At 39.1% G+C, this 144,179-nt stretch overlaps 4 protein-coding genes across 11 annotated transcripts in view; 3 read left to right on the top strand and 1 right to left on the bottom strand.

Annotated features, from left to right (window-relative positions):
• Positions 1 to 8,357: 8,357 nt before the first annotated feature.
• LOC108713541 (torsin-1A-interacting protein 1) lies at positions 8,358 to 19,296 on the bottom strand. Its single transcript, XM_041591054.1, has 6 exons — positions 19,251 to 19,296; positions 17,042 to 17,659; positions 15,827 to 15,934; positions 14,841 to 14,959; positions 10,000 to 10,175; positions 8,358 to 9,111 (listed from the first exon to the last, which is right to left on the bottom strand). Exons 1-6 carry the CDS (start codon positions 19,294 to 19,296, stop codon positions 8,358 to 8,360), a joined length of 1,821 nt encoding a protein of 606 aa, XP_041446988.1.
• Positions 19,297 to 26,725: 7,429 nt separating this feature from the next.
• Positions 26,726 to 61,427, top strand: LOC108714363 (torsin-1A-interacting protein 1). 6 transcript variants are annotated; one of them, XM_018258521.2, is made up of 12 exons: positions 26,730 to 26,960; positions 30,812 to 30,850; positions 32,475 to 32,513; positions 35,724 to 35,780; positions 37,011 to 37,073; positions 42,031 to 42,096; positions 44,672 to 44,749; positions 50,208 to 50,300; positions 51,673 to 51,720; positions 54,137 to 54,178; positions 55,269 to 55,325; positions 58,965 to 61,427. In XM_018258521.2, exons 1-12 carry the CDS (start codon positions 26,927 to 26,929, stop codon positions 59,765 to 59,767), a joined length of 1,419 nt encoding a protein of 472 aa, XP_018114010.1. In that variant the 5' UTR covers positions 26,730 to 26,926; the 3' UTR covers positions 59,768 to 61,427. The 6 variants fall into 6 exon arrangements, with proteins under 6 accessions (XP_041446455.1, XP_041446456.1, XP_018114010.1 ...); XM_018258520.2 differs by having other exon boundaries at positions 44,669 to 44,749; XM_018258519.2 differs by having other exon boundaries at positions 44,666 to 44,749.
• Positions 61,428 to 67,677: 6,250 nt separating this feature from the next.
• Positions 67,678 to 122,266, top strand: cep350.L (centrosomal protein 350kDa L homeolog). Of its 3 annotated transcripts, none has more exons than XM_041590520.1 (38): positions 67,678 to 67,816; positions 74,748 to 74,832; positions 75,849 to 75,963; positions 78,577 to 78,736; positions 78,917 to 79,395; positions 79,880 to 79,981; positions 80,916 to 81,026; positions 81,138 to 81,455; positions 82,097 to 82,734; positions 85,916 to 86,037; positions 86,605 to 87,563; positions 87,659 to 87,803; positions 91,362 to 91,495; positions 98,133 to 98,313; positions 98,531 to 98,670; positions 99,741 to 99,904; positions 101,338 to 101,448; positions 102,646 to 102,723; positions 102,837 to 102,928; positions 104,065 to 104,142; positions 104,294 to 104,439; positions 105,438 to 105,586; positions 106,059 to 106,243; positions 107,512 to 107,599; positions 107,684 to 107,824; positions 108,790 to 108,947; positions 110,947 to 111,069; positions 111,292 to 111,482; positions 111,628 to 111,818; positions 112,906 to 113,047; positions 113,431 to 113,591; positions 113,781 to 113,905; positions 114,014 to 114,081; positions 114,188 to 115,455; positions 116,255 to 116,632; positions 116,989 to 117,135; positions 117,209 to 117,331; positions 120,408 to 122,266. In XM_041590520.1, exons 3-38 carry the CDS (start codon positions 75,912 to 75,914, stop codon positions 120,570 to 120,572), a joined length of 8,013 nt encoding a protein of 2,670 aa, XP_041446454.1. In that variant the 5' UTR covers positions 67,678 to 67,816; positions 74,748 to 74,832; positions 75,849 to 75,911; the 3' UTR covers positions 120,573 to 122,266. The 3 variants fall into 3 exon arrangements, with proteins under 3 accessions (XP_041446454.1, XP_041446453.1, XP_018114006.1); XM_041590519.1 differs by having other exon boundaries at positions 104,291 to 104,439; XM_018258517.2 differs by lacking the exon at positions 110,947 to 111,069 and having other exon boundaries at positions 104,291 to 104,439.
• Positions 122,267 to 132,806: 10,540 nt separating this feature from the next.
• The window catches only part of qsox1.L (quiescin sulfhydryl oxidase 1 L homeolog), a 33,562-nt gene continuing 22,189 nt past the window's right edge, over positions 132,807 to 144,179 (top strand). The window contains 1 exon segment of the mRNA NM_001097087.1: positions 132,807 to 133,136. Within this exon segment, the coding sequence (NP_001090556.1) occupies positions 132,887 to 133,136 (250 nt within the window). The 5' untranslated portion in view covers positions 132,807 to 132,886.

Here is a 144,179-nt window from a genome sequence, read left to right as displayed (position 1 = left end):
GGTCTCATAGTACTGTCAGAATATGAGAAACATCGTTAGAAAGTCCTTGGGAATTGCAAGCATTCCACCATAAACTTGGTCTACCTTCCAGAAGCAACAGCACCAGAGGACCAAGACAGCGTGTGGCTAGAGGATCATTGAGGGATTAAACCGAGCCCCGTCACCTCTGCCTTAAATAGTCTTGATGTTCATGCCCCTATCCGGAGCCAATCACAGACGCTTGTTTCCGTGCTATGCCTCACTCCTGGGGAGAACTAGCACGTCAGCACGGAATTGAACTCAATTCTATCCATGTTACGGCCAAAACGCCGTCACAGGCAAAATGGGGCTAACCTGCCGGAAGTGGAAGCACTGTCGGGCTCTCCCCCGGAAACAAACGATCTCCCAACCATTCCGCTAATTAGCTTCTGCCATCCCCAACTGCTCCCAAAATCATGTCAGGTGAAGGAAACCCGAGCCACCGCACACTCGCCTTTGCCAGTTTAGCCTGGAGAGCAGGGAGACCACAGCCTAGACGACCCCCGCCTGCTGCCTGCAGACCAAGGATTGCTGTAGGAGAAAAAGGCTAATAAGATCTGCCAAAAAAAAAAAACTCCATCTCTGGGATGCTGTCAGCAGCCCCTTCTACACCCTGGTAAAAGAAACAACATGCTCCTCCGAGGAGCTGAAGAACCCAAAAAAAGATGCCGGAAGAACCATAGGTGTCTAGAATTTATTGAATTGGTGGGTGGGTTCTATATTAGGAGAGAAAGGGACCATCCCGTAAAGTATTGACATGGAGAGGACTAGGGAAAATCCCAAGTTCAGCTACAGTGTATTAAGCATGCATACTAGGGCTGATAATCACTATAGAGCACAAGTAAAAACCCCATGCATGCATACATGCTTACTAAAGAGGCATTGTTTGGCTGCAGCTTTATTACCTGCATGCAGAATTTCTGCAGAATCTAGTGTTACACTCAGTTTGGCTAAAGCTTAATAAAACATGCCTACTACCCCCACATTACCAGAAAGCACTGTGATGCATATTCAGTTTTGCTGTATGTTATAATGCAAGCATCACCAGGTCCCTTTGTTTGTTTGCAGCTTTAAGAAAACATATTGAAGGGCTCCTGTGTGGGGCCCATAATCACTGCAGGGTGTAGCACACAGTGAAAAACACACAATTTAATTATTGCAGTGAAATCATTCAGATTTCAGAAATATAATCAAAATGATAACTTTAGCAAAGTTTTGAAGTTTAGTAGTTTGAAGTAACAAGACATATTTAAGCATTGTGAATTTGTCAAAATGTGCAGTGTACTTTTTAAAAAAAGATGAGATGAAAAATCTGGCGTACACTAAGGACTACCCTGTCAGGAGGCTTCACTTAGACTTATAAATTTTGAATATAACTGTATTTTATATTTTTATTATAGTATTAACCGGGTTGTTCTGTTAATGTGTTTTTCTAATGTACAGCGCTATATGTACACTATGTAAATAAAATTGTATATATATGCACCAGGTTGCTGTTAAGAAGTGTTAATGAAGTGAACATAATACTCATGGGCAAAGAATAAAAACAGTTTAAGGAAGTTTAGCCACCCTGAAAGGAGATCAACTGCCATTTATCTCCCATGTTAAACCATCAAATGGTAGCTTCCCCAAACCAAAATGTCACCCTCTACCCCTGTAACCAGTGTCTTAGTAACAGTGTCAGTACACCCTTACAGCCAGACATTTAGGGGGTTATTTATCAAGGTCCGAATTTATCTCAATATCGGCTGCTACAAACTTGTATCCAACGGATTTAACGCTTATTTATTATTACATTTTCCTGAAAATTTGCTATGCGGGAAAAGCTCAGATTTTCACGATTTTTTCGTTAATTTTCCTCTCAATCTTCAGATTTTTCGTAGTTTTCATCAGAAAGCTCTGAAAACATCGTGAAATTGCCCGAAACCCCTGACACAACCAAAAATCAATGGGACTGTTCCCAATGACTTTTATGCAACCTTGACAGGTTTGAGATGCCGTGTTTTTATATTCGGGCTTTTTAGCCCTCGGGTTTAATAAATTCCGAAAAATTTGTGATTTTTTTTTCAGATTTTATAAAAAAAAAAAAAATCACAAATTTTTCGGATTTCAGGGAATTTTGATTATTCGGAGCTTAGTAAATTACCCCGTAAGTGAAATTATCCCACTCACCCATTTTTTTTTTTTTTTTTTTTTTTAGCATATATAGAGAGAGAGAGAGAGAGAGAGAGAGAGAGAGAGAGAGAGAGAGAGAGAGAAGACAAGTTGTAACAATCATGTTATAGTATCATAACTATATAACAAGGAGTGTAACTCAACCGGGTAGAAGGGTTGAATGAAGGAAGAAATACAGTGAAGAATTAAAGAAACACCAAAAAATTAAAGTGCTTTAGAGGAATGACAATATAATATACTGTTGCCCTGCACTGGTAAAACTGCTGTATTTGCTTCAGAAAGACTATTATAGTTGATATAAACAAGCTGCTGTGTAGCCATGGGGGCAGCCATTCAAAGCTGAAAAAGGAGAAAAGGTACAGAATACACAGCAGATAACAGATAAGCTCTATAGTATACCATGGAATTCTTCAGAACGTATCCGTTATCTACTGTGTATCCTGTGCTTGAATGGCTGCCCCATGGCTACACAGCAACTTGGTTACATAAACTATAGAAGTGTTTCTGAAGCAACCACATCTGTTTTACCAGTGCAGGGCAACAGTGCATTATACTCTCATTCCTTTAAAACACTTCCCTTTTTTGGTGTTACTGTTCCTTTAAGATAAACATTTTTCACTGCTTCTTAGATGTCCAACAAATGAGACTAAGCAGTAATTAACCACTCACCCATTTCCCTCCACCTATTACCTGAAAACTTGAAACTATTTTCCCCACAGCGATGCAAGATTTGGGATGGGTTACTGTGGAAGACTTGGATACAGTACGTTTTGTGGTTTTCAGGACCTTGCTATATCAGTTAGCCTACTGTCTATGAGGGACCTGGCAACTGTGTAAAATCATGTCTTCCCAGTGTGAAAGCAGGAGGACAGGTCAGAATGCATTACGGTTATGCTAAATATGACACTTGACTTGATCATAAAAGGGGCAAAGTTTGCCCGATTCTAGTAACCCATAGCATCCAAGCACGCTTGTTTCACAACAGTTGGAATGCTCCTGTTTATTGGTTGATATGGGTTACTAGACCAGTAGCTGACTTTAATTACATTTCCTTTTTACTGTCACAGTTGGTCTGTACATTACTTGTTGTTTTATAACCTTATGTACAGTTTTGTGTATTTTTATTTACAGTAACAATAATTTATTGAACACCAGTTCTGTGAGTGTGATGCTTCTTTTTAATTTAACTCTTAATGAAATGAAAACTTACACGTCAGGTATTATACCAGTATCTTACATATTCACACCAGTCACAACAAAGAAATGGTATATTTCATAAAGTGCCAAAGTGTACATGCAGATAGGGTAGATGAGACAAAGCAAAGAGCTATTACAATGTTTCCCCCTGAGAAGGTAAAAATATTTGAGGATAAGGCTACCAAAAAGTCCAAATAAAGTAAGAATTATTTTGTACATATGTATCAGGGGGACAACGTAAAGGCTAAATTGCATCAGTGGGGGACCCATAACTGCTTACCAGATATTTGCTAATAAAACTTGGGAGTGAAATGTATTAAAAACATTAAACCTTCAAGGTACCAATGAGAAGTAGTCTTATTTTTATAACTAGAATCAGCCCATTTTGCAGCTTATTGATGGGATGCTTGTAACAGTATAGAGTGACACCTTGTGGTGAATTTGGAAATGCCTGCTGTATTTAAATCTCAAAACAGTTCCTGCATTTTGTAACTTTAGCATAATTTGCCTCCAGACAAAATGTACATGCAATGTTATCCTCTATTAAAGGACAAGGAAAGTGTAATTATCTGGTTGGGGAGGGTGACAATTTGCTAGGCATCCCCAGTGAATACAACTGTTTACTTTTACCCATACTATTTCATCTTGACTACTTCCTAGGGATACCTTGTGGCTTTCCAGAAGCATTGCATGACCAGCATAGTAATATTTACACAACAGGAGAGCTGGCAAAAAAAAGTGTTTGCATTTACAGAGCATGTCACCAACACTATCATTTAATGTTGTAGGATATTTATAAAATCTAAACTTTATATTAGGGTTAGAGAGGGTAGCCAAGTGTCCTCACCTTTCCCTGGGTGAAAAATTTTGATTGCACATCATCATCAGTTACGTTTGCATGCAACCAATTACATGTGTTTCACGTCTTGCCTTCTCTCTCTTCTTTTCTAGATTTCATCTTCTAATATTCCTACACTTATCTCTCCCCTTGTCATCCCCCTTTTTCTATCCCCAAATTCTTCTTTCCCTCTTCCTTTCACCTATTTCAGTCTCTTGTTGCCTCATTCCTTGTCTATATAGTACTTTACTAAGTACACATTACGATTAGAAGAAAAGAGGTTCCGCCTAAATATTCGGAAGGGGTTTTTTACAGGGAGAGCTGTGAAGATGTAGAATTCTCTCCCTGAATCAGTGGTACAGGCATTAGATAGCTTTAAGAAGGAGTTGTATGGCTTTTTAGCAAGTAAAGGAATACAGGATTATGGAAGATAGCTCATAGTACAAGTTGATCCAGAGACTAGTCCGATTGCAGTTTTGGAGTCAGGAAGGATTTTTTCCCCCTCTGAGGCAAATTGGAGAGGCTTCATATGGAGTTTTTTTGCCTTCCTCTGAATCAACTAGTAGTTAGGCAGGTTAAAAAAGTTAAAAGGTTGAACTTGATGGACATGTGTCTTTTACTATGTTATGTTACATAAAGCACCAACATAATCTGCATAGATGAATTCGGGAATCTGAATTATGAATCTGAATTATGAATTATTTAAAGTGTGAGATATTGCATATACTTATATATATATATTCTTATAGGAGAAGGAAAGTTATGGAGGCATTTAATTGCCAATAGATTAGCTGCAATAGTGCAAGCTGGAATGCTATATTTATTCTGTAGAATGTATTACCATACCTGAGTAAAAAGCTCTAGAAGCTCTCTGTTTGTTTAGGATAGCAGCTGCAGTATTAGCTTGGTGTGACATCACTTCCTGCCTGAGTCTTTCCCTGCTCACTTATAGCTCTGGGCTCAGATTACAGCAGAGAACGGAGGGGGGGGGGAAGAGGAGCAATCTGAGCATGCTCATGCCCGGGGCAAGGAGGTTTAAGATGAAGGCAGGAAGTCTGATACAGAAGCCTATGTGTACAGAAGCCCTAAAACACATATGGTGTAACATGTTCAGATTCTTTTTTTAACTTTAGTTTATCTACTAATTGACATATATTACTATATGAATGGACTGGTTCCTCCTAATCAAGTATGAAAGGGAGAAGCTATAAATACCTATTTTTATGGATCTTGTGTTGAAGAACAACTCTGTCTAAAGTAACAAGTTTTTTTCTATGTAGAAAGAAAACATTTAGTTTTACCTAAAATAGATTAATGCTCTATTTTGTATACTAAATATAAACATGAACTTACTGCACCACAAGCCTAATTAAACAAATGATTTATGCTTTCAAAGTTGGCTACAGGGGGTCACCATCTTGTTACTTTGTTAAACATCTTTGCAAGACCAAGACTGTGCACATGCTCAGTGTGGTCCCGGCTGCTTAGGGATTGTCAAAAATGATCAAAAAAACCCCCAAAAAACAGTCAAGTCATATCTGCCAGAAGCCGATACAGCATGACTGATTAATAATCAGAATAAGCAGACTGTATGGGTCCTGTGTTGTCATTTAATGTGAATTTTATAGTTTGTATTAATACAAACTTTCTCAATATCTGCAGAACCAGTGGCTGCAGCAAATTAACATTTTATCTGTTTAAATCTAGCTCCATCATCTTTGTCTCTGCCACTGGAGTTAGAAACATTAAAGGGGATGTAAAGGCAAAAATAAAATCCAATACAAATCTCTACACAGTCTCCGACTGCTATACAGGGAAACAAACAAAGCTGCTTGAGTTCTGCACAGCTGGGAAGGTGGGAGGGGTTCCCCTTGCTGTTTGTAAGTATAATCATTTCCCTGCAGAGCAGTTAGGGACCGTCTGACATTTCCTATTCACAGCAGTCAGAGCAAGTAAATGAAGGGAGAATTTCACTGCATACAGTCAGGTTTCTTATAAAAACAGTAGACATTTTTTAATTGAAGCATATTGGAGATAGGTTTCTTTTTCATTAAAGAAAGTAAAAAATAGATTTTATTTTTTTGCCTTTACATCCCCTTTAAGTGGTGTCAGTACAACTGATCAGATCAAACAAAAGGGTTTGAATGCTTTAAAAGGAATCAGTCTTTTTGAAGTACAGGTATTTTTATAATAATTATTTAAAAAGAGATTTCAAATATGTGTACTAAGATTTCAGTTCTTACACAATTTCTTATATTTTCTGACTGCTCAAGAATAAATATAATGCTTTAATCTTGAAATGCAGAAAATGATTACAACTTAAAACCACTACATTTTGAAGATTTACATTTTTTAAGCACGCCAAATGTCCATGTAGTAAATAACTGTTCTTTGATAAAACCTAATTTAATCAGTTTGATGGCAGGCATGATTTCAGGCTTCAGCTGAAGTATGTGCAAATGCACAGCTTTTTTTCCACAAGCTTCAAAATGTGAAAATAATTTGCGCAATAAATTGTGAATCAACTTCACACTTCCCATAATTTCTTCTTCATGCCTGTATGAGTCAAAAAAGGAATAATGAAAGGCACTAGCATAAACAGTTTTTTTTTTTTTTTTTGAAAAGCTTTATTAGAAACTTCCATCAATACAAGGTCAAAATGAAAGTACAATAGTGACATACACAAATTATTCACTCAAGTGTTTTCGTCTGCATGTACTTTTCCATCAGTATTACATATCTATCAAGGAGATATTAAAGTACCGTGAACATATCCTACAGCATACCCTAAGGTGGTTGATACTCTCATCAAGAGAAGATTGTGTATTGTGGAGAGATTGAGAGAAGGATAAGTAAAGAGGGGGTAACAAGCGAAAGAGGGGGAAGTGGGTGCAGCAGGGAGTTACATGACTCGTACCTCTCATAGATAGGCTTTGTACACGTCTGTGTCTTTAAACAGAAGCCATCTCGTCCAAACCGAAGAGAACTTAGCAAACTGATCCGCGGTATAAGACGACATTTCTTCAAATTTATAAATTTCAGAGATTTTATTGAACCAATCTTTTACTGTAGGAATATATGTAGTTTTCCAATGCAGCGGTATTAGAAGTTTGGCAGCATTCAGCAATTGCGGTTCAAGGCCAGAATTGAACGAAGCTGCTGGTTGCGTGTTATGGAATAGCAAAACGCGTGAGGGATCTGCCGGTATGTCCATACCAAGGATCTGGCTGGACAGTGAGCAAATCTCTACCCAGAATGGTCTCAAAAGGTCGCAGGACCAGAAGATATGAAGCATGGTACCTTTTTCTCTAGAGCAGCGCCAACAGGTGCCGCTTGAGTTTTTATACATATATTGCAATTTGGATGGCGTGTAATACCATCTAGTTACTATTTTGTAGTTTAATTCTTGTATCCGGCTGCATTTGGAGCATTTTAATAATCTGGATAACATATTTTCTATCTGTGTCTCTTCCAATTGGATATCTAGGTCTCTGGACCATCTATTTATGTAGGAGACTGATTCCCACTTGGTGGCCGGCTGCAGCAGTTTGTATAAAAGAGAAATGGTATGTCTCGGTGGGTCCTGTAGGGAGCAGGCTGTTTCAAATTTTGTAAGGTCTCTTCCTAAGGTTTGAAGCCCTCCTAAGCTATGGAAGTAGTGGGAAATTTGCGCGTATTTAAGGTGATCCATTCTCTTAAATTGTGTCGAGTTTTGCAACTTGTCCTTAGGGATAAATGTTTTATTCTCCATGAAATGGACCAATTGAAGGTTCCCCTCTATTAACCAGTCTTGGAAGTAATTAAGTTGTAATCCTGGGGGGAAGGCTGGATTGTTTATCAGCGGCAGCAAAGGTGATGGGTAGCTAGTGAGGGAATATTTTGTACGGCATTTGTCCCAAATCATCATTGTATTAGATAGGAGAGGATGGTCCGTATGTTTCAACCGCCTATAAGATCGATCTATCCATGGAAGATGCAATAAATATGTGTAAACAGATTGTTGCTCTATTTCTACCCATAATTTTGTGTTAGCGTAATGGGAAGCATAAACAGTTTTGTATAAAAATAGATCCACAGTATGTAGTTTGCCTATTAGCAAGCAAAGAAGGACCCTGTAAAAAGCAGTCTGTCAAGTCTGTGTCTTCTTCAACTCGCTCCAAGGGCAATTGCCTGACTCTAAAGATTGTACAGGATAAACTGGGAGCACCAGATGGGAAATACGACTCCACACACCACTAATTTTATCTACATTCATTTCATTATAAGAATTGCCACTGCCTTGGCTGGTACATTTCTCCCACAGGAAATCTTTGACTTGTTCTTCCACTTCTGTAAGAGTCTGGTCTGACTTTAATGTTGATTGTTTTAGAAGAACCGTGAGCACCAGGGGCACATTCTTAAACGCAGCATTCTCATGGTCACAGTATTTGTAGAGGATAAGCAGAGATCCAGGAGCCAGTTCTTCTATGCGATGCAATACAGCTGCTCTGCACTTTGACTCAAAACCTGAGCTTAGAGTCGCATCGACTTGCCGTTTGGTGGTGGTGCTGTCATATGCTGCTTGGCTAGGTCCATCAATCACATTCCAGCTGGAGTTTAAAGAGGTTGCATATGCACCTGCTAAACCGATACTTAAACAACGTAGTGTATGTTCACCATCTTGGGCTGCTGTAAGGATCAGCGTGGCAGGTTCAAGTGGCTGAGACTTGTTTAAGTGCTTCTGCAGCATTTTGCCGCTTCTCAGCCACAGGGCTTCATTTTGCCCAGGAAATTCTGCTTTGAGTTTTTTAAACTCCTTTAAAAATGTCATCACAGATGTACTGTCAGATGATGGAGTGGATCCAAAACAGTATAAAACCAGGACTAAGACAAATAACGAAACCCTGCAATATAAAAGAGACAAAGAACAGTATATCAGAAAATAATAATCAGTTACATGTTAAATTACATTAGAGGACATTTACAGCAACAGCAGAGCCAGTGCAGGAACCTATTGCAATCAGCTATGTGTTTTTATTCTACCTGCAGTTTGCAGATAAAAGGCGGATGCTGATTGGTTACTGTTGTCATTTACTAATGCAGTTTTGTTCAGTGCTGGAAAATGAACAATTGTAACTCATTTATAAGAGTCTGCAGTATTGTTTTGGTCAATTAATCATTGTGATTTTATTTCAGTGTTCAGATAATGAAGTGTTAATTATACAGGGGATTCAATTGTAAAGATATCATGATGGACTAGTTGAGTGTAGATAAGCTAGAAGGCAATACAAGTAAATGGAGCCCTGCGGGTACTGCTTGAAAGATCAAGAATAACCATTCATGGTTGGAAATGTGGCTAGCACAAGCAAGGCAGACAACAGGCAAGACAAAGTCCACATAACCGGCAAGGATCAAACCAGGTCATCAGAATCACGGCAGGAACTGGGCTCAAAGTTGTATCTAAATCCAGCTACTATGGTCTAATATGTACATATAACCTGTCCCAATAACTACGATGCAAGATGAGCTCAATAGCTGCAGGCGCTCAGCCGGAGGAATTAAGGCACGTATTATCTTGATCAAATGTGGCTTTTATTCACGCAAACAATGTGACAAACAGTGGCAATCATAGTGCAATAAAGCCTACGCGTTTCGTGCCCAAAACAAAGAGCTCTGAAGAAGTGCCGTTTGTTTTGGGCACGAAACGCGCAGGCTTTATTGCACTATGATTGCCACTGTTTGTCACATTGTTTGCGTGAATAAAAGCCACATTTGATCAAGATAATACGTGCCTTAATTCCTCCGGCTGAGCGCCTGCAGCTATTGAGCTCATCTTGCATCGCAGTAGTTGGAATTGGTTGCGCCTGTGGAGCTCTCGCGGGATGCCGCTGGAGGGGGAGACGTGATTCTTGGACGCCGAGTTGGTGAGCTCCGCTAATTTTTTCCCTATAAACTTACTTCGTTTAACCTGTCCCAATACACAGCAAAAAAAAGATGTCATCCTACTAGTAAACTTTAAAAAAGCTACAACCAACTGATAATGTAAACTTGTTCAAAATGTTATATTTACCAAATGTTTTGTACCCTCTGGCAAATTCACCAGTGTATACAATATCTGCAAACTTTTTACAGGTTTAACAGTGAACTCATCTCAGCTGTCTGGACTAACAAATCCTGAGATTTTTAGGGGCATATTTATTATGCGGTGTAAAAAACAGCGAGATAATACGCCAGGCTTCACATTTTTATGCATTTTTTTTACCGAGACTTCCATCAGAAGCAATGTAAAATAACGGAGGCAAATCTTGATAAATTTGCCATTTATTTTAAACAGATTTTTGACGAATTTTGTTTTAAACAACATTACAAATATGTCCCTTACAGTTATCCCCACAACCCCATTTGACAAAGTGTGGCATAAAACTCCACTTTATTGCTCTGCCAGCCAGTTGCCACACATACACAACTGGATCAAGCCAGACATGGGAAACCCCCTGAATGTCCTACATGTAACAATCATAGGTCCCTTGAATCTATCTGCCACATACAGAATTAGTGGCCTCTCTGTCCCACCCTTTTTGCAGAAAGCAATGTAAAAAAAAAAATGGAGGCAAATCTGGCATTCACATGGAGTAAAATTACATACCTTGATAAAATCGCCATTTATCTTACACAACTTTCTACGCAGTTGTTTTGGCTAGTTTAGTTTTACACAGCATAATAAATATGCCCCTTACAGTTATCCTCACAGTCCCATTTGACAAAGAGCGGCACAAACCTCCATTTTATTACTCTGCCAGCCAGTTGCCACACATACACAACTGGATCAAGCCAGACATTGATCCCAATTCCATTAAAGTAATTTAATTTTTTTATGGCAAAACCCAGAACAAACAGTCTGGCCCATTCATGAAGTAAAAAAGAAATGGTTGGTACTTGGTTGACTTAATTAGCAAAAAATGCATTATGCCTAACATAATAGCTAGAACACAATTTCCACATTTAAATCTCTGAGCCAGAAACTTGAAGGGGGGCCATATGGGACAAAACTGTTACAAAACTGGTACTAAAGTACACATGCTGGATTTAAAGGAACAGTAACAAAAAAAATTAAAGTGTTTTAAAGCAATGAAAATATCATGTACTGTTGGTCTGCACTGGTAAAACTGATGTGTGTACTTCAACACTACTATAGTTCATATAAACAAGATGATGTGGAGCAATGGTCGAAATTGAAAAAAAGGCTATATGGCACAGGTTAACTAATGGATAACAGATAACACCATTATGTTCTATATATCTTATCTGCCATCTCCTTAGAATGGCTGTCCCTATAGATACACAGAAGCTTATTTATATAAACAATAGTAGTGTTTCTGAAGCAAATACTGCATTACATTTTCATTACTTTAAGACATTTTCATTTTTTGATTGTACTTTTCCTTTAAATGTGAATTAACTGAACAGTTACAGTATGTCCCACATGTAACCCTCCCCCATTTGGTTTTTGAGTGAACAGGTTATAGAGCTGCAAAGGAGGAAGTTGGGTTCTGCCTATTATGTATAAATCTTTTATTTTCCACAGCCTGTCTATTTACCCAGTTTTTATTTTTACACTAAACAGTTCCTTCAACATCTACTGTAACTGACTTTAAAGATGCAGTATACCCTGAATAGGGCTTGATCCAAACATACTGTTTGCCTATTGTTTTAATCATAAAAACGTTATGGTTTCGGATATTTCTTGAGCTAAACAGAGCACAGGGAAAGCTACTCTATGTTTGGTGCAAGGTAGATAATTTGATTTCCAGCTCCCAAATGAAAATAATGCACTACTGCTAACAAAACTGTCAACATAGGGGAAACAGATTTGTTTGCTTGAAGGAACTTCAGTTTTCCTGGTGCCCTGTTTAGTTCAAGGAATAAAAAAAAACATGTTTTGCCTGTTCTCATCACAAAAAAAAATATATTCAGCACAAGCTCTATTCAATGAATCAGATACCCTTCCAGAAATCCCTGGAGCCCTGTCTTCTGGCTTAGTGGGTGACCTTGTGTCACTATAGAAAACCAGATTATTAATGAGATTCACAATTTATTTTGCACAAAGTGGCAAGGTTACAGGAGGAAGAAGACCTGAAGGATATTCCATAATTATTACCTAGAGTGACATGTGCAACACGTGCAAGGCTAGGAAACTGTAAAACCAGTACTTGTTTCTAAAACAAACTTTTATTAATTACACACACTGTGGGGCAGATTCACTAAGGGTCGAATTTCTAAGTTAAAAATACTTCGAAATTCGACCCTCGATTTGAAATCCTTCGACTTCGAATATCGAAGTCGAAGGATTTAGCGCTAAACGTTCGTTCGATCGATCGAAGGATTTTTCGTTCGATCGAACGATTAAATCCTTCGAATCGAACGATTCGAAGGATTTTAATCCAACGATCAAAGGAAAATCCTTCGATCAAAAAAAGTTTAGCAAGCCTATGGGGACCTTCCCCATAGGCTAACATTGACTTCGTAAATGTGAAAGGGTTTGGTGCGCTGTTCTTTTCCCAATATCTAGATAAGAAAGAAGGTATATAGTGCAATACAGCTAATGTACCCTTGTTGAAAGCGCTAATTGGAGCTACTCACAATTTACAATCGGTTAATGGGCTTCGAATTGGCTCGTTCAGGCTGGGATCGGTCCTGGGCGTACACCTGCGATATACAGCTATGATAGTGTAATATTGTCAGAATTTTGCGAAAGTATTTGGAAGTTGATTGTACTCACCGAGTGTCAGAAGGGTATGAGCGTTTCAAAAGTGTATGCTTGCAGCGCAGGAGGCCGTCTTACAATGGATGTCTGGCGTGCGGTGAGTTAATCTCCAATTTCCGCGATGTTCCTTAGCGTTGCAAAGTTCTGTATGTTGTTAGCCGCAGCTCTTTGGAATAGTCGATGAGTCCAGACCGATAGCTCCAACTTGAAGCTTAGCGCAGTAGCTGTCGGCACAGGTGATTGTGCGTTCCTGGGTGCCGTTCACATGCACCTTTGTAACAGAGATTCCTCCAGCGTGTTGGTATGGGTTTACACGCGGTGTATTGCAGCGATTCTAAATAGATATTCAAAGATTTCTAAGCACTCCAGGGGAATAGAAATCGACTTGGCTGGCAAATATATTAAAATTATTTATTTATTTCAACAATAAAAGCCCAACGCGTTTCGTATATCATATACTTCATCAGGGGTAGACGCCATGTTTTTTCTTGGTGTATAAATAGCTTCCTTGTTCGCTCATTTGCCTAATTGCATGATTATTTCAATACAGCTGTAATGGTATTAATAAATTACATATCAAATTAGATTGGATTTATACAATATAAAAATAGTAAAAATGTAAAAAGTTATGAATATCAGATAATAGATCAATCATTTAAAAAACATTTCAGATCGATGTCTATATTTAGACCTTGTGGTGCCAGTGTTTTTAATCTGTGTATCCACTGTGTTTCTTCTCTTGAAATTGCATTAACAATATCGCCCCCACGCCAATGTGTTTTTTTTAAAGTGATTCCAATGAATTTTAATAGCGAGGGATCAGAGTTATGATGAACTTTAAAATGTGCGGATACACTATGTGTCATTAGTCCTTTTTTGATATTGTTCATATGTTCCCCAATTCGTATTTTTAAAAATCTGTTTGTTCTCCCTATATACTGCAAATTACAAGGACACTGTAGTAAATATATAACATTGTTGCTATTACATTGTTGCTGTATTTACTACAGTGTCCTTGTAATTTGCAGTATATAGGGAGAACAAACAGATTTTTAAAAATACAAATTGGGGAACATATGAACAATATCAAAAAAGGACTAATGACACATAGTGTATCCGCACATTTTAAAGTTCATCATAATTCTGATCCCTCGCTATTAAAATTCATTGGAATCACTTTAAAAAAAACACATTGGCGTGGGGGCGATATTGTTAATGCAATTTCAAGAGAAGAAACACAGTGGATACACAGATTAAAAACACTGGCACCACAAGGTCTAAATATAGACATCGATCTGAAATGTTTTTTAAATGATTGATCTATTATCTGATATTCATAACTTTTTACATTTTTACTATTTTTATATTGTATAAATCCAATCTAATTTGATATGTAATTTATTAATACCATTACAGCTGTATTGAAATAATCATGCAATTAGGCAAATGAGCGAACAAGGAAGCTATTTATACACCAAGAAAAAACATGGCGTCTACCCCTGATGAAGTATATGATATACGAAACGCGTTGGGCTTTTATTGTTGAAATAAATAAATAATTTTAATATATTTGCCAGCCAAGTCGATTTCTATTCCCCTGGAGTGCTTAGAAATCTTTGAATATCTATTTAGAATCGCTGCAATACACCGCGTGTAAACCCATACCAACACGCTGGAGGAATCTCTGTTACAAAGGTGCATGTGAACGGCACCCAGGAACGCACAATCACCTGTGCCGACAGCTACTGCGCTAAGCTTCAAGTTGGAGCTATCGGTCTGGACTCATCGACTATTCCAAAGAGCTGCGGCTAACAACATACAGAACTTTGCAACGCTAAGGAACATCGCGGAAATTGGAGATTAACTCACCGCACGCCAGACATCCATTGTAAGACGGCCTCCTGCGCTGCAAGCATACACTTTTGAAACGCTCATACCCTTCTGACACTCGGTGAGTACAATCAACTTCCAAATACTTTCGCAAAATTCTGACAATATTACACTATCATAGCTGTATATCGCAGGTGTACGCCCAGGACCGATCCCAGCCTGAACGAGCCAATTCGAAGCCCATTAACCGATTGTAAATTGTGAGTAGCTCCAATTAGCGCTTTCAACAAGGGTACATTAGCTGTATTGCACTATATACCTTCTTTCTTATCTAGATATTGGGAAAAGAACATCGACTTAGCGCACCAAACCCTTTCACATTTATTCAGCATAAATTTGCGGACCAGGTGGACCCGCATAAACCTTTTGGTGCAGAAAGCAAGAATCTATTGAAAACTTGGACTGAGCGCAGTACTTATAATCATTAGATAGACTAACATTGACTTCGGTAGGTTTTATCTGCCGAAGTAGGGGGTCGAAGTTTTTTTTAAAGGGAAAGTACTTCGACTATCGAATGGTCGAATAGTCGAACGATTTTTCGTTCGATTCGTTCGATTTCGTTCGTATTCGAACGAATTTAACCAATTCGATGGTCGAAGTACCCAAAAAATACTTCGAAATTCGAATTTTTTTCATTCGAATCCTTCACTCGAGCTTAGTGAATCGGCCCCTGTGTGTGGGATCAGGTGATTTCAGGTGTTTTTTCACCAAAGTTTTATAGTTAGAGGAAGTGTAATAGGCTTGAGGAAAAATAGAACATCTGTATATGTAGTGCCGGACATTTCACTACTATATGGGGCACAACTCAGCACTCTCAGCAACTGAATTCTTTTTTGTGTCATTGCCCAAAGAAAGCAAAACTGACTTATAATTTAATATATACGATTTATAGGTAGGCAGAATAAAGAGACATTCTTCTAAAGTACCAAAACAGGTAGTGTTTTTGGTTTATTCTTCCTTGTTACCTGAAACAAATAAGGCTAGTTTACTTATGGTGTGCTGTTTTTCTACACACGTTGCTCTTAGTTCCTCAATGGGTTCATCTTTCTGAGGAGCTGTCTGTTTGTTGTTATCTGTTGAGATAAATGATACCAAGACAATCAGATAAAATGCCAGTAATGTAAAAACATCACTTATACTGGATGAATCCCTAAATGTAATGTACTGTTCCACTACTTCCTTTCTAAAATGTTACGAAGCAAAATGATGAAATCAAGTTCTAGGCAGACCATTGGGCGGTACCAAGCTAAAGAGCACTTGATGGACATTTTTGGACTTTGCATCCCAACTATAGACCATTTATTATGCATTGTACTATAAGCCTTTGGCAAGGCTCTAAAATATTCAGAATCCATCACTTCATAATAGAACAAGGTGAGGGAGGGGTCACGTTACATTGTGAGCATAAGGGGGTTGGGGAATAGTTCTTGAAAGCATAGAACTATCACGGTTTCCTTTAAAAATGCTTGAACATGTTTTATGTGCCATTGTGGAAATGCAAAAATGTTCTAAGAATTTAATATATTTTTTATAAAACCCAATAAACAGGCACTGTAAAATAAACCTGTTATGCAAAAATCTCCCACAGAGTGCATTTTATGCAAATAACTCTGTTTTTTAAAAATGGTTTCCCTTTTCTCTTAAATAATAAAACACTACAGGTATGGGAGATGTTATCTGGAAAATGGTTATCCAGAAAGCTCCAAATTACAGGAAGGCTATCTCCTATAGACTTCAATTTAATATTTAATTCAAGCATTTCAAAATAATTTCCCTTTTCTCTGTAATAATAAAACAGTACTTTGTACTTGATCATAACAGAGATATAATGAATCCTTATTTGAGGCACAACAATCCAATTGAGCTTAATTAATGTTTTAATAAATATTAGAATTAAGGTATGGAGATCCAAAAAAGATCCCTTATTCAAAAACCCCAGGTCCCAAGTATTCTGGATAACAGGTCTCATACCTGTACCTTCAACTTGACTGTAAATAAGCTGCTTAAATCCATATTAATGTCAAAACAATCTTGCTGGGTTTTATTTAAAAAGTGTTTTTTTTTTTAATAGATTTAAGGTATGATAATCCAATGTATGGCAAAGCCTATTATCTGGAACCCCCAGGTTCAAATATTCTAGAAATGCATATTATACTTGATTTTTGTTTTTTTTCGGTTACCTAAATCCAACTTGACTACTTGATGCCTTTTTCTTAGCCCATCTCCACTGTGCTGTATATTATCTTGTTCAGTTACAGTGTCTTTGTTACTTTCTGAACGTACAGCTGATTGAGTAAAATTTGGATTTAAAGCAGGTTCAGTTTTAGCTTGCATATTCTCTTCTCTGAAATCAGAACCATCTTTTGATTCAGTGGTTGTAGCAGGTGTGTCCTTGTTGCTTTCTCTCTGGTATTTATTTTGTGGTGCTACAGAATCTTCTATAGTTTGTCTGTTTTCAGCTGTCTGTTCCATATCATCAGGCTTTTCATTGTTACTAGGTGGCATGTTTTGCTGATCGATATCTTTTATGGAATCTGTTATACATCCACTGTTCTGAAAGCCAGTTTCTGTAGGATATATATCACCTGCTTTATGTTTAGATCCAGTTACATCATTCTCCTTTTGACCTTCATTATAATCAGTGTCTTCGAAAACTGTTCCAGTATGGCCTATATCTTTTGTGTCCTGTTCAGCACTAGGTAATCTTTGCTCCAAAGATTCTGTTTTAGTCTGTAGGTCTTCTGATGAGCGACTACCACTATCTTCTTCCGTTATATATGTTCCACTGACTGATGAATCTGGAGGATTACTACAATTTGTGGTGTCCAGTGCGGAAAACCTATTTTAACAGCATTCCCCTTGTATTTTACACTTAATCCTCCACTGTCCATTGCTGGGGCTGTGGTCTTAAGGCAGTCCTTAGATAAAGGATTATTTACTGTACATCAATACTTCAGACTGAAATATAACAGAGATTCCTGCCTTCCTTGGTGTTTAAAAAGGAAATTTAAAAGGAATTTAAAAAATGCAGTATCTGCAGATGTTGCAACAGAGTAATGAGTTTAATTAATTTATTAGTTGCTAGTACATATAAAAATATGTATAGAAGATTTAAATGCAAATAAGATATATAAGACATCATGAAAATTCAGTTTGCTACCACTATTATACAGCTATGGGATACAGCAAGGTGCAGGCTCCTCTCCGCCTCTCATCAGTGTTATTCACTGAATGTTCACTTGTCTTAAAAATTCCCAAGACAGTTGAAAAAGAGGGTCTGGGGAGTCCAATGTGGCTTTTTTGTTGCACCATTGGTAAATTATATGTATTTGTACCATTCGGGCCACATTAGTGACTGATTTTCAGCATTTTAGAAGCATCCTTGCAAAAAAATGTATGACAAAACCTTTAGCAGTAAACAGTTATTATCAAACAACAGCCTGCCAACAAAAGCTGGTTCTTGCTGTAATCAGGCTGTCACCTCCCCAATGTTGCTATTTAAAGTACATGTAAAGCCTACATTTTCCTACCAAGTACATAAGTTGGGAACATCTCCCTCACCCAAATGACATTATCTGTACTGCATATTTCATTTCCATTTGCCAGCAGCATTACATTTCCTTAAAACAAATAGCAGCTTTCACCCGGGGGCCAATTTCCCGCTGACACATCATCAGTGCAATTATATCTGCAAACAGCACATATGTGATGTAAAGTTCATGCAATTGAAGAATGCAGGTTTACACAGGCAGACTTTACTATGATGACAAGTCCTGCTTGGATTAAGCACTCTAATGGTTACGCTGAGCTCAGGAGAGGAGGTTAGGAGTTAAAAATAGGAGCAAACAGCTAGAGCAGAATTTCTATGGGAACCAGCAATGTGTTCCCATAGAATTACTGTGTTTAGTAAACTGAGAACAACTGAGCATGCTCAGTAGCCAACAGTCAAAGGAAATCCCTGCAGGAGGGGGCTGAGTAGGTTAGAGGAGCAGAAGAAATTATAAGTGATTATGGGGATGCTGCAGCCTTACTATTAATCTTTGAACAACCAGAAGCTCTTTGGTGATTACATTTTTGTGTGGGGGGTTTACATGTCCTTTAAAGCACACAAAATGTATTAGCATAAGGTTGGCCATAGACACAAAGATACTATTGAATGAAACAAAGATTTGTACGATTTTCAGACCATGTGTGCAGTGTCCCAACATTTTTCGTGCTATGGCAATCGGTCATTCAGTCAATAGGACAGGTTAAAAGATTTATATTGGCTACTGATAATATCTCTGTATGTATCTGATGATTTCAATGGGAGACATTGTGTGATTTGTTCTCTTTACTACTTTATTTTAACCTGCATGGTTAGTTGCAGGTCGGAAGATTGGAACTGACTTTTGTTTGTCTGATAGAGCCTAATAATCTGCATGTCTATGGCCATCTTTACACTGCCAATAAAAAAATGTTCATTGGCAAAGCTTTAGATTGCAAATTGGTGGGCCACGTGTTATAATCTACTTCAGCCTGCAGTTTTGTTGCCAGCATAAGAAGATGCTCTGGTTGTGGTAGAATGTACTGATAAGAGTAATAAAGTTAAACATGAATCTCAAATTGGAGAAAAAAACATTTAAAGCAGTCTAGATAGTAGTTATACTGTAGATGCTGTGTGAGGAGTTTGCATAACAAATATCACCAATGTACTAAGTCCATAAACCTTCATTGAGGCATTAATTATGTCCCTGCTACCTGTGCCTAGCAGGTAGGAAGGTCCTGTATCTTATTTCTAGCTGTAAATTCTGCACAGTGTAGTAGCTATTTTGCTTTCCTTTTCAGCTCTGCATGCATTAAACACCACCATGTATCAGTGGGAAGAGAAACGTTTTCTGTTGTATAAATGAAAGCGTAAGTAAAACAAAGAATAAAAAAAAGTTGGTTAATATTAGGCCAAAAGATTGTGGTGTATTTCTAAAGAATCTCCACAGAACTCCTATATGTCAGAGGCTGCAGATGATCACCATACAATGTACATCTGCACATTCAACACATTATCAGGATTATGAAATAAATGACACTAAATTAGCCCAGGTGCGGTAATCAATAGCAGCCAATCAGCAGGTAGCATTTTACTGGTCCCCTGTACCATCTTGTTGGTTTCTAGGAGTTACTGCTCCTGGGCAAATATAAAGCCTGTCATTACATATGGGGGTATGACTTTAGTTAACGTGCCACTCTCAGCTATAATGAAACATACTAACAAGTTAGTGACAAGTAAATTCTCAATATCACATGGCTTTAAAGGGGTGGTTCAGCTTCAAGTCAACTTTTAGTATGTCATAGAATGGCTAATTCTAAGCAACTTTTAAGTTGGTCTACATTATTTATTTTTTTATTAATTATTTACCTTTTTTCTGACTCTTTACAGCTTTCAAAAAGGGGTCACTGACTGCATCTAAAAACAAATACTCTGTGAGGCTACAAATGTATTGTTATTGCTATTTATTATTACTCATCTTTCCATGCAACCCTCTCCTATTCATATTTCAGTCTCTTATTCAAATCAGTGCATGGTTGCTACGGTAATTTGGACCCTAGCAACCAGGTGGCTGAAATTACAAACTGGAGAGCTGCTGAATAAAAAGCTATATAACTCAAAAACCACAAATAATAAAAAGTGAACACTAAGTGCAAATTGCCTCAGAATATCACAGAAAAAAGTTTCACCCTATGGCTACTGGAATTTTAACGTGGCTGTGAATGCAGGACAGCATCTACTTGACTTAAAGGGATTGTTTACCTTTAAATGAACTTTTGCTATGATGTGATGTAATCGAGTGATATTCTGAGACAATTTGCAATTGGTTTTCATTTTCGAGTTATTTCGTTTTCTGCAGCTCTCCAGTTTAGAACTTCAGCAGTGATCTGGTCACTAGGGTCCAAATTACCCTAGCAACAATGCATGGATTTGAATGAGAGACTGGAATATGAATAGAAGAGGGCCTGAATAGAAAGATGAATAACAAAAAGAAGCAATAACTATGAAACCGTAGCCTTGCAGAACATTGTTTTATTTAGATTTTGGGGTCACTGGCCCTCATTTGAAAGCTGGAAAGAGTCAGAGGTAGAAGGCAAATAATTCAAAAACTAAGCAAAATAAAAGACCAATTGAAAAGTTGCTTAGAATTTGCCATGCTATAACATACTAAAAGTTATCTTGAAGGTGAACCACCCCTTCAACTATGTAATTAGATAAGTAAAAAGTGAATTTTGCTTACAATTTCCACTATAATGGTTAAGAAAGCTAATGATAGCCAATAACGAACAGTAAGAGTGACAAGTGGTCGTAGCCCACACACTATTCTGCACAAAATATATTCGGATGGGTTACAGGGACGTGACACAAAAAGGAGTGGAGCTGAGGAGGGGCGCCTCAAAAGGGGCGGAGCCACGGGGGACAGTGTCACAAAAGGGGCGGGGCCACCGCCCGAAACCGGCAAAAATAGAAACTAAAAGTCAACAGGGCGTTGCCAGAGCTATAGGAGCGTGGGAATTGGGGGAAAGGGAGGAGAAACAGGCGCAAAAAACAACATAGGATATGCAGTTCTTCTTATGTAGTCCGACAACTGGACAAGTACAATGCGCAGAGAGCAGGGAAAATGCTTGTTCATTACGCTATATTGCATGAGACCGTGAACTTATAACGTTCTAGTACCAAAGTTATTTAAAAAGCACGTGGTGAAGCTCTGGGTATTCGCTGCTGTATTTCTAATGTAACCCGATAATAACGTATTTTATTTTACAGATTTATGAGCACATGCTTCCTGTACACGGAGGGGTCCGAAACGTTGCCCCTTTGTGATGTATACTTTGGGCTTCAAATAAATCACTGTTTGGACACAATTACAATTTACAGGTGTGCATCCTAATTTCTTTTGCATTTACCCACTGACCCTTATGCGAGGGAAGGGTCTTCCGGATTAGCACCCTACACTGACAACAAGTGTTTTGGCATCAGGTCGAGCTCTCCATGTTCGTGCATCATTTTGCAAATGTAACAGCCTCTAAACGCCTCCTTTAGCCTTTGATGAGTGTCTGAATTCTGGATGGTGGTATTTTTGACCATTCGTCCATATAAAATTTCTCCAGTTCAGCTAAATTTTATGGCTGCCGATCACAGACAGCCTGCTCAGCAACATAACTAGAGGGGGACGGGCCCTGGCACAGGACGCGCAGCTGGGCCCTCCCGCCCCCCTCCCGCCCCCCTCCGTACGCCCGGAACCTGGCGGAATTCGTGTCGCGCAAGCTGCTGTAGGGCCCTGAGTGGTGCGGGCCCTGGCCCAATCACACCCCCTGCTCCCCCGGTAGTTACGCCACTGAGCCTGCTTCAAATCAGCCCATAGATTTTTGATGATATTTAAGTCAGGGGACTGTGACGGCCATTCCAGAATATTGTACTTCTGCCTCTGCATAAATGCCTTTGTAGATTTCGAAGTGTGTTTAGGGTCATAGTCTTGTTGGAATATCCAACCCCTGCGTAACTTCAACTTTGTGACTGATGCTTGAACATTATCTGGCATAATTTGCTGATATTGGGCTGAATTCATCTGACCTTCAACTTTAATAAGGACCCCAGTCCCTGAACTAGCCACATAGCCCCACACCATGATGGAACCTCCACCAAATTTGACAGTAGGTAGCAGGTGTTTTTCTTGGAATGCAGTGTTCTTCTTCCGCCATGCAAAGCACTTTTTGTTATGACCAAATAACTCCATTTTTGTCTCATCAGTCCAAAGCACTGTGTTCCAAAATGACTGTGGCTTGTCTCAGAGGCGGGCCATGCCGGCCGGGCGCCCTAGGCAACCCAGCCGGCCAGCTCGCCCCCTTCTTCTGCTCTGGATCGGTGGCGCGGCGACACTCGCCGACTCCTTCTCCTGTGGCGCGTATGGGCTGTAACATTTTATGCGCATGCGCAGTGACGTCACACTCGTGTGTGCGCATTGACGTTGTGGCGTGATGGAAAGGGGAGCGGCCAAGCTGGCTATAAGGTGCGTCCAGTCTAGGGGTAGGCAGAAGAGGCAGCTGCTCAGCGCCCCTCAATCGTTGCTCCCTAGGCAGCTGCCTCTTCTGCCTACCCCTAGTTCCGGCCCTGGCTTGTCTAAATGAGCTTTTGCAAACAACAATCGACTCTTGTTTGAGGCGTGAGTGCAGAAAAGGCTTCTTTCTCATCACCCTGCCATACAGATGTTCTTTGTGCAAATTGTGCTGAATTGTAGAACGATGTATAGATACACCATTTGCAGCAAGATGTTCTTGCAGGTCTTTGGAGGTGATCTTTGGGTTGTCTGTAACCATTCTCACAATCCTCCCCATTTGCAGCTACTGTATTTTTCTTGGCCTACCAGACCTGCCAACAGCAACTGTGCCTGCACCCTTCCATTTCCTGATTACATTCCTTACAGTTGAAACTGACAGTTTAAACCTCTGAGATGGCTTTTTGTAGCCTTCCCCTAAACCATGATACTGAACAATCTTTGTTTTCAGATCTTTTGAAAGATAAGCTTTGAGGATCCCATGTTGTCACTCTTCAGAGGAGAGTCAAACAGAAGCACAACTTGCAATTGGCCACCATAAATACCTTATTTTTTTGATTGGACCCACCTGCCTATGAAGTTCAAGACTAAACAAGCTAATCCAACCAATTTGGTGTTGCCAGTAATCAGCAGTATTGAGCAGTAACATGCATTCAAATGAGCAAAATTACCCAAATCCCAAATCCCAAATCTTTGCACAGTCAGTTTTTCACATTTGATTTAATTTCATATAACTGAATACTGTTTCACTGGGGGGGGGGAACTTGTGGTCTTATTGAAACAATATGTTTTTCATTTTTTTATTTGAAAATGTAGTTGCAGTGGGAAGTAGCATCGTTCTGTTTTCTGGGCTTGAGTTTTAAAACAATGTATCAGGAGTGAGGCCTCTTCCAGTTCTTTTAATCTGCTTTTATCTGCTGGCCTGCAACATTGTTTCAATGTCACAGCCAGGAGAGCAAATTTCAATGGCAATTATTTTAACAAATATCTTTTAAACCATTGAAAAAGAAAAAAAACATTTTATGGGTGGAGAACATATTTTGGGGGTCACTGTAGTGGTAAATGTGCCAGCAATTAACCCATTATGCTTGGTGAACTGGGGTTACAATCCAACAGTTAACATGAACACTAAAAAGGGTTTTCTATGCATTTAAATATGATATACGGATATGGATGTTCTACAATGGTAAAAAAGTGTTTTTGCATAAAATATACTTTCTATGAATCGGTTGCTTTGTAGCCTTAGGCAGGCAAATTTGTCAAATAAGGCAGTAGGGCACACATTTACAAAGGAGACAATAAATAAGATGTGCGGAATACAGTGGTTTTAGTATACCCCATTGTTCAACTTGAGTTCAGTGAATGGTGCCTGTCCTGAACATGCCCTTTGCCTATTATTTTAATCAGGAAATATTTTGGTTATTTCTTAGGGCAAACAGTGATTGAATCACTACCATATCTAGTCTTGCAAGGTAAATAATACACTAGGTTGGCAGAAACCAGAATGGTAGTGAGACTCCTATAAATTGCAGGTCTAAGACTGTAGTAGTCATTTGGGCAGGATTCTGACCCTTGATGGAACATTTCAAAAAAGGAAAGTGTGAGTATCCCCAAAAATAATGAATCAATCAATTAAGAACTTGAAAAATGTATTAGGACATCAGAGCAAGACCTAACGCGTTTTCATGCCTGCTGGGGCACATAGTCATAGTGATGGAACATGCCAGTATTTCTTTACTTGAAGAGCAAAACTCTTAACGCTGAGATAAAAAGTGACAGTATCATTTGAAGCACAAGTTCAGGGCTGCCTGTTAGGGAGTTCAAATTGACTTACTTCAATGGAATCTGCCTGACACAACTTGTTAGGGTTGCCACCTTTTTTTTTAAAAAAAAATATATACTGGCCTCCTTATAGTTTTATCTTTCTTCCCTATTTATAACATTGGCATCAAGTATAATTTTTGCCGGCAGCCACCCTATGTAGTAAATTACATTCAAGTAAATGACAAAAGTGCCATTTTCAGTGGGATAATATCTGTGCCATGGCCCTTACATTAAAGTTCACCATATTATCAAAGTGAAATCCAATCAAGTGAAATGCTATAAAAAATAACACCCATAAAAAATTGTATTCAGGCCTTAAGGTGGCCATAGACACACTGATAATATCATACAAAACAAATTTTTATACAATATTCGGTGCGTGTATGGTGGACCGTGGGAGACATGCCGACCGATATCAGCAGAACAGACTTGGATATCTGTCGGCTCGTCGATCAGGCTGGCCAGAAAATTTTGATCTGGCACCTTTATGGCACCTGAACATCCGCCATTGTTAGTGCTGAATTGTCAGATATAGGTAGAAATCTATTGTATTAAACCTGTATATCTGATGATTCAGTTCTACATGTGTGTATTGACATGTTTGATCTTTCCTGGAAAGCAGGGCCGGAACTAGGGGTAGGCAGAATAGGCCTTGCGTCTTTTTATTTCCGTATGAGCACACGTTTTTTCTTTGCTTGCACGCCTTTTCGGTGCTCCGATCGGCCATGTTGCCTAGGGAGCATGGCCGGCCTGGTCCGGCGCGGCTGGAAAGATATTTTCCAGGAAAGATCATAACTATAACGTCTATGGCCACCTTTACTTTTTGATCCCAACCCCGCCTTGGCCACAACCACACAAGGTCATGGCCACCAAGTTCCATTGAGTAAAAAAGAGAAAATACATATATGTTATGTAAATTATAATCTGTGGCAGCTGTCACATTTCTGCTGTTGTCAATGTAACTCACCTACAGCACAATAATAGGGTGGGTGAGCCAAACAAGACACATTCTTAAAGGAAAATTATAACCCCCAAACAATGTAGGTCTCTATTAAAAGATACTGAGTAAAACAGCTCATGTGTAAAACCCTGCTTCATGTAAATGAACCATTATCATAATAATATACTTTTCTAGTAGTATGTGCCATTGGGTAATCATAAATAGAAAATTGCCATTTTAAAAAATAAGGGCCGCCCCCTGAGATCGTAAGATTCACTGTACTCACAAATAAACCACAAGTAAGGTCACATGAGCCAATTAACAGAGTTCTGCCTTTTGCTTCCTCACTTCTTCCAGTTACAGTTAATGTTGTAGTATTTCTGGTCAGGTGATCTCTGAGGCAGCACAGATAGAGTCACAAAATGGTGGCTCAAGGCAAGAGATGTAAAAGGGCAATATTTATGTAAATATATATTCCAGTTTGGTAAGATTCTTTAATATGTCATTCGATTTGATATAAACTATCTGTTGCTTAAGTATTCATTTTGGGCGTATAGTTTTCCTTTAAAACATATTTCACAGCTGTATGAAGACATTTTTCACTAAGGTTCAAGGTTCTGAAACGGGTACTCTCCCTATGAAAATGGGATTTACTGGAATACAGTTTTACATATATTTTCTAAATACAGTGAAACCTCAATTTTACATCCCCTGATTTTAAGTTTCCCCTCATTTTACATTGTTCTTTTATGGTCTCACCTATATATTATGCATAATACATTTCCCTGATTTTACAAATTCCTGGATTTTATACCATTTTTTCCCCTGGTCCCCTGGAAAACGTAAAATGGAGGTTCTACTGTGTACACGTATAAAAAATGTCATTCAAATATATATTAGTATTTTAGTATGTATAGTAAGATTTATCGGCCCGGTAACACTGTTACCAGCCCGCGCACAGGAAAGCCCTTTATTATTTCAGACGGCTCCTTGTGGTGGAGCTCTAGCTCAAAGCAAGCTGCCTGCAACTAACTGGCCTGATATGCACGTATTGTTGGAGCGCGCACGCACTACATTGAGTCAATTGAAGCAATATGTCAGTTACTTCCGCGCTGGTGCGCCGCTGATAGTTTGCCGTCTGAAACGTGGGTTAAGTGGTAGCGGTTCCTTATCTAGGAAGGGATTTTATCGTGGTTCGCTGCTAAGGACAGGCGGTAACAATGAGCTCTCGCAGAGGTAAAACGGCTAACACAGGTAAGTAAACCAGGCCCCGCGATATAAGAAGAAAAGCTTCTAATATTCATATATGTTATTTATTACTTGCGTCATGGCAGAGGCCCAGAAAGACTTATCGTTTGGGAAATGAAAGTGAAAGAAGTTACCAGCCCGCTCTTTTATGTTATATCAAAACTCTTTGAATGAAGCGATTGTGCATTGGTTAAAACTGTTTTATACGTTCTGATCTTATGAATATGACAGTGTATATGATCATTTGTATTTATGAACCGATTTGTAATGTCTGTCATTACACTATTTGTAATGTCTGTCATTCATGGTCAAATTCAGCTGTAGACGTCCCATTCTTTGCTGGGGGCCTATAAAATCTTTATTTATTCATCTCTGTTACTATTTCTTTATCTTGTGGTTCTGTATGTCCTCGAGTTACACCTGTACTGGGCCCCAAAGGCAAAGGTGGGATTCTGATGACCGCACTTTATAAAGGATTCCTATAGCTCAAAGACATGGTGCAGCAAAATATAATTGGTGTTCAAAAACTGTTACTATATTTCTAAATAAATCTCTTAAATGATATGACTCCCACTAATTTACCAATGTTTCTAAAAGAGTTCAAATACTAGTTTAGAAACATAGGTATGTGTTGATCAGGTAGATATTCTCACCATGTTTATGTATTTTCTTTAGATATTTCTCTCTCTCCATTAAAAAAAAACAAACCAAGAAAATATATATTCTCTAGATCAGGGGTCCTCAACCACTGGGCCACGGGCCAGAACCGGGCCACAGGCTTGTCTCAACAGGGCCGCCAAAACGAGTCGGCGCGGGCGTCACGTTTGATCTGGTGTGTGCTTTGATGCAGCACGCATTTGACGGGCACAGTGTGCTTATGGGTTGGCGTGTCACCATGGCAACCTATGCGTGACACTTTCTACAGATCCCCAGATGACCAAAATACTTTTACAGGGTGTGTTGCAAGCTCACAAGTACAGCAAAATGAGCAAACAACAATCATTGCTGAAGTGCTTCTTTGAAAAGGGGGAAAGACCCAGTGATGACACAGCAGGAGACTCCCAAGACACCACAAATAGAGCTGTGTTTAAAAGAAAGTATCAAGAGGCTTACTTACAATATGGGTTCAGTGCAACAGGTGATTCACATTCTCCATACCCGCTCTGTATAATATGTGGTGAGCGGATATCTAATGAAGCGATGAAACCTTCAAAACTGCTTCGCCACGTGGAGACCAAGCACCCTGCATTTAAAGATAAGCCTTTGGATTTTTCAAAAGTGAACACAAAGGACAGAAGCAATTATTGAAGGCCACTACTTCAGCAAATGTGTCTGCCCTAAGTGCATCATTTTTAGTCGCTAACCGCATTGCTAAAGCTAAGAAGCCCTTTACTATTGCTGAAGAGTTGATCCTGCCTGCTGCTAAGGACATTTGCCGTGAAGTTTTAGGAGAAGCTGCAGTTCAAAAGGTGGAGCGTGTTCCTCTTTCTGCTAGCACTGTAACTAGACGAATTGATGACACAGCAGAGGACATTGAGGTACTGTTGGTAGAGAGGATTAATGAGTCACCATGGTACGCAATCCAGGTTGATGAGTCTACCGATGTTGAGAACAAGGCATTAATGCTTGTTTTTGTGCGATAGGATATGCATGAGGATATGTTATGTGCATTGCTGTTGCCTATCCACACCACAGCTGCAGAATTATTCATGTCTCTGAATGATTACATATCAGGAAAACTGAATTGGTCATTTTGTGTAGGTTTATGCATGGACAGGAAGGAAGGCTTTCAGTTTCACTCCTCGGGTCAAGGAAGTTGCTTCTGAATGTGAGTCTACGCATTGTGTCATCCATAGAGAAATGCTGTCTAGCCGAAAAATGTCACCTGAACTTAACAATGTTTTGCATGATGTGATTAAAATGATCAACCACATCAAAGTACATGCTTTTACATCGTGTCTCTTCGAGCAGCTCTGTAAGGATATGGATGCAGATCATAAACATCTTCTCTTATACACAGAAGTAAGATGGCTTTCTAAGGGTTGATCACTGGCCAGAGTCTTTGAGTTACGAGAGCCGCTCCAGAGATTTCTGTTAGAAAAACCGTCACCACTGGCAGCACATTTCAGTACCACAGATTGGGTCACAAAACTTGCTTACTTGTGTGACATATTCAACCTGCTCACTTCAGGAGAGAATGACAACTGTCTTCAAGTCGGCAGATAGAGTGGCTGCATTCAAACTGGAATTATGGGGAAGACGAATATTGGGATTTTTGACATGTTTCAGACATTAGTACGAGTTTTGGAAGACACTGAGCCTGGCCCTTTACTCTCCCAGTTGCTGCAGGATCACCTATCTCAGCTTTCAATACAGTTTGAGCATTACTTCCCAACCACAAAAGACCCCCGAACTGGAAAGGAATGGATCCGCAACCCATTTGTGAACAAGCCAGGTGAATCGACTTTGTCCGTGTTAGAAGAGGATCAACAAGAGATTGCAAATGACGGAGGCCTTAAAAGTATGTTTGAGACAACTTCAAATCTCCACACGTTCTGAAATAGAGTCAAGGTGGAATATCCTGAGATCGCCACAAAGGCACTGAAAACCCTGCTTCCATTTCTAACATCCTATCTTTGTGATGTGGGGTTTCCTGCAGTGACAGCAACCAAAAAAGATTATGGAGCACAGAGTGTCACTGTCACCCATCACCCCCAGATGGGACCATCTAGTTGCAGGGAAACAAGCTCAGGTCTCCCACTGATTCTGTATTAAGTTGTATTATATTTTCTATATTTCAATGTTATAATAATAATAGAAATGAAGTCCATAATATAAAATGTAATAATTACATTTGCATTATATGTGTAATAATTAAATTATTTATGCACTGTGACTAGATTGTGTTTTATTATATGACAATACCACCCCGCCCCCGTCCTTGAAAAGATGGTCTTCCTTGAATCCGGTCCCTGGGGCAAAAAAGGTTGGGGACCCCTGCTCTAGATACTCCTATCTCACAAAATGATGAGGAAACCAAGGATGGGTCTTGTTTAGGTAATACATGTTTCATGTGAACCTGCAGTTGAAAATGCCTTCTTTCATATTTTCTCCACAGTTAAGCCTGATTGTTTTTCAGTTGACCTTTGTATTCTATCTTTTAGGGTTTTTGAATGTTTAGTCATATTGTGCATCTTTTCAAAATTAAATGGTTTCTGGTTCTTAGGGGCATTCACTCAAGCACTAGTTTTTAATACAAAGTCCCAGACTGAGGAAAAAGTAGAAAAGGAAGACTAAATGCAAATTGATTTAGAATACTACTGTATTTTATTATAGTAAAAGTTAATATTTAGGGGGTTATTTATGAAAGGCCGAGTTGTGTTTTCTCGCAAAGGGTAATTTCAAACAAAAACTCAAAATTTTCTGGGAAAAAAACAAACGCTAATTTTTTGAGATTTAGTATGATCCTGAATCTAAAAATACTCCAGCTAAAACCTGTTTAGGTCATGTACAAATCAATGGCAGATGATGATTTTATGTTTTTACGGTGGTTTGCTCTGAAAAAAATTTGAGTATTCAAGGTTTTTTTTAGCCTACAGGTATAAACTCGATAAATTCTAGGTATTTGAGTTTTTTCCCGATCGCATTCAATCAAGGTTTTGTACACTTGGGTTTTTTCTCAAATAAGCAAACATTCGAGTTGTGAGTTTATTTGAGGTAAAAAAAAAAAAACACCTCACAAACGCAACCTTTGATAAATAACCCCTTAAATATAATTCTGAGAAAGGGGAGATTTAAATAATTTTAAATAAATCCCATAAAATAATGCTGGTTGTTTCTTTCTCTTCTATTTGCAGAAGTTAAATTGACAAGAAATTCAATCAGGTCTAATGAAGGTAAAATATTTGGTCACAATATTTTTTTTTCTGGCCAGGCAAAACGTGCATGCATGCTAGAACTCCACTTTTATCGTGCGTGTGTCTGGTTTTCTTTGTGTGTATGTATAGATAGATAGATAGATAGATAGATAGATATACCACTTTATTTTCTAGTTCAAATGAGGAGATTTGGGGCGACTAATCGCCTTTTCTTCTGGACGACAATCTCCCCGAACTGCCTCCTCGTGTCTTCCCGTCCGATATGTTGAAAAGTCGCCTGCGCTAAAGCACACGCGGCGCTGTGCTTTCAGAAGTCGCCCGAAGTTGCCTCACGAGGAAACTTCGGGCGACTTCTGAAAATGCATCGCAGCGAAAACGCAGCGCAAACAGTTTGCACTGTTTGCTTTAAAAAATTGTTTCCCCTGCCAGAGCTGGGGTCTGATAGAGTCCATTCTCTGGTTGGGAATAACTATAGTATTGTCCAATTAAAGGGATCCTGTCATCGGAAAACATGTTTTTTTCAAAACGCATCCGTTAATAGTGCTACTCCAGCAGAATTCTGCACTGGAATCAATTTCTCAAAAGAGCAAACAGATTTTTTTAGATTCAATTTTGAAATCTGACAAGGGGCTAGATATTTTGTCAATTTCCCAGCTGCCCCTGGTCATGTGACTTGTGCCTGCACTTTAGGAGACAAATGCTTTCTGGCAGGCTGCTGTTTTTCCTTCTCAATGTAACTGAATGTGTCTCAGTGAGACATGGGTTTTTACTATTGAGTGTTCTCAGATCTACCAGGCAGCTGTTATCTTGTGTTAGGGAACTGTTATCTGGTTAAGGGCGGGGGGGGGGGGGGTGATATCATTCTAATTTGCAGTACAGCAGTAAAGAGTGATTGAAGTTTATCAGAGCACAAGTCACTTGACTTGGGGCAGCTGGGAAATTGACAATATGTCTAGGCCCATGTCAGATTTCAAAATTGAATATAAAAAAAAAAATCTGTTTGCTCTTTTGAGAAATGGATTTCAGTGCAGAACTCTGCTGGAGCAGCACTATTGACTGATTCATTTTTTTCCCATGACAGTATCCTTTAAGTGCTTTGGCCTCATACTGGAAGGAAACTTCTGGGATGGATGGCTAGGTTAGGGCACACAGATGTGTATTATGAGCTAGTGTCCTAGCCTGCTGATTATGCACGTGTGGGATGTGGTATTGATAATGCAAGTTCCCTTCCAGTGCTACTTTTGTAAGAAAATGTCAGCCTTAAGAGCTAGGTATGTTGAGGCACAGGCATGCGCATATTGATTGAATGAGTTCCTCACTAGCTCATTATGCGCACATGTAGGATCAGTGGACATGCCACCTTATGAGTATAATGGACAGTTCTATGTCATGTGCATAATGACCGATTATACATCATGCAAATTATGAGCATACTGGGACACACTTTAGGTTTTGTGATATTTCAGGTATGGGATAATATCTTATATATAGATCTGTAATGGTATCAGGCTCTTGCAAAGTTTGCCGCAGGTTTCTTTGTGCAGCTTCACCTTTTCAGTACCCATTTGTACACCAATTGTATGGTGCAAGTGTTTAACCAAGTTCTGTTTTTCTTTTTTCTTTATGCTTATACCATCAATAGATCAAAAAACCTCCAACATGGCAGATGCCAAATACATAGGTTAGTATTCAGAAAGAGTTGAGTTTGAAGTGGAAAATCCTTCCTGGTTGATTGATTTCTGGCAAGGAACCAGATAGTTGTGGCAAGGATTAGTATTTTGTGTGTGTCTAAAGGTGGCCATAGATGCACCGATAATATCTTAGAAAACTAATTTTCATATGATATTCGGTGTGTGTATGGTGGGAGACAAGCCGACTGATATTGGCAGAAGACTTGGATATCGGTCAGCTTGAACACTATGTGGACACAATCTATAAAGAGGATGTTGTCCACCCTTAGTAAAGTCCTACCAGACCAAATATAATTCTTTAAATATATGTCTCCTTTATATATTAAAATTATAACCCGATTCTGGGTTCAGCACACATGCAGAGTTATCATGTGAAGAGTGGCATTAAGCACTACTGTGCATGCCAGTGCCATCGTCATTTAAGTTAATGTGGCCGGCTCATGGTACGACCATTCGCTGCCTTTACTGCCTGCTGATGATCTCTGTGTGTCTGTAGAGGAGGATGGAGTCGGTGACCCCTTCCTCCAGAGGGAAAATCCATCTGGAAAGCTTGGGTAAGGGCATTTTTAAAAGCATTATATTGTTCTACCAGTCTGGTACCCAGTGAAACCATATAGTGAAGTCTTGTAGTGGGTATTGTCTCTACTGCACTTGAAGTCTCTGCAGAACACAAATAACTACATATAGCGAGTAACACCATTTAACCGTCCTACTAATCAAACGCACACAACAGAACTAAGTACTACAACTAATACAAATTATCCCCAAAAACTGCATATTAGACATATTTCGAAGTCTGTGGCAAAGTAAATGACCAGAGCACAGGATGTAAAAGACCCACTTAATGCAAAATAAAGGAGAATCGTTTTCATACTTACTATAATTCTTTTCCTGCCATTATTCCTGGCAGGCACCTTCTACCACTGCTCATAAACAACACAGTCCCTCCTTCTCCAAAACCTTAATTGCACACCAAGGGCCCACCTACCTCATCCAGATACCAAATAAAGATGAGGCTGTCTGACCTTCGTGTCTTATTGCTGGGATTACAAAGCTACATAGACATAGAGCTTAGAAATAATTAAAAATAAATCTCAGACCCAGTGTATCACAGTCCAGTGATCCAATAAGGCTCTCTTTTGCCTCCAAACAAACATTTACAGAAAGAATCGCTGTAAGTCTCAACAACAAACCGTTGTTGAGAAGTGGAAGAAAACTAAAAGAAAAAAATAGTGTAATACGTCAATTATTATTGACACCCATGACACAAAGCAACCTGAATCAGTGCACACCAACTAATATATAAGTATAAGCCGTGAATAGTGAAAAATATTACATCACACGTGTTTAGTATGGTGGATGAAAATGGGTTCAGGTAAGTTTCATATCCACACTAAAAACCAGGATAGTTCCGGTGGTTGGTTATACTCACAAGAGCCCCAAGCATAAATGGCATAAATCAAATCGCAAATGTCCCATCAGCGTTTTTAATCGTCCTTTCTCCTTATGTGGGCAATACAAAGTGACGTGCAGAAATGTTTGACAAACCTTTAATAAACAAAAACACACTCACGAAGGTTTGTAAAAGAAGTGCATAAAATCCAATAATCGATCTCCGTGATGCTGCTAAAAGTTTCTCCTTAGTGTCTCTTAAGACAAACTGAGCATGTTCCACGCTTCTGCACCACCGTCGCCGATGACGCGTTTCGCCAGTTGGCTTCCTCCAAGATGCTTATACTTCTGTATTAGCTGGTGTGCATTGATTCAGGTTGCTGATTGTTGTAATTGATGTGTTACACTATATCTTTTTCTGTTTTCCTCCAATTCTCAACAACGTTTTGTTGTTGAGACTTACAGCGATTCTTTCTGGAAATTATAGACATAGAGCTTAACTCCAGTGGATGTAACCTAAGGGCTGGTACAGCTTTACAAATCATTCATTTGATCACATTTTTAGCATGCTATGGCTCAAGTCAACTGCCCCAATCACATTGCATATACATTGCACAATTTAAGTAGCATCTAACTTCAGTAGCATATAAATGAAAAATCATGAAAAGCATGAATCGATGAGATCATCAGGATAAGCTTACCACTTTCCAAGGTGGGTCCGGGTGCTCATGCCCCAGGCCTTCAGCACAGGGGAGCAATTCACAGTAAATTCGACAACAGGCACCACTCCGAAACACCAATCGTGAAAATAGTGGAATCCAAGAGCCAAAGTATAAAAATAGAACATTTCTTTATTTTACATTATGTCTAAAAGATAAAGCCTTCTGTAGAACTTGGTGAATACCATTGCTACCTAGAGGTGCATGGTCATGTAACCTTGTGATTTGATGGCTGACATATAGGGGCCTATTTATCATGCTGTGTAAAAATTGGAGAAAAAATACATGTATCACTGGTTATGTTGCCCATAGCAACTAGCAATGAGATTTCAAGTCGCCTACAAGTTAGAAAACAAAAGCAAAGATCTGATTCCCTCATGGGCAGTTAACATCACTCCTAATAAAGACTCAAAAGGTGCTCATTTCTACTTCCTACTTACCCTGCCTCTGGAGAAAGACATTTCGGGCACTGTGAAGAAGCAAATTTCATTAAGGATATCTTTATGCCACCCTTCTAACCCTGATATGAGAGTTTTTCTCCCGAGCACATCACCCTGCATTATTTGTAAGCCATCCTATTCTGCTTCCACTCCAAAGCCTGCCCCAAACTCTTCTGCCTTAATAGATTACATAAATTGGCAAGACTGAGTCTTCTGCAGATTTACTTCATTTCATATTTATATGGACTGGGTATTTATTCAAATGTTTTAATTGCAAGAAAAGACTGGTCTTTCAGATGGCTATATATCTTTTATTTATTTATTTTGTCATTTCCATTGCAGTGTATTCTAATCTGGGGCACATATAGCTGACAACTGGGTTATCTTTGAGTAAATAATTTTTCTCCCTTCACTGCTGACTTTACTTGTCCAACATTTACTCCTCTGTTTCCCTGCCTGCTATTTTTGGAGTCAGGTGCTGCTTTGATTAGGGGTCCTAAACCTGAGGTGCAGGTCCAAGAGGACTAAGGGTTACAAGGATGCCTTAGTGCTCATTTAAACAAAATACTTTTTATCAGGAGGGAGGACTCTACATAGGGTATATACTCTATTATGTGCTTACATTTTTCATATGAATTCATTTCACTAGGCAAAAAGACTGTGAAGACGAGAAACCGGACAAACCTGGATAATCTAACTTTTGATGGTATAGTATTGATCTGTTATAGTTGTAGCATTTTTATGGAAATGTTATGAGGATTTTTACCTTCATTGCAGAAATGTTCACTTAATGTAATCAGCATGTGGATTAATACCTGCAATCTAGACCTTGCTAGTTACAATAAAGTGCACAACATAGAGATCTAGCTTTCCTGTGTAGATATTATAATTGTATATGCATGTCACACTGCATTTATTAGCTGTATATGGAGTCCCTGCCATTTTAGAAAATCTTCAGACATGGTATGCATGAATGTTTTATTGCATTCTTCTCAAGCAGGATAGGGTCAAGACCTAATTATTGTGCAAAAAAAAACCCCATTGGGCCTCTAAATGTTATTTTATGTTGCCCCTTATTTATGTTTACTCATAATGCAACAAAATATTAAAGTAGGAGAATGTCAGTGACCTTTAGTTCAGAAATCCTCAACTGCAAGCAGATTTGGGCATTGAGCAGGGTACGACAATATTCATTGCATAGGATGCAACCAAATGCATTGCCCGGCGTGCGTTTGAATGCAACAAAGCATTATCAAAGGATTTTAAGAGCTTTAATCTGCTATGCATTTTACCCTACAATCAAACCCCTGCTCTTCTGACCAAATCCATATTATCAAAAACTACTCAGCAGTGTATACCTAGGGGTACACTTCAGAAAACTATTGAATAAAAGGTTGACCAAGAACTTATTAATTAAGTGATATTAAGTGAATTATTATATAATTATTATATAGTGAATTATTATATTGTGATACTGATACCGACACTAAAAATTTTCTTTCAAAATATTAATCTACATTAAAAGTTACCTATAGGTCATGTTGATTGTTCCTAAACCTGACTGTTTTGCCAACCTGACTGTCCCTTCTCAACATGTCCGTTAGCGTTTCTAATGCTAACAAACTGCTGAAGCTCAAATATGGCAGCCCCCTCATAGAGGAACATGGGTATCAGAGAAGTAATGTAAAAGCATCTGCAAATACTTTGTATGGCTAAAAAAAAACAATGTGAACACAATATTATGATAGATGTAAAAAAAGGTTCAATTTCTGGTGTCAGTATCTCTTTAAAACTTGGTAATATCTTTGCAGGCATGCTAACTTAACCCCAAGGTCAAAGATATAGAACTCTGTCTATAGCACCTGATTATCTAATCCCTTATTTTAGCTATTGTCCTAACTCATCCGCTAATATTTGTCGCTTAAATTCATTGCAGAACGCCCAAAACCCGTGACAAGAAGCCACACAACCCCAAAAGACCTATATTCTGATGGAGATGGTATAGTATTTAGTTGTCCTTTGACAGTTTGTTTATATCTTGTTCTTGTACTGTAGAGGAAATTTAAAAAAAAAAAAAAAAAAAAAAATATATATATATATATATATATATATATATATATATATATATATAATGTAAGCTGAAAGGAGTCTCGCACTCTCAGGACTTAAAAACAATAAACAGGTCTATTATTGGCCGAATCTATTTTCGGTTTTAGTGACAAAACATCAACTACAGATATTTAACCTGTGCTAGCACGCAAGTGCATTATTCCTAGACATCCGCCAAAGTTGACCCGAAGCAGCAGCGATTTTTTTTCTAGCAAAAATATCCGGTGCAATACGCGGAACGCTGACTAGCAATGAATGAAGGTAGCAATTTTTGCGCCATACATCGGAGGACACAGTGAGTAAATTAAATGTGCCAATATTTGACAGTGAGTCAAATACCTTTTGCCCACAGGATGACCATTTGAGCTTAGACAAAGATGTTAGATATGCATACCACACAGATTGTATATCACGTAGACATAGCAGGTTCTTCATATAATTTAATGTATTTTCAAACCTACCCTGCAAATGATGAATAGTTCCAAAGTATGTTCCTTTCCCAGTAATGTATGATTAACTATTAACTTGATATACTATACATATAATATGTATAGGTGAATTACATAGAGACGATAAACTAATCTACAAGCCGGACTGGGGAGCCGCTTAAATGCATATGGCCGTGAGAGTTTGATATTAATCTAAGTTTGATATTAATTCACATTTGACATCAATTGAAGTTATATGTAATGATGAAATTATGAGCTGGACTTACACTCTCAAATGTATTATATCAATAAACTGCACAATGCACTTTGATAATTATTTTTGGATATATCTGTTTAAACACATATTGGCACAATAATAGTTTACCTTGTTTGTCAGGTTCACTTCCGGGTTGTTTTCCATATCAGGGGTTAAAAGGGTCATGTGTTGTTTGTTCATTCACTTTGACATTTCGGTCAGCAATCTGACCTTTTTCAGTGTTTCCTCTGTGAAATAATAAACCTGTTTATTGTTTTTTAAGTCCTAAGAGTGCGAGACTCCTTTCATGTAAATAATGCACCCATAGTGAATAAAGTACCCCTCTTGTAAAATATAAGGATATTATAAGTTACCGAGGAGTTTCATGACCATATAAAAACACGAGGCCGAAGGCCGAGTGTTTTTATACAGGTCATGGAACTCCGAGGTAACTTCTAATATCCTCATATTTTACAACTGGGGTACTTTATTTATTATAATACACAAATTTTAGTGAGTCATGTGACAGAAATTACATCACTACTCACCGTTTATAACTGATGACATCACTACTCACCGTTTATAAGGATATAATTTACAAGATATTCATGGCTTTTGTGTATTTTATATATATATATATATATATATATATATATATATATATATATATATATATATAAATATTACACAAAAGCAATGGATATCTTGTAAATTATATCCTTATAAATGGTTCTGTCATCAGTTATGAACGGTGAGTTCTAAAGTCGTTTCTGTCACGACTCACTGAAACTTGTGTATTATAATAAATAAAGTACCTTCAGTCATGAAACTCCTCGGTAACTTATAATATCCTTATAATTTACAAGAGGGGGTACTGTGTGCAGTGACATTGGAATATATAAATATATACATATATGCCTTCTTTTTCCTTTTTTCAGCTGTCCGATGGGGGTCTCTGACTCTGGCAGCCATGATGATTCCTTTTTATTGCTTATCTTTTTATTCATATTCCAGTCTCAAACCACTGCCTGACTGCTAGGGTAATATGCTTGCTAACTGCCAGATAGCTGCTAAAATTCCACACCAGAGAGCTGCTAACAAAAAGCTAAATACTTCAAAAACAGCAAAAACTAGACCATAAAAACCAATTGCAATAATCTTAAAGGACCAGTAACAGCAAAAACTTTCTAAAAATAATTTGTTAGTATGCTATGAAAAAAAAGACCCCTACACATATTAAACTTCAAAGTCGCTTAGTCTTTATTAAGAAACAACTTACCTCTTCAGAAACGGCGACAGGGCGACGATCCATCGTGCGGCACACGATTCATCCTCCCTTGCAATCTCCTATAAGGAAGGCAGGGAGTAGAAATGGAGCGCCTATCGCCTTTTTTGAAGAGGAGCACAAGCGGACTTTTGGTAAGTTATTTCTTAATAAATACTTAGCGACTTTAACGTTTAATATGTGTTGGTGTCTCTTTTTTCGTATCATACTAACATTTTTTAAAAATTTTTTTGCTGTTACTGGTCCTTTAAAATGTGAATATCTACATCATGCTAAAAAGTAAATTTAAAGGTGAACTACCCATTTAAAAGGCTTTTATTTCTTTTCAAATTTGTGTTTTTCAATTTTTCATATGGATGTATTATAAAATGAGATGGGTGACCAGACAAAAACACAGAAAAAGCCCTTCATATAACTCAAAGTTGCTCTATTTATGGCCACCTTTAGCCCATTGTTTATAATCTCTAGGAGACCATTTTTGTTAAATTATATTTTGTACAGTATGTGGCATTGCTTTTTAAAACAGCAGTACCACGAAGTAGCATTATTGCACTCCAATCCAAGCAAATGTTGTCTGAGCATAGAAAGCCAAATGCCAGGGCTGGTTGTGATCCTTTCATTTGCTGGAGTACTGTACCACCCCAGCCCAGGTAGTCCACAGAACTGGAGCATGTTGGAAGGAAGGAAGGAAGGAAATGTGACTGGCCTGGGGGTGATTTCAGGGCACTTATAGAGCAGTCCTGCACCTTTAGAAATGCTTACTCTTTTCTAGTTATAGGAAATTATATATAAGTATCTATTTAATAATATTAACTTTTTTTTTTTTTTTAACAGTTTTTGTTTTTCATTTTCTTGGGGAGGGGGTACAGAAAAAAAAAGGAGGCAGGAAAAGGGGAATAATCAGGTACAACAACACAGGATTATTCGTATCCTCTAGTACAGAGTCCATTAGTCAATACAGTCAATCAACAATATCAGGTCACATGGAGCATGTCGTTAGGGGAAACCATTCCACTCCCCCTGCCGACATTCTACTTAGGAGGTAGCAGAGTTCCAATCCTCCCATATGTATTATTTATTGGAGCAGCCCCATGCCATATAGTCTAGTTGTATCAGTGACTGGTTCTTCTGGACAATATCTTGCCAGTATTTGGTAGAGTTGGGTCGTGTTTCCAGCCATTTAATAAGGAATGCTTTCCTCGCATAGAACAGGGATCACCAAAGGTCCCTTTTGGTATTTTGCGGTACAAGGTTATCTATCACACCTAAGAGATAAACTGCTGGGTTAATTATTTTCGGGAATATAGTTTTGTCATGTATATAGGACATTACTTTGTCCCAGTGTTATTATCTTTATTAACTTTAGGGCAAGCCCACAGCATGTGAAGGTAGTTCGCACCCTGTTCATGGCATTTAGGGCAGCTGGATTTAGTGGTGTTCCCCATTCAACTCAACTGTAGTGGTGTGAGATGGAGGCAATGCAGTGTTTTAAATTGTATCAACCTATCTCTGGTTCTACTAAGAAATTGATAGGCTTTCAGTATTCCCTTTTCCCAACCCTGGTGAGGGTTGGTATATCTGAGTGCCAACCCAAATGTGATTTTGTGAAGAGTGATGGAAGGGTAGCAGTCAAATTCCCATAACTTTGTGGCCATCTTTTTGGGAGTCGGGTTGTGTAGAACAAAGTTTTTATTTGGGGTGCTGAGAATTGCGACACAAAAGCATGTCTTCATTGCATGTAAACCACCTGGTTAAGTTGCACGTCCCCATGAGTTTTAATTCCAACCTGGGCCACCTTTTGTATGTTACAAGCCGTTGAAAGTGGGGCAGATGGGAGTGGCCCCATATGGTTAGGTCATTGGTATGTAAGGGATTTTGGTGCCACACTACTTGTAGCGCAGCATTCCATGCTTTGTTTGGCGTTTTAACAATTTGGTGTCTCACCCATAGTCTGAGATTTTATGGTACAGTATGTATTTGTGTTTCCACCGAGCCGGCTAGCATAGGTTGGAACTGAAAATTAGGGTTATTTGGGTCTGGCGAGAACCACTAGACAATATGATACAGTTGTGAGGCTAAGGAGTACAAATATAGATCGGGAGCCCCCTTCTTCAATTGGGGCCTTTAGCTTGGTCCTCTCAATTCTGGGGGATTAACATGAATAGATTTTGGCTTCCAGGTTTTTTTTTCAAGCTTTTGTAAATTGCATGACGTCAACCCATTGTGCAAGTTTGTTGTTGTGGGGGGATGCAGCATTAAGTCTGTCTTTCTCTGGGTCCCGAACCCCCCCCTGTATGCAGGTAGGGGCAGTTGGGTGTTTAGCCAGCAAGTTGACCATGTTTTTTTCTTTTACTTCTGGCTGTTCACTTTACTTCAGTCCTAACCAGTTTGTGCACTCCTTAGCTGTATTCATACAAATGGGGTATTTTTGTCACAGTTGAAAACCATAATGTTTGGACCACATTGCAAGTATACTGAGCATGCATGTGTGCATATGTATCAGCTGTTTACACCATTATATGATCAACCCTCCCTATTCTCTATCTGGTCAGCAGCTTATTTAATTGATTATTTAATAATCAAATATTAATGTAATTGCATATGATGGTCACTCCAATCATTGCTGTGACCTACAGGCTTTTCTGAGAAATGATTAATTAAGTAGTCCACTATAAAAGAAAAATGGAAGAAAAAAAAAAATCCTTTTTTTTTTTTTATTTTATTTTTTTTATATCGGCTCTCCTCAAATTTACTCTAATGGTGGTCTTAAAAGGATCACCCATTTGCTATGAGGAAGCACAGAATGTAATGTAATGTAAATGAATATAGTTTGCCATATAATTATGTTTAAAGAAACTCACAATTTTTTTTCTATTAGATAATAATGATGACGAAGAATCAAAGCAAAAACCCTGGGTTTCTCTATCAAAAACATCAAGCATTGGTATGTATACAGCCTGTCTTTCATATTTTGGTTTATTGATGGTCCACAGGACTGAAGCATGTTGGAAGGAAAGAAAGAAATGTGACTGGCCTGGGGTGACTTCAGGGCACTTACAGAGCAGGCCTGCACCTTTAAAAATGCTTACTCTTTTCTAGATATAGGAAATTATATATAAGTATCTATTTAATAATATTAACTTTTTTTTTTTAACAGTTTTTATTTTTTAATTTTTCTTGGGGGGGGAGGGGGGTACAGAAAAAAAGGAGGCGGGAAAAGGGGAATAATCAGGTACAACAACACAGCATTATTCGTATCCTCTAGTACAGAGTCAGTTAGTCAATACAGTCAATCAACAATACAAGTTCAAATGGAGCATGTCGTTAGGGGAAACGATTCCACTCCCCCAGCGGATATTCCACTTAGGAGGTAGCAGAGTTCCAATCCTTCCATATGTATTATTTATTGGAGCAGCCCCATGCCATAAAGTCTAGTTGTATCAGTGACTGGTTCTTCTGGACAATATCTTGCCAGTATTTGGTAGAGTGGGTCGTGCTTCCAGCCATTTAATAAGGAATGCTTTCCTCGCATAGAACAGGGATCACCAAAGGTCCCTTTTGGTATTTTGCGGTACAAGGTTATCTATTACACCTAAGAGACAAACCACTGGGTTAATTATTTTCGGGAATATAGTTTTGTCATGTATATAGGACATTACTTTGTCCCAGCATGTGGAGGTATTCCTGTATAACTTTGTGACCATCTTTTTGGGAGTCGGGTTGTGTAGAGTCTCAACAAAGGCTGTTTGAACAAAGTTTATTTGGGGTGCTGAGAATTGCAACACAAAAGCATGTCTGAGTTGCATGTAAACCACCTGTTTATGTTGCACAGAGGGGAGCCACATCCCCATGAGTTTTAATTTCAACCTGGGCCATCTTGTGCAGGGTCTCCATCAGGGGGACACAGGGGGTACAAGTGTACAGGGCCCAGGCCTGAAGGGGGGCCCGGCAGTGCTGAACTTTTCGAAAGATCCGGCCACCCTTTGACATCGCTGAAGCCGTGCTGTCCTTCCGAAGTCCCGAAATGCAGAAGTGCCGACAGTCCCAAAGCGGCGAAAATAGCCGAAGTGGCGAAAAGACTCAAAGCCATGAAAATAGCCGAAGTCCCTGAAATTTAAGTCTTGAAGCGGCTAGGAGTGGCGCAAAGACCCAAAGTCACGAAAACAGCCAAAATTAAAGTCCTGAAGTGGCGAAAAGACCCGAAGTCACGAAAAAAGGCGAAATTGAAGTCCTGAAGTGGCGAAAAGACCCAAAGTTATGATAGGAGGCGAAGCTGAAGTCCTGAAGTCACAAGTTAAATTCCAATGTGTGCTTTTTTTATATTTTTTAATCCCCTGGCCACCAATGTATTATTTTAATACTCTATAGGCCCCTGCCACTGATGTTTTTTTAAAAAAAAAAAATATTCTCTGGAGCCCCAATTTTTTTTTAAATTGTATGGGGGGGGGGCCCTGACACCAATGTTTTTTTTAAAAAACATTTATGGGGGGCCCTGGCGCCAATGTTTTTTGTTTTTTTTTTAACTTATGGGGGGGCCCTGGTCACCAATTATTTTTTTTTAACTTGTAGGGGGCCCTAAAAAAAACTTTTATGGGGACCCTGGCACCACAGTTCATTTTTTTTTAACTTATAAGGGGCCCTGACCAGCAATAGCTTTTTATAACTTGTGGTTATGGTTACCTTTTTTAGCGCTGATGTCTGTGTGGTCTTTTAACTGTGGTGTGAGCGGGATCTGGGGTGGGGTATTGTGCATCTTGAACCTAATGGCGAAGGTCTCCTGTGGCTAGTGCTATATCTATTTGAGTCATAGTATTAAGGGTAGTGGAGTAACATGAATAGATTTTGGCTTCAGGTTTTTTCATCTTTTGTAAATTGCATGACGTCAACCCATTGTGCAAGTTTGTTGTTGTGGGGGGGATGCAGAATTAAGTCTGTCTTTCTCTGGGTCCAGGGCCACATTGAAACCCACCAGTATGCAAGTTGACCATGTTTTTTTTTCTTTTACTTCTGGCTGTTCCCTTTACTTCAGTCCTAACCAGTTTGTGCACTCCTTAGCTATATGCATACAAATGGGATATTTTTGTTACAGTAGAAAACCATAATGTTTGGTCCACATTGCAGCTATACTGAGCCTGCATATGTATCCGCTGTTTGCACCATTATATGATCAACCCTCCCTTTTCTCTATCTGGCCAGCATATTTAATTGATTATTTGTTTAATAATCAAATATTGATGTAATTGCATATGATGGTCTCTCCAATCATTGCTGTGACCTGATACAGGAAAAGGTGAGCTGAGAAATGATTGATTAAGTACTTCACTATAAAAGAAAATGGAAGAAAAAAAATCCTTTTTTATTTTTTATATCCGCTCTCATCAACTTTACTCCAATGGTGGGCTCAAAAGGTTCACCCAGTTGCTATGAGGAAGCACAGCATGTAAAGTAATGTAAATGAATGTAGTTTGCCATATAATTATGTTTAAAAAAAACTCACAATTTATTTTTATTAGATGATGATGATGATGATGATGATGATGATGATGAAGAAGCAAAGCAAAAACCCTGGATTTCTCCATCAAAACCACCAAGCTTTGGTATGGATACAGCCTGTCTTTCATATTTTGGTTTATTAATAGTCCATTGAAATTTTGGAGAGAATACTGCCCCCTTCAAGAGGATTGGTAGCAAAAACTGGCATGGATTCATTTATACAATAAACCACACATTAAAGGAACAGTAACATAAAAAAATAGTTTTAAAATAATAAAAATATAATGCAGTGTTGCCTTGCACTGGGAAAACTGCTGTGTTTGATCAGAAACACTACTATTGTTTATATAAATAAGCTGCTGTGTAACAATGGGGCAGCGATTTAAAGGAGAAAAGGTTCAGGTTACACAACAGATGGCAGATAAGCTCTGTAGAACATAATGGTGTTATCTGTTATCCACTATTTAACCTGTGCCATATAGCTTTTTCTCCATGTCAACTTGGGGGACACGGGGACCATGGGTTTAGCTAGTACCACTAGGAGGCAGGACACAACTAAGAAAAAACTGACTCCTTCACTGGCTATACCCCCAGCAGGCGGAGCTTAGGTCAGTTTGAGTTGTGTCCTCGGGAGGTTAGGACGTTTTTTATTTTTATTTTTCTCTTACATACTAAGCTAAACTATAAACTAAGCTGACACCAAGGGGAAAGGCAGATCTTTTACACAGAGTAAAGGCCCATTTGCTATCCTCCAACGTGGGAGCCTGTCTTTGGGGGTCATCCTATTCTCTATGCACAGACCATCCAGCCCAACTGTCTCCTTCCCTTACATGATGAGATGGAGCTGGCCGGCAGACAAGGGGAGAATTTTTCCACTCGGCATAGGGTAAGTGAATCTTCGTATAGCCTGCGGATCCCCTTACTCTTCTCCCTCCCACAGCATCATTTGGAGCGGCACCCGCCTTTTTTAAAATTTCCGCCATTACGCCCTAAGCACGGAAGGAGGCACGCAACATCCTCCTGCTTGTCCACCTTAGTAGGACGGCGGGTTTATTCCCCTGCACGCATAAAATCAGAGAGGCGGGGTGCCACTTCACACTGTACTTTCGCCCCTTGCTGACAGGCGGGTATTCTACGCCGCACAGCAACAGAACGGCGGAGAGGCGGGGCGCGTAACTTATGTTCAGCGCTGCCGCCGCATTCTCACTATCCTGTGCCACAGCACCAGTGTCAGTGCTTCAGCATCCGGGGCACAGGGATCGAGTTGGCACCACATTAGCCACCAACAGGTCCAGACGACTACTCCTCCTTCCCTGCTCATATCCACAGCGGTGTGTAGTCCACTACCCATTTCTTGTTGGGGGAGGTCCATTCCCTATACTTGCGCACAGTCTATCTCTGGCGCTTACTACCAGGCAACATGTCTGACGGGCAAAGTGAGGTCCTTTTCTCTAGGGCAGTGCCTACTGCGCCATTCAAATATTTGGCCTGTGCCAAATGCCGCAACCATTTGACCTCTGGGCACAATGACCCTTTATGTGCCAAATCCAAACCACCACAACAGAGTACTGATCCCCCAGTACTTACTCCACCTCAGGTGAACCAGGCCAATGAGGGGGGAATATTCAGTCCCCAGTAGACAAGCTTCCCCAATCAGTGGGCACTCTGCTCCCGAGTGGGCTTCCCAATTAGCCACTGGAATTCCGAAGTTGGCCATGTCATTAGACAAGCTGCTTTCCCGTATAGACAATCCTAAAAAGAGATGGAGTACTTTCTCAATGGGATTCTCAAATTAAGGAAGCCAATAACTATATCTGCGAAGCCTCACTAGATGCCACTCAAGTCATCAGCAGGTCATCAGCCCTCGCAGTAGCGGCACGAAGATCCTTATGGATGAAGTTATGGTCAGCCAACCTTTCCTCCAAGAAGTCCCTGACTTCCATACCCTTCAAGGGTAAGCTCCTCTTCGTCCCCAACCTTGAAAAAATCCTAAGTCGGGCTATAGGAGGGAAGAGCACCTTGTTACCTCAGCCAAAGGCACGTTCCTCCGTTCGCAGGGGCAAGTTTTTTCGTGGCTCTCAATCCAAAGGCTCGAGGTCATCTCCCCCACGACAATCATTTACAAACAGAGGTAGTTTTGGAAACAAACAAAGACCTCCCTGGCAAAACTGAAAACACACTTCAAAGACCACGGACAAGACTACCTCAGCATGACGCCATCCTCCCAGGATCAGCGCCAATAGGGGGGAGATTAAGCCACTTTGCCGATGTGTGGGTCACTCTCATACAAGATTCTTGGGTACACGAGGTTGTTACTCATCACTTCCCCCTCACCGGTTCTTCATGTCAAGACTCCCTGAAGAACCAAACAAGCGCTCAGCATTTCAAGAGGTGATTTCCAGTCTTCTCATCGCAGAAGTAAATATCCCTTTACCATCTGCTGAGCTTTTCAATGGATACTACTCAAACTTCTTCGTAGTTCCCATCCTAGACCTAAAGGAACTGAACAAGTTCATTCGGCAGAGGAAGTTCAGGATGGAATCTCTAAGATCGATCATCGCAGCCAAGTCTCCGGGACAGTTCCTTATGTCCCTCGACATAAAGGATGCTCATCTGCATGTACCCATTTTCCCTCCGCATCAGAAATACTTGAGATCTGCCTTCCAAAATCGTCACTTCCAATTCACGAGCCTACCCTTCGGCCTCAAATCGGCCCCCGGGTTTTTACCAAAAGCAGAGATTCGCAATGCAGGGATAGACATCACTCCCTACCTGGACGACCTGTTAATCAAGGCTCCATCCATGAAAGAGGCTCAACGGTCACTACAGGTATCCATAGACAAGCTGCAGGAACTAGGCTGGGATCTGAATCGGACCAAGTCCTCCCTAACCCACAGCATTATCCATGAACTTTCTAGGCATGAAGTTCGACACACAAACGATCTTTCTCCCCCCCCCCTCCATCTTCAAGCCCTTGTAAAGACACTGTTACAGAAGCCACATCATACTGCAAGATTCGGCATGAAAGTCCTGGGAGTCATGGACCATTAGCCCAATTCCACCTCAGAGAACTCCAGTGGGACATACTCACCATTTGGAAACGGAAATCCCTACTACAAGAGATCTGTCTCAACAAACACGGACCTCCTTTCTCTGGTGGTTGCAAACCAATCACCTATCCAGGGGGAAACATCTCGGGGAACCTTACTGGTGCATTCTGACAATGGATGCGAGTCTCTCTTCGGTTGGGTAGCAGTCATCGAGGAACACAAGGAAATGGCAGCATAAAGAAAGACTATTGCAGATGAATCTACTCGAGATCCGGGCAATCCGACTGGGGCTACTCCACTGGCAACAAGACCTCAAGGGTCAGGCTGTGAAAATCCAGTCGGACTACTCAACAGCGGTGGGTTACATCAACCACCAAGGCGGTACAAGAAGCAGAGGAGCACTAAACGAGAGAAAGCTCATTTTCCAATGGGCCGAAGCTCAGCAAGTCCACCTGTCAGCCATCTACAGCTTGCTAAACTGGGAAGCAGACTTCCTAAGCCGCCAGTCCCTGGACCCAGGCGAGTGGTCACTGAAGGACGAAATCTTTCAATAGATAACACTACGGTGGGTTACCCCAGAGGTAGAGCTCATGGCAACCAGGCACAACAGAAAGGTTCCTGTTTTCATAGCTCGTTACAAGGATCCCCTGGCTCTGGACGCCGATGCACTAACAGCCCCTTGGCCCTTTCGTCTGCCGTACGCCTTTCCTCCTCTACCGCTCATTCCCTGAACTATCAGGAAGGTGAGAAAGCGAGAACAGACTACTCTCATTCTGATCGCGCCGAGGTGGCCTCGACGAGCTTGGTTCACAGACCTTCTCAATTGTTCAGTGGCAAAACCATGGACTTTGCCTCTACTTCCAGACCTACTCACTCAAGGTCCTATTCGAAATCCCAACCTAACCAAACTCAATTTAACGGCATGGCTCTTGAGACCCAGATACTAACCCAAAAGGGTTTTCCAAGGCAGTGGCACACACAATGTGTGCAGCCCGAAAACCGGTTTCAGCCAGGGCCTGTCAAAGAGTTTGGTCCATCTACCGACAGTGGTGTTCCACACACAAAGTGAAGTTCAGGGTACTATTCATACCAAATGTTCTGGAGTTCCTGAAAGAAGGTCTCTCTAGGCTCTCTCAAATCACAGATCTCAGCCCTATCTGTTCTGTTTCAGAAGCGTTAAGCTCTACTACCTGATGTCAAGACATTCATGCAGGGGGTAGCTCACGTGGCCCCACCCGTACGGGCCCCAGCTCCCCTCTGGGACCTCACATTAGTGTTGAACTCACTACAAACATCCACCCTTTGAACCCTTAGCCTCTGTGCTTCTTCAGTGGCTCACCTGGAAAACTGTCTTTCTCCTAGCTATTGCTTCAGCAAGACGGGTCTCCGAGCTCAGCGCTCTTTCCTGTAAAGCACCATACCTTGTCTTCCACCATGACAGAGCGGTACTTCGCACAATTCCATCCTTCCTACCGAAAGTTGTTTCAGAGTTCCACCTGAACCAAGAGACCATTGTGCCTTCCTTCTGTCCCGTTCCAGCGAATCAGAAAGAAAAGGCCTTTCACACTCTGGACCCCATAAGGGCATTGAAGTTCTACCTCCATAAAGTTCAAGACATCCGCAAGTCTGATTCACTACTGGTTCTTCTTTCGGGGCCATACCAGGGTTCCGAAACCAGGCATCTGCTGAACAGCTGTGCAAAGCAGCAACGTGGACTTCGATTCACTCTTTTTCCAAATTTTACCATTTTGACACCTTTGCGGCCTCTGACACTCGCTTCGGCAGAAAGATGCTGCAGGCCGCGGTGGTTACCTCTTCATAGGCCTCATTTTCCCACCTGGTTTTTCAAGGGACAGCTTTGGTACGTCTCATGGTCCCTCTGTCCCCCAAGTTGACGTGGAGAAAAGGAGATTTTGTTGCACACCGTTAAATCTCTTTCTCTTCAGTCACTTGGGGGACACAGGGCTTCTCTCCCTGGATTGAGGCCTTCACTTCCGTCAGATATGTTACGGTTATTCTCAAATTTCTCGGTTGTTCTTACAATTATAGTTACTACTTACTCCTGTTGACTTTGGTACAAACTGACCTAAGCTCCGCCTGCTGGGGGTATAGCCAGTGAAGGTGTAGTCAGTTTTTTCTTGATTGTGTCCTGCCTCCTAGTGGTACTTGTTATACCCATGGTCCCTGTGTCCCCCAAGTCACTGAAGAGAAAGAGATTTAACGGTGAGTAACAAAATCTCCTTTTTTCAATTTTCCCATTGCTACACAGCAGCTTGTTTATATGAACTACAGTAGTGTGTCTGAAGCAAACAGATCAGTTTCACTAGTGCAGGGCAACCATACATGATTTTTTCATTACTTTAAAACACTTTCATTTTTTGGTGTTACTGTTCCTTTAAGACATGACTGTCCTTGTTTGGGACAACGCACCCAGTGTGCCAAAGTTATAAATTTCATAGGAACGTTATCTTAAAGCATACTATTGTAATTTTGCTATAATTTTTTTTAATAGATGATGGTGATGAAGCTGATGATTATGATGATTATGATAATGAAGATGATGGTGAATTGGAGCCAAGACATTTGATTCTTCAAAAAAGAATGGGTATGTCAACCACCTTTGTCTTTTAAATACTTCTTTGTTGATGTCAGCTAAAATTTACCATAAATCACATTCCCTTAAATGAATTGTTCAGTATAAAAATAAAAACTAGGTAAATAGGTTGTGCAAAATAAAAAAATGTTTCTATATAGTTAGCCAAAAATTTAATGTATAAAGGCTGAAGTGACTGGATGTCTAACATAACATCCAGGACACTACTTCCTGCTTTGCAGATCTTTTTGTTTCCATTGATTGGTTACCAGGCAGTAACTAATCAGTGACTTGACGGTTGGCCACATGGGTCATAACTGTTTGCTTTTGATTCTGACCTGCATGGTAAGAATCGATTGTAAACACAATGAACAGTTATGTCCCATGTGGCCCCCCTTAAAGTTGCTGAGAGCCGCAAAGCAGGAAGTAGTGTTCTGTTATGTTAGACATCCAGTCACTCCAGCCTTTATAAATTACATTTTTGACTAACTAGCTATATTAGAAATATTTTTTATTTTGCACAACCTAGCTATTTACCCAGTTTTCATTTTTACACTGAACCGTTCCTTTAAAAGTATAAGATCTGACTAATGCTGGCAACACATGAGTTGATTTTTGGAAAAATCCACAAGCTTTAGAGTTGGGGGCCCACACACATACACAAGCTTTATAGGCTATTAGAGTTGCCACCTTTTTACTTCTGGCCAGTGAGGTAAAAGGGTTGGGGGTCTTGTAATGGGGCAGTGTGATGTTGGGATGGTGGTGTAAAGATGTGGGACTTGTTTGTAACATAAAGTGGGTGTCGGTTTGTTGCATTTGGATGGAGATGGAGTTTCGTAGGACAGAGATGTGCTGGGTTTCAGAGCTGTGAATCCCCAGCAGGTAGTTTTGAACTGGACAGCCAAAGTGAGAAAAACTAGCTGTCTGATTCAAAACCCCTGACTACAGACAGAGAGTGCTTTGCTAGCCCAAACATGTATATTCATCTTACACTGAGATTAGAACATTTACTAGAGACCTTTCTTAAAGGAGTTGCTCACCTTTGAGTTAACTTTTAGTATGATGTAGAGAGTATGATGTGGCCCCCCTCAAATCACTGATTGGTTACTGACTGGTAACCAATCGCTGGAAACCAAGAGAGCTTCAAATCAGAAGCTTCTGTTCTGTTAAGTTGGACATCCAGTCACTCCAGCCTTTATACATTACATTTTTGCCTAACTAACTATATTGAAAACATGTTTTATTTTGCACAACCTGTTTATTTTTATACTGAACAATTCCTTTAACGTAAAGGTGAACCACCCCTTTAAGCAGCTTTTTTTTTTTATTACTTTTTTAACATTTTAACCTGTATACTTATATTTTTTATATTAATTTATTACAGACTTCAAAAAAGCTGGGATGGGAAACCAGAAAAACCTATTTTCTGATGGTATAGTATTTGTCCATTACAGTTATGGCATTTTATTTTGCTGTTATATGAGGCTTTGTACCTTCAAAGCATCTATTTTCACTCAATATAATCACAGGAGAATATCAGCATGACACAAATACCCACATTCTGTCCTGGAAAAGCTAAATTTAGTTTACTTACAGTAAAGTTGGTGGCACATGACACGTTTTACACAATTATGCCTGTCATATGTTTGGAATAGACTTTGAGCAGGTGACAAAATGTTGCAGGTGCCATCAACCTAAAGTGCATAACACAGAGAGATATATATCCTGTACAATGGTATATGCATTTAATAATGTTTTTTTATCTCTGTGTTGAGCCCTGTAGTGAACTTATTGTAGTTTTAGGGGCAGATTTATCAAGGGTCGAATTTCGAAGTACAAAAAACACCGAAATTCGACCATCGAATTGAAAAACTTAGAATATCGAATTCGAAGTTTTTTCACTGAATTTTGCAATCGTACGATTGAATAAAAATCGTTTGATAGAACGATTAAATCGTTCGAATCAAAAGAATTGAACTATTTTAGCGTACGATCGAAGGATTTTTATTCGATGTGTAAAGACTTTAAAAAAGTTTGTAGAAGGTCCCCATAAACTAACATAGCAATTCGGCAGGTTTAATCTGGCGAAGTATTGAAGTCGAAGTTTTTTTAAAGAGACAGTACTTCGAATGGTCGAATATTCTAACGATTTTTACTTCAAATCGAAGTCGAAGTAAATTCGAAGTCGTAGTATCCTATTCGATGAACAAAGTATCCAAAAAATTACTTTGAATTTCGAATTTTTTTACTTTGAAAATTCCCTCGAATTCACTTCGACCCTTGATAAATCTGCCTCTAAGTGTTTCTATATTATATTCTTACAACTACACATAAATTAAAACAGATCATGTTACTCAAGCGGCTACTTTAATATGAAACCTTGTTTTGCAACACACCTATTTTATAGATTCAAGCGGAGTGAAGCCACCCTTCGAATTGGTCAGATACTCTGCTTCAAAATTCAGTATTAGTGTAAGCGTGGACTTACTGAATATGGAAGTATATGGGAAAAACTGGAACAAGGTTTTTTTTTTTCTAGAATTGAATCCAGTCCATAAGTTTTTATATGATAAACCATGAGATAACTTTTTCTCACTGAATTGAATCTGGCCCCATATGCTGCTTTATAAAACAGCAGCCCTATGATTTCATCTTATTTAATGTGTTAAGGTAGTTTAATTATACCTTTGTGAAATTTCTGTCTGTAAGTGGAGGTAATTCATTTTTCCACCAACCTCATGCACTGATCATCAGTGTGCTTGCACATCTATGTCAATATTCTGTTTTTACGAGTAACAAAATGGGAGGTATAATGAACATGAAAATGTTACATTTTCTATTCCACATTTCTCTATTACTTCTGGCTATTCCCATGACATCAAATCAAGCTAGTGTGTGCACTGCTTTGCTTTATTTATTTTAGCCACTGTCAAAAATGTAAAAGAATAAGCCATGTTACAAGTAGCTTATGTATGTGTGTGCATATGTATATGTATGAGCTATATTAGGAAATTAGTACCTTTATGTGATTATCCTTCCATTTTTCTTTATCTGGCCAGCAATTAATGTGATTAAATTATGCAACAGGTATAGTTACCAGCTTGCACACCCTGGCTCTCCAAATCGTATATTTGGAGAGGGCTTCGGAAACCCACAAACTTCAGAATAAGTAATTCCACCGGCACAGAGGTCTTAGTTGCAAGCAGGGACAACCCTTGCTGTATTTTATTTGCGTGATGCATCACGCAAATAAAATACAGCAAGGGTTGTCCCTGCTTGCAACTAAGACCTGTGTGCCGGTGGAATTACTTATTATTAAATTATGCAAACATTGATGATTTCATAAGGGCAGTGTCATACTGCCCCAACGGAGAAAAGGCTGATCCATCTCAATGATGCACTTACAAGCATGGTATCTACCTGTTAGTTCGTGGGTGGTGGATTCCGGTGCAAAAATATACCAAAATGAACCCCATTGCTTTATCTGTCCGTGCATAGTCAAGACAGGATGGACGGAAGCAGCGCAGCCTTTTCTCCTTCTATGTATTTTTGCCAGTAGTGAAAATACAGATGTGAGACCATCCTAAGAGTTCAGGATCATTCTAATTGCTGACATGATGATATAAAAAAGATGGTTGCCTGAGAAATGATCAAACCCACCTTTTCTGTTCTCTCTCTCTGTCCAACACAAGCACAATGAACAGGTAACTTGTGCGTACTGAATTAACCCTAGGTCACAGGCTCTGAGGTCTTCAGTGCCAAGCAAATAGAGCTGAAAATCTTTATTTAAAAAAAAAGAGAGGGGAAAATTATGTTTAAAACACACAACAACAACTTTCTTTTTTTAGACGATGAAGACTCTGATACCACCTCAAAAACTTCAAGCAGTGGTATGTCTTATCATCCTTCTCTAATGGAGTCAGTTGTAATGTTGGAAAGATTGCTTGTACTTTAAAGGGGTTGTTCACCTCCCAAACACGTTTTTCAGTTTCAGTGTTTTCAGATTGTTCACCAGAAATAGACTTTTTTTCAATTGCTTTTTATTTTTTACTGGTTTTCCAAAATCTAAGTTTAATGGTCCTGTCTCTGGTGTTTGGCAGATCAGGAATTCAGGTGCAGACTCTAATTCTAAACTGTTAAAATTTTGCAAGATTTAGTTGATACATTTTGCAGCAGCATCTTTGGAATATTAGCAACTATTGTATCAAATCTAACCGCTGCCTTTGAAACTCAGGGATTCTGCTCAGCAGGGCAAAAATAAGAAATGTATCAAATAAATGTATCAATTTAGAACAGGGTCGGCGACCCCCCTCCCAGAGCTTCTTTACAAAGGTGAAAAATTACACTAGTTTAAACTTCAATATTAGAAAAACAGTCACACATAGAAAATAGAACGTAATTTGTTTCTGGTAAACTATCTGAAACCAACTGAACTGAAAAAACTGTTGGAAGGAACAACAACTCCTTTACAGTGTTTAGCACATGGTATTTTTTTTAGATTGTGAATATTGCTCTGTTGGAGGCCCCCAACAAGGATTTCAACAGTTAAATACGGAAGTCAGAAATTACCAACATTTCTTAAATTAAATAAATTTGAAAACAAGTGATTGCTTAGCTGCAGTTTTTTTGGCATATGAATGTGTAACCTTCCCACCAAAATCATAAATTGTTTAGAAATGTAGGTATAGTCTTCTTCTAGGTAAACCTTTCTGATGTGTCTTATGCTTGTCCCTCTTGTAGATTGTGGAACTCTGTGAAATGTGTACTTTTTCTCACACTGATGTGATGTAAAATGCTCATATGACCAAATACATTTTATACTAAGCCTAATGTTTATGAACCTCTTTTCTAACCTAATTTTATACTGGGTTTCCACACACAGCAGTAGTCAAATACATGGGTCAAGTGAAGTGGTGCTTACAGGCAGAAATGTGTAATGCGTACTTATATTTTTATATTTTTCATAAAATGTCATTGCAGACCACAAAAAAACTGTGAAGAGTAACCAGACAAACAGAAAAGACTCATTTTCTGAAGGTATCGTATTTGTGTGTCCTGAAATGTTGCAAGAGCAATTGTAACTTTTTTATAGGTAATGTTTTATTAGTTTTAGACATGTAAAACAAACAAACAAACAAAGAAACACACAACAAAATAAAATTAACGAAACAAAAGAATTGTACCGCTCATCGGTAATAAAACATTTTACCTATCTCACGGATGTTTACTTCAAGTTGCCCACAACACTGGGATTTTAATAAGTCAATGTGTTCCTTAAAGAACACATTTATAAAAAATAAATAGGATTAAATAACTAAATGCCTTTTCCTCCTAGTCCTGGCTCCCACCATGGACTCCAGATTTTATCAAATCTTTTTTGTGAGCCTCTGGCTAATAGGCTGAATTCATCAGGATAATCTAGTTTTGTACTGTGGGGGACTTGGGCCCCATCCATGCCATTGCAATTATTTTCATTGCATGATAAAGACATATTTTATATATGGTTCCAGCATGGTTGGCATTTACCAGTTCATCTATAACTCCCAATATACACACCTGGGTTGTTAACAGCTTGAGAAAATCTAGTTTGTCTACTAGGAGGTTCATAACCTCAGTCCAGAACCCGTCCACCTACGGGCAGGACAGGCAATATGCATGAAGTTTGCCCCTTCTGTGCCAACTATTGTAAATTTTTATGCATCTATTTAAACACAGTGTTATAATTGGACAGCATACGCATGTGGATAAATCCCAACATTTGTGTCCTAGTTCTAGTGACCTTTACCTAAAAGGATCTGGAACTTAGGCTTTTAAAGATCTATTTTTATTTTCTTATGTCAGGATTCTCAACTTGACAATCACTGGTTGGCATGTGCCCGCCCTTGGTTCTAGCTCACATGCAGAAAAACCTTTTTTTTTTTTTTTTTTTTTAAATGTTCCCACTTGTAACATCATCACCAGATCACTTAAAATTGAGGGGCGTTTCCGGTAGATGGAAGAGCAGGCCCTTCTCTGTGACATGGACATAGCACATGCAAAGAGTTTTGCCTTAGGAAGCAGGGCTTTAAATGCCAGTATACACGTCAAAAGATATGATAGAGTGGATTTCCAACTGGAAATATAGGTGTATAGCACAGCATGCAGATTTAAATAGCAGTATTCCTTCATACCTATTTTAGTGCCAGATTTATCAAAAACAGACGAGGATAAAAAAACGCAGACAACACTTGTGCAACTTTTTTCTTGAGTGCTAGCTTATGAAGGAAAAAAAAACTCTACAATATCTTCTTGTTGTGGGAAAAAAGTTGCAATTCCAGCAAGAATCTCAATGAGGCTTAAAATCTTGAATGTTTTAATAGACTGGGAAAATAAATAAATAAGCTTTTACTTACTGAGTATTTTCTGGCAACTTTTCATGGTTTTTTCCTTTTTATAAATTCCAACTAAGGTTTCAGAAAATACTCTCCCGTTTTTTTCCACTTCTGCGTTTTTTTTCTCAAGAAAAAAAAAAACTAACACGATTTTTGATAAATCAGCCCCTTTATGTTCAAATTGTCTTGCATTCAGATAATCAAATGTAAACAAAAAGCTAGATTTTAATATCATCCTGTTTATCCTACTTTTCTTAGAATATAGTTACCAAATGATTTTGTTTGTCATTACATCAGTAGGGCTTATTAACGAATTGCAAGACATGGTGCCAAGTGCAAACCACCACTGAATCTGCCATTGTATTACTGTATATGTTGCATTAAATAGCAATGCAACAACTGGTGTGGGACCAGTTAAAATAATAAAAAATGTAAATTACATTTGGTCCTGATAAACATTTTAAAAAGGATACAATAGCTGCCACTTTGGCTAATTGTAACTGCATTAATGGAAGGAAAGGTTAAAACTAAGTAAGCCTTATCAGAAAGGTCCATCTAAATATACCAGTAAACCCCCAAAGCATTGCTGCTCTGAGTCCCCGTCAAAAGAAACACTGCATTTCTTTCCTTCTATTGTGTACACATGGGCTTCTGTATCAGACTTCCTGCCTTCAGCTTAAACCTCATTGCCCTGGGCAAGAGCATGCTCAGTTTGCTCCTCTTCCCCCCCCCCCTTCTCTGCTGTAATCTGAGCCCAGAGCAGGGAGAGACTCGGGCAGGAAGTGATGTTACATCACGTTAATACTGCAGCTCCTATCCTAAACAAACAGAGAGTATCTAGAGCTTTTTACTCAGGTATGGTAAAACATTCTACAGAATAGATATAGCATTCTAGCTTTCACTATTGCAGCTAATCTATTGGCAATAAAATGCCTCCGTAGCTTTCCTTCTCCTTTAATGGGTGTCCCCACTTGGGGACAATGGGACACTTTTGTTGGACATGTCCGCAAGCTATATGTTTCTGGAGGGGAGAGACCATCCCCTGTTAATTGAATTTCTTGTTTAATTTATTTTTTCCTATCTTTTTGTAATATAATTATCCTTACATTCTTTGGAATCATTCTCCTGTATATCATTCTTTATTTTTCTTTATGAATTTTTTTTTAAAGGGTTGTTCACATTTAAACAACTAGATGTTTTCAGATAGATCACCAGAAATAACAACTTTTTGCAATGACTTTCTATTTTCTGTGTGAAATGGATACATTTAGTTGATACATTTCTTATCTTTGTCCCTGCTGAGCAGAAACTCTGGGTTTCATTACAGGCAGCTGTTAGAATTGATACAATAGTTGCTAATACTCCAGAGACGCTAAAGATAAATGTATCTACTCAATGTTGCAAAATTGTAACAGTTTAAAGTCTGCACCTGAATTACTGAGCTGCCAGACTCAAAAACCAGAGACACAAACATTCAACTTTAAACTTAGATTTTGGAAAAACAGTAAAAATTAAATAATGGAAAGTAATTGTAAAAAGTTATTATTATCTAAAAACAACTGAACTGGAAGGTGAACGACACCTTTAAAAACTCATTGAAACGAAAAAAATGATATAATAGTAGTAGCTCATTTCTCTATTCATGTAAATGTAAGATGATAGATTTGTATTTATTTACACTTTTTTGGGGGAAATGCTTTGCACTCTTCTACCTACTTTACGGCATTGTTTAGAGACAAGTTACAGTACCTAATCTGATCCCATCTAGCTAGATGACAATAGCACATGGCTTGTTTTTATCTTCTGAAAAATATAAAAAATGTTGCCAGCTAAATTACATTTTATTTGCATTCAGCGGCAGCTATTATTTGAACATCTTGTGTTTTATGCAGGGGGATTATATGTACACTGGTAAATTCAATTATGTACCCTACAAGGGCCAAACATGGATCAGCCTCAGTTTCCCTATTTGCTCTGTGTAGCTCATTAAATAACAAAGACCATACATTTTTTCTGAAAAAAAACGTGCAAAAAGTATGTTCAGCACAAGATCTATTTATTACACTCATGTAGAACAAGGGGGTATACTCCTGCTCCCTGACCCAGAAGTGCTGCAGAACATACAATCTATAATCCATGGCACTCCAGTAGTTTATTTACAGAGTCTATGATCTGTGATGTTTAAAGAGTTAAACCAGTGAAAGTTATAAACACATCGCAACAACATGTAACACAGCTATAGTTTTCCTTTAATGAAACACAATACCAGTGCTGCAGAAAATAACTTTATATTTTTCTTTTGCAGGCACATCATGGTATTCCAACAAAATTATCACAATGTTTTCCGTTTTTGTCACATTGGTAATTGCCTCATTTTTGGCTGCACATTATGACCTGTATGGTGCCTTCAGGATTAACGAGAATAATAGCAATGCCCTAAGGCATTTCCAGGACCACTTTAATGCTCTGAAGTCTTCTTATGGTAACCAATCTGAGGATCTATGGAAAAGAACTAGGCGTTCTTTAGAGTTGCACCTTAACAAGTCAGAGTCCAATACGCAGCCTGTCATCATTTTGCTGACTGCAGCGCGTGATGCAGAGAGGACCCTGCAGTGCTTAAGCAGCCAACTAGCAAGGGTGTATTCTGTCTCCCGTAATAACAGCTATATGGTTATCTCTGGGGCAAACAAAACTTTCCAAAACGGTGAGAGTGCTAAACTGGCCATAGATAATATTTTGGCCTCTGGCTTCCAAGATACATCATCAGCAGCAGTTCTACAACACATTGAATCATTGCACCCTGGTGCACTTCTCATTCTGTACAAATATTGTGACCATGAGAATGCTGCCTTCAAGAACGTGGCACTAGTGTTGACTGTACTTCTCGAAGATTCGATACTGGAACGACAGCTGTCTCTTAAAGAAATCGAAGAAAAGGTCAGAGATTTTTTATCTGAGAAGATGATTTCCTCAAAGAGCAGAGAATCACACAGCGAAATGGATGCAGACAAACTAAGTGGTGTGTGGAGTCGAATCTCACACACGGTGCTCCCTGTGTACCCAGAGGATACATTTGGAGACTGTGGCGGAATAGAACAGGGGTTATGAAACAATAAGGCTTTTTTTGTGCTGGACTATATGTGCTACTGTTATTTATCTTTGCCTGTGAAATTTTGAACTGCTGATTTACAGCCTTCATGCTTTCCCTCAGATTCTGGTTTAGGCTGTACGTAGGCATTCAGAACTGTAAGGCAAAAATCAGTTAACAAACGCTAGAACTCTCCAACCATGGCTTGCAGGCAATTTCCACTGTCATTGAGAGGTTTTGGATGATTTGGTGACATCGTGTGCCATAGCCTTAAGTGGCAAAACAAAAAAATTGCACTAGTCTTTAATTTAAAGCAATACAATATTGAGAAACATTTTTATAAAAAAAAACAAGATAAAGAAAATAAAACCCTGCTTTCCCACCTCTTTTCTCTGATTGGACATTGAAGTCTTCTTTTGTAAATTAGCACAATTTTACTATAATACGTTTAAAGTTAAATATACTATAGTTAAGCTTAACGTTGTTACACAGTTTAAAACTATGGCTGAACTATAAATGCTTGGTCTGTGAAATGTATTCTTGTTTATTGGCTTTTAGCACTGAGCCATACCTACTTAGTAAATATTACTGGAAAATATTTTGTGGTTTGCATTGATTAATGCAATCTGTGCTTTTCTACAGTTCTTATATAATCCTTTTTTTTTTTTTTTTTTATAAAAACCTTGGATATCATTTTCAGTGACCCAATTACCTTTAGTAAAAAAAAGAACTTTTAGACTAATAGCGCATGGGTAGTTTTCTCTGCTGAGCACAAAAATGCAGTTTATCATCACCACACCAAAATCTATTGTGTGCTCACAGGCTGATCTTGTGCCTGTCAGTGCACACACATTCATGGAGAGGAAGGCAATGAATCAGTTTTTCCAATCCATGTTCTAATTAGCCTTAATGTCCAGAAAACAACTGCTTCAAATTATAGTTACATCACATTGTGAGGGAAAAAAATGGCTGATCTCCGTTGTCCAGGGACTTGCGATTCCACACAGATTCTTACAAATCGGAATCCTCAGAAAGTGTTGGAATTGATCCAGATCCCAAAATGAATTCTGGATCTTTGTTTATCGTGTACCCTTTGAAATATCTCTGTGTGCAAAATGATGGTTGGTTTAATAAAAATGTTTAATATGCTTTCATGGAAAAATATATTTTTGTGTGTGCTTGCTTCAGGTTAGCATGTGAGCATATGGCTAAGAGGGAAAATTGAATGTTGTCAGTCAGCATTTGGTAAGGAGCTGTAAATTACTGCTTGTGCTTTTTAGACAGATTTTGTGCTTGCATTTCAATTTGGCTATGTTTTCATTGTGTTTACCTTTCAAGTCATTTTTTTTATTTGTCATACTATTCTGCCTTTATCAAGCCCCAAATGAAAATGTCTTGTTTTTAGGGCCAATAGCCATGGATATTTGGCCTTTCAAATTGATGCCTGGTTGCTGGGATAATGAAGACTGAGCACTTACTGAAAATTGTATTATAATATCATTGTGTACATACCAAAAGTTAATTTTCAGGTGAACTCTTCTTGTAATTGAGTAGTAATTCTAAATGATGCCTAGAGTCTCCTAAATTGCTTATTGTGGCTAGGCTTACATCAGTGGTTGTATAAAATACAGAATTCTGAATAGAAGCAGCTTTTTCTTGAAATAAATCTGTTTTGAATAATGTTTTGTTGTTTCTCTGATGCAATAGCTAAACCATAACTGTATATGTAGTTCATCCCATATGTACCAGACACTTGGCAAAAAAACTCTGAGATGCCTTTTGAGACAACTGCATGCTCAAATACTGACAGAAGCTGCACACAGAGGATGCACTTGAGGGCAGGGGTATTACCTAACAAGTGAATCTGGTTGTATTGCTAAACAATACCTTGCAAACAAAATAACTTGAACCGTGCCCACAGTAAGTGGTCAAATTTGTTTTCACTTCCTTGTTTTGTGACAAAGTCACGTAATATTAAGGATTTGGAGTTAGTTCGGCCATATATTTGGGCCTTGGCTTAAATTAGTGTAAGAAAAATTGAGTCCCGTTTTTAATGTCAGAAAGTGATCCTGGCTTCCCTATACCTAGACACACAGATCAAACAGATTTATAACCAGCAATACTTTGCCTCTAATAAGGGGAGGCAAGGCATTCCTGGTAATAAAACTGTGGCTTCCTGTTTTTCAAGGTATAGAGGTAGAATTTCACGGCTGTTTTCAATTATAACCTAACATTTTATATTAGGCTTTTCTAGTCCTTGAAAAGTCTGTCTAGTGCTCTGTAGTACTACAGAAAATCAAGTAAAAAGTTTGCTCTCTTGATTATGTTCATACTACTGTAATAGGCATTATTGGACTTTAGATTATTTGATCATAGTGCAATAAGTGTGTATAAACTTAAATGCTTAGGGGCATATTTAGCAAGGGTCGAATTTCAAATTGAAAAAACTTCGAAATTCAAAAAGACCAACCAAAATGAAGTCGAAGCTTTTTTTGGTCGAATAGGTCAGTTCTCGATCTAATAGGTCCTTATTCGGCCGAATTCGAATCAAAGGAATAATGCATTCAATCAAATGATTTTTCAAAGTCCACCAATTGACTCCAAATAGATTCTAGGAGGTCCCCCATAGGCTAAAACAGCAATTCAGCAGGTTTTAGATGGCAAATGGTCAAAGTCGAATTTTTAAAGAGACAGTACATGATAAATTTCGATATTCTAATTTTTTTTATAAATTCTAATCGAATTTGGACTATTCTCTAGTCAAAGTACACAAAAAATAGCTCGAAATTCGGAATTTTTTTTCATTCGAAAATTCATCTCGACCTTTGATAAATCTGCCCCTTAATGTCCAAAAAGCCCATGATTATCTCTGCAATGTCTCAATGTCAGATGAGACCACTGGTGTATGTAAGACCACCAGAGCAGCTGTTGGGAGTACATGTTAAGGGAAAGATGAATCCAAAACTCATACTATGCAAACAGAGTGATTTAATAAATAACCTGAATAACAACAAACAGATATCATGATTATTCAGATATTTTAACCATAATCCCATAAATAAATTGGCATAGCTGGGGGACAACCTTGCTGTCTTGTATTTAAAGGTAAAAATCATCTTTCACCCAGAAATTATTTTTGGTAATGAAATCCATTCCTTCCAGCAAAAATCAGTTTTGTCTCCATGCTACAGCTCCATCTGCATCTAGATCTTTAGCTACAGTCTTCATTAGTCTGGGCTGGCAGGACATCAGAAGACAACCCGGTGGCCCCAGCACCTCAGACCCACTGCCTGCTCTTTGGGCAGGTAGTCGTAGCCGCAGACAGGCAATGACAAGAAAGAGGACCAACATGTTGGGGGGTTGCAACTGGGGTGGAGTGCCTTTGTAGCTGGGGTGATGGGCCCTGAACATCCCAGTCTGATGCTGCTCCTAGTCCTTAATCATTTTTGCAAATTCTGTGTTGTTATAATCATTTTCTTCCTTGTTTGAAACACCATCTTGTTATGCCTCATCAACAATCATTTGTGAGACCTTTCCCTGATTGTGTATATGTGTCTGTATCTGACAACTGTCAATTAATTTCTTCTTTGTAATCTTTTGTAGCCCTATCTGTTGTACCCCCTTGTCTGTTGATTGAATTGTAATATCTTAATTTTTTGACAAATTTAAAAGGTCTGACACCTTTAAATGATCTTTTATTATGATAATATTTTGAGACATCTTGCAATTGGTCTTTATTTTGTGTTTTTTTTTCTTTAAATTTTTGTTCAGCAGCTATCCAGTTTGGAATATCAGCAGCTCTCTGGTTGCTAAGGCCAAATTACCCTAGTAACCTGGAATATGAATAAAAGAGGGTCTGAATAGAAAGACCAGTATTAAAACAGTAACAAATAAGGAGCACTGGAGAGTATAGGGCTCATGTACAACTGCAGTGTGTTGTGGTGACGCATACATGGAGTTGTTGCCCTCATTGACACTATCCATTATGTTACTTGCGTTTAAACATGTTCTCATTATACTATTTGGGCCAAGCACCCTTACCCCACCTATTAATTATTCTACCTATTAAGTTACCGCTACCTCGAAGGTGCCTGTAATTTCATGGTTCCCACTGCGGCTGCATCAATGGGAGCTGCAGACGTGCCTATTAGTAGACATAATTTTAATGCAGAGCAATACTCACTCAGCAAGTGCAGTTGAGCGTTTTTGGACGCAGATGTGCTAAGTGCAAATTCACACACAGGCACAATTACACAAGTAATGTAGGGGGGGAATGTTACTTTTGTGAGTAAAAAAACATAGATAATTGCATAGAAATGTGCTCTTGAAATGGTAAATAAGCCCTTGTGTGTCATCTTTGCTGAATATATATCTTTGTCACACTTTCAATACGGTTACTGACTGAGCTAACTGAACTATTGTGTCCCATGTGGCCCTCCTTCAAGTCGCCAGCAGAGAAACCAGTAAGAGGGCTGAAAAGAAGGTGTTCTGGCTATTACATTAGGCATCAGACTTTACATATTACATTTTTGGATAACTATATTAAAACATTTTTTACCCAGTTTAATTTTTACACTACACTATTTGATTTAATGTAATTGGAGCTATTAACCATATGGGTATCTACATGTTAAAAATTCAAGTTAGAGTAGTTTTTGTATCCCTTTTGAATTCACTTCTCAAAAAAAAAACTCTGCATCATCTCCACTCCCCTTCCCCAATGAACTAACTAACTAATTAGCATATTCATTAAACTATTTAATTACTACACCGTAACATCCCCTGTTTATATTGGGATCTATTTACTTAATGATATGAGCTTCTCCTACACAGGGGTGTAACTACAGAAGAAGCAGTTATGGGGCCCAGGAAGTATAGGGGGCCACATGAGGCCCTAATTAGTGAACAATTTCAATATATATTGGTAAAACAGGTCAAACTCTGGACATTTTGGGGCCCTAAAATTAAATTGTTGTGGGGCCCAGTAACTTCTTTGGCAGAGGGAAAACTCGTCATTGTCCCCTCTTTTATTTTTTTTTTACCCATGAGCCACATTCAAATTGGGGCCAAATATAGGCTGTAGTTGGCTATTGGTAGTCCCTATGTGGATTGGTATCCTAAAGGATGCTCTCTTTGGCAGTTGCTTTCAAGCAAGGAATGAAGAAAATAAGCACCTACACTGAGGCCACTGGGAGCAACATCCGATGGGATGGTGAGCAACGTGGTGCTCGTGAACCACTGATTGGGGATCACTGCTGTAAAAAGACGTGCTGACAAGGGAATTGGACTATATTCTATCCCTGATCCATATCTGCTGTAATGGATCTGGACCACATGAGGCATTGAAACCCTAAAAGAAGAACCTTTCAACTCCCCAAGCTGTCACATTGTGTTGCCTTTGCTAGCACCTGTGACTGTATCTGACATTTACCAACTCGTAACTCAAGTGCTTGTATTTCAACCCTGTGGCTTTTTATATTACAAAGAACGTTGCTCTTTGCTTTGTTGGAGTACTTTATTTTATTAAAGTCACAACAGAAATGCAGTCCAACTACATCTCCCCTTCATAGCTTCCATTTATCGAAGGCCCGTCCTCAGTCAGGCTTCAGCTATTACTGCCGCCTGAGGCGGCGTTGGAAATGACGCCCCCCACCCGTCGCACTTGCCTCCTCATTGAGCTGGACAATGGCAATTTTTGGTTCAGGATTCAGCCTTTTTCAGCAGCATTCGGACTCGGCCGAATCCTTCTCCCTGGCCAAACCGATTCCTAATTTTGCATATGCCATTTAGGGGCTGGGAGGGAAATCATGTGTCTTTTTGTCACAAAACGAAGTAAACAATGTTTTCCCCTTCCCACCCCTAATTTGCATGTGCAAATAAGGATTCAGTTTAGTATTGGCAAAATTTTTTGTGAAGGATTTGGGGGTTTGACCGAATCCAGAATAGTGGATTTGGTGCATGCCTACTCTTAACTCTACCCAGTCCACAGTTGGCAGTATACATGGGCCATTGCTCCATCTGTCCCCCTAGGGTTGCCACCTGTTCGGTTTTGACCTGAACAGTTCAGTTTTCATAAGGCCTGTTTGGGTCTGGACTTTCTGTTCGGTTTTCAGCCTTATGAAAACCAAACAATAATCTGGCTAATACTGTACATGAATAACGTTTAAATACTAAGATACTCACCTTTTTTTATTATTACATATACAAAAAAAGCAAATCAATCAAAAATTCTGAACTTTCTGGATAACTGATTTCTGTATAATATAGATCTCATACCTGTAATTAAAGGATTGGGCTTAATCATCAAGCAGAATAGAGGGTTGCCATCTGTGTGGTTTTGAATTGAGCATCAACACTTTTAAATATTGGATAGAAATCCAGCCAGTTGTATCTAAGTGATGCAATAACCTTGCCCTGGTGTCATAACTCCACCATCATTATGCCCACCTCTGATGTCATCATGCCTGTTCCTACATCACTGCCCCACCCCATGTTATCTGCCCTGCCCCCCATGTTTGGGTTTTACAGGTCCACCTCTAGACATTTTGGGGGCCTGAAAAATAATTTGCTGTGGGGCCCAGTGATATCTAGTTAAGCCACTGGGTTTAGCCATCAAAAAAGGTGGCAACCCTTGTCCCCCCCCCTTGCAGGCTTGTGCCTTTGGGCAGGGGAGGCAGTTCTCCTGAGCCCAGTGGTTTTATGTTCTTAAGAGGGTGGCCTTGCTGTACTCATTTATCTAGGGCCCCTAGTGCTGTCAGTGAGCTGCAGATTGGAAATGGGAGGGTGAGCTGTAGTCCCTGCACCTTTTTTGTCCTACACAGATCTCAATACCACTCAACTCTTCACATGAGTTAAGTACCGGTAGACAGGGCCGCCATCAGGGGGGACAAGTGGCCCGGGCATGAAGGGGGGCCCGGCAGTGCTGCAGTTTTGAAAGAGCCGGCCCCCCTTACGAGCACCCGAGCAGTGCGGTCCCGAATGCGGAAGTGCCGAACAGCCGAAGGACCTGAAGCCACGAAAACAGCCGAAGCAGAAGTCCCGAAGCAGCGAAAAGACCCAAAGTCACGAAAACTTCCGAAATTGAAGTCCTGAAGTGGCAAAAAGACCAGAAGTCCTGAAGCCATGAGTTCAATTCTACTGAACACCATTTTGTGTTTTTTTTTTTATCCCCTGGCCACCAATGTATTATTTAAATATTCTATAGGCCCCTGCCATGTATGTTTTTTTTTTTAAATAAAAAAAATTTGGGGCCCCAATTTCTTTTGACTTGTAAGGGGGGGTGACCTGGCGCCAATGTTTTTTTAAAAAAAATTTCTTTGGGGCCCAAATTTTTTTTAACTTGTAAAGGGGGCCCTAGCAACAATGATTTTTTAAAAAAAACTTTTATGGGGGGGCCTGGCGACAATGTTTTTTTTTTTAAACTTATAAGGGGGCCCTGACCATCAATAACTTTTTATAACTTTTGTGTGGGGGGGTTACTTTTTTAGCGCTGATGTCTGCGTGGTCTTTTAACTGTGGTGTGGAGTGGGTGGGGCTTGGGCACCAGTGTGGGTGGGGCCTAGGGGGCCCCAAAAATTTTGTTGTACGCACCCTGATTTCTAATGGCGGCCCTGCCGGTCTAGGATAAAAAAAAATACATTAAAGGGGAAGTTGAACTATTATTAATAACATAGCTCAAAACATCAATTGGCAAGTGGCAACTGATTGCTCTACCAACTACGATGTTGCTCATCCCTCCCTATGATAATCTTTCAGGCGCCAGTGCCATTCAGTATCCACATACTACAGCGGTGACTTATTGAAACAACCACAAAACTTGCCGCCTGCACAGCGCTTCTAGCCCGCTTATGAGCTAATCTCGCGAGATTTCATTCAGTACCAGCCTCCCGCCTGCTCTGGCGCTGCTGCCCTGTCTGTTTTTTTTTTTTTTGTTTAGCTTTAAAAAAAAAGAAAAAGAATCTCCCTCGGCAACCAATTAGCAACTGCAACAACACACCGGAAGCGGAAGAGGTCGAATACTATTATCACAGACGGATTGCAGGAAGGACCTACTGGAGAATTGTTTTGCGGTAAGTAAAATGTTATCGGTCTTGAGTCCGGTCGCGGTTTGTTAGTCACCCACTCTTTATCCACTGGTAGATCCCTGTCTTTTGTCTGCTCCGCAGCTGTGACCTTGCAGTAGAAGTGTCAGACATTTCAAGCAGCCTTTTCATAATCACAGGAGGGATCACATTCATTGGTTACACTCACAGAAAGCAGCTTTCATTGATTGAATCTATTTAAGCAGCTAAAGTCTCCATTGTCCTGTTGTTTTTGCTAAATGTCTGCTTTTAGTGACAGCACATATCTTTCATATTTGTGGAATGCACTGTTTTTATCACCTATATTTGTAATACTGCTAACATCCATAACATTTGGTTACATAGAATAACTGATGTGGTAAATGTAATATGTTATCGAGAGGGGCTGAAAACTGAACATGGAGATTTTGTATCAAGGGTTAAACCTCACAGTTAGCAAAATCTTGTTAAAGCTTTTCATGTCCAAGGAGCTACATTGATCTCTGAATTTATTTATGAGCAGGAATTAACATATAGTTCTTCAATGGGTTGTTCGATTTTACATTATATTTAGTATGATGTAGAGAGTGAACTTCTGAGAAAATTTGCAATTGGTTTTCATTTTTTATTATTTGTGGTTTTTGAGTTATTTAGCTTTTTATTCAGCTGTTCTCTAGTTTGCAGTTTCAGCAATCTGGTTGCTAGGGGCCAAATTACCTTAGCAACCATGCATTGATTTAAATAAGAGATTGGAATATGAATCTCTGGTTGCTAGGATTCTAACTTATGCTCCCCATAGATGCGACGATTCTTCTTGCCGAACGACCGATTTTAGGGAAGCCCGACCAATCCTTCGAAATTATCGTGCAGTTAGTGGGATTCGAACGATCGTACATCTTACTATTTTTCAGCCGACATCTGTCAGGAAATTGATCGGCCAGGTCAAAAAATCTTTGTCGGTCCCAGAGCAATCTATCTATGTTTGCAGGGCCAAGCAGGCAGCTCCCCTTTGTTTTCCTGGCAAATTGGTCTTTTTAGTTGATGGACAATTCGTACGATCGTTCTGAGAAGATTGTGGTCTCACGATCAGGATCTGATCTTTTAAAAATCTCAACATCTATGGCCAGCTTTACCCTAGCAACCGTGCATTGATTTGAATCAGAGACTGGATTATGAATAGGAGAAGACCTGCACAGAAAGATGATTAATAAAAAGTAGCAATACATTTGTAGCTTTACAGAGCATTTTTTTAGATGGGGTCACTGACCCTCTATTTGAAAACTAGAAAGAGTTCGGTGAAGAAGGCAAATAATAAAATAATAAAAAAATAAAAAAAGTCATTCTATAACATACTAAAAGTTCACTTTAAGCGATACTGACACGTTCTTAAATAAATCATAGGAATGTGTCAGTATCAAGTAAATGCTGCACCCGTAATTGTTCCCCGAAAAGCCCCCCGAACCATCAATAGATCTTCCAGGTTGCTTCAGTGACGCTGGGCTGGGGGCGGATCGATCCTTCCATGGGCTGAATTCCTGTTTTTATTCGTAATCAGCCTATGGAAGGATGGCGCTGCCCCCAGCCCAGCGTCCCTGAGATGGCTCAGAAGGTTATTTAGCAGTGTCGGAAGGTCGGGTGAATGCAGCTTTGTGGGGGGCTTTGATGGGAACAATTGCGGGTGCAGCATTTACTTGATACTGACACGTTCCTATGAACTTTTCAATTGGCTTCATTTTTCATCACATTAAAAGTCAATTTTTGGGGAAGTATAAACAATTTTATGAGTCTATTCCCAACTGGAGGAGCATTAAATAGCTTAATCATTGAATTATTAAACTAGTTGATGACTGACTACACTGTTAAGAGATTATGGAAGCTGATGGTAATGTGAGCGGAAGACTTTTCTTTGATTTTTCTTCCCTGTGTTTTGTTTTTCTTTGTTTTCTATGTATTTATGATTTTACTTTTGGTTTCCTTTTATTTGTTATTCTCTCTAAATACGTTTGATTTCTGAGTTTATATAGTGAAGTACCCCCTCTTGTAAAATTTAAGGATATTATAAGTTACCGAGGAGTTTCCTGACCATATAAAAACACGAGGCCGAAGGCAACCATGCATTGATTTAAATAAGAGATTGGAATATGAATCTCTGGTTGCTAGGATTCTAACTTATGCTCCCCATAGATGTGACGATTCTTCTTGCCGAACGACCGATTTTAGGGAAGCCCGACCAATCCTTCGAAATTATCGTGCAGTTAGTGGGATTCGAACGATCGTACATCTTACTATTTTTCAGCCGACATCTGTCAGGAAATTGATCGGCCAGGTCAAAAAATCTTTGTCGGTCCCAGAGCAATCTATCTATGTTTTGCAGGGCCAAGCAGGCAGCTCCCCTTTGTTTTCCTGGCAAATTGGTCTTTTTAGTTGATGGACAATTCGTACGATCGTTCTGAGAAGATTGTGGTCTCACGATCAGGATCTGATCTTTTAAAAATCTCAACATCTATGGCCAGCTTTACCCTAGCAACCGTGCATTGATTTGAATCAGAGACTGGATTATGAATAGGAGAAGACCTGCACAGAAAGATGATTAATAAAAAGTAGCAATAGCAATACATTTGTAGCTTTACAGAGCATTTTTTTAGATGGGGTCACTGACCCTCTATTTGAAAACTAGAAAGAGTTCGGTGAAGAAGGCAAATAATAAAATAATAATAAAAAAATAAAAAAAGTCATTCTATAACATACTAAAAGTTCACTTTAAGCGATACTGACACGTTCTTAAATAAATCATAGGAATGTGTCAGTATCAAGTAAATGCTGCACCCGTAATTGTTCCCCGAAAAGCCCCCCGAACCATCAATAGATCTTCCAGGTTGCTTCAGTGACGCTGGGCTGGGGGCGGATCGTTCCTTCCATGGGCTGAATTCCTGTTTTTATTCGTAATCAGCCTATGGAAGGATGGCGCTGCCCCCAGCCCAGCGTCACTGAGATGGCTCAGAAGGTTATTTAGCAGTGTCGGAAGGTCGGGTGAATGCAGCTTTGTGGGGGGCTTTGATGGGAACAATTGCGGGTGCAGCATTTACTTGATACTGACACGTTCCTATGAACTTTTCAATTGGCTTCATTTTTCATCACATTAAAAGTCAATTTTTGGGGAAGTATAAACAATTTTATGAGTCTATTCCCAACTGGAGGAGCATTAAATAGCTTAATCATTGAATTATTAAACTCGTTGATGACTGACTACACTGTTAAGAGATTATGGAAGCTGATGGTAATGTGAGCGGAAGACTTCTCTTTGATTTTTCTTCCCTGTGTTTTGTTTTTCTTTGTTTTCTATGTATTTATGATTTTACTTTTGGTTTCCTTTTATTTGTTATTCTCTCTAAATACGTTTGATTTCTGAGTTTATATAGTGAAGTACCCCCTCTTGTAAAATATAAGGATATTATAAGTTACCGAGGAGTTTCCTGACCATATAAAAACACGAGGCCGAAGGCCGAGTGTTTTTATACAGGTCATGGAACTCCGAGGGAAATTCTAATATCCTCATATTTTGCAACTGGGGGTACTTTATTTATTATAATACACAAGTTTCAGTGAGTCATATGACAGAAATGACATCAGAACTCACCGTTTATAACTGATGACATCAGAACTCACCGTTTATAAGGATATAATTTACAAGATATTCATGGTTTTTGTGTATTATATAACTATAACTACAATTGGAATTGATAATTTAGATTGGGTGTTATCATACTGTGGTATTGTATTAATGTATGATCTGTTGGACTAACCATTTCTTGATTGTCTTATATGTCATTTGACAATGTGATCATTGTACTGAAAATTGTTGTTAAAAAATAAAAGTCAATTATAAGGTGAACGACCCCTTTAAGTATACTAAATATTGTGTTAACTAGGGATGCACTGAATCCACTATTTTGGATTCGACCGATCCCCGAATTCTTTGCGAAAGATTGGGCCCAATACCGAACCGAAACTGAATCCAAATTTGCATATGCAAATTAGGGGTGGGAAGGGAAAAACAGTTTTTACTTCCTTGTTTTGTGACAAAAAGTCACACAATTTCCCTCTCCACCCCTAATTTGCATATACAAATTTGGTTTCAGTTCTGCTGAATCTGAATCCTGCTGAAAAAGGCAGAATCTTGCCCGAATCCCGAACCGAATCCTGGATTCGGTGCATCTCTAATGTAAACATTCAGGAGAATTTATTGTTATAATTTGCTTATTTTTATGGTCTGTATATCTTTCTATGTGCTCTCATATTAGTAAGTCAGCACATTGAAAAAGGATATAAGGCTTGTAGTCTAGTCAAAATGTGATGATTTAGGGTGTGTATGCACTGGATTTTTTTCTATGGCATCTCCATGTATTACAAATGTATTTTTAGACATCATAGCACTTCCATGCTAGAGCACAATTTTTTGGGTAATAATCACAGGTCTGTGGTTAATTTTGACAATTCTCTTTGCCATTAGTAGTAAGCAACCCATGGTAAATCATGTAATTTTTACTCCATGTTTGTAGATGAGAATAGCATGTTTGTGGTGCCACAGTGATTATACCAAAGATGGAGTAGCTTCATTGTCCCCGTTTGCTCTGTTTTTGCATATTGTTTTTTATATCTAGTATGGATTACCAGAATACAGCCCCCTCCCTTCATCCCTTGTTGTGACTGTTTAGTTATCTGGGGCCCATTATGCAAAGGTATTATTTGTGTACTGGCAATCAAATTATTGCCTTGGAATGAACTAATACATGGAGTCCTTTTAGTTTCCCCGTTTAACTAAAGTGTGTAATGCCTCTTTAAAAGTAAGACTTTTTTAATCCAGTACAATGAATAGCGCTTCCTGAATTAATATATGGGGTATTGATTAGGCTTGGCGTTCACTACAATGTTAAAGGGGTGGTTTGACTTAGTCAACTTTTAGTATGTTGTAGAGAGTGATATTCTGAGACCATTCGCAATTGTTTTTCATTTTTTATTTTTTGTGGCTTTTGAGTTATTTAGCTTTTTATTCTGCAGCTCTCTAGTTTGCAGTTTCAGCAATCTGGTTGCTAGGGGCCAAATAACCTTAGCAACCATGCATTGATTTATGATTGGAATATGAATAGGAGATTGACCATAATTTAAAGGAGAATGAAACCCTAAAGGAGAATGAAACCCTTCCATTTAAGCTAATAATTCTGAAGAGGAACCCCTCCCGAACCACATCAGCTTGTCCCCCCCCCCCCCGAATAATGCTCATTCACCTTACATATTGACAAAAAGCAGAGTTCAAATGCACCATCTCTTTCATCTTCTTTAAAGGGGATTTGTCACCATAAGAGGGAACTCCGAATTCTTTTCTGTTGCGTTTGTGAAGCAAAATAAACTTAATTTAACCTTCAATTATTTATATCTATAATACACAAAAGCCATGAATATCTTGTAAATTATATCCTTATAAACGGTGAGTAGTGATGTAATTTCTGTCACATGACTCACTAAAATTTGTGTATTATAATAAATAAAGTACCCCCAGTTGTAAAATATGAGGATATTAGAAGTTACCTCGGAGTTCCATGACCTTCGGCCTCGTGTTTTTATATGGTCATGAAACTCCTCGGTAACTTATAATATCCTTATATTTTACAAGAGGGGGTACTTTATTCACTATATATATTATAACTTCAGTCTTGGAATAACACAGTCCCAGCAAGCAGGCAGGTGCCATATTGTGGACACTGTTGTTAAGGCAAGCCAGTAAAATCTTGTTTGTATACCAGAACAGGGAACCTGATGCACATGCCCATGCAGTGGCTACACAATTATCGGCAGTGAAGTGGGAGGGGGGAATGTGAAAGTGCAGTGACATCTAGGAAGCGTTGAATCGAAAATGAAAGTATGCCTAAAGGTGGCCATACACGGGCATATTAAAGCTGGCAATTCGTCATCTTATCTGCCTGTGTGTGGTGGTTTCCGATGGGTCTCCCCCCCCCCCCCGTTGGGGCCCATTCTCTTAACCCGATATCGCCCTGCCATTAGTGGGCACATTGGGGAACAATCCGCTTATTTGGTGACCTCGCCAAACGAGCGGATCCTATCCTGTATGGCTACTTTAGGCATATAGGCTGATTGACAGCTGAGATTTTTAAATATCTTTATAATGGGTATAGGAGTGTTAATAAAAAAAAAAAAAAGCGTTTAATGTGTAATTTGAAAAGGACTTTTATTATGCACTTTTTTATGTTTGGGTGACAGGTCCCCTTTAACCAGTGATTGCTGAAATTGAGCATGCACAGTTGAAGCCAGGTCCGGATCAGCTTCAACTACAGGTGCTCAGTGCTGGCAGTTGCTTATAGCAGAAGATTTAGCTGCTTGCAGTGGTGCCTGTAAACTCTGCTGCGCTGCTCTGCTGCTCTGCTGCGCTGCTCTGCTTCTTGTGAAAGTCTGATGGGAACAGGGCATTATTAGAGGGCCAAGCTGGTGTACTTCAGGGGAGGGTAGAAGAAGACTTCCCAGGAACACAAACTTATATTTAAAGGTTTTGTTCAGTACTTGTGGTCATAGGTTACTTTGTTTTTTACTTTTTGTCTTATTTCTCTGCAATGTTGCAAGCCATTTTCCTCTATTCATATTAACTTTGAAAAGGTCAGTTGCTGCTGATTCACATATTATATTTTTGTAACCCCAGAAGGATAAATCTCCCTGAACGCTTCAGGGCCAGCACTGTAAAATTTTTGGCTGCAACTTCTCATTAAACATCCACCTATCATTTGATACCTCTACACAGCAGCTGTTACTGAGCCTCTCAACCCTCTGTGACAGTTGTGCTTAAGCTGACACACAAGAGACATTTTCTGGTTGGTCCTTGCTTCTCCGTTACTGCACTAGCCTTCAACACCGTAACTGTTCTTTCTTTTAGATAAAAGGCTGAAAAGAATTCATGGAGCTTACTGAACTTCCTAGAGGCCTTAGCACACTCCTTCAGAGTCAGGATATTATTCCAGGTAAGCAGCAACTGGAAAACATTTACATAAAATGATACTAAAGTACAACTTGAGATGATGTGGAATCTTATATTCTAACAATTTTCAAATTCACACCAGAAAACCTAGCCAGCTGTACAGAATTGTTCATGAACTCATCTTAAGACTGTTAGTAGCAGTTTGCTTTTGCCATTTTTTTTTATATTCAACAAATTCCTACATCCTGATATTTTACATAGAAGCCTTGTAATTGATGTGTTCTTGGAAATCTCATTATTTTAAGCTGTATATGAACAAGGTTGTTCATTTACAGACTGCAATTTTTTGACTCGCAATTTGACATCTTAAATGAGAAGGTTATTCTTAGTCTCTGTTTCATTTGTTTATTGTCATGATCAAATCATTTAGTCATTTCAAAGCATGTTGGAATATAGGGTGACAGGGATTTGTTTCCATTTTAATTATGTATTAAATATATATGAAGTAAGGAAAGCACAGAATACATGAGAAAATGAAATAGGGGGGGTGGAGTGTCTGCACATCTTGCAGCAAAATGACAGTACATTGAGCATCATTATTAATAAATGGTGACAGGTTTTTGTATTTGTTAGGCAATGCCTTTTATCCAAATGCTTAGCCATTTACCCAGGACAGAAAAAAATGGAACCAGCCCAATTTACCAAAGGCAAACCTGGGAGCACAAAATAAATGGCACCAGCCCATTTGTGCACTTCTTTATATACCAGTCCATAGGCTTGGTTTGGGCGTTGCAAAGGAATTGTCAAATTATGTTCTGTGCCTGATGTCTGAGAAAATAGGCCCAATTTTGCCCGCTGCATAGGAAGGTGAAGGCCAAAAACCATTGTTTTTATGGCCAGCAGTTATTCAACATGTTGTTCAGCTTTATACTTTGATCAGAACCTTAAGCGCTACCTTTTATTTTCCTGAAGGAATATGCAGATCAATTTTATCATTTTTGCTTGATATGGTTAGTACTGTTTATTAGAAGATTTGACACTGACTTTTTTTTGTGACAGTTGAGGTATACTGAAAGCAAGCTGGATGTGGCCACTGGAAGCAGCACTGTTTTTGACACCACCATGGACACTAAAAAAGCACCAAGCAGTGCAACTCGTAAAATAAGCCGCAAAGGTAAGTACTGGAGCATTTCTGAAACGGTTGAAAAGTCGTTAATTTGTATTCATTGAGGATTCATTTTCTGACTGCTTCTGGAAAAGAAATGAAAATAGTTGTGTTAGCAACACCAAAAATATGCAGTACTACTGCTTGCTGGACTTGAACTGATATGAAACTGACATTCTGTTTCAGTGGAAACTCAAAAGAATATATAATTCTATAATTCGTGAAAATGGTTCATTTTTGGGCTGGACACACATCTGTAGTTCCTGAGTAACAAGGTAGCACCTTAGGTAGGAGTCACAGTGAAGTCCAATACACAGATATCTGAAAATTGAATTGAAAATTCAAATTTTCGAGTTTTTTTTTATGGTCAAAACTGTCAAATTCAACTAGGGAGTTATTCAAATTCGATTTGAGTTTTTTTAAAAATTCGAATTTGATTTTTGGGATTTATCATACTAATAAAATCGAGTTTTCGTGTCGATTCTACTCATCTGACTTTCAAAAGTGCGATTTTTATTAATAATTTTCTAATGGTCGAATTTCGAGTTCATGGGAGTTTATTGGAGTTTTAAAAGACCCACATGAATTTTAAATTATACCCTTGATAAATGTACCTCCCCGTGTGCACATTTCAAATTCCATATCTATGTTCCAGGTTTGCTCCCACTTACAGATGACATTATCTTTTACATATCCCTGTCTAGAATGACAGCTTTTGTTATAATATCTTGGAACGTTTTTGTGCCAAATTTCAGATCTAATAAATTTTACAATTGTCCTTTTTTAGTACTGTAAAACATTACTAGACAGTGCTAGGCATATAATTTATGATATTTCAGCCCTTTTTGGTATAGTAATACTTATATTTCCTGCAGCCACAACTGTGGAAAGAGAGCAGACCTCTCTGTCAGAGAAGAGCCTGTTATACGTCCAACAAACCATGCCCCACCCTCTGTACTTCAACACCTGTCACTCCAAATTTCCATACTTTTTTACTTTTCAGGATTGGCTTTATAGTAGGGATGCGTTTAATACAGGATTTGGTAAGAGGTTTGCCTGTTTTTTTGTTTTTTTTTTTGGAGGTTTTGCATTCTGCCAAATCCAGAGTGTTGTCCTTAACTGAATCTAAACCTTTGTCATATGACTGTAAAGCTCTGGGCAACTGACTGGGCAACTGACTGGGGGCAGCTGGGAAATTAACAAAATATCTAGCCCCATGTCAGATTTCAAAATTGAATATAAAAAAATCTGTTTGCTCTTTTGAGAAATGGATTTCAGTTCAGCATTCTGCTGGAGTAGCAGTATTAACTGATTTACTTTGAAAAAATTTTTTTTTCCCATGACAGTATCCCTTTAATGTTCGTGTCTCTGGTGTTTCAGTCTGGCAACTCAGTAATTCAGGTGCAGACTGTAAACTGTTACAATTTTCCAACATTTAGTTGATACATTTTTCAGCAGCATCTCTGGCGTATATAGTGAATAAAGTACCCCCTCTTGTAAAATATAAGGATATTATAAGTTACCGAGGAGTTTCATGACCATATAAAAACATGAGGCCGAAGGCCGAGTGTTTTTATACAGGTCATGGAACTCCTCGGTAACTTCTAATATCCTCATATTTTGCAACTGGGGGTACTTTATTTATTATAATACACGAATTTCATTGAGTCATGTGACAGAAATGATGTCAGAACTCACCGTTTATAACTGACGACATCAGAACTCACCGTTTATAACTGATGACATCAGAACTCACCGTTTATAAGGATATAAGCAACTATTGTATCAATTATAACAGCCGTCTTTAATGAAACTCTGGGATTCTACTCAGCAGGGCCAAAGATAAGAAATGTATCAACCATATGTATCAATTAAGAGCAGTTTACAGGGTCGACGACCCCATCCCTTCCCAGAGCTGCTTCAGAAGGTGAAAATTTACACTTCAATATTAGAGTAACGGTGACACATAGAATATAGAAAGTAATTGGAAAAAATCGTCTTTCTGGTGATCTGTCTAAAAACAACTAGTTGTTTGAAGGTGAACAACCCTTTTAAAGCACATGACCAGGCAAAATTACATGAGATGGCGCCTACACACCAATATTACAACTAAATATAAATACACTTGTTAGGTCAGAAATTAAATTTTATATGCTAGAGTTAATTATTTCCAGTGTAAACCTTGTAATTTAGGAATAAAAACTACACCATAAAAATCATTACAGAATCCCTTTAACAACTGTTGTTGGACACCTAAAGCAGTCAAGAGAGTTCAGCAACAGCTGGAGAGCCACATGCTGGATTCTGATGGGTATTCTCTTGTCTTGTTCTTCTTTTGTGTCATCCAGTATGCAGAGGCAACATTTCTTTTCCCTTTCAGTTGCTATGATGGCACGAAATTCCCTTTTAGTGCCATGTTGCATAAGAATATGGTATTTGGATTTATTATGTAAATTTTGTCAGTTAGAACTTAAATCCATATCCTGCTTATTTTGATGTATTTCAAAATCCTGGTAAATATTTATATAGTTGCATAGTAGATGAGATAAATGATATAGTACAAATGACACATTGTACTAAGACTTGGTTTCAGTAACATAACTTTATTCTCTTTCCTTGCAGATGGAAGATATCTGGAAGACTCTAATACACATATCAGCAAATCTGTACATCGAAGCAGATCCAGTAGGGAAAAGTCTTCTCGCAGCCCCTTGCGTGCCACTACTCTGGAGAGTAATGTAAAAAGTCATGTAGCATTCAGAGAGCCCTTAGCTTCATACAGGTACTGTTTATATGTCTGTGTTTTGCATTCTTTAACTTGAAATCGATTGATATATGTTTTCATGGACTATTTCTTTCCTGCCATACTCATATACTTATATGCATTTTTTAAACATCTCTGTTCCTGTATATCATATGCTTCTCCTTACAGCCTTTTTTTATTTGCATCTGTGTGTTTTAGGGATGCTAGTGCCTCCTCAACTCCTAATGAGAGGGATATCTTACAGCCAGCACTTGGCCTTAATGCTGGTGAGCGAGAGGAAAGGGACTTTGAAAGCACACGTTCATCAGCAGTGGCCAACACTAATGTTCGATACCTAAATGACCCACCTGCAATTGATGCATTGGAGTTGAGGTTATCTGGATCCCCCAATGAACTTGCAAATTCTGCTCTGCACACTTACAGAGGAGTAAGAGCATTTGAGACTCTTCAGCCAAACACATCATTCAACTCCTCTAACAATAGACTAGAAACTTTGAAGAGGCGGCAACCAGATGCTAAACTTGAGAAGCTGAAAGAGCGCATACGTCGTCAGTGGGAGCTTGCTGGAGAGAAGGATGTTAGAGAGGGATTGCATTCTTCAGCACATTACTCCGATCCCACTGCTAATGCAAAAACTCGCAAAGTGACATCTGCACCACCAGCACCTGTTTACAAAGGTGAAATTTTCTCTTCAGGCCCATCAAGTTTTCTCTACAAGGAAATAGGGAATTACTGTATTGGTATGTGGTGACAGTGAAAGGGGAAACTAAAAACCTAAATATACATGGGGGCCCAGTTTTAAAGACATTTTGAGTAAAAGGTGTTGATGAATACTTATTTTATCTCTTTGAAATCCCTTAATTAGCACTACACAGCACTTCGGGTGTCCAGTATTAGCCTTCACCCTGATGCAGCAAACATGCATATTAACTTGGGCTTTGACCAGAAGGGCCATGTTTGAGGAACATGGAAGATAGGTTACTGTTCCATGAAGTTTTGCATGTGGCAACCAGCAGCCCATATGCCCCAAGAATATTATCAGCGTTTTGCCTTTATTTTTCCTTTAATTTTAAACTATTTATTATGGCAGTTGGATGCTGTGTTTCTTTAATAAAGCTGTGCATGGATGAATTTTTAATGTTTCATCACGATCTTTCTCAGGTTTCAACCCACCAGACAAAAAAATTTCTACTTTAGATAGTAAGCTTTGCAAGGGAGAGGACAGTTCACAGCTGTATGGAACCCTTCAACCTTCATTCCGAGGTGAGGCTATGTGTTTGAAAGCTTTTAGGACACTAAAAGAAAATAAAAACAGGCTCTATAAAGAAAAATAAAATTGCGGTGGACATGTAATTTTTTTCCTTTTGTTGCTTCATCATGCCAATAGTTGCTGCACCTCTTTCAATCTTACAGTCATTTTCGAGACTTCTTTTTATCACTCATAGCTGTGCAGCTTTTCCCTTAAGGTTGGCATAATATTGCATAAGATGAGAAAACAAGTCTTTACTGTTCATGTTGATTAAAACTAATGCTCATGTGTATGTCAAATCTGGCTATTTAAAGGAAGAGGAGCAAATAATAACTTCACCTGTGGGGGGGAAAAAATAATAGTTTCAGATCTATAACTGTGAGCATGGTCTGAATTGTAAGGTAAGAAAGAGTGAGCATTATACATGTTGCACATTGCCCTTGCTAATGGAGAGAGGATACTACTATGGTTTTGTTCCCATTTAAAGGGGTGGTTCACCTTTACATTGACAATTAGTATGGTTTATTCTAAGCAACTTTTCAGTTGGCCTTCATTGTTTCTTCTGTATAGTTTTTGAAATATTTGTCTTCTTCTTCTGACTCTTTCTGTCTTTCAAATGAGGGTCACTCACCCCATCTCAAAACAAATGCTCCGTAAGGCTACAAATGTATGTTATTGCTACTTTTTATTACTCCTTTTTCTGTTCAGGCCCTCTCCTCACAATCAAATCTCTTATTTAAATAATTCCATGGCTGCTAGCGTAGTTTGGACCCTTATACTAAAAGTTAATTTAAAGGTAAACAACCCATCTGCGAATGTACTTATCTGTTGTATGTATGATTGTTGTGTGGTTAAAAAAGAAATAAAACTTACCTTAAAAAAAAAAAAAGGTAAACAACCCCTAAATGGCAGCATTCTATTCTTGCTTAAATGTAATTCTTTAAACAGAGGGAATTTCTACCAATGAGACATCTCAAATGAAGAAGTCCTCTAGACCAGTGCGGAAAGTTCAGAGACTGGTTGATGGAGGGAGCACAGGGATCCCTGAGAGTAAACCAGGTTAGTGAATGCATAATTTGCTGTAATTTTACTGTCCGTTTTAACCTTTAAAGTGTGTTTTGAAATTTGGGACCACAGAATTCATGCCCTGATATCTTTCCCTTCTCTAAGTAAAGGGAAGCATCATAAGCACGTCTTCATGGAGAGATGGGCAGAAGTTGGTAAAACAGCTCTTGGGCCCCACACCCAAGATTGAAAAGGAACTTAAAGGTCTGTCTGATGACAAACATACCCTTAAGGCAACACCTCCGTTTGATGGACCAATAAATAAGAGGCAAGGCTTCTGTGAAAAAGATGCTGGCAAGAGGTCTGTGTCCAGTGAAAGGCAAATAAAGGAGATTACGAAACCCAGGGGAAAACAAATCCGCAAAAGATCTTTGTCACAGGAGAAACAGATGGAAAATGAAGAATTGTCCAGTAAATCAGCAGGTTAGTGGTTGTAATTCACATTAAAAGCTAGTGGTGAGTATATTTTAAACTTCTAGATCGCATCCTAGCAGAGGTGATTTACTTTGTTGTAAACGGGTTATTATATGTTTTTCCCTGTGCAGTGTGAAGTATTAGTATTACAGTACTAATTAATATGATACTGCATTTTAAAGGAGGAAACAAATTGTGGACATTGTTGTATAGCTTTCAGAAATAATAGTTCTAATAACCTCACAAATGGCAAAACAATTTCAGAAGTTTTTATTGGAAAGAAAACAGGCAAAACTTGAAAGAGCTGAGCAACAGGGAATATGTTTTACCCTACTAAACAATTTTGTGCCTCTTGTGAGAGCAAGTCCATTGGTTATCCAAAATAACAAATTCAGACAAAAGTTGAGATGGCCATGCGCTGGCATAGTTACTTTTGTTTTTTTACTTTTGTTGTGATTCATTAAATGTAGCTGTATGTTATGGGGATCCAAATAATGGAAAAACCCTAGGCCCCAAGTTTTCAAGATAATGCATCCCATGCTTGTATATCCGCAAAAGAATTTCATTACAAAAGTACAAGGAAGAAAATAATGGTAGCCAGCCTAATAATTGAATGAATAAATATTCTTTTTTTTACCCCCTGTATTTAGCCAGTTCTGTGGGTTATTCTGAAGCAGTTCGTGAAATTGATAAATACTGCAGGGATCCAGCTCCCACCACAAGTTCCCAGAATGATGACAAAATAAGGTCGCATGCAACTCTGGACAACTATAATAAGTATCAAACAGAACCTGCAGAATTAAAGAAAGATTTTCTGCCCCTGGAGATCCAATGCATTTTGGATGACTTGCAGCTTGACAGTGGTATTGAAGGACAAAAGCAGACAAGAGGCAGAAGCAAAAGTCCTACCAAACGAAAACCGGGAAAATCACATGCCCCTCAAGAACCCCACATCTCCTCTAAGAGAAGGCATTATGATACAGAGCAAGTACGTCTATACATTCTTCGTCAACAGGAAGAGAGAAAAAGAAAGCATAATGAGGAGAAGGAAGCACAGAAGCAAGCAGAGGAGCAAAAGAACAAACGTTTGCAGGAGCTCTATCAGAAACAGAAAGAGGCTTTCAGCAAAGCAAAAGGTTGTGCTACTGGGCAGTATGTTCAAGAGAGAGAGTTACAGGATGTTATTTACAATCACAAAATAGAGCCAAAGATACAACAGCCTCCTGAAACTGTCCCAAGACTGATGCTAAGGCATGCCTGGTCTGATCTATCTGCACAAGAAAAGCAGGTACTTTTTTCACAACTTATTACTGCTTGTACAAGTATTAGTATTTGCTGCCGGTCCGTTATCCAATAAATGGGGATATTCTTATAACTGTGACCAGATTGCTCTCACATTCCAGCTTCTCTACTTAAATGATATTTAGTAAAACGTATCATGAACTTTATTACAGTTTGGCACAAGATACAGTTTGCTTGAAGATCACTGGTACACTTTGGTTATAGTCCTTCTGCAAAACATAGCCAAAAAACTGATCTATTATGTTGTGCAGCAAGAATCTATAGTATTGTAAAAAGTACTTCAATGTTTATAGCATAAACCATATTTTAAAACTTTCCATTGACGTTTCTTATTCTGTGCTTATGATTTAGGCTAGAGGAAAATCCTAACCATAAAAATTTCCTTTAGGAGTCTTACGAGTTCCATGTTTAAGGCTTTCAGTCACGTTCATTTGTACTATTCCATAATATACCTTATACTGCATTGGTTTTAAAGGAGAACTAAACCCTAGCCCATATTCAAACCCCCTCTAATTTTCCACCCCGCAACTGTCAAAAAGTTCCCCTGTATGCCAACGTGCCATAAATCTGTTCAATTGCACAGCAGAGTTAAAAGATATAATTTTCCCCAACTGCACATGTTCCTGCGGACTAACAGAGAAGTATCAAAAGACAGGGGAAGATGGCACCATTGAACTCCGCTGCACAGCTTTGTAGATTTATAGAAGGTCTGTACACAGGGGAACGTTCAACAGAATAGATGTTGCGGGATGAGAGCTTGAAAGGGGAGGGTGTGAGTTTAGTTCTCCTTTAATTCGACTCCTTTAAGGATGAACACAGGGATGAGGGCTCCATTTTGCAAGTAGCAGACAATTAGCATACACACTATTTTTATTACACGGGTGTCCTCTATTTATTTTTTTCCCCCTCATTGCTGGTCAAGAAGCCTGAGACTTTGTGTTTTTTTATTGTAATTGTAAGTTCTAGTGACCGTTTCGGTATTCTTTTGGGCTACAAATCTTTCCCATCCCCATCAAAAATTCTCTGGCTGTTTGCCTCTTGCATACCTATGTTAGGGGTCAGATTTATCAAAGGTAGGAAGATTTCACTTTTTACCACCAAAGAAAAGCATTGTTTTTCCAGTAAGCTACCATTATTTTCTAACAAGTGAAAAAGATGTGAAAACATTAGTTGAATTATCACTACATTGACAATTGATAGAATGGCTGGGTAGTCCTTCACATAAACTTAAATCACTCTGTATCTTCAGCGATAGCAAACTATGAAACAAGCTGTGTTCTGTATTTTTAACTTGTGTAGTATATATGGTGTACCGTGCCCATTTGTTTGGGAGTTGGTTGGGTTTATTACACACTGGAGTGAATTCGATAGGAAGAGGTTCTGTTGCCACAAAAGGACAATTTTAAAAAGTGACCGATTTAAAAAAAATCTTACCAAATTGGCATCTATATCTCTGTAATTTTTTGTTCTTTTACATCTTTTACTTTAAAGGAGAAACAAACCCTTTATAAAAAAATACCTATCCCCCCTCCAGCCTAGCTTTTTACTTACCCCTCGGTGCAGAGTCACAGCATCTGAGTTCACCCCAGCCTTATTCCGGGTCTTCGTTAAGCTGAGATGGAGACCGTCAAATCGGCACATGCGAGTTGGAGCAATTTACCGGTTTGTGACAATTGCGCATGTGCCGAAATGGACGGAAATTGCAGAAGCGCCGGAAGAAGACCTCAAGATCCGAAAGATGGATATGGTGAACTCCGATGCGGTTACTCTGCGCCGGGGGGTAAGTAAAAAGTTAGTAACATTTCCCGAGGGAGGGGGGTAGGGTTTTTTTGGTAAAGGGTTTGTTTCTTCTTTAAGCCAACATTTTGTGATGGTCTGTGTGCTCCCTTGATCACCTGATCCTTCCAAGGTCACTTTAAACTGGCAGATTTCTGTTTAGGAGTATCCAGTGGCATGTTGTGATTTTATGATATATTTTTGTTCTATATATTTTTGCAGTTATCACAATACTGTATGCACTGTTTATAAAGTTAATTAAAGGGGTTGTTCACCTTTGAGTTAACTTTTAATATCATGTAGAGAGTGATATTTGCAATAGGTTTTCATTTTGTATTTGTGATTTTTTTAATTATTTAGCTTTTTATTCCGTACCTCTGTTTGCAATATACGGTAAGCAATCTGGTTGCTAGGATCCAAATTACTTTACTAACCATGCATTGATATAAATAAGAGACTTGAAAATGAATAGGAGAAAGCCTGAATGGAAAAATAAGTAATAAAAAGTAGCAATAACAATATACTTGTATTAGATGGGGTCAGTGACCCTCATTTGAGAGCCAGAAACAGTCAGAAGATGGAAAACTATAATTTAATGAAAATTAATTGAAAAAGTTGCTTAGAATTGGTAATTTTGTAACATACTGAAAGCTAACTTAAATGTGAACTATCCCTTTAAGCCTGAAGAAGTGTACAGCTATAATATAATACTATATGCAACCTAATATGGTAAGCACCACACATGCACCCTGGTTAAATATATTGCCATATGTGAAGCTCTTTTCACCCCCTCCCCTTCTTTTCCCCCTCTCAAATTCCATAGAGCAATAGTTGAATAGTTCTCCCCCATAAATTTAAACAAAGGAAAAAGGCAGGTATTTTCTCACAATAATGGCAGCAGAAATATGTTAAAGGAAGGGAAACCATTCCTGACATTACTTATGACATACAAACTTGATTTGCCGATACAAATCTTTATATCATAATTGCTATCTAAATTACAATACGTGTGTAATTTGCACGTGAAAAACCAATAAACTTTTAATAATACAAAAAAATAACTTTTTCTTCCACATTGGTGGTGTTTCCCACTACTGCTGAAAGCACATCCAATGCCTTTAAATACTGAATTGTAATACATCTTAACTTTGTACCTGAGGAAGTGAGTTGGTCCCCATAAATGTTGTACAGCTTATGAATAAAGGATGTTTTTTAAATTACTTGGATGTTTTAAAGTGTGTGTTCGGTGAGTTAAGCATATGTGTGAGTGGCTAAACGTGGCTTGCCTATAAACTCCCGGCTCCACTAAATCCTGTTAGTGTGTTGACCAGCAGCTGTAATTCCAATTGTGCCATTTACTAACTTGCTCTCCTGTTCATTTTTTTTTTTAGCCCAAGGTTTTATATCAGCCTTCTGGGGAGTCTGACAAAGAAAACAAGGGTCAGGAAAGACCAACAAGTGCCTCTTCAGGAAGTGATCTCTCCCTCTCTGAGCCTCTGCAACCACTACTTAGGTGAGACTATTTATCAGCGATATTTATCTATATTTATTAAGAAATAAATCTAAAATACTTAATTGGTAGCAAGTTTGCAAATGCTGTCTAATTGATTACTTGATTGATTATTAATTTTTTTTAGATGTCAACATTAAATTTTTTTTATATACTTTTTGACTCTTTCCAACTTTCAAATGGGGGTCACTGACCCCAGCAGTCGAAAAGTAATGCTCTGTGAGGCTACAATAATGTTGTTTCTTTTTATTACTTATCTTTCTATTCAGACCATCCCCTATTTATAGTATAAACCACTTCTTGGCTATCATAATTTGGATCCATATAGCTGCTAAAATTGCAAATTGGAGTGCGGTTGAACAAATGCTAAATAAATCAAAACCATAAAGAATTAAGACAAATTGCCTCAGAATAATACTCTCTACCTCATACTAAATGTTAATCTATAGGTAAATGCATAATAATTCAGATCAATTACTTCCTTGCTTCTTTATAAAGGAAATTCTAATTATGTTGATATTTTACTTGGTAAAAAAGAAATTTAACAATAGTAACGTTTTGTTTTAATAGGAGTGACCTGGCGGACACATACAATCCAACATTGGACAACATATCCTCTAAGGGTCCACTACCTCAAAGTCTTAATCAGACAAAAGGGGGTGATTTAATTCTTTCTCGGTTCCTAACTGTTCCCAAAGACTTAGAATCTTTGCTTAGCTCTAGGAAAAGCACTGCAAATCCAGAAACCAACAAAACGTACTTTCAAACAAAACCTCCCTCTAATTTTCGGACCAACTTGGATCGGATTGAGTCTTTAAAGGCTACCGCAGTGTCTTTGTCCTCTAGAATTGAGAGTGAGGCTAAAAAATTAGCTGGAGGTTCACTAGCCTTTCCGTCAACTTGGGGCCCTGAACCTGATCATATAAATAATAATACAACTATTTGGAAAAAACCTGATAGCCCACCTGAGCGAGATGGTGGGGATGATATTTTTTCAGCTAGAATACAGAAGATGATTGGTACTTGTGAAAGTCACTTTTCTCAGAAGGACCTTCCTGGAGCTAATGATCTGTACAAAAAACTTCCAGATGAATTTCTTTCAAATAGAAACATCACACATGGGGGACGTGAGGTCATAAATGACAGAAGGCCATCCCCAGGAAGAGATGAAAGATGTAGGAGACCTACTGATGTTTCCAGTAATACCAGCCCCTTACAAAACTCTAGCACCAGTTCAATTAGTGAGGGGTCACTGTTGAGTGAAGGGAGCTTGTCAGAGGGTGAAGGAATTCCTAGATGTGGGTCACCACTTTTCTCAAACAAATTATTAAAAACAAAAGCATTTTGCATGAAGGACCAAGGATCAAAAAGCAAATCCTTGGAGCTGCTTGATGAATTTAAGAGAGAAGCAGAAAAATATGAGCCGTTGGTGACATCTAGTGCCAAAGGACCCTGGGAAGAGCTTGCAAAAGGGAGCCCAAACAGTGTTATTAACATCTTTACCAAGTCATGCCAACTTTATAGCAAAGGTAAATGCTCTCTGAGATTTTTCCTGTCCATGACCATTTATCCCCGCCCTTTTTTTTTAATTTTTGAAATTAAACATTTACTGTTTCTTACTTAGAACTGGATGGAAGGTTGGAGCGAAATTCGCCAGCGCTAAAGCCTCCGTATACTTCAGCCAGCCCCCAAAACAGTGTCTCGTATGCAGATGATTTTAATTCATGCCAAGTCAGTCAAAGTGGCAATCAGATAGTTCGACAGCAGAGGTAAGATGTTTTGCAGCAATAGATTTGACTAATTTGGTCTGCTTATTTATTATTGGTGATTTTGTGATTAATAGTTATCATTACTATCAAAGAATATATCTAAGAACAAAGCCAAAGGTGTGATGATCACGTATGGCGTACGTGCTGGCTTGCAGGGGCTTTAACTGCGAAGGGTGTACTACGTCCTTGCAGTAATTAGGGCTTTTCTCTGCATCAGCGCCTTTAGTCACCTCTGCAGAGATTTAGCAGCATTGACAGCCCCTGGGCAACAGGATTGTCACAGAGGTGACTACATACATACATTTATACACTCTCATTTTACTATTTTTATTTTGCTCACTTATATACACACGCAAAGGGCTATTTTTTACTTTTTCATTTTACCGTTTTGTTTTTTACCCCTAAAAACTGTTTTTTGGCAGCGTGACTATTGTATAATCTATTTTGCCCACTAATTACACTGTATGATCAGTGATTTTGTTATTTCATTGATTTACAATTTTTTTGTGGTTTTATTGCATTATTGTTTATGTATCTTTAGTATAGTTTTATTGTTTGGTGCTTTGATACAGAAAGATGTATTTTACTTTAGTTTGATCCGTCAGTATATGTACTTTCCAAAAATGTATTTTTTTCTTTTCTTTTTTTTTTTATTACAGTTTGGGGGGTCTTACTTACTGCACATAACGCACAGTTGGGACTCTGTTTTCAGCGGCTGACTTGGCCAGCTTGAAAATTCATATGCACGTTTTTCATTTGGGGTCTGTACATACCACATACTTTGGTAAATCTATGAATATTGGGCATCAAACTATTCAGTAGACCTCTGACGTCCATATTTAGGGTAATTTTTCTTTGTATGTAAAACATTGTGTGAGATAAATGTGGCAAACTGCAAAATTTTTAGGCAGTTTTCAGAAATCTCTTAAAAACCTCTAAGTTTAGAAAAGCTTTGCAGTTTGGTAGTTTGGTGTAGAAAGACCTCTTTATATTTGGTTTTGGGGTGGTCTTAGGAGAGTCTTGTGGCACATAATACACAGTCTGGTTCTTCGTTCACAGAAGGCGAATCGACAGCGGAGAAATCACTATTTTTATTTGGGTTCCGCACATGCCACCTGCTTTGGTATATCTATGCATATTGGGCATCATACTGTTCAGTGGACCCTTGGTGTCGATATTTAGGGTGTTTTACAAGTGTATGTAAGGAATTGGGTGAGATAAATGTGGCCAATTGCAATATTTTTAGGTGATTTTCAGAAATGTCCTAAAAATGGCTGCCTTTAGCGTATATGGTTTTGGGGTGAGTCTTTGTACTGTTAGAGGGTCTTGGAAACATAATATGTAGTCTGGGGGCTTTGTTCACAGAAGGCGAATTGGCAGCGGAGAAAATTCATATGCACTATTTTTATTTGGGGTCTGCACATGCCAGCTGCTTTGGTATATCTATGCATATTGGACATCAAACTGTTCCGTAGACCCTTGGCATCAATATTCAGGGTGTTTTACAATTATTGTAAGAAATCGGGTGAGATAAATGCGGCCAATTGCAATATTTTTAAGTGTTTTTCATAAATGTCATAAAAAACTGCTGCCTTTAGCGTAGCTTTGCAGTATGGTAGTTTGGAGTAGAAAGGCATAATTACCTATTTTTGATACTTTTCAGAAATGTATTGTTTTGGTAGTCTTTGTGCTGTTAGGAGGGTCTTGTGGCACATAATATGCAGTCTGGGGCTTTGTTCACAGAAGGCAAATTGGCAGTGAGAAAATTCATATGCACTATTTTAATTTGGGGTCCGCACATGTCAGCTACTTTGGTTTATCTATGCATATTGGGCATCAAACTGTTCAGTAGAACTTTGGTGTCAATATCGAGGGTGTTTTCCAATTGTATGTAAGAAATTGGGTGAGATAAATGTGGCCAATTGAAATATTTTTAGGTGATTTTTAGAAATGTAAAAACAGCTGCTTTTATCGCCAATTTAGGAAATATTTGCGACTTTGTGCTTTAGAGTAGAAAGACATGTATACCCAATGTGGATTCAAGGGAATGTGTTCTTTACGAAAATATCTGGTTTTCTGCGAACATACTTTTTTCTACCTTGGCCCTCCCCCTCCAAAAAAACTCAGGTTGTACTGAAAAAAAAACCAATATATTGTTTTCCTGTGTAAACTAAAAGACCCCCCCCCCCCCCCCAGGAAAGGCCCTTAAAGTGAAAGAGTACAAAATGTGTAAAAACTGCTTGGCAGTAGATGTTCGCATTTAGGACAAAACGACCGACAGGGAAAGAGTTAAAAGTGCTTTTGGAAAACTGAGCTAATGTTTCAATTGGCTACATGCTCTTTGCCAGGGATGGCTGTGTTGGTATTGGTGGGGGGGAGGTTGCATGAAGTGTTTTTTTGGTTTTACAAGACAATACATATGAGCAGTGACCATTTCAAAGCACAATAAGGCAGCAGGAAGTGTAATTAAACATGTTACAATCTGGTACCAGTATTAAACGAATGCTGTTCAAATTGGTTAACTGAAGGGGAAATATATAATTGCCATTGTCCATAAAAACACACACACTAAAAACACATAGAGTGGATCGGTGGAGTATCTATAACTTAATAAAGTCTCAGTTAAGGATAGATACGATAAGTAAAATGGGGTGTAGTCTTGATAATGGGAGGATTTCAATTACCCAGATATTAACTAGAGCAACAGTACTGCCAGGACAGGTGGAGGCCTATTTATCTATCAAGGTCGGATTTTAGTGGTTTTAGAGGTTTTGAAACCACAACTAAACTCACAAACTCTAAAACTACCAATGTCATGACATTTATCAAAAAATCTGAATAAAAAAGTTTGACGGAAAATGATGCTGAACGATGCGCTAAAAAATAAGAATGCATCGAAAACCTCTAAAACTTCAAGTTTTTCAGACAATTCCTAGTGAAAAAAAATCCAAAACCCTCTCAAAGTCAGAATTTATTTAAAGTGGCCCATTAGGATCAGTGCAGTCCCATTGTATAGGACCTCAAAACTTTTTACCTGGCGAAGTTTTGTATTAGTGGTTTTTACACTTAATAAATCTCGAAATTTTTAGAGCTTTAAGAAAAAATCGAAATTCACTTGTTTGTAAATCGGCCCGATAGTAGTAACAGGTTTATAAACACGATGAAGGCATATTTTACAAGCTCAAAAGGAGGCTGCTGCAACACTTTACAGATGAACTGTCTTTGCTGTTTTGGTAAAAATCGATGTTTTGATAGAAAGCGTGTATCAGACTCTTATTTGTACATTCCTTGAGCTGAAGATGCTCCGTAAGTAGCCTGATGTGACTCATGCCCTTTTTTTTTTCTCGACTGAGTTCTAACTCCAGTGTAAAACATTTTTCTTTTTTCAACATGCTCCGAATATATGATTAGGCACTGTACTACATTCTTATGTAATCAAACCTATAAACCGTTCAAAGTCAGCTCCAGTGACCCAGTAATATTCATGGGGGAATGCAAATTATATTGTAAAAAATAAGAGCAATATGACAATTTTCTTTTTGGATTTGTTCACTTCAGCCTGGACACCAGTGTTTCCAGTGTCAATGAAGAACTTCCCAAGTCTAGGAATGAGGGTTCATCATCCAGTTCCTCGGGAGCAAGATCTGCATCCTCTTCTGCATCATACTTATCTCAGGAAGGAAGCAAGCTGAGTAGGTGTAAACTAAATTCTGAAAAAATTATTTGTTTTTGTGAAGTATGTGTCGCTCTGTAATTCTACATAGAAAATTGCCATTTTTAAGTACTAATGTCCACCCCCTGAGATCATCCGATTCACAGTGCACACAAACAAACCAAGAGCACGTATACATAGGACATATCAGCTAATTATATTTCTGGTCAGGTGATCTAAGTTAGCACACAGACCAAAACGATCTAAAGGGGCAGTATTTATATGTATTATATATATATATATATATATATATATATATATATATATATATATATATATATATATATATATATATATATATATATATATATATATATATATATATATATATATATATATTTCTCTTGCAGATATCTGTGGGACACAGGGACCATGGGGTTTAGCTTCTACCTTCAGGAGGCAGGACACTAGAACAAAAACTGACTCCGCCCCCTTAAGCTATACCCCCCACTCACCGCAGGGGAGCTCAGTTTTTCTAGTGTCCTCAAGGAGTCAGGATGTTAATCCAGTCAGGATTATTCTGCGGCCAGACTTTGTGTTTGGCACCAGGGGTTGTCCTGGAGTTCTCTGCTTAAGGGAATCTCCTTTTAGGCTTCCCCCTTCGTGGGATATCTGCACTGGGGCGACTAAGTCTCTTATGGAGCGAGCCACACAGCACTCAATGGTGTCATGTAACATGAGCCGCAGCTGTCCAGAGCAGAAGGCTGAATGCGGGCATCCTGTGAGATGATGGATGTCCAGGGTCTGTGAGTATTGGCGTTTTTACGCTGGAGCAACTATTTTGGCGAGTAATGGTGGTTTTTGTGCCCCCCTCAACCCCACCCCGGGTCCTATTGTGTCTTCCGACTGCGGCACCAGCGTGTTCTGTTAGGCGCGTGGGGAAGGGCGCACCTGGAGGTTATTTCAGTGAACCTGCGTTCCACTGCGGAACGCATAGGCGGTTCTCGGTTGGCGATGACGCATCACTTCCGGCAGCGCCATTTTAAGTGCGCAAGTGATTTGAGCAGCGTGTGGCTGCTTGCGGCCAGCCAAAATTCAACGCCTCAGGGAGAAAAGGTTGTCGGCGGCTAGGAATAGCATTCCTAGCGTGCGTGTGCAGGACCTGTCCCAGTGTTTCTAGCCGGTGCTACGTTGACTCAGCAAGACAGTACTTTTTCACGGTCAGACACAGGGGCCAGGGGCTGGGAGAGGGTGCCGAGGGGGGCAGGCACAAGGGTAAAAGCTTCTTCAGAGCTACCTTAGAGTGTTGTGGTTTTTAAAAAAGATTTAAAAAATATATAAAAATTTAAAAAAAAAAAAAAAAAAAAAAAAAAAAAATTTTTCCACCATGGCGGATAAAAAGTCTGAAGGACCGTTTGCTAGGACCAGTCATGCTGTTTCTAAAGTTAGATATTTAGCATGCTCCAAGTGCCGCAAACGCCTACCAGCTGGTCATAAAGAGACCTTATGCAGTAACTGCGTTCCGCCTTCTTCGGCTGAGGGGTCACTGAGGGCTCAAGAACTGCAGGAAACTGCTGTGTCAGACAATAGGGAGGATAATTCTCCTCCGCATGTACCGACCGCCACTGCTCAAACTCACATAGTCGCTGAAGTAGCCCCGCCTGCATGGGCAACCCAGTTATCTTCAGGCATTCCTAAATTGGCGGCATGCTTAGATAAACTTCTAGACAGACTAGATCAGGGTACAGTGGAACCTAAGACCCGTGCCCACAAACGTGCAGTTCCTTCAACATCTCTGGAACTCAGTGAGGAAGAATCTATAGCCAATTCTCCTACAGAGGATGATTTTTCACAAAGTGAAGGTGAAATATCAGATGAGCAAGAGGATAATGAGGAGCCGACTAGATCCTCAGAATCTATAGACAAGTTAATTTTGTCAGTAATCAAGTGCTTGGATCTCAAGGAATCTGAGCTTTCATCAGATTCTTCTCAGTTAATGTTTAAACGTCAGAAAAAATCGGTACCAATATTTCCTTCTCACCCTCAACTAGACAACATTGTTCAGTCCGAGTGGGAACAACCGGAGAAGAGATTTCAGGCTAATCGTCGTTTTCAAAGACTTTATCCATTTCCAAAAGAAAATACTGACAAATGGGGTTCTCCTCCATCTATAGATGCTCCGGTTTCTCGGCTGTCTAAGAATACAGCTCTGCCGGTTCCAGACGCATCGTCCTTCAAGGACTCTATGGACAAAAAATTGGAAGGACTGTTGCGTGCCATTTTTTCCTCATCAGGAGAATCCTTAAGGCCTATTTTTGCAACGGCATGGGTAAGCCGAGCTCTTCAGACTTGGATTTCATCCTTGATGGATGATATTGCTTCAGGAAGACCTAGACAAGAACTTCTTGACATTACTTCACAAATTAAGGATGCATCCGATTATATTTGTGAGGCATCTCTTGATGCAGCCCAAGTAGTAGCGCGTACTTCAGCATTATCGGTGGCGGCACGCAGATCCTTATGGTTGAAACTCTGGTCAGCAGATCTATCATCAAAGAAATCTCTTACCACTCTACCATTTAAAGGAAAACTTCTGTTTGGGTCGGATTTGGATAAAATTATTAGTCAAGCCACAGGGGGCAAGAGCACGCTCCTTCCCCAAAATAAACCTCGGTCCACTTTTCGGAAAGGACGATTTTTTCGTTCCCCACGCTACACCAAGACTTCAACTTCCAGGGACTTCCAGTCTCAGTCCTCAGGAAACAAAAACAGATTCCAGAATAAGTTCAAGAGCAACTGGCAGAACAGACGAAACCAGTCAAAGCCGTCAGACAAGTCATCTTCAGCATGACTACCAAATCGATCTCAGTCTGCAACCTACAGTCGGGGCCAGGTTGCTTCACTTTCAAGAGGTTTGGCGAAGAACCACTCAGGATTCTTGGGTTCAAAAAATTGTATCCCGAGGGTATCAGCTGGAGTTTTCTTCCACCCCTCCATCTCGATTTTTCATGTCAAGAGTGCCAACAGAGCCACAAAAGAGACAAGCCTTTTTCGCAGTAGTACTCAATCTAGTACAGGAAAAAGTCATTGTACCTGTTCCCCCAAAGGAAAAATTTCGAGGGTTCTACTCAAACCTCTTCATTGTGCCAAAAAAGGATGGCTCCTTCAGACCAGTATTAGACCTAAAAAAGCTCAATACATTCATTCGACCAGCTCATTTCAAGATGGAATCCCTACGTTCAGTAATTGCCAGTATGAGACCGAACGAGTTCATGGCCGCACTAGATATCCGGGACGCGTATCTTCATATCCCGATTTTCCAAGTCCATCAGAAATACTTGAGGTTTGCTTACCTAGGACTACATTTTCAATTCGTAGCACTACCATTCGGCCTAACCTCGGCTCCACGGATCTTTACCAAGGTGATGGCAGCAGCGGCGGCATCTCTCAGAGTACAAGGGATATCCATTACGCCCTATCTGGACGACATTCTTCTGAAGGCGCCATCTCACCAAGAAGCACAGAACAATCTGGCCCAAGTGATACAATCACTGACAAGCTTGGGTTGGATAATCAATACCACAAAATCAAAATTAGTTCCCAGCCAAAAACTAAAGTTTTTAGGTATGATTTTCGACACAAAGAATCAGAAAGTTTATCTGCCACAGGACAAGATAGAGAATATTTTAACGTTGGTACGACGTCTCGCCAAGACTCCGAACACTACCGCTCGGTTTGCCATGAGAGTACTGGGATCCATGGTGGCCACAATAGAAGCGGTTCCCTTTGCGCAGTTCCATCTCAGGGAATTACAATGGAACATTCTAACACAGTGGAACAGAACAAATCTGTCTCAGAGAATAGTTCTACTTCCCAAGACCAAGGTGTCATTGGCATGGTGGCTGAACTGCAACAACCTGTCCAAAGGGAGGAACCTTGCAGATCCCCAATGGCGGATCCTCACTACGGACGCCAGTCTAAGGGGCTGGGGGGCAGTGTTCGGCACACTCACAGCTCAGGGGATTTGGTCATCAGCAGAAACTCAACTGCCAATAAACATTCTAGAACTAAGAGCGGTGAGAAGGGCTCTCAGTTATTGGCAACAGATAATGAAGGGAATAGCCATCCGAGTTCAATCGGACAACGCGACAACGGTGGCTTACTTGAATCACCAAGGAGGTACTCGCAGTCGACAAGCACTCCAGGAAGTAAGCCAAATTCTGTCTTGGGCGGAAAAACACAATGCAACTCTATCCGCAATATACATTCCGGGCCTCGAAAATTGGGAAGCCGATTATCTGAGTCGACAGACACTGGACCCAGGAGAGTGGTCTCTAAAGCAAGAAGTGTTCACCTTGATCACAGAAAGATGGGGAATTCCGGACATAGATCTTATGGCGTCAAGAGCAAACAGGAAGGTACAACAATTCATGTCTCGTTGCCGGGATCCTCTAGCACTCGCAGTGGATTCCATGACGGCTCCATGGGAGTTCCAACTAGGCTACGCATTTCCCCCTCTTCCTCTGCTACCCAGGTTAATTCGAAGAATTCAAAGAGAAAATCACACAGTGATTCTAATAGCACCACACTGGCCTCGACGAGCATGGTTTTCCGATCTGATAAATCTGTCCAGAGAGGATCCATGGCCACTACCGAATCTACCAGATCTACTATCTCAAGGCCCCATAGTACATCCCAACTCGAAGATGCTCAATTTGACGGCATGGCTATTGAGACCCTAGTGCTGAAACGAAAGGGGTTTTCTTCAGAGGTAATAAAGACCATGATAGCAGCAAGGAAACCAGTCTCGTCGAAGACTTATTACAGAGTGTGGCGTTGTTTCAAAGATTGGTGTGTTCAAAAAGGAATACCTTTTGAGGACTGTTCAATTCCTGGCATTTTAGAATTCCTTCAAGTTGGGTTGAATAAGGGACTGTCTCCGGCATCATTAAGATCCCAAGTATCAGCACTTTCGGTTCTGTTTCAAAGGAAGCTGGCAATTAATGCGGATATTCGAACATTCTTACAAGGAGCAACTCATATAGTTCCTCCATATAGAGATCCTCTTCCTCCGTGGGACCTGAATTTGGTGCTGTCGGCATTGCAGGGTCCTCCGTTTGAACCCTTGGCTTCCATTCCTATGGCGTGGCTTTCCTGGAAAGTGGCTTTTTTATTAGCTATTTCGTCAGCGCGCAGAGTATCCGAACTGAGTGCTCTATCATGTCAACCACCCTTCTTGACATTTCATCAGGATCGAGCGGTTCTACGCACCATTCCTTCATTTGTACCCAAGGTCATATCGGATTTTCATATCAACCAAGACATCACAGTACCATCGTTCTGTCCTCATCCTAAATCAGCTAAGGAGATTGCCTTGCATGCCTTAGATCCTGTAAGAGCCATTAAGTTTTATTTAGACAGAACCAAGGAATTTCGGAAATCATCTTCATTGTTCATCATTCATTCAGGAATACGCAAAGGTTTTCCGGCATCTAAAACGTCCATATCCCGATGGATAAGAGAAACTATTAGACGCGCCTACGTGGCCAGAGGAAAAACTCCTCCAACACTCATCAGAGCCCATTCAACGAGAGGTGTCAGCACTTCATGGGCCTTCAGGAATCACGCCTTAGCCGAACAAGTTTGCAGAGCCGCAACATGGTCCTCTATCCATTCATTTACAAAATTCTATAAATTTGAGGTCTTTGCGGCATCGGATGCACGCTTCGGGAGGAAGGTATTACAGGCCGCGGTAGTTTAAAGACTTCGGCCTCGCTTCCTCCCTCCCTATTAGTTGGGACAGCTTTGGTATGTCCCCATGGTCCCTGTGTCCCACAGATATCTGCAAGAGAAAAGGGGATTTTGTGTTACTCACCGTTAAATCCTTTTCTCTTCAGCAGTCTGTGGGACACAGGGCATCCCGCCCAGGAAGCGATTCCTCAGACTGTTATTCGCCATCAAGTGGTTGTTTGTATATAGTTATGGAGTTCTATTTCTTCTTGGTTAATTCAAAACTGAGCTCCCCTGCGGTGAGTGGGGGGTATAGCTTAAGGGGGCGGAGTCAGTTTTTGTTCTAGTGTCCTGCCTCCTGAAGGTAGAAGCTAAACCCCATGGTCCCTGTGTCCCACAGACTGCTGAAGAGAAAAGGATTTAACGGTGAGTAACACAAAATCCCCTTATATAGTGTGTTGGTAGTGCTTTTCCTTTTAGGGTAATTGGAAGCAGCCAGGGCAGTCTTCATATTTCATCCTGAAGATGAGTTAGCGTGCAATTTGGAAAGAATGACAATTTTCAGTCCTGGATACAACTAAAAGCCCAGCTTGAAAGTCAGTTTTGGTGAGCTTTGGGATGTTCAGGTATTTGCTGTACCAGATATACTTCAAACAATGGCTAAATGACTGATACAGCAAAGTTTAACTGTATTGCTGTAACTGTAAGTTTGTAATTAGCTAAGTGGACCCTGACCACAAGGTTAGATATCCAAGGGGAACTTAAACTGAAAAAGTTCTTCAACCATGTGACATAAATGTTTTGTAGTCTGCTCAGTCTGCGGTTGGGAAAAAGTGGCAAGATTCATCCTAATTCCAAACAGGTTCTTTGAGCATGCGAATCTCAATTTATTTACATTATATTTTATACTATTGTACTTAGAAGTACTTTACTGTCTTTTCTTTCAGAAAAATCTTTTCAGAATGACAGCTCTCATTTTCCCCTGGAAGACCAAAGCTCCTCGTCCTCCAAACATAAAAACCTTGCAAGCAAACACACACCTTTGTCACCTGGGAGGGAGCCATCAGCTGGCAATGGCACTGACACTGATAGCACAATTGGAGATCTTTCCTCTCGTTCTGTGACAAGGTAAGAGGATTTTAAAGTTAGGCAAACTGCGGAGCATGTTTTTTAAAAAGAAAAAAACCAAAGCTGCTAGCTATATCTAACTTTTTGCATCCCACAGTTTGTGCAATCCAAGGAGCTGGCACTCAGAGTGCTTAGATCTCGCATCACATTTTTTAAACATAAAGGCCTATTGACTCTCTATATATTGCCTATTCTGATTTTATTCTTTGTTTTCCAGCTTTGACTCAGGAAGAGATGTGAAAAATCGTCACACAAATGTCACAGAAATTGGAGCGCAAATTCCAGCACCAACTACCACTACAACTACCGGAGGCTCTGTAACACAACCATCAGATTTAGTGTCTGGCACTGTGCAAGGTAGCATGCAGGCTGTGTGCGCCACAATGGGCACATGGAAGATATCTAGTGTGTGTAGTCTGTACTCGTTAGTCTTATGATGAATAGCAAATTTTTATTGGGGTGAAATCTGGCATTTAGGCTAAATCCCCAGCCTTTTACAAAGTGCACAGTAACTAAGGTCTGGTTTAGTGCAAGTAATAAAGTACTTGTATAATTCAGGACAGCAATCCATTTGCCTTGTTCCAATTGTGCATCTATAATGAAGATGAAAATATTCCTGTGTATTTGAAGTAGTATTGTGAACCCTATATGTCACTTTACAGAATTTTCAACCCTGGTTTCAAGTGCTGAGGTAAGCAGGCAGACATGCAACCAGGAGGCAAAATAGTTGTGAGGTGCCTTAAGTGGGATTTTTTTAGGCGTAACGACTGTGTTTGTTACGTTGATATAATTCAGAATGCAAAAAGGAAAGGTTGTGGGAGCACTCCATGGCTAAATAAAAATGTACTAAAATACAATGGTGCTACTGATCTGACCAAATTAACTACAGACAGAGAAAAAGAAGAGAAATTGATCAATGCCCTGGTCCCCTGTCATACAAGTAATCTATGCAGATGCATGTATTTACAAATTTAATATAATTCATCTGCTCCTTACTTGGATATTGAAATGTGTCACCTAAATAAGTCACATGGCCTAGAAACTGCCTGCACCAGTCTGACAGTCCTAATTAAACTTTTCTTAGTGGGTATTACTCTCTTGCTTTTCCCTGACTGGACATATAAAGAAATCTTTTACAACACAGTTATTCATCCATCCTAAACACAATTGTGTGTGTGAAACTTGAGGGAGTGGCATGTGGTCCTTTGGGGACAGACCTACATTGCTAATGGGAGGAACATCCTCCTGACAGGGTCAGGCGACTAAATCATAGGAATTGTGCAATATGTTAGTTTGTATAACCTTCTTTTTAACATCGCTATTATTAACCCTAAATAGAGAAAGGCATTTAACATTGGTGTTTTAACAACCAATTATATTATTTATATTCTCATTCATTACTGTTTTTTGTTTGTTTGTTTTTTAAGGGTCCAAACATTATTCACCTATGGTACTACAACAGCGCATGTCCGCAGAGTTGAACTATCTTAGTGCCATGGAGGAGTCAGTGCGACAGCTATGTGATGTGGAACGTGTCCGTGGAATTTCACTGGCTCAACAGGAAACTGTGTCATTAGCACAGATCCTGAAGGTACAGATGTCCCTGTTTTTGTTCCACTCTAGTAAAACAAAGAAGCCGAACCTTGAATATGGCAAGAATTTAAAATATACACTCAGAATCAGGGCCACTGTACCACAAGACAAAGCAGGATAAAATACTTATTTAAAGCTGGCCATATACAGGCCGATAAACCATGGAATCTGCTTGATTTGGCCTTGTGTGCAGGTAACCAAATCGGCAAAGATCTCCAAACGAGAGCATCTTTGAGTTTATGGCTAGCTTAAGAATGACTGAGATGCATTGAACTTATAATTAGTAGAAATATATGAAATCTAAACCTCTAAAGTGAGGAAAAAATAACACCACTATTAGATTAAATTATTATTGTAAAGGAGTAATTATTTGATCGGCTCATATAAGTAAAAAGTCTTTATAAGTAAAAAACAAAATAATACTTAAAAATATTATAGTCTGTATTGAATCCAGTATTGTTCTAAGCTTTAAATTAAATCAGTTACCTTTTAAAAGGATTTTTTTTTTTTTTTAAATAGTTAATAGTGCCGCTCCAGCAGAATTTTGCACTGAAATCTGTTTCTCAAAAAATCAGACAGATTTTTTTATATTTAATTTTGAAATCTGACATGGGGCTAGCCATATTGTCAGTTTCCCAGCTGCCCAGAGTCATGTGACTTGTGATTCAGTCACTCTTTACTGCTGTTCTGCAAGTTGGAGTGATATCACCCCTCCCCACCCCCAGCAGCCTAACAACAGAACAATGGGAAGGTAACCAGATAGCAGTTCCCTAACACAAGATAACAGCTGCCTGGTAGATCTAAGAACAGCACTCAATAGTAAAATCCAGGTCCCACTGAGACACATTCAGTTACATTGAGTAGGAGAAACAATATTCTGCCAGAAAGCGGTTCCATCCTAAAGTGCTGGCTCTTTCTGAAAGCATGTGACCAGGCAAAATGGCCTGAGATGGCTGCCTACACACCAATATATGAATTATTTGCAGTGTAATTTAGAAGAAACTACATCACAAAAATCATGACAGTATCCATTAAAGCACATTGCTAGTGGTTAAAGGCATAGGGGTATATTTATCAAAGAGTGAAGTTAGAGATCACCACAGTCCTCAAATTCCACCACTCTCCATTAATTTCTATGGGATTTTGAAAGGCGTATTTATCAGAGGATGAACTTTCACTTTCACCCATTGATAAATACTCTTTTAAAAATCCCATAGAAATTAATGTAGAGTGGCAGTATTTCACTCTAGAGGACTCTAGTGATCTCTGACTTCACTCTTTAATAAATGTACCCCATAGTGTTTACTTTGGATGATATACCGTATACAGGCTTTAATATTACTTTTCTGGGGTTAATATATTCAGCACCCACTTCCTCTGTCATTTACCAACATAAGGTTTTCCTTACGCAAAATATGTTGTGATCTACAGGCTCAGCAGCAACGCCACGAGCAGAACATGGCTGCTCTGAGGCAACAGGCAGAGCAGGAAGCCCAGGCAAGCTTGAGGCAACTAGAAGACGCACGTCAAAAAGCTGCACAGGTAATGAGGACAGTTAAGGACAGCATTAAGGATAGAGTTTTTAAAGGGGAACTACAGTATAGTGATTTTTTAATCCTGTCATTCAAGAATGAAGGACTTTTTCTGAAATAATCAAGTAACTCTTCACTATCTTCCTCTCAGTAGGGTATCATTCAGCTTGTATTTCAGTGGCCTAGCCTGTAAAACACAAGCCAAGGCCAGGCTTACAAATTTTAGCCAGTAAATATTTAATTACCCATTTTTCTGCCCCTAACCTGCCTAGTTACACCCCTCTCCTTATTTACAATCTACCACAATCCCCACTGCCATCAATCAGTTTAATCCACTACAATCTGACTCCAACCCATCCAATGTCCCTTCACAACCTCCTTTAAGTCTGGTCTGGGATTTGTAATTAATTATAATCAAAAGTACCAAACTAAAGCTGGCCATAGACGCAACGATCCGATCGTACGAATCGTGGATTCGTACGATTTTTGGACCGTGTGTGGAGAGTCCCGATATTTTTCGTCCGGCGGAGATCGGACGTTTGGTCGATTGGACAGGTTAGAAAATTTCTGTCATCTGCCGATAATATCTCTGCATGTATTGCCGATTGTACGATTTTCAGTGGGAGACTGTTACCAGCTTTGTCAGACATAACTATTGTACGATTGCTGTCAGGGGCAGAACATCGGCTCATCTGTTCTTTAACTACTTTATTTGATCGGAATGGCAAGACTTTGATCTGAATGGTTAGTGGAGGGTCGGGAGATGGGAAAGTCCGATCATACGTTGATGCGTTTGATCGGATCTTTGTGTCTATGGCCAGCTTAAGTCAGGAGAACAGTCCAGTCAGATTGCGAGGGAGAGGGGTTAGTGAAGGGTAGCGTAATTGTTTTAGAAATCGTAAAATAATTGATTATATTTAGAAAACATCTTTTGTTTATTAAATTAAGCCTACATTTAATTTTGTTTTTGTGATAGTTCCCCCTTTAAAGTATATGGGGGGTGGGTGGAGAAAATTGGTTAAAAAAAAACGAAAGAATTTAAAACCAAACTTCTTTTACCAGCACATAAGCAACCTTTTTTATTTCATAGACCTAGATGAGTAATTCACTAATGCTAGATTTTTTTAATTGGCCTTGGGTGGATTTCATGAAAAATCTTCCAAAAACTATTGTGTCTGAAAACTACAATGAACTGCTTGTTCTACAGGCCCAAGCTGAAATTCTACAGAGGTTCCAGAAGACACTAGATACATCCAATCCATTGAAACAAGATCAGGTGTTGGAGGTAAGAGACTGGATCAGATTGTGCCTTGCTTTTTACCCCCTTTCAATTTGAATTTGTCATATATAATTACAATTTAAATAGCAGAGGATATCTTACATTTTTATCTCTTTTAGGAATTAGCTCACAGTTACTTGTCATCCAGTTCTGATCGAACAATAAACTCACTCGATGATCCACAGAATCTGCAGCGCCCCTTTGGAATTTGGTATAACAACACTTTATTTTGTAATAAGCAGCTTATGATAAAAGTAACTTTATGTGATTGTAGTATTTAGGCACAGTTTCAATTGGCCAATTGCATGTATACACAACACCTATGCAACTTTAGAACTTAAGGAAAAATGCCGACCAAAGGTGCGGCTAATAGAGACTGCATTGCAGTTGGCAGCGATGTTGGGGCACGCGCATTCGCATAATGAGCGCATGCCACAGCTTGTTCATTATGCGCATGCGTGTTGGGGGTAAAAGTCGTTTAGGGAACTCCCAGTTCAAGCAGCCATGTTGGCGCATGCGCATAATGAGCGCATGCCACAGCTTGTTTATTATGCGCATGTGTGTGACATCAGAAGCTTATTAAGCACATGCACATGCGCTCTGCACAACAGGGCCGTATCCTAGCGTTGGTGGGGCCAATTTTAATAAAATTACTCCAACCAGAGTGGGGGCTGTATTGGCCTGCGCCTTTGGTGGGGGGGAAATAGTTTTGGGCAATATGTGCCCTTTAAAGGCAGCTCTTAAAATTGATACAGTAGTTTCTAATATTCCACAGATGCTGGTGAGAAATGTAGCAAATTGTAACAGCCCAGAATCTGCACCTGCTACTCAGCAGCCAGACTGAAACACCAGAGACAAAAAACCTTACATTTTGGTAAAACACTAAAACTGGAATGCAATTGAAAAAAGTCTTTATTTCTGTTGAACAACCTGAAAACAACTAAACTGAAAAAAGTGTTCGAAAGGTGACCCAACACATTTGAGAATCACAGTCTCCCTTTGTCAGCTTAAAAAAAAAAAAATCATGTGTATCTGTTTAAATAACTAAGAAACATGTGCAACTATAAAAATAATAATAATAAAATATATTGTTGTGTGTTATATATTTATTACTCGAGTGAAAAAAATGAACAATGTTATCATATGATAAAAGTTTTCATCATGCCATGTAATTTGTTGAAATTTATGTCATATAAGAAATAACGCGCCTCTATTTTACAGTGTATTATACGTTACTTTGGTAATTCCAGGACCTATATAAAAAGTGCTCAACCTGCAGCCTCATGATTCCTTAAATTTTGCAATAAGCAGTACACCATTCCTTCTATTTTTTTCTTTGTTCTTCAGGAAAAAGGAATCAAACTCTCTGTCTACATCCCCCCAACCTACCAGTAGTGCCTCAAGTATTAAAGAGCATCTGCAAAGGTGGGTTTACTGCATATTTACTGTTAATCTATAGGAATAGTGTTGGAAGATTGCTTGATTGAAGGTTTAAGTGTAAGAAACTGTTGCGATTCTCTTGAATTTCTCATTTTGTAAAAGCTATATTTTACCCTGTTACATTGTTTTGTAGCAGTAGTTGTCATGAAAGTCCACCCACCTCCTCTGTCACTGAAGCAATCAGAAGTGAAAGTAACACGGGGGAAAGCATTGCTGAGGAACTTGCAACACCGGGGAATGAGAGTTTACAAGAAAATAGCATCTCAACCATACACGAAAAAGGTAAAGTAATATTTTGATCAGTGGGCATAAAATGGATATATTTATTTCTATATAAATCAGTTGTATAAGTGTTACTATCTTTCCACCGATGTTTAAAAAATTACTTTGTAATAATTCATTGTGGCAGAGGCTGTATTGTGATTTCCATAGTTTTCAGTTTGATTCCCGATGCCTGCTGGGTAATGTACGGTCTTAGTCTTCAGCAAGGGTATATGTATTTCAAATAATCTTACGGGCCGATTCATGAAGCTCGAGTGAAGGATTCGAATTAAAAAAACTTCGAATTTCGAAGTGTTTTTTGGGCTACTTCGACCATCGAATGGGTTACTTCGACCTACGACTACGAATCGAACGATTCGAACTAAAAATCGTTTGACTATTCGACCATTCGATAGTCTAAGTACTGCCTCTTTAAGAAAAACTTCGACCCCCTACTTCGGCAGCTAAAAGCTACCGAAGTCAATGTTAGCCTATGGGGAAGGTCCCCATAGGCTTGCCTGATATTTTTTGATCGAAGGATATTCCTTCGATCGTTGTATTAAAATCCTTCGAAACGTTCGATTCGAAGGATTTAATCGTTTGAACGAAGGAATAATCCTTCGATCGCAGGATTTGCGCTAAATCGTTCGACTTCGATATTCGAAGTCGAACGATTTTAGTTCCTAGTCGAATATCGAGGGTTAATTAACCCTCGATATTCGACCCTTCATACATCTGCCCCTTAGGGTCTGGTATTTGTTAGAATCTATACTTTGTCAGAGGAATTTTGCATCTCTTGAAGTATGAGATTGTATATATTATCCTGACTACACAGAGTCTTATGAAAGTTCAGACTTACCATGATGGCAATGGAGAATTTCTAGAATAAACTTACAATATCCCTTAAATATTTTTTGGAAGAAACAAATAAATTCTACTACAAGTTTTAATCTTTTTAAAGAACTGTGACCGACCGCAAATGCATCTTTAACCATCTTGGGCAAATTGTTTTTCCTCAGATTCACAGTCCACAGTCTCTGTTAATGAAGAAGGCATGGAAGAACAATCATTCCGCTCTTTGCTGCCATCAGAGGCTCATCGCCGAGGAAGCCTAGAAAGACAGCGCAGCCAGAGGCATGAATCTGATGAGGAGAGCACCCCTGAGAAGGTAAACAATAAAGGTCAGATTTATTTAAGGGTCGAAGTCTGAATTCTAATTTCGAATTTTATTTTTTTGGTCAAAACTCTCAAAATCGAATTGTGAATTATTCAAACTCGATTTTAATTTTGATATTTATCGTACTCAAATTTGAGTATTCGCCACCTTAAACCTGCCAAATTGCTGTATAAGTCAATGGGAGAGGTCCAGGGATCAATTTGGTGATGTTTGCAGCCTTCCTGATCGAGTTTTTTTTCTAGAGAAAAAAAAAACAGAATCAAGTTTTTTTTATTCGATTCGAGTTTTAACGAGTTTAAAAAATTTAAATTTAATTATACATTTCGGTTTTAAAAAAAAAACTTGCTTGAATTCGAAATTCGACCCTTGACAAATGTGCCTCCCAATATTGGAAGAGAGTTTTGTAAATTTTAGCATGTTCTTTTATCCAGTGCATGACCCGTGATTGCTGCTTTCATTACAGGAGCTAAGTGGCCCTTTTGCAAGTGGACAGGACAGTTTTTGGAAATTCACTTTGGAGATGGTGCGTCAGTACATGCAGGAAGGAGAAATGCGCTCAGCACACCAGTCTGCTCTTCTTCGTCTGCGTCAAAAAGCCCTCAAAGATAAAACTAAGGCAGAGCTTGCCTGGCTGGAACACCTAAAGAGGTACTAAAAGGTTTACGGTTAAATGTATTTGTTATCACTTGGGATGAGACACTTTACAATGGGCAAAATGCTTAACTGGGCTCAAGTCTAAAAATGAAACTGTGAAAAATGCAGTTGAAATGAATAGCTGTCTGTCCCTTGGTTGTGACCCTTGAAGAGTCAGTGCATCTTTTCTATTAAGCAACATGCATCTGCTACATTGTTTAAAGAATCTAAACCAGCAGTGCAAAGAATAGAGGGGGCAACCAAACAGTGCTTTCAATTGTAACTCTATCTTTTTTTATACACCTTTTATGAATAACTGAATATTTTTTTATTATTGTATATTGGAAAGTCTCTCTTTTTTTGTGGGAAAAAAATTGTGAATATCCCCATTAAAGGGGTGGTTCACCTTTAAATTAACTTTTTAAGGGCAGAGACACTCGGCCAGATTCGGGGAGATTAGTCGCCCGGTGACAAATCTCCTCTTCTTCAGGGCGGCTTATCCCCCCAAACTGCTTTCCCGACGGCTAGAATGAAAATCACCGGCGGCATGGCACGCTGAGCCTTACTGACGGCTAGAATGAAAATTGCCAGTGGGATGGCACTTGGAGCACCTCGTTTTCCGAAGTCGCCTGAAACTCGGAAAAAGAAGCGCTCCGAGTGCCATCCCGCCAGCGATTTTCATTCTAGTCGGCGGGAAGGCAGTTCGGGGAGATTAGTTGCCCTGAAGAAGAGGAGATATGTCGCTGGGCAACTAAATCTGCTCGAATCTGCCTGTGTGTCTCTGCCCTTAGTATATTATAGAATGGCTAATTCTAAGCAACATTTCAATTGGCCTTATTATTATTTATTTTTTATCGTTTTTTTTTTTATTATTTGCCTTTTTATGCTGACTCCTTCCAACTTTCAAATAGGAGTCACTGACTCCATCTAAAAACAAATGCTCTGTAAGGCTACAAATATATTGTTATTGCTACTTTTTATTACCCATCTTTCTATTCAGGCCTCTCCTATTCATATTCCAGTCTCTTATTCAAATCAATGCATGGTTGCTAGGGTATTGTGGACCCTAGCAATCAGATTGGTGAAATTGCAAAAATGGAGAGCTGCTGAATAAAAAGCTAAATAACTCAAAACAATGAAAACATTTAAAACCAATTGTCTCAGAATATCACTCTCTACATCATACTAAAAGTTCATTTAAATGTTAACAACCCCTTGATTCACTAGAGTTGATAAAATAGTTCAGAATGTGTTTTATAACTAATCTTGCCTTTTTTCATCAGGAGGTTGCGTGATAAAGGAGAGGATGATAAAATGCCTCCTTTGAGGAAGCGCCAGCGTGGTCTGTTGCTAAGGCTACAACAGGAGCAGGTATATTTGAAAAATGCGAAATTTATTTCAGGATTACAAAAAAAAGACTTGTTCTTTTCTGACACGGTTTTATTTTGCATCTAGGCTGAAATTAAGCGTCTCCAAGAAGCAAACAAAGCAGCTCGTAGAGAGAGACAGCTTATCCTTAAACAGCAAGAGGAAATCCAGCGCATTCAGAACAGCACTTTGAGACTGCAGGAAAAGCTTAAATCTGCAGAGAACGTGGTAAGAATCTTCATATTTACAATTCCATAAGCTAACAGCATTGGAAAATGAAATGCTCTAAAACAAAAATATATTTCCATTGCATATCTTTTCATATATCTTATTCCATTGAAACTGTTCCTATTATAAAACAAACTTTAGTGAATGTTAAATAAATCTTTTTTAAAACTAGTCATTTTTTTGTTAATATGTATTTGCAATCTCTTTCCTTTTTTGTGAGCTGCTGACAAGGGTACACCCTTGCCAAAAATTACTTCTTTTTCAAATTAAATTGAAATAAGATTCAAACCTGGATTAAGTAATTGAGTAGACTGAAAGTATAACAATCATTGTAACCTAACGTGGTGGTAAATAAACTTTGTAGTACAGTACAGGGATGCTTGTAGTCTTGGTAAACCTTGTATGAACATCACAAGGCAACAGTAAGTACAACACTTACATAAAAGTTGCTACTAGTCAGGCAAGGAGTATTTCACCTTGGAGATATAAATTTCAATGGACAACAGAAACAAGAATAAGCCAGGAGGTACCACAATACATAGTCAACAAATCATACTTTGCATGAAGGTGAGAAAATGACATGTTAAAGCTTATTCAAGTAGAAAGGGTAAGCATAAACTTGCTGATACATTCTAGTTTTCAGTTTTTCTTTATGAAATGACATCAAATATACAATGTTGCAATTTCTGCATTAGGATTTTTATGCGTGCAATAACAGAAGTCCTGAATGTCAATATAGGTATAATAGAAGGTGTCAAAAGAGTTTATGGGGCTGTGGTTGGATATAACCTCTTTATTAGCAAAATATATGTTGTTTCTATTAAATTGTTCTATATGAGGTGCCAGTTGTGTGCAGGGATCATTTTGGTCTTTTGTGAATGGTTAAGAGCACCTTGCAATAAATTTGGAAGCGCACAGCATTTTGGATGCCATTGATTGATTTTTTTTTTTTCTGTGTTGTGAAGGAGCATCCCAGTGAACTGGAAATCCAGCCAAGTTCTGCATCCAGCCATGTTGCCTCTGATGCAGATAGTCGCAGCCCATCACCTGTATCTGTATCTGGAAGTGAGACGAGCAGCATTATGCAGAAACTACGCAAGATGCATAGTCACATGGATGCCAAGTAACTAGTCTTCTAACTCCTCCTTATCTTTTATGTCCTTCTAAATATTGGATTGGTTTGGTGGTTTTCCATAGTTCTTTATACAGAGGCCTGATATGGAACATATATACACCCTCTTGTATGCATAAACTACTTTCTAAAACAAATTAACCACTGCCTCTCACTAAAATCTATGATTAGGTATACAGTGTCTTGCAAAAGTCTTCACCCCCAATGTTTTCATGTTTTGTTGCCTCACATTCTGGAATTAAAATGGATTGTTTGAGAGTTTGCACCATTTCATTTACAGAACATGCCTACAACAAGATGTTTTTTTATTGTGAAGAAAACAACAAATAGGACAAAATAAAAGAAATCTTCAGCGTGCATAACTGTTCACGCCCCATAAAGTCAGTACTTTGTAGAGCCGCCTTTTGCAGCAATTACAGCTGCAAGTCAATTTGGATAAGTCTCTACGAGCTTGCCACATCTTGCCACTGGGATTTTTGCCCATTCCTCAAGGCAAAACTGCTCCAGCTCCTTCATGTTGGCTAGTTTTCGCTTGTGAACAGCAATCTTCAAGTCTGACCGCAGATTCTCAATTGGATTGAGGTCTGGACTTTGACTAGGCCATTTCAACACATTTAAATGTTTTCCTTTAAACTACTTGAGTGTTGTTTTAGCAGTATGCTTCGGGTCCTGCTGGAAGGTGAACCTCTGTCCCAGTCTCAGATCACAGGCAGCTCAAGAATATTCCTGTATTCAGCACTATCCATCTTTCCCTCGACTCGGACCAGTTTCCCAGTCCCTGCTGCTAAAAAACATCCCGACAGCATGATGCTGCCACCACCATGTTTCACTGTGGCAATGGTGTGCTTGGCGTGATGGGATGTGTTGGGTTTGGCCAGACATAGTATTTTCCTGACCAAAAAGTTAAATTTTAGTCTCATCTGACCAGAGCACCTTCCTCCATACATTTGGGGAATTACCCACATGCCTTTTGGCAAACTGAAAAAGTGCCTTCTTATTTTTAACTAAAAGTAATGCCTTTTTCTGGCCACTCTTTCATAAAGCCCAGCTCATGGAGTGTACGGCTTATTGTGGTCCTATGGACAGATACTCCAGTCTCTGCTGTGGAACTCTGCAACTCCTTCAGGGTTACCTATGGTCTCTGTGCTGCCTCTCGGATTAATGCCCTCCTTGCCCGGTATGTGAGTTTTGGTGGGCGGCCCTCTATTGGCAGGTTTGTTGTGGTACCATGTCAGAAAAGTGTGTTTATACTGACAGATCAGGAGACACTTAGATTGCACACATGGGGACTTCATTTCACCAATTATGTGACTATTGAAGGTAATTGGTTGCACTAGGATTTTTTAGGGGCTTCATGGCAAAGGGGGTGAATACATATGCACATGCCAATTTCCGTTTTTGTTTTTTTTTTAAATTCTTTCTTTATATATATTTTTCTCATTTCACTTCACCAACTTAGACTATTTTATGCAGATCCATCACATAAAATAAGAGTAAAAAACACTTAAATTACAGGTTGGAATGTAACAAAATAGGTAAAAAGCCAAGGGGGTGAATACTTTTGCAAGGCAGTGTATATCATGTCCATTCTGCCACTTAATTGTTTTTGTTTTTTTTATTTCAATAAATTTTGGTTTGTTTTTAAAAGGCCACTTGAATTTTAGCTCTGTCTTATGCATATGCTCTCTGCAGTTCTAAATATGAAATGCTTTATGAAAAGCTATATCCAGCCTTTCAGCCTATACACTTGTAGGTTCTAGTACTTCTATGTTTAGCTTACTACATTTGCTGTCTCCATTAATGCTTTGCTGCTTGTCCTCCCATGTACCTTCTTCCCTTTAGGCCATCATTGCAAATTTCTCATTCAAATGCACATCTTTTCTTCATCCTCCAGGACCTCTGCTGTAGTCATTTTCTTCACAGGCTCTTCCTTTCTATTGCTCTCACTCTCTCTCATCTCCGTGGTAAACTCTCGCTCCTTCTCTTGTAGAGACATCTGCCCTGTTCACTGCTTCTTCTCTGTCTTTACGCCCCAGCACTGGGCCTCTCTCAGTGTGTGTTTTCCCAAACTTCACCCCAAATTCCAGCTCTATATCTGCCGCCAACTGCTCAGGTAACAGCACTACTCCCTCTACTCCCTGCATTTTGTGGGGGGATGTGGGCAGCTGCTGCAATTATTACAAATCCTGGGGTGTGCATTTGGGGGGCTAGTGAAGGTAGAGCATGCGGATGTTGTGTTTCACTTCCTTTCCTCTGCTTGCTCTTCCCTCATCCCTTCCTACCCCAGGCTATTTTGCCACATTGGGCAAGTTCTTACCTTTTAACTTTTCTTCAGATTCTTAACTAAAAGGGAGCAACAGCTGGTACAGAGAAGGTTACATGCCCAGGAATTACTGGAGTGGAAACAGAGACTGGACGAGGAGGAACTTGAAATTAGGCATATAGAGAAGCAAGCATTAGCTGCATGGGATAACCAGAAAACCAACAAAAGAAGTATCTTGGATGCCAGAGACAAAGTGGTAGAAGGTACAGCTGTAAATGCATATAATACATTGTATAGTGTCTCTACTGGACCCTTACTACAAAAGAAATCAGTAACTGCCTGAAATAAGTACATTTATATATTTGAAATACAATGGCCATATTCAGTGTTCACCTCTTTGATCTACAGAAAAGAATGAAAAAGAAGGCTCTTCAGTCCCATCCAGTCCTTCAGTGCAAACAAACACCTCTGGGAGCCTCCCGCCAGAGTATGTAGCCTCTGAGCTCAGCGAGGCAGCCATCAGTGAGAAAATCCTGGAACAGACTGAGGAGCACAGCAGCATCTCCGAGGAACTGCTCCCATTGTCACATAGCAAAGGGGTAATAAGGCTCAATGTTTCATAACATTTCCACAAAGAGAAACGGTTTCGTTTAATACTTATTTTTGTGAAGAGCAAAAGCTGCATTCGAATTTTACGCAAGATTTAAATGCAAATTATCATTTGCATATATTTATTTTTTTTTTTGATTGTGCTCTTTATCTGTGTAGGAATAATGGAACTTGGTAGCCTGGTTTTTGAAATATGTAGGGAAAATTGAGATGCTTATTTTTTGCTTATCTTTTAATAAAGATTATTACTTTTTTGCATTTTTATGGCCTTTGTAGAATCCTTGTGTGCCTGGATGCCCCCCTTCTTTTCTCCTACCAGTAATTGTAAGAAGCCATGTCCCAAATGCTAACCTTATGGTTGGCTGTCGGTGTATGCAAAGGCAGGCAAGAGCATGTATATAACTTATGTCTGTACAGAGGACAGTAATACAGCATTAGCTGCATCATGGGCCATAGACTTGTAAAGGTTATCAATCCCTGCTTTATTTTTTTTAAGTAGGACTGTAAAAACAGACCCTTATGACCGATTAAATGTTGAATGCAAAAGAAAATTATTTTCCACTATGTTCTGAAGAAAGTATCCCATTGAATGTTATACCTAAAAAAACCCTTCTGTAATTTTGGTCAGTTCATAACATCATTGTACTCTATGCTTTGTGGAACCTGTATGCAAGAATTTTTTCTGATTTCTTTGCTGTAGTGTATTTGCTTTATGGAAATTGTCTGTATTTCAGAGCAGTGCTGCAAATTAACCTTCTGAGCAGGTGTGTTAATGTATTCATATGTTTGTTACACCATTTTTGTGTAGCATCAAAACATTTTAAATGCCACATCCCTTTATTTTAAATGCCACACCCCTTTTTATTAAATGCGCACCTTTTAACACAATTTTATCTGTATCTGTTAAAAGCTTGTGGAAAAGGGAACCTATAAGTTTCATTAATCTGTCATTTGTCTGCTTTTTGCAAGATAAGTGTACCTTTCATTCTTGGGTTCTCCGATTTACCATAACCAGTCACCATATGCTAAAGAAATCTTCATTATTCAGTGATGTTACAACATTAATTTGTTTTGCAGTCTCTACTTCAAAGCAACAAATCTCTAAGGGGCGGAGAATCAAGCAAGGATAGTGTTGTTGGGCAGCAAACGCATACCCCACTGAGACCACACCACTCATCTCATACATGGTCTGAAGAATCATTGTCCATAACACATTCAGGTAAGCTATTGCTCAACTACAATTTACTTCTGTGTGGGCAGTTGGCCCGAAATAATGGAACAATACAAAGGAGGCCATATGGGGCTATGGCTGCCTGTACAATATCTCTCAGTTCAGCCCATGGGCAGATCCAGTGTCAGACTAGACACCAGGATACTAGGAAAAATCCCAGTGGGCCCAGCCATTTACTTTATATTGTCAATACCATGGCCTGTCCTCATTTCAAGAAAGAGGAGAAATGGAGGGAAGGGTAAATGATAGTATGTAACCAGAAGAGATTAATAATAAAGACGATTGTTCAAATGTTATAGCTCGCATTATAGATTTAAATAATCCAAAAGGTCTTGTCTTGTTAAAACTACATGTCTTGATTTTAACTCCAGAGACCACATCTGATCAGAGTGATATTGAAGGTCGTATTCGAGCACTGAAGGATCAGTTGAAAAAACGCAAGTCAGTAGTGGATAGTTTGAAAAGAGAACAGAAAAAAAGGCAAAAAGAAAGGCTTCGAGCACAGGAAGCCATTCTACTTCAGCAACTGAAGGTTAGCAGGTTCCATATCTTATACAATGAATGAAAGTTTGTATTCTGCATTACTAAAAGTATTTGAATCTATTGATTTTAGCGATAAAAAGGTTATGTGACTTGTATTGGTGTGGGGGGCTTTGGTCAAGTACAACAATGTACTGTAAGGTAGCACTATTATATATTTCTTCCCTTGTATTTTCTGCAGTCGTATGATGAGTATATCCTAAAGACACAAGCTGAACTCAGTGAAGAACATGGAACAGCATCTGCTCCAAAAAATGCTTTGGCTTCAACTGGGACAAACCTTACAAAATCAGACTTAACTTCCAGGTACATAGCATAGTAATTTCTGCTATTTCCATTGTAAGGCTGTATTAATTAATCGGTTCTTTTACACATTTTGTGCCAGAATAAAATATTTAGTTTTTTTTTAACCAGGTTTGTTGATACACCTACATATAAGACGGTGAGCGTGAATGAGAAGCAAGTGGACTTCACTACTGATGGTATGAATAATCCTAGACTGATTCTTTGAAGTTAGATCTTTTTTAGGAATTACAAGTGCATAGGTTGTTCAGTACTGTTTATTTTGTCCTGTTATCTTACTTGCAGGAAGTGTTAGCCAAGAAATCTCCTCTGCCAGCAATAACGAGGTTTCAAAAAAGACTACATTGGAGCACTCATCTGTTACTGTCTCTTCTAAAGATAATGAAAGTTCTACCATCCAACCCCGTCCATTGTCTCCTCCATTAAGGGATCGCTCACTTACGGCAACTCCTGACAGTCCAGCGTCCAGTATCCACTCAGAGATCCCGGAAGAGATGCTAGAAAGTCACTTGTCTGAATCACCTCTTCCTGCTGCTTTAAACCTTAACCTGAGGAGCCCAACACCAGAAGAAAAAGTGTACCTTAGTAGAGATCACTCCTATTCTGATGATTTTGAGGCTTCTGCTCCTTTTAGGCATTCAGTATCTGAAACTCCTCGTGAGGAGCTGGAGGTGTCCTACGCAACTACTCCTGGTAGAGAACTTCCCAGTGATCATGAGGAGGAGCATAGTGAATCCAGGTCAGCAAGTCCACATGTTGTAGAGTCCTCGACTATAAACCCACCTTCGCATGATCTCTTGATCTCCAGTGAAATTACTGATCCTCTTGCTCAACTTTGTTTGGGAGACAGGGTTTTGGTGAGTGGAGTTCAACCTGGTACATTACGTTTCAAAGGGACAACTCTCTTTGCAGAAGGTCTGTGGGCAGGCATAGAGCTTGATATGCCAGAAGGCAATAATGATGGATCTCATGGAGGTTCACGCTATTTTAACTGCAAACACCAGTATGGTATATTTGCCCCTCCACACAAAATCACTTTTTTATCACAGGGAAAGCAAATTCAACTTCATAAAGAAGAATACTTCTTAAGTGGTGAAGCGTCTCTTGACCATAAAAATGAGACTGATGTTGGTCTAGCTGAGCCAAAATCTGAACAGAATGCAACACTGGAAGTTACAGAGCATCTTATTGAATCTCAAGATAAAACCGATCAAAATCTGTTTCTTAGCGGTGATTTTAACCTTGACATAACTACAGAAACCCCTTCTGTCAAGGAGGAAGAGAAAGAGCCCAACACACCTCTTGTAGACTTGTTAATCAAAGATGAAAATGAGCCAGATGCCTTAAAGGAGCAAGCACCCAATCTTAACATACTTTCAGAAAGTCTTATGCAGTATTGCCTGAAGGATACAATTAGCTACATCCAAAATTTACGCAAACAACGGGAAGAAAAGATTCAGCAAAGCAACCAAGAGCTACATAATTCTCCCACCACCAGCAGCCTTTACCTTAATAACAAAGAAGCACCAAATGATGATATACATCCACAATTGGTGAGTCTATAATCCAAAAGAAGAATTAATAATGTTTTAGGAAGTCTAGACTATGGTGGATTTATAGCAATAAACTAAGAAGGGGATAGTTAGGTTTTGACATTCCAGCTGTCCTAGGACCGGCAGGGTGCACTGGAAGTTGTAGCTGTGTATTAAACTATAGTTATTCCCTGGTTTAAATAAATTAATTACATCAGCACCCAACATATTATAATTACAATACTACAATACTAAAAGACCATCTAATGGATGGTAAAGTTTTTTTTTTTTGTTTTTTTCAATGTACAAATACAGTTGTACATCAGTAACCTTTAACAGCAAATATTGCCTATGATATTTAGTTTTGTATGTAATAAAATGCACACTAATTCTGATGGGTAAGAAGAGGGGGCATGGAACAAGGTATACTATATAATAAAAAAAGGGCAGCTGTTTATACTGTGAACTAAAATAAGCGTGTGCACTTTGGCTTGGCATATGATTAGAAGGGGTGCCTAACTAATGGTAACTTCTTTTTTTGCTAATTAAATTTTTCAGGGGACTTTGTTTAAAGATTAATATGTAGTTTAGGGTTTGGATTTGATTTATTATTCGGCTGAATCTTTTGCCAAGGATTTAGTATTTGACTGAACCCAAAAATTATGAATTTGGTGCACCAGTATTAAGTAATTTGGGCCGGCATACTCTTGTAAAGCAAATGTTTCTGGAGTTGGGTGAGAATGTTGCAACTGCTGTTTTTCAGGAAGTATATGTGTGATTTTCTATCCATAGTCTGATTTGATTTATATGTTATTAACAGGATCTGGCAGAGATTGAGCCAGGTTGTAGCCTCCTCTCTGTCTTTGCCGAGGAGCCTGACTGGTTTGATGAAGATTTTGGACTGAGTACCTGCAGAGCCCAGCAGCGAGAGATGAAGCAGGCTCAGCTTGTCGAGCCCACCCCAGAGCCTTGTTTATTAGTACCAGAGCCCATACCCAAGCCCTTACTTCCATTGCTGCAACCAGAACCTTTCTTGGCAGTGCCCCACACTGCACTGAAAGTGGAGCAGCTTGTGTGTGTGGCTGCAGATGAGCTCTGGAAATGGAAAGAACTAAGTGGAGATCTTCAGGAGATCCGTAAAATGTATGCACAGGATGGTGATGAAGAACAAAACCCAGCAAGATGTGCTTACAAGGCGGTGAGTTCTTGCTTTTGTGAATTCAAATGTTTGGCAAATCACTGTGTATCTCTGTATGGTTGGTCTTTTGTTTATAATGTGTCCAGGGGTACTCTGGACACGAGCAAGCTGTCAAACTGAATACAAATGAAATGGACATCTGCTACATGACAAAAAGTTAAAATACAATTTGCCGGAAAATAATTAGGCTCCCAATTTCTAAAACTATGTTAAAGGTAGCTTTCTAATGACTAGGATTGAATTCTGTAAACTGTTGCAATGTCACTCTCCATTCTGGTAGGAAGAAGCATGCTTTCACCATAACACGTGACCATTTAGCAAGTCGTTTTTGTGTTTTCCCTTTTGCTGTTATATAGGTGGTATTTGACCTAACACATCAAATATTTGAGGAGATATGCTGTTCAGATCAAATGGAGATGCAGCCTGCTTGGAAGAAGCCTTCCAGAGTGTCTCCAACATATGCCCGTCGAGTGAGAGATCCACACAACCTAGAGGAAATCAAGGTACCAGTTATTAACAGACAAGGGAAGGCATTCTGTTCAGTTCTCCAGTCTGACATCTCCTATTTTTTTTCAGTTTATCCTTATTGATGAAGTTCTCAGTCTCCTGAGTCTGAAGAAAGAACAAAACCACAAAACAGACTGGCAGAGAATGATGAAGTTTGGAAAGAAGAAAAGAGACCGAGTAGATCAAATTCTGGTAATGTTAATAAGAAACATAATGTTAAAACAGTGGGTTATTTAATTAAAAAAAAAAAAAAAAAAAAAACTTGTAGGTTAAAAAAAAATTCCACATGGTCAAATAAAAAAGGCAATATATTCAAGAAACACAAGCCAATTAAATAAGTCACTCACATTTTCATACATCAATTTACCCACATGTGACTGTCAGTTGATAATAATTCTGCCCCTCCAGGTTGGTATTCTGTGGTAGTGATGTGTGGGCCAGCCCAAAACCTATTAGACCTACAGGTTCGATGGCAAAGGCCAAACTGTGTCCACACTGGTATCCCGCAATTTCTTCAGCTACTGCCTGCTGTTATTTATATAATTGCTCCTGCCTGCCCCAGCTACTCTGGTGATGGTGTATTATAATACAATACATAAGAAATATATTGGCACTGGGCATATATGAATCCATACATATTAGTATTTATCAGAATACTGAATCTTCCACAAAAGATTTGGCTAAATACCAAACCAAATCTGAACCCTTGTTTGCATATTCATTGCTTCACAATTTGTCTTTGACACAACGTTTTAACAAAAATGTTTTCTGAATTTGTGTTTACCGAACCATGACCGTCTGTCAGCAGGCGATGCTCAGCTTTACACATACCTTGTAAAAATGAGTGTCCCTACCTATATGGGAGAACACATGAATTATCACCAAACTAAGTTTGTGATTGCAGTACCACTAGTTATATCCATTAGGTTTTATCTCCTGTTAAAGGGGAATCATAGACGTGATTATAGTCTTCCTGACTACCCCAGGCTCTCTTCCAGACTATGGACCACCATAAGATTAGTGCCGTATTACTCATAGATAAACCCCCATATGTAATAAAAATCACTGTTTGCCCAGGAGCAGTAACCCATAGCAACCCATCTGCTTTTATACAGATGACCTGGAAATTCTATTTGCTGTTTGGTTGCTATAGGTTACTGCTCCTGAGCAAACATAGTGCCTTTAATTACATAACCCCCAAGGTGTCTCTATCAGACAGGCCACAGTCTACTTCCAAGTCCACTTCACTGCTGCACTTTCTCCAAACGACTTCCTCTCTCCAGGCACAGTTACAGGCCCCATGTCTCTCTTTCTCACTCAGGCACCATGTCTCTCTTTTATCAGACACTCTCTGTGTCAAAAGGTTTCACAAGCCACTTGGTCTCCTCTCACACACTAGGAACAACCAGGACTATAGCTCTCCTCCAGACACACATGAGAGACCTGTCTCCTCCAGACATCCAAGAAAGAGCCCATAGATGTAGAAGCACAAGCCTTTTACGTACAGTAGCTTCCACCTAATTACCTGACTAGGAGGGAACATTAACCCTATCTGCACTAGGCATCCCCTTTAGTCCATATCATCCAGCTTAAAGGAACAGTAATGCATTGTTTTAAAATAATGAAAATATGGGATGCACTAAATCCAGGATTCAGTTCTGTATTCTGCCTTTTTCAGCAGGATTCGGCCGAATCCTCATGCCTGGCCGAACAGAATCCAAATCCTTAAAATCGGGTCACAAAACAAAGAAGTAAAAAATGTTTTAACCACACTCTTCATGCACAGTTCTCTTTTTCCTTCTTTCCCTATTTTACATATGCAAATTAGGATTCAGATTTTGGACTTGGTTTTGTATTCGACCGAATCATTCACAAAGGATTTGGGGGTTCAGCCAAATCTAAAATAGTGGATTTGATGAATGTTGCACTGGTGAAATGGGTGTTTGCTTCAAAAATGCTACTATAGTTTATACAAACAAGCTGCTGTGTAGCCATGGGGGCAGCCATTCAAAGATGGAAAAGGAGAAAAGGCTCAGCAGATAACAGATACATTTACAATACAGTATACAATGGGATTCTACAGATCTTATCTATCTACTGTGTATCCTGTGCTTGAATAGCTGCCCCCGTGTCTACACAGCAGCTTGTTTATATAAACTATAGTTGTCTTTTTGAAGCAAGCACACAAGTTTTACTAATGAAGGGCAGCAGTACATTATATTTTGATTACTTTAAAACACCTTTCATTTTTTGACATTACTTCTCCTTTAAATGCACATTTCCCTGTACGTTTTAAGGCAGACGTTTTCAGATGTGACAGATGTGTTTTCTACACACGTTACATAGTTAAATTGGGTTGAAAAAAGACAAAGTCCATCAAGTTCAACCCCTCCAAATGAAAACCCAGCATCCATACACACACCCCTCCATACTTTTAATTAAATTCTATATACCCATGTTATCTATTATCTGTAATGCTTGGGACCTGGGTTTTTTGGATAAAGAATCTATAGTAATTTAAATGTTTAATAAAGCCAATAGGGTTGTACAAGGTACTGTTATATTATTGCAGAGAGAAAGGCAAATATTTTAAAAGAATTATTTGCTTATAATGAACTCTATGTGAGAAGGCTTTCCTGTGATTTCAAGCTTTCTGGTTAATGAGTTTCTGTCTAAGAGATCCCATACCTGTATAAGAGCAAAGATGACTATAACTATTCATTATGCTTTTGCACAGTTTAATTGAACAAATTACAAAGTCTACATTCCATTGCATTATAAAACCAAAGAGCTTATTTCAACATAAGCTCTTAGCATTAGGGTTTTGCTGGGCACAGATCTATATATGTCCATTTTGAATGAGAATCTTTCACGCAAAATAATAATTGGGTGCAATCTCACAGTGAGGCTTCGATGCTGTGTGTCATAGAAAGGCTAAAATAGCAAAACATGTTAAGACTAGTTCCCACAAGGATTCTGGTGCCTCTCCACCCTTGTCTTTTTTAAAAGATGGATGTCACTTTATTAATTACTCTGTTCAACATTTGTCACCCAACCCCAGGCTTCAGCTCTCATCTGTGGCTCAGCTACTGTATCTATTCTAGACTGGGACAAAATGGCACCCAAAGGCTACTGCACGACCCAGTCTCTATATAGTTTTGAGTTCTGCACATTTAGAACATTTAATTGACAGCTAAGGTTATATATTTGCTGCTGTAAGACATAGCAATTACTAATCACATTTGTATGCAATTATTTTGTTTAACAGGTAAAAGAACTGCACGAGGAGGAAGCACAGTGGGTAAATTATGATGAGGATGAATTGTTTGTGAAGATGCAGTTGGCTGATGGGATTTTTGAAGCCTTAATTCAGGATACAGTGCATGTTCTTCAAAGCATCCAGCAAAAGAAAAATCTCTTGATGCTGGTTTAATACTACCGTACCTCTCCTGGTCTTCACCGCACGTGACTTGTGAACATAAGGGCTCTATCCATGAGGAGCAAAGAGATGGAGATGGTGCTGTGCATAGAAATGAAAAGTTTTGCACCCTGTAAGAAGTGACCGATAGTAGGTTCCCGTACTGCTACTTGAATTGTGAACCAGACACTATGGTCCCTTCATTTGTAAATGTTAATGTCCCCCTTTAAATTATTTACATATCATAAATTGTTTTCAGATGAATCTGTTCAATCCAAGGAAGGAATTTCCATGCAGTTTCATATTGCCTTTATCAAGGCCAAACTGTAAGAAGTATAAAGGGTGTGTGATGCTGACAAGGGTTATAAATTAGCATGAAAGCGTGTGAGGTAGGGTGTGTACAGCTGCCTCATCAAGTGTCCTTAATTTCTTGTAATACTTGAAAAGTTGGGTGTACAGTGTCTCGTGTAGGCGATTGAATCTCTCCCAATGTAAGTCTTGTGAGAAACAGATGGAAAAAGCATTTCTTTTACAAAACTGTTTTCATGTAAATGAACAATACATGACAAGGGGGTAACAAAGGATCAACATAATTTATTAAATGAATTCTACCACAATACACTCATTTTTCAAGAACATTGGTCAAATAAAACCTAGAAGTAGTGTATGTAAGCAGAATTTGCATTGTTTTCAAATCTCTATCAAAGATGATCTCATGGAATTCTCTTCCCTCCAGTACATTTCACTTATAGCACTTAATCACACTCTTTTACTGAGTTCCCTGTAGTCTGGAAGTCTCCAGCTGTTGCTGGGGAGATTTTAAATTTTTTTTTTACAACACGGCAGTCAGTCAGTACATAGTGTAATATGGTTAGCTAATGTGGTCATCACTTTCTACGAGGCCATCAGTCATTGTATGCAGCAGATATAAGCTACTACTGAATCTGAGCTGGTCAGTCAGTGTGTTATCATATGACCTCTAGTGGTTGTGGTGAGATCAGCAACCAAACAAAATGGCAGGTGCTAACCCCCAAGTCAGCCATTTGTTAGATCTGTATTCATGTAATTGGGTCAGTCAAACAATAGACTGAATAAATCTCCGTCAAAGCAGCACCTTTAGAGTGGCATAGTTGGTCAACTTTAGAATCACAGTAAAGATAACACTATTTTAATATCGGTACTAGCAACTGTTTTTGTGGCATGTCAATTACCTTGAATCAATGGACTAAACACTGTGATAAATGTCATTACATGGCACTAGTGGGGCAGATGCCCACTTACTCAGAACTGAAAAAAAAGCTTTACATGAACCATCAATACTATGCACTGGTATAGGACCTAGAAAACGTCAACAAAAATGTCATTAATTTATTTTTATTTGCATTATAATCTTTTCATTTGCATGTTACTCCTAAACCATCTCAACTGTGTTAAAGGTAAGACAGCTGATGTCCTGGACAAAGCAGCACAAAAGAGGCTGTGCCTGTAATATCACTTTTTTTCAGAGAAAGAGAGTCTGCTCAGCATTGGCTCCTCTTGCAGATCACTTCAAGGTGTCACTGGCAGCAGACTTGGATTCTCTCCAGTGCTGTTGCCCACAATGCTGCATTGTAAATCCTTTGTTTTGTATAGGTCTGGTAAAAGCCAACAGGAAAATGTACTGTAACAAACATAGAAAAAAAAAAGCTGTAAATAAATATTGATTTGAGCTATATAACAAAAGGTGTGGTCTTTACTGAGTGAAAGTCCCATACTTTTTTTTTTTTTTTAAATCACTGGTTCTTAAATTTGTTTTAGCCCACTTTCCATAGGGTGCCATGGGCTGCATAAGTTAACTGATCTCATTTTCTTATCCTGGGAGTACAGTGAAACACTAAATGCAAATAAAATCGCTTATGGCCAACGCCCATTTGTTAGAGCCCTTACTGATCACCAACAATAGACTCATTCCTTGGACACAACAAGCACATCACCTTTCCTCTTTTCACATCTACACACAAAGCAAATTTATTCCAGTAAAGGTATAACATTAGACATTTTGACAATGCACAGGTTGTTACAATATGTACAGTGTAGTATCTAAGCTTTGCTATGCATCACTGTAAGGTCCCTAAATCCACCTACAACTGGATGGAAACCGTGGTATAGGATGACTAACAGGCTTCACAGTTTTCTTTAAAATCTGTACTCCCTGGCCATTTGAGCGGCTAATGTTACATTACCAAGGACAACTTAAAGAACTGGAAAATGTAGGCCTTAAGGTGTAGCAATGCTAGGCTTCATTAGCTTTGTTCCACCTGCAGGGTAGAAACATGGACTGTGCCCTTACTACCAAATCACCAAGCACCTAATTTTCTACAGCAATTATTCTTATCATGATTCCAACCAGAAATCCAGTCTCTTCCAAAACCCAATTCTTGAAATGCTGTAGAGACTGGTGTACCCACCACATTTGCAAAGTATATGTGGCCTGAGGGATGATGACTGCTACAAATCAGGGCCCACTCTACTAGGGGCATCAGCACTTCCTGGCCTTTCAGGAACAAAGCATCATCAGAAAGTTGTGCAAGGCCGCCACATCATCCTCAATTAATTTTTTCACCAAATTTTACAAGATTGAGGTCTTTGCAGCATCTGATGTTCACTTAGGCAGGTTAAAGCTTCCCGGCATTGTTTCCTCCTCCCCCCCCAAGGCTGGGAGACAGATTTGGTATATCGCTATGTTCCTGTCCCACATTGTGCTGTAAGAGAACATTTACATTTTTGCTATCAATATCACTAGGACACTTAGCCTATGACTAAGGGGCAGATTTACTTAGGGTCGAATATCGAAGGTTAATTAATCCTCGATATTCGACTGCCGAATGTAAATCCTTTGACTTCAAATATCGAAGGATTTAGCGCTATTCCTGCGATCGAAGGAATAATCTTTGATCGAACGATTAAATCCTTCGAATCGAACGATTCGAAGGATTTTAATCCATCGATCGAAGGATTTTCCTTCGATCAGAAAATTGTTAGGAAGCCTATGGGGACCTTCCCCATAGGCTAACATTGGCCTCGGTAGGTTTTAGGTGGCGAACTAGGGGGTCAAAGTATTTTTTAAAGAGACAGTACTTTGACTATAGAATGGTCGAATAGTCAAACAAATTTTAGTTTGAATCATTCGATTCGAAGGTCGACCATTCAAAATTCGAAGTATTTTTTCTTCTATTCCTTCACTCGAGCTAAGTAAATGGGCCCCTAAGTGTCCTAGTGACACCAAACACGTTAGGCGTGAGATGTTTATCTAAATAAATTTTTTTCATATTTTTACCTATTGGTCTGATCTGTGCATGACCTACTCGAGTGCCTTCATCCAACTTTGTTTATTTGTCGTAGGCTTTACTCTACCCAGAGAAGCTGTTAACCAAAACTCAGTGACCAAATAAAGGACATTGGTCAGATGAATAACCAATTGTCCTATTGTACCTAACAGAGCTGGAAAGGGAGAGATCCACAGCTGAGATGGGGGAATCTAACAATAGGACAATAATAACACAGATGCTCCATAACTTGGCTTTATGGAAAGGTCGATAGAAGAATATAATCGATGGAAAAGACTGTTTGCCAAACAGCAATAATGTAAGTCCCCCATCACTAGCGCTAAGTATGGGTGAGGAACAAAGAACCTGTTATGAAAGTATGTGGGGCAGGGGGGTCACATGCCCCCTCTGTATGCAGATCAGATCCCTACAGGATCATGAGGTCTGCTCCCCTGCCCATATTAATACCAAAAGACAAATGGATGGACCCAATAACAACTATTCTAGAGGAAAATCTGTTTCAGGCTCCAAAGACCTGACTGGTGCTGAGGTTTAATAGGAAAAGTTCTCTAAACATACAACCAAAGCTAACGTGAATATTGTAGATCTTAATCCAAATGAAAATCTGTGTCAAGACCTAAAAATTGATGTCCACCAACAGTCCTCATCCAACCTGATAGATCTTGAGCAATTTTTTCAAGAAGAATGGGCAGTCATAGGAAGTTCTATCAAGTGTTGACTCACTGTTGAGTATGTGTGTGAATACTTCTACAGCCAACCAATGTCTGTCTTTGTTGTTAAATTGACTTCTGTGCAGGCTGGCATTTAAGTTCCTCCTCGCCAATTAACATATACAAATGGCATTAGCAGAGCCTAGGATAACGTTCTGCACTTTATTATAAATGCAGCCAAATGTCAAGTATTGTAATGCCACACACATACCATTGCCCTAAAGCCAGCAATGGAAGATTTTATAATGGAAAGTGTCCTATAAAGCCTTATTTATTTCATGTTCCTGGCATTTATTCAAAGGCAGCCAATGATTAGGTTACATGTCCATGAAACACATAATGTTTTATGAGACATACTGTATTTCCATAATAATAATGTTTACTTTTATGTATTGGCCTGCCTGTGGTTATTCTGTAATTGTTGAAACTGTTAACCACTCCCTTTAGCTGAAGGTTACCTGTGAGACGCATATATTTGTATACAGTATATATGTATGGGATTGTTCTCTTGCACACACATAACATTCCTTGAAACCAAAAATGGAAGATTAAACTAAAGGTTCTGGCTGCATAGTTTGCTACAGGTATTTGAAGGAATGGCGTCACCCATAATTCATTTATAGGTTTTATCTCCCAATTCAGGCTATAAGGTTGTCCTTATAGCCTTATGTATGTGTCATTACCTTCTGCTTAAAGAAGGCTTCCAATATAGATAATGATTGGCTTTCCTACTCCTTCGTACAACTAACAACCATATTGTTCAGTCCTATTTTATCTGTTTAGTCCAATCTCAAGAATGTTTAGAACTGTGCCTATCTTATTGCTATTCTTCATCCTACTTGTTAGAATGTTGTGATATAAACATTTCCTTATTATAGGACTTCAACCAAAGACTTTCAATACTCATTACATTTTCAAATAAAAAAATCATGAGTCATATTGTGTTATAGACACTCAACGTGAAACCAAAATGAATATGGTGAAGAATTCTGAAGGGTTTGGTCAAGTGTCTTTTTTTTGGCTGACTAACCAAATTAGGCCATTATGGAATTCTTCACAGCAGAAGTTATATACCATAAACTATGCCAGCATGTATTTTCTCCTTGCGCTAAGCACAGGTCTGCTGTAGGATGTTACAGTATTGTGACCTTATTATTGTGTGTCATTTGTTGTATGCTTTGGATAAACGTTCTGTTGTATAAAGCGTTCACATTACTTTAATTTCCATCAGTCTCTAAGCAAAAAGTCACTTTCTTTCTGCTGCTAGTGCTTTGCTTGCGTACTCAGTGATGACAGTTGCATTCCGTGGTAGCAAGGCCCTTCCCACTACTGCCTACTTTGTTACAAGTGGATTAAGGTTGGTAAGAAAGAAGAGAACAGCGAAGGTCTCCTTAAGAATCAATATGTTTGTAAAAAGATTGTTAATTATGAAATTCTTTTCCCTGCTGTGCTTTTTCTATACTCTCCTTTAGTGTACTATTTTCTTTATTTCCTTCCTTCTCCAACATTATCCCTTTACCTTATTCTGCCCTCTATTTCACTTTCCCCTTTTTTTTACTATTACTACTGTTATAATTTATCCTTTCTCTCTGCCCCCTCTCATTCTAAGTATGTAGTGCCCTGTTAGTCTTACTACACACGCTGGTGGGGGACTTGATTTTTAAACCTCCCAACTTGTGATGTGTGGGCAGGCCCGATACCCGTGTGTTGGTCAGGTTCGGGCAAACCCCCATTTGCGGGTGGTGACTTCTGGCTTCCGGTTTTATAGCCGTGCACCTGCCCCTTTTGTGACTTTATTGGCGGGGTGGCACAGGTCTACAAAAGTAACCCGGAAGTCAGGTGTGGGCGGGCCGTGGGTGGAGTGAGGGTTCATATCGGGTGCGGATTTTACCCGACCTGCACATCACTACTCCCAACATTTTGGAAATAGAAAGAGGGACAAAAAGATTTGTGTGGAGCGCAGCAAAATTTTTGGCCATGCCCATTTTGTGGGCATGCCCCCTAATTACCATGTCAATTTTATAAAATTTGGCAGGTTATTAAAGTTTGAACACATTTGTGTGGTTTTTATGTGTTATTACAGTTTAGCTAATGAAGGTGAATTGCCCTTTAAACTGTGAGTCTAAGTTCTCCAAAGAGACCTGCTTATCTTAGATGGTTACAAAAGTATCTAAGTATCTATTCTGGGCTTTCTACCAAATGCCAATTAAGTTAGAAACATATTTTTTTCTGTCTGTTCAGTGCAGGAGATCAAAGAGAAAGTCAGGACATTTTACTTACAAACCAGGGACTGCGGGTTGAGCTGTAAAAATTGTGACTGTCCCAGGAAAAATGTGACAGTTGGAAAGTATGTAAATGCTAGCATTAGCCTTGACGTGGCACGTGCGCTTACATATTTTGGCTAAAGTGTGGTACTACCACCTAGTTTTTTGTAATAGTTTTTAAAGGCAAACTGTGCCCTTGCAATTTTTCTCTTTCACTCTACATTACTGTTCCTGCCTGTTTTGGATTTTGATTGTCATAAGTAATTTCTACACTTTGGCTGGTACATAAGCAGTTATCTTTAGCAGCCCTAAACGTGGTACTTAATATTGTTTATACTTTGTTAAAAATGAACATATATTTGCATATAAAAATGCAACTGGTAATGTATGTAGGTATTCATTTGGAGCTATATGTCGAGACGCAACATAACTGTATATGCAAATACTCATATGTATTGCATCATGTGTACTATACACATTCAGGCTGGTGTGCATCAAACTGACAATAATAGCCAGCGATGGAGCCAGTTGCGCCGTTGCAGAGCTCCCTCTACTTTCCCCCGACCTGATAATAATGCCTTATTTGTACCTAAACCTACTCCTGAAAGAGTTGAGCACCTCCTGAATTACATGGCACCTCTGACGTGCCAATAAGACATCCCCTACTTACAGTTAATGACTTTACATACCTAGATATTCAAATCACTAAAAACACAATGCCCTGATGGAGAATTATTCACCCTCTTTATTGAAGAACACAAGAGATAATGGTTTTGAACCATTATTTCCGATGTCCTCTCTTTGGTCAGTAACGCAAACTATCTGGGGTATTAATAATAGTGTGTACAAAAATAGTTATATTAGGATACATCACACATTGCCACATGCTGCCTAAATCCAACAAAATGATATAGTTACGGTGTAGCATTTCATTCTTAATAGAGCTTTGGGTTGAACAAGAGTAAAGAGTCTTTGTTATGTCATTGTCTGCTGTGATAGTACTGAATTTTATGGCAATTATACCCAACATTATGAATGCGCCTTACTGAGACTAACAACACTTCCCAATGTAATATTCATATACATGTGGTTATTAAATAATTACTTGCTTCTATCTGTCTAATCTTGCCTTAAGCCAGGGCTGATTATTCTGACCTTTATGAACAGGTATTAAAATAATCAGCACTAGTGAATAAAGTTCTCCACCCTTTCATCGCATCGTTTTCTGTTCTCTTTTAAGTTTTCAGCTTGTGCAAGTATTTTGTATACCTATGTTAATTTAATAACATATCAAGCCGAATGTTTTATCAGGTTTGGGCTTCACAAACAGTTTAAATATGCAGAAAAGAATGAATGCATTCGGGTGCAAACGTGCATAGAGTCACATAGGTAGATTATATCACCCCCTGTGGAACTAGGAATCAATGTAATGTAGCGCTTGTTTGACGTTTTTAAGTGTTTGGTAGCCGAGGATGAGTAGAGTATTACAGTCTTTATTAGCAGGTTCATGCAGCCATTACACTTCTACTCTAATACTTTAAAACAGTCTATAAAGTACTATGTACATAGTATAACTCTTGTGCACAGTGACGCCTACAGGTCCTTTGTATAAAGACCTCAACAAGTATTGACATATACATTTTCTGGACAAGTCCCTCAACCCTGGAAAAATGCTGGCAGAAAAAAATGCCAATCCGCCCTATAATCTTTGGTCATTGTCAGGAACTGCATCTACCGTTAGTGCTTAAAAGGGAAGGATTATGTCCTGAAAATGTACACTTGTAGATTTTCCAGGCAAAAACTGTCCCATGTGAGCACTTACAGGCAGATTGGAGTTTTCTCATAAGCCTAAGGTTTAGTTAGAATCATCCACCTTGCATGGAGCAGCTCCTGGGACTTTTTCATACTGTTTACTAGCCACCCATGATGGCATTTTCAAAACATAGGGGCAGATAGATTATAAACTTCACTGGGAATTCCAAAATAATTGCTAGCAATTCAATCTGTATAGGAAAACTTTCCTGGCTGCCAAAATGTTTTTTTCTTCTGACAAATTGACATATTTATCAAACCTGACACCTCCATCAGTTTGTCATTATGCGCTTGAATGCTTTTGAAAACTATTCTGTTCTATGGGGTGGCGGTGCTCACCCATCCAAATCTTTGATTCCCAATGCAAATCAAATGCACGGAGAAACGGTCTGGACAATTACTTTTTCTGTGTTTACAAGCATGGAAAATAAATGGCTAAATCTTGGAGTCTCAGTGATGTTTTACCAAGAAGTAACTATTGTTATACAGTCACTGACTAATTGGCCCCATAGTTTTCAAAATCAATTATTCTTGTCTTGTGTATGCCTGCAGAGAAGTATAGTGATGTATACAAGAAGAGCAGGACTCTGTCAACTCTAAAGGTGGCCATACACAGGAAGATTTGAGCTGCTGATTCGGCCCATTCAGACGGAGTTGCAGCTTATCTGCCTTTTTATTCGGCCATCTGAGAGGCCTGTCTGACCAATATCTAGCCAAAAACCTGGCAGTTTTTAAATCCCTTCAGGGCAAGGACCACAATGGTTTGATGCAGTTCTCAAGCCAATGACCTGTATTCCTGTGGATAGCTCAAGGTGGGAATATTTAGGAAAGATCTGCTTGTTTGGTGATCTCAGCATTTTGTCTCAGATTTGTCTCTTTATAACTAGTATGGTCTATTGTAGGAAATATATGTCAGTATATTTCACTTTATAACCACAGTTTGGAGCTGTGGTATACACAAGATTATGCCTTCAGCTGAATTTGATATACTGGTACTGTTCTATTTGCAGTCCACCCTTCAGGTTTAATGTTAACTGTACCCCATGTCTGTTGCTGATCCACTTGACAAAACAAATGTGTGATCAAGGGCATACCAGTGCCCATCCCTTTAAACGATTAATGCTTTTGACTGCCAAAGTGATACACCTTTCTATGATTTTAATATTTTTACTCATAGATCATTTTATATGCACTCTTGAATATTCTAAAAATTGTATACGTGCGGCTGGTCTGAAATGTTCATGCTGGAGAGCAGGTACCTAGAAAGTGCCTTACCTGTTTCTTTATCAACATGCACCCGAAGGTGTGATTCATTATGTAAATGCATTGTCTCTGGGAACAGTCTACATCAGTAATTAACTAGAGGAACAGGATTTAAGAGTTAAACAGAAAGAAATCTTGGGCAAAAAGAATATGTGCCAAGCACAACACATTCACACCCTGTATAAATGCTCAGAGTCCCTCAGAGGAGTGGTTATGACAGTAAAATCAGGCAATAGATACTGTTGCTTAGGTGGATCTGTACTTATGCTTAGTAATGAATTGTTTTCTTAACCTCTCCTCCCCCATGTGAATACAACACCTTGGCAAATATGAATGATTGTGGTAAAAAAATATAGCTTCTATTACCGGACAACCTTGTTTTCATCAGTTGTGTTACTAGGTAGCAACGAGTCCCCCAACTTTATTCCACAACAATATAAAGCAATGATCTCCTTCCCTGGCAAACATCCTTCTCAATCAACCGATCAACCTTAAAAAAAGGCAAGGATTTACATACAGTGAAATCACCATAAGACAATGATAGCCTTTATCCTGCGACCGACTTCACTTAATAGCTGGCTCTTCACTACCACAGTAAGACAATATATATTGAATAATATATATATATATATATATATATACATACACACACACACACGAGGGGGTACTATATTTATTAGAATACACAAATTTCAGTGAGTCATGTGACAGAAATTACATCAGAACTCACCGTTTATAACTGATGACATCAGAACTCACCATTTATAAGGATATAATTTACAAGATATTCATGGCTTTTATGTAGTATAAGCAGCGCCGTTTCTGGGGAAGGAGCCGCCTGAGGCTCTCTCGCAATAGCGCAGCCGAATTTCCGGTTTAAAAACCGGAAATTCGGCTCTTAAAGGTGCAGGAGCGGCTTTTTGCCGCCCCTGGAATCCTGTCTGGCGCTGCCGCCTGAGGCGAGCGGCTCAGCTCGCCTCATTGGCCGAGCGCCCCTGAGTATAAGCATATAAGTTACCAGTGATTTATGGCTCTTGTGTATTATAAAGATATAAAATATCACCAAATGGCAACATACCCTGACTGAATGTTCCTACTAGCATTTAGCATGCATCTATATGTCCTGATAGCTTCCAGAGTGTCTATAAGAGAAAAATACAGTTTGGTTCCACTCCTGCATATGTGTCTGGCCATTCAGTACTGGAACAGGATTTTTATGCATCATTTTAAAATCAGATTTTTATAAATAAAACAATCATGCAATAATTAAATTGTAGCCAATGGGGTGCCAGGGCCAGTGACCTCCCATATGAAAACTAGAAAGAGTCAGAAGAGGAATGAAACTAATTCAAAACCTATAAAATATGAAAAATTAAGACCAGTTGGTATGTTGCTACTAACAGGAGGTTCCATATCATAATATTGGTTAACCGAAAGGATAACTACACCTTTATTTAGGGATTTTAGGGGGCGACATTCTCCCCTACCACACCCACATTGGTTCAAAAACACTGAGGATGCGCAGGAGCTACAATAATATTTTAAATTTCCCATGCACCAATCCACATTGGCCTGGTCCCGATTATGAACATTTTAGGGTTGCCACCTGCCCGGTTTTGACCTGGACAGTTTGTTTTTTGAATTTTCCAAATTAGGAAAACCGTGCAGGATTTCCTACAATTGACGAGACGACCGGCCGATCACGCATCATAGCCACATATGTCACAGCCCTGTCCCCACGGCGCATAAATGTGGCAATCCTAGAAAATTTGCATGAATAAAGGGGAGGGGACAGGGGATATAGGAGTTGCAGTGCAAAGTTTCCCAGAAGAGCAGCAGCCATAGATTGAACATTCTAGAAGGATTAGTGCCAATATGTATACATATTATTATTAATTTATTATAAGGCCGAACCCCCGAATTTTTGTGAAAGATTCGGCTGAATACTGAACAGTATGCAAATTAGGAGTGGGAAGGGAAAACATTTTTTACTTACTTGTTTTGTGACAAAAAGTCACGCGATTTACCATCCCTAATTTGCATATGCAAACTAGCATTCGGATTCGGTTGGCCTGAGCAGAAGGATTTGGCCAAATCCGAATCCTGCTGAAAAAAGGCAAAATCGCTAACCGAATCCTGGATTCGGTGCATGCCTAATTATTATTTCCCCCTGCCCCTTTCCACTCAGGACTGTAAGCTCGTTTAAGCAGGGCTCATCCCTTCTGTCATTTACATGACACTCATGGCCGGAACTAGGGTTTGGCAGAGTAGACGCCATCATGGGGGTACATGAGGCAACACAATGGCTGCTGGTACATTGGGCAATATGAATGGTGAAGTGGTAAAGCAGGACGGGGTGGAGCGCACTGATTGAAGCCCGTGCCTTGGGTGCCTGGAACTAATAACGCTCATATGGCAATTGTTGCCATATCACTAATAACATTGTTACTCAAACGGTCACATGAATATATATATATATATATATATATATATATATATATATATATATATATATATATCTCCTTAGCAAATGTATCCTGTTCTCTCAGAGGCCGCTATGGGAATGGAGACCGAGCAAGGAAAATGCACGAAAACCTCCCTACACGGCACGAGCTCCTAACGCTGAATCAACTTCGGCAGCTACTTCCGGCACAGCACATGGACTTCATGGGATTAATGGGCGGGAACTTGCTAGTAGTTTGTGATTGGATAGCTATTTCCAAAGCTCTACGCTTACCTGTGTGATATGCAGGACAAGTGATGGGACGGTACACTCCTATTCACTGTTAGTGCATACCATAATCTGTATTTACATTGCCTTTTCTCCCGATAAACTGTTTCCTCCCCTCACACTGTCCTTGTTTTGGGGGCGAAGCCGTGGCGCTTTGACTCCACCCCCTGACTGTGAGTCGCAGGCACCTGTCAGGCACAGGTTTAGTTGGGAGTTTGCGATGATGGGATTCAGCAGCAGCTTGTGCATCTGTGGCGCGACGCTTGTCCTGCTGCTGCTGCTGCTGACTTCTGTGGCCCCTTCCCAGGCTGCTCTCTACTCCCCGGATGAGCCCGTGGTGTTTCTTGACACAAAGGCCAGATCGTATTTGTTGGAATCCCGCAGTTTTTGGCTGGCAGAATTCTACGCCTCATGGTGTGGCCACTGTCAGAATTTTAAACCAACATGGAGCGCTCTGGCCGAAGATATCAAGGGTGAGCCTGGGTCGTACCATTGATTTGCTGGGGGTGTCTACACTGCGAGCCTCTGTCGCCAAAAGCTGAGGGGGTTGTAGTTAAATAACACGAGTCTCAGAGCTGCTGCGATGTGTACTTTCCCTTCAGAGCTCTGGGCTTGTGTAAACATACTGTAGGCTGCTTGTGTGTGTGAGAATGTTGGGGGATGGATAGAACTGTTATATTATTGGTTATGCTCCCAATTCAAAACCAGCAATATTTTGGCAGACATTTTTCTAGGACTGAATTGTGCAGTGTGATAAAATGTTCTGTTTTGGGGTCCAAATGAGTTGGGGAGCAACAGAGGTATGAAAAAAGTCCCTGGGTGCCAAATATGTGCTGTGATTGGTCATTTGGTAGCCCTTATGTGGGCTGGTGCATTACAGGAGGCTCTGTTTGGGTGAGCTACTGGTTAGTCATAACCATTATATTTTACCTGAAAAGTACTTTTGTAAAGGCTGACCGGTTTAGTGGGGTGTTACAATATAAATAAGAGAGAAGTGCTGGCCATGGCACATAATGTCATTAGTTGGTTCTCCTTCCAAACACTTTTTTCAGTTGGGTTGTTTTCAGATTGTTCACCAGAAAAAAAGACTTTCTTTCAAGTGCTTTCCATTTTTTTATTTCTTACCATTTTTTTTTTTTTAGAATTTAATGTCCCGGTCTCTGGTGTTTCAATCTGGTAGCTCAGTGATCCAGGTGCAGATTCTGTGCTGTTACAATTTTGCAACATTTAGGGATCTTACAGACAAGCGTTTTTAGCTGCGCTCCCCTGCGTTCCAGTTTCATGCGTTCAATGTATCAATTTAGAACAGTTTAGAGAGTCGGCGACCGCCCCCCTTCCTAGAGCAACTTTAGAAAGGTGAAAAATTAGACTTACACTTTAATATTAGAAAAATGATCCCACGTAGAAGTGAGAAAGTAATTGGAAAAAGTCTTTCTTTTTGGTGAACTGTGATACCAACTGAACTGAAAAACGTGTTTTGAAGGGGAACAATCCCTTTAAGGGCATGTACAGACTGCACTGCCCTGTGTTCGGTTAAATGCACAACCACCAGCAATTGAACTCATCATAGCCTATACCAGTGACATACATACCTATAAGTGCCCCCTATTAGGGCCCCCCAGAAATTCAGTAAGTTGAGCTTGGGGCCTCACTACACTACCTTCCATAGTTACAACACAAATACGTTATCAGTCATCAGTGTCCTGGTTACTCGTGTTCCTACAGAAGCAACTTTACTTTTTATGCTATACGTACAGACCTACAGTATGTTCATCTACCTGTGGCTGCATGTTAAACAGGGCATGTTACTGCTGGAATACAGTGAGAGACATCTGTCTGTATAGATTGACAAGCCATTAGATTCTTCTGGCTGGATCCAGGCAATAACCAGAAGGATTTACATAAGCAGTTAACAGTGGCTATAGAAGCAAAATAACTAATCATCTTATTTTTTTCTAAATAAATATATATATATATTCTATAAAGGAAAGTGGCTTTCCCTTTAATGCTTGCTCTCCCAACCCCCGCCCTCTAAACACAGTCCTACAGATTACTTAAAAGCCCATAATGCTGAATGTTTCTTTGGAAGAGGTCATGCCAAATAAAGAGAGAAGCAGGTATGGTCTTTCTCCTCCCAAAGAAAATACCCTTTTTCACTTAGGTAGGACTGATGCATGGACACTGCCTTGGCAGGGCGCATCAGCTTATGCATACTTTGTACAAACCATGTAACCAAAAGTGTCTCTTTTTGCCAAATTCAGATAAGTTCTCTTTAATCCAATTGTTCCTTAAAGTTGTATAATGATAGTGCTGGGTTAATTTGTTTAGTTCAGTATATATATATATATATATATATATATGATCTAAATAAAAGTTTTTTATATGCAAGAAGTCCCTAAAGTGCAACAGCTTTTCTTTAACTTGTATACATTCTTCCTGTTAGCACCAGGACATTAACCCTTTTTTTAAGTGTGTGCAGCAGTCACACAGACTGCTGCACACACCTAGACCCAAATTTTCAACCCAAACCCACTCAACGGGGAGTAAACCTGCAAGTCACCTCAGGTTTTCAGTGTCAATTACCCACACATCACTGGTATACATATTCAATGGTTTATAGTTTTTTATGGAGAATGTAATGTTTTACAGGAATGCCATTGTATGATGGTGATTGCTGTCAGCATTATGTACAGCAATTGTTGAAGAGTTTTTGTGACAGACAAATGCTGTATTCCTTTACAGGAGAGCACACGTGGAATGGAACAAGTTACTCATGTATATTGTTTATTCAGCAGAGGAGTTACAGAAATGTGCTGTAAATCTAGATAAATAGGAGTATGGAATGGACCATAAACAGGTATGGGATCCCTTATTTGGGAACCTAATAAGCAGAAAGCTTTGAATTATGGGACTCTCGTAGAGTCCATTTTAAGGAAATCATTTTAATTTTTAAAAATTATTTCCTTTTTCTCTGTAGTAATAAAACAGTACTTTATACTTGGTGGTAAATAAGCTGCATTGATCCATATTGTTGGCAAATCCTATTGGGTTTATTTAATGTTTAAATGAATTATGGTAAAACCCCAGGTCCCAAGTATTCTGGATAATAGATCCTATTCCTGTACTTTCAAGGCTTACATACTGAATTTGAACCTTATTACAGTACAGACCTTTCTCTGATTCCTTTGCCACATGAACAAAGCTTTGCCTGATCTAATAACCAGTACAGAATGAGAATTTGTGCAATTTAATTACAAGGGAAAATAACCTGACTTTCAGTAAAGGTCATCTTGTATTAAATATACCACAAGTGCCCAAAAGGTAGATCAGGATCTTCAGCTGGTAGTTGGAAGATCTTGAGCAGAATACTGTCTACAAACCATCCTGGTTACTTTTTAGGGCTGAACTGCATTGGATTTTATCTGACCCACAAAATCTTGTCATTCAACAACACAAGATTCTGAGGGAGGCTATATAATCTGATCCTCCCTGCTGTAATGTGAAACAGATCAGATAAAATGAGATGGTGGGTTTTGTTTGTTTCTTCATACGACAGTCAATGTATTTCAGTCAGAAAAAGTCGTCCACACACAATCAGATTTTATTTTGTCTTTCAAATGCAGCATACAGTGTTCCCTTCCATTAGGCATTGTGTCAGATGGCTGTGGGTTGCCACATTGTGCCTGCTGGAACTCTGGGCAAGGAGGTGGGCTGTGACGTAACAGGGGCAGGTTGTTGATGTCACAGGGCAAAACAAGTGATGTAAGGGTGAGAAATGTGACATCAGGGGATGGCAATTGGTGTATGGTGATTGGCCTACAGATGACTACTTCCAGATGTTTTGTCTCCCATGCTGGGGAAGATTTATTGTAGATCAGACTGGAGAATCCAGAAGGATTCCCAACAGCCTTATCCAGTATCCCCAATAAACACATGAGTAGAAAAAAATTAGATTTTACTTGCAGCATGCAAATGAAATGGTTACATCCTAGCGTTTTGGTAATGGTTTACCAAAGGTTAACTATGTAAAGTATATATTTAGGTACCATTATTGTTTCCAGGCCATTCTATGAATATGTACTTTTAATATATGGTGCTGAGTATACAAGTAGTTCAATATGTATGCAATATATAGTTTGATATTTGTGAGCAACTACCAATGCTAAATTGTTCTAGGTGGATAAACAGTGCTGCTATTGTCGTGGCACATATTCAATTGGTGCTGCAGAGCCAAAATACTATTCATAATATTCACAACTGTGATGCAGGTCTGCAACCATTGCATGGCCTTGACTCATGATGCACTCCAAATGGGTCATAGCTTTAATGCATTCTCTAAATATGTTCATACTTATGCTACAGCATGGCTGACAGTGACAGTATTATTTTGCTCTGGTGGAAGAAATAGTTTATTAAAATAAACAAGCCAAATAAATAAATACATATTCTGCAGGTGAACTTCCTCTTCAAAGGGCAACAAAAGCCATAGAATAACCTCATACCAATTATTGTGTGCCCAAGCATGGGGCAGGTATACAATTTCTTAAATGTAGTTTTTGCACTTTGATTTCCCCTGGTACTGCTTATCTTTCTGTTCTGGCTCACTGATGCCTTACCTAGTGTTTTGTCATTGATGTGAGAAAAACAAATAATTAATTCTGTAATGCACAGAAAGCATTGTGTGCACACACACTTAATCAGATCTACTCACCACAGATTTTGCTAAGTGTGGAAGGACGTGTTATCCCATTAACTATTTAGTCTGTTTGCGCCAATTGCTAAAGAGCCGGGGTACTTTGCCTCTCAGCCCTACGGCTGGATTTAGTGGCACTTTTTGGAATTCTTTTTTAAGAATTTCTTTTTAATATATTTATTTTGATCGCATCAACACAATTCCACAGAGCTGTACAGTGAATATAAATTAGTCACTGCCCCAATGGAGCTTACAATCTAAGGTCACTATAAGATTTACACATGGCAGAGCTGATTTTATCGGAGTCCTTCTAACCTGCCTGTATATTTTGTAGCATGTGAGGAAACGCAGATACAAGGAGACTATACATATGTGTACAGATATTGTCGTGGCTGGAACTGACCTCGCACTGCAAGACAACAGCCGCTGAGCCATCATCATTCCCCTATAATATATATGAATCTGAAGGCTGCCCCCTAAAGCCACCAACCTAGGCAGGTACCTACAAGGAATTAGAGGGGACTTTTCCTTGCTCTTTTAATGAAATGTGTCATATTTGTGCTTACGCATGAGCACTGGCCACAACTACCAAGTTCTGTCACAGCAGAGGCTACTGGCATACAAGTACAGATATGAAAGGTAGAGGCCATGGAGTGGTTGGCACTACTATGTGTTGATAACTACTATGTGTTTTTTAGAAAGTGAGTTAATACAGGGTTGTGGAAGATAGCTCATAGTACAAGTCAATCCAGTGAAACAGTTGATCCAGATGGACGTGTGTCTTTTTTCAACCTAACTTACTATGTCACTATTTTATTATAAACATCAACTTGTCAAAAATCTAGAAATTGAAACAGTGGGAACAGAGGTTTTCAGGGGCTTGCAGTGTAACACCAATCGTTTGGCCTTCAAATAGTCAATTATTCCATCGGTATATATTGGGTAACTACTTGAAAGTTACAACAATAAATGCTGTAACAAGGAATTTCAGGGGATTCCAGTCTCCTTTCTGTTTTTTGAATATCAAATGCGTGCTTTGGGTGAAGAGGCTGGGCCTAATTTTGCTTTTTTTTTATGTGTTTATGAAGGGTGGAACCAGTGGTTACAAAGATTAATTTTTCTTGATTACCATCGGTAGCTGATGGTACACAACGGGTCATATTTACTCATGGATGAATATAGAGCTTGTCACATTTCACCTAATAATTTTGTACAGCTCTGTATGCACTGGTATTAGATTTTTTGGGGAAATTTTAACACAGGCTGAAAACAGAGCAAACTCCAAATCCCTAAGAATCCTAAACAAGTTCACTTTAAGCTGGTGAGGTGCCCTCTGGGGAACTGAGCTATTTGATAAAAACGCCCCCAGCCAGGTTGTGTTTACACAGGTTGAAGTTCACAGAAATGCCACTGCTGCCTCTGATTCACCTAAATGTGAAATATTTGACAGCCCTTATAGTGCTGTTTTTACTTGCGTGTTTTTAGGCTGAAAAGCGCAAGTACCAGTGCTGTCCAACATTTCATATCTAAGTGAATAAGAGACAGCAGTGGTAGTTTTTTTGGCACTTTTTTCTTGGATGAGAATACACCGTATTTGCCACAGTGTTAACACTACTGTGCAATATTTGCTTGCCATTATTGCGCAATAAGCAAACTTCAGTAGGACAGACTGTCAGGAATGGGTTCTAACAAATAAATAGCTTTTCAAAAAGATATGTGTATCATTTTGTCAGAATGTGGTCAGCTGCATAAAGCAGTCAATTGTTTAACTGGAGTGTTAGTACAAATTAACAGTAAGCGCTGAGCACTAACCCCGCAGTCAACTCATTAATCCCTGATGCAAATTTCAAACTGGGTTTAACAATTCTAAAACAATTGCTTATTTAATATGTAGAACTGTAGTGTAGATGTGGAACAGATCCAAGGCGGCAGTCAAACTGCAAAAAATCCATTTATTGGGGAGTGTACAACATGTTTCGGGACAAGCCCTTTATCAAGTATCACTTGATAAAGGGCTTGTCCCGAAACATGTTGTACACTCCCCAATAAATGGATTTTTTGCAGTTTGACTGCCGCCTTGGATCTGTTCCACATCTACACTACAGTTCTACATATTTATTTGGGTTATCGGACACAGGATACCCGTGGACGGGTCTGATCTAAGTATGTGGTGAGCTCCTTTCATACTAAATTGTGCATAAATTGCTTATTTAATTTGTGATGCCTAATAAATCTAATAGATTGTATAGAAAAAATGGTTTCATGCAATGAAATATTTAACTAAGAAGGGAGAGTAAAGTAAACAGAGTAGGCCGGTTTCTTGGAAGATCCTTTTGCATCATAGAGGAATGTACATCCTAGTTTGGGAAGTGAAATGTGGGACCCGCACTGACTGCTTGAAATTTGAAACTGTTTAGGCACAGGCTGAGTATGGGAGAGTAAATCCGGACACAGGCAGGGTCAGATAGCTAGCAAGCAGTTTGCATACGTGTCTGTTTGTATGTATGCATAACTTTATTTGTAAAGTGTTATAAGGGCCTGCAGCACTGTACAAAATGTTAAAGTACAATACATAAAAGCACACACAGGGAGGATTGTTATGTTTTGGGTAGCCGAGGATGAGTAGAGTATAACAGTGCTTTATTATCATGCAGCCATTACACAACATCTACAGGCCATCTGCACAAACACCACAAGGATAAGTAACATAATAAATACAATTAATATTCACAAAGTACGAAGAGCTTATATAAGGACACAGATCTTAAAGGGAACCTGTTACCAAAAAATATCTCCAACCACAGGTGCGGGCTAATAGAACCTGCACTCCGGTTGGGGGTAACAGTACCTTTTTTTTTTTTTTTAAAAAAAAAAATACCCTCTGTCAGCACTAGGGAGCTCCTGGTGCAAGTGGCCATATTGGTCATAGCACATGCTAATAATGCACTTCTCACTCATTATGTCCATGCGGTGAGCCCAAACCCCGGAAGCTCCCTCCCAGTGCGGGTGGCCTAGCGCTGGCGGGGGCAATTTTTTTAAAAAAAAACAAATGTTAACATGTTAATATTTTTTGGCAACAGGTGCCCGTTAAGTACCATGTGGTAAGGAGGCCCCTGCCTTCTCATCACATATGTATGACTGCTGCCACATTTGTAGCTGTCATGTATTTCTCATACTCCACCAGGCATAGTTGGATTTAGAATTATAAATATATGTGTACTAAGACAGTAGGAACATGTAGACATCTAAAGAGTGTTGAGGTATTTACTCTTTTATTAGTGGAACCATAATGTTTCTGTAAATAAAAAGGCACCTGGTGTATTTTGTACATAGGTCAGTGTCAGACAAAACACTTTTCTATTAGTATGTGCCACTTATAATCCAAAATAGAAGAAGTACTAGGAGCCACCCCCTGGCTCATATGATTCACTGTGTTCATACACAAACCAAGGGCATACATACATGTTAGATTATATAAGCCAATGAATGGACGGAGCTCCATCTTTTATACTCTTTTTTGTTACAGTTAGGGGAATAATAATTATGCTGTGTAAAAACAACAGTATAATACACCACACATCATCTAGCTTCATAGTGTAAAAAATGTCCTAAAATGTTTAGGTGTTTTTCCTTAAAGTGACTTCCGCCAGAAGCAATGTAAAATAACGGCGGCAAATCTGATGTTTGCATGGCATAAAATTACACACACTTTAATAAATTTGCCATTTATTTTACACAGCTTTTTACAACGTTTTTTCTGCAAATTTAGTTTTACACAGCATAATAAATAAGCCCCTTAAGAGTATGCAATGTTTCTCAGCTGATCTCTGACAGAGCACACAGACCATCACAAAATGGTGGCTCACAGTAAAAGATGTAAAAGATTTGTAGTAGGTAATTTGTTATGATAATCATCCGTTAGTTATATATTCATTGTAAAGGTATGGTTTTCTTTTAAAAAGGAATTGATTTTACATTTCTGCCAGCCCTGATGATAAAGATTATTTCTATTTTAAAGGGCTATTTTGGTTGCTGCCTTTGGTGGACTGGACATGGGAGCGAGCAGGTGACATCAGGGATGGAGCTGGTGACATCCGGAGGCCATTGTTATTTAGGGGGCGGTCAGAGACCTCAGGATCAGGGCTATGATGCGCTGGCCTGTGATTGATGCACAATTTGGCCAATCAGGGGAGAGTACAGGAGTTCTGTTTCTGAAATCCAGGCTGGCAATTTTGAACTGGAGAGCCCGCATAAAACGTGACTGACCTGTTCAAAACCAGACAGGGGCCATTATAATTTTTGATCTTCTTTGTGTATTTGTCTCATGCATAATTTAGAAGTTTAGCCAATAACTGTTACCATTTGTTTGTCCTAGTTTAAAATACCTAGAGGGTATAACCATTTCTGCTGACATTTTCAGCACTTCTGTGTTTCTAACCTTTCTGTTCTGCTGGGGCATGATTCTGCAGGCAGAGACCATAGTTTGCTGTCAGTGGGGTATGGTCATGGAAGACTGCTTCTGATAACCTTTTTTTCTTTTTCAAATAGTAGGTGCATTGTGTCTTGTAAGAGAAGCAACAATTCAACCTCTCTATTTTCCATAGTTGAAAATACATACAAATGAACACATGCAAAAAAATCAGATTGCACATACATAAAAGCCATGTGAATTAAAATTGAGAAAGTGCTAGTATAAAATTATAGTACAGGTACAGTATGGAATCTGTTATCCTGAAACCCGTTATTCAGAAAGCTCTGAATTACGGGAAGGCCATCTCTCATAGACTCCATTTTAATCAAATAAGTAAAATTTTTAAAAAAATCCTTTTTCACTGTAACAATGAAAAAATAACTTGTACTTTATCCCAACAAAGATATCATTAATCAATTATATCTTAGATGGCAAAAAAAGATTATTGGGTTTATTTAATTTTAAATAATTTTTAGTAGACTTCAGGTATGGAGACCCAAATTACAGAAAGGAAAACCCCAGGTCCTGAGCAATTTGGATATCTGATCCCATACCTGTATACCCAGAACAAAACATCAGTGGATACCCTTGGAACAATTAAGGGGGTTATGTATTAAACCTCAAATTTCTCGAGATTTATTCTACACCGATGCTGCAAAAAGTCCATATCTGAAAATCCGCCATCTCAGACCTGTCAAGGTCCTGTATAAGTCAATGGGAGGGGCACCAATCCCAATTTGAAGTAATCGTGGTCTGCGCTGGGATTAACCCAAAAATTTTACTTTTTCAGGGTTATAGGGCAAAACCTTGAAAAAAAATCGATTCGGGGAAAAAGCCAAAAAAATTTGAGCGATTTGGGTTTTCACTCAAGTTTTTTTCACAATCTGATAAAATAAACAAGCTAAAATAAGGCATGGGAGTTTGCTCAAGCTTTTTTTTTTAAAATTATGAGATAAATTTGGTTTTAATAAATAACCCCCTAAACGTGTTAGTGAGTGCTAAATTATTCAGTTTTATTGGGTCCCCAGTAACTAAACATTTGTGTTCAAAAAGATCACTGATATCAAAAATTCTTCAGGTATTATAAAGGGGGAGCAAAGGCTGCACCTGATTTTGCTCAGTCCGTCTCTGGGAAGAGGGATAACAAGCTCTACTATCTAATTTTTTTTATTGTTTCATACAATACATCATCCATCAGAAACATGTACACATGATAGAATATTGACATAATACAGCCTTTTTTTAGTGTAACAATTTCAACGTTATTTATAGTTTAAGGGAAAAATAAAACCAGCAACAAAACGGGGTAGATCACTTATTAGCTGTCTTGCTAGCTAAGTACCTCCTATTATCCTTTCATTAATGAGCTTCTATGGTGTTCTAGCTGAAATTAAATCGAGGAGGAGATAAAGTTGCATATTGTTCCTTTGGAACCTACTCTCATAAAGAACAATTTTTCCCAGCAAATATTTGTGTCAGTCAGGCAGTTTAGTGGTTTTGCTCCATGTGCACTGAATAGTGGGAAGTCCATTGTGTGTAACCTCCCACAGTGCAATGTGCCAGCTCATATATTGTCAGTAGGAGAGCTCTGCGGGAGTTATGGATGCTTGCCACTTTCCCTCCAGTGCTGTCTGTTCCCTTTTATTTACCTATACACTATGGCATTCTCTCATGTAGCACTAGCTTCCCAAGTCTGGCTTCAGTGTCCCATTACAAAATCTGTTTTGTTGTTGGCCATGTAAGCAGGGCTGGACTGAGATTCAAACTAGACCCTGGCATTTCAGGTACACAGATGCCCAAACAGAGCACACAGCAGCACAAACAGCCTCCCACCGGCCCAATATATAGTGACTGTCTATGGCAACTTACAGCAGCCCCTCTGGCATTTGCCAGAACCCACAGATTGCCAGTCCAGGCCTGCATGTAAGGGTTTACTTTACACAAAAAGAAAAATATATTTTCCCTGTTCATTAATATATCCTACCTGACACTTGCAAGCTTTTGCTCTGTAACATCTGTTGGGCTCAAGGTTGTACTTCCAAAGTATCACATTGAAATTGGTCATCACTAATACTGACAAAAATCCGATGACTATGTTGGGCATCCACTAAGGTTAAAAAAAGGAGCCTTCAGATGGGCAGCACAGTTGGCTCAGTGGTTAGTATTGCTTGCAGCATTGGGGGTTTGTTTCTGAGATAGCCGCTATCTGCAAGACGTTTGTTTGTTCTCTCTGTACAGGTATGGGACCTGTTATCCAGAATGCTTGGGACCTGGGGTATTCTGGATAGAGGGTCTTTCTGTAATGTGGATTTTCATACCTTACGTATCATTACAAATCATGTAAACATTAAA

Source organism: Xenopus laevis, chromosome 4L (genome assembly GCF_017654675.1).
Source record: "Xenopus laevis strain J_2021 chromosome 4L, Xenopus_laevis_v10.1, whole genome shotgun sequence".
Classification (NCBI taxonomy): Eukaryota; Metazoa; Chordata; class Amphibia; order Anura; family Pipidae; genus Xenopus; species Xenopus laevis.
The sequence above is the reverse complement of the archived record's forward strand: the minus strand, read 5'-3'. Positions and strand labels throughout refer to the sequence as shown.

Bases quoted from the DNA above. Each gene is read 5' to 3' on its own strand.
- LOC108714363 (XM_018258519.2), top strand. From the start codon at position 26,927: ATGAGCTCTCGCAGAGGTAAAACGGCTAACACAG. The intron at 37,074-42,030 runs GTATAGTATTTA...TTTTTCTATTAG, and splicing joins CCTATATTCTGATGGAGATG to ATAATAATGATGACGAAGAA. The intron at 50,301-51,672 runs GTATGTCAACCA...AATTTATTACAG, and splicing joins GATTCTTCAAAAAAGAATGG to ACTTCAAAAAAGCTGGGATG.
- LOC108713541 (XM_041591054.1), bottom strand. From the start codon at position 19,296: ATGGCCATAGACATGCAGATTATTAGGCTCTATCAGACAAACAAAA. The intron at 17,660-19,250 runs GTCAGTTCCAAT...GTAATCCTCCAG, and splicing joins GCTCTATCAGACAAACAAAA to ATTCATCAGTCAGTGGAACA. The intron at 10,176-14,840 runs GTGAGTTAATCT...GTATTGGGACAG, and splicing joins CAATGGATGTCTGGCGTGCG to GTTAAACGAAGTAAGTTTAT.
- cep350.L (XM_041590519.1), top strand. From the start codon at position 75,912: ATGGACACTAAAAAAGCACCAAGCAGTGCAACTCGTAAAATAAGCCGC. The intron at 91,496-98,132 runs GTAGGTGTAAAC...CTTTTCTTTCAG, and splicing joins TCAGGAAGGAAGCAAGCTGA to AAAAATCTTTTCAGAATGAC. The intron at 107,825-108,789 runs GTAAGAATCTTC...TGTGTTGTGAAG, and splicing joins TTAAATCTGCAGAGAACGTG to GAGCATCCCAGTGAACTGGA.